We start from the raw sequence: 144,179 nt of genomic DNA, 5'->3' as shown, positions 1-144,179 counted from the left end.
CCTAGTCACCAGGTTTCCCCCAGCAGGAGGGCCTTGTCTGCAAGCAAAATACATAGCTCCAGGTAATGCCTAATTCCATCCCTGTCATTTCCTGCCTGCATCTGATTCAATGGCAGGAGACTCAAGGATAACCTTGTGTTTTACTTATCATGGCCCAAATACAAAGGGGGACATCAGTCAGCATCTTCGTGTTATAGTCTAATGAGTTTGTATCTCAGAGGAAAAAAATCAGGAAAAATCGAGTGAGGGAGAGAATTAAAGAGTGATTTTAAAAGATTGCTGGTTTACTGTAGTAGTCATTAGCCTGTTTTCTAACCTCGTTTGACTGCTGCTGCTGCTGTGGTCTTACAGCCAGTTCATTTCTGCTTGTGCCCACTAGCACGCTTCCACTGCTTGGGATGAGGTATGTGCGTGATCAAGTGTATATGCATGTTTGTGTGCATGTGTGTGCATGCACATAGCTTCATCCTTTGCACCATCATGGCAGGAGTCTGTTTCGCATTTTCAAGTGGTGTGGGGCTGGGATGCTTAGCGAAAAAAAAGAAAACAAAGCCCAAAAAGCTACCAGCTAAGGAGGAGCATCAGAAAGAACAGCTTTGGAAGGGAACAGGCTGTGCACTTTTTTGAGTCTGAAACTGCCTGAAGTTAACAGCTCACATAAGAAGAATAAACTGGTAGTGCTGTAATTGAAATTTTATGGAAATAAACAGGTGGCAGATTTACTATGGCTGCGGGAATAGCAGGGGGTGAAATGCTGCAGCCACATTAACCTGTTTAATTTAATAGCCTCTCTACTCCAAGAGAGAGAGACGAAAAAAGATACTGAGCAGTTAGTTCAGTCAGCTGGATGCCAAATGTAAATAACTACAATTACTCTACTATGCCCATGTGCTGGATGGGAAAGGGGCTTCATGCCAGCTCTCACTTAGTTGTCATGTTTATTAATTAAGCTCCAGGAAGTTTAAAACCTCAAAAGTTTTCATGAAAAACCAAGACGCACAGGAGAAGCATGCATATGGCAGCAAGTGCAGGATTTACCTGGAGCGGCTGACACTTAAATCCAGCCCTGCTGCCTCACTGTCCAAAAGATGTGACTGAGCCAGTAGCTTTGTGCCAGCCTACCACCTACTGGGCTACTGAAAGCTGGTCAGCATTTAATAGCAACCTTTAATGCTCACAGGGAACCTGCATCAAATTAGCACAGGGAATCTAAACCTATTATGTATTTATAATCAAGGTAACTGTATAGGGAGGGCTAAAAATATTAGATTTAGTTTCTTTCCCCTTAACTGCTGATGCAAAACAAAAATAGGCTGAGGCATTAGTAGTGCTGTATTTGCATCCTGGCATGTTTAGAGGTTCATGAAAGAAATGCTGCAGTAATATTCAAAGAGGGCTCCAGGGCAGCCCTATAAAATTACACATTAAGGGAATGGGGAAACTGCACAGTTAGGAAGCCACCAGCCAAAAATGGGTTCCAGGGCTCTGCCCCTTGTGCATGTGGATGATGATACAGTCTTTTAAGTACATGATCAGTGTTTAATGGTGAAATATAATAACACCACATTTCCTGGTGCACTCTCTCAGTTAATTTGTGTAACCCCATACACCGGTGGGTAAGTAGCCATTAAAATACATTATACATAGTACTTCTTTTCATTCAAGCAAATGAATGTACTTCCCCAGGAAATTGATCTGTTCGAGAAAGGGAGTCACATTCTCTGCTAGTGTATCCTGGCATTGCCTTTAATAAAATTACAGCAATTTATACGCATTGAAGATCTGGTCCAAGTGATCATGTAATTAAAGACTGCAGTGCGATTGCATCTCATTAGTATGGCTGAGGTAACGCTTTAATTTTGTCACTACCTGTTTTCTGAGCAAAATATCTGGGGTTTTAACATACTCTCACTGTTAGTCTTTATGTAATTTCCATGCTAACTTAAGAAGAGTATGACGGAAAACAAGAAGATCCCATAATTTGAAACACTTCAGCAAGACATGACTGGAAAAATGCACATTGACTCATGTCTCATTCACTATGTTCTGTGAAATACACAGACTGCACATACAAGAATCCTTCCTTATTCCTCACTAATCTTCAGTAAATTATTGCCTTTTCTCATTTATTGATGGAAAAAAAAGATCTGCTTTCCCCTCTGAACATTTAGCAGTTGCCGCTCAACTTACTAAACATCTTTAACCCCCTTCTCATCATATTGATTTGCTATACCTGCCACTCTAAATGACCTAAAAGGATTAAGAGGACAGCAAAAACAGAAAAGAGTTTTTAAGGAAAGATGTCTTTTAAAACACAGCAGATAACATTTGGCTTGGGAAATGAAATCCCGTTTTTCTGTTGTTCTAGGTATTCTCTGAATCCAGCCCCAAAAATACAAAAGAGGAGCTTGCACTCCTGGCTCCATTTTAAAACTGTACCTTCTGCAAGAATACTGATTTTGAGTAGTTATAGTGATAAAAATATAAAACAAATGCAGAACAAGGGCCAGGTTTTCTGTCCCAAATAATGAATCTAAGCAAGCAGTAAATTTGAACACAAGTAAGGAAAGCATGTTGCAAACTGTAACTGCTAAAATATAGCTCCCTTATCTGTAATCTATTTTAAAGATTGCAGTGCACAATCAGGGCATGCAAAGGATACAAGGCAGTGAATCTGTAAGCTGAGGGTAAAAACCAAAATAATCTGTTAGATCATTTTTATCTCCTTCTCTCAACAGTCTTCGTTCAGGCTGATCTTCATGAAGTCACTGTGGGCGCATCCCTACTCCTGGCAGTCAGTTCACCTCTTAATAAACGCTAATAGCGCTTTTCATGGGGAGAACCCCCCTACCCAGAAGCAGCACGAAGTACAACAGAAAGGCAAATCACCATCGCGGCGACATGTTGAAGGCACACCCCGCAGTGCCTGTATTAGCTGGAGTTTTCTGCTGGGTTGATGCTACCACCTAGTGGGTGTTGCTGGGAAAAGGCAACCACAGCAGCTCTGGAGTCCAGCTCATCAGCAAGCCATCAAAATAAGCTTTCAATTTGACTGAAAATACAGTGAGAAATATAAAAAAATAAACGGGCTACAGATTAGCAGTCTCCTGGTGTTTGCTTGTTCTCAAGGAGGTCTCCAAGCCAGCAGTGAGGCTTGCTGGAAAAGGTTTGCTTTGAGCAAACAGCAAGTCAAGACTCTTAAAGGCAGTCAGTTATTTGTCATCTGCTGATAGCAAAGGATGAGTTCTGTGTCTTTGGACTAAGAGAAACAGCCCAGAGTGTGCAAATTGAAAACTCAGCATTTGTTGGTATTGAAGCTCCTACTGAAATTCTGAAAAACTATCACTACTATTTCAAATGAAAACAATATAAACTCACTTTAATGACATAAAATATGATATTTTTTAAATAAATAAATAATAAATAAATAAAAAGAATGTTTCTCTTCTCCCTCCTCCCCTTAAGTTCTGATAAATTTAGGAGGGTTCCTGTTCTGCAAGAAATATCTTCAAGCTCCCATATCCCTCACTACACTAGAATTTAGCACACAAGAAGACATTTTGGCTCAGTGTTCAAATGGAGATGGGTAATGAGTGGTGCCCCTCAGGGATCGGTGTTGGGACCAGTCTTGTTCAACATCTTCGTTCGTGACATGGACAGTGGGATTGAGTGCGCCCTCAGCAAGTTTGCCAATGACACCAAGCTGTGTGGTTCGGTTGATACGCCAGAGGGAAGGGATGCCATCCAGAAGGACCTCGACATGCTTGTGAGGCGGGCTGGTGCCAACCTTATGAAGTTTAACCATGCCAAGTGCAAGGTCCTACACCTGGGTCGGAGCAGTCCCAGGCACAGCCACAGGTTGGGCAGAGAAGAGATTGAGAGCAGCCCTGCAGAGAAGGACTTGGGGGTGTTGATCAATGAGAAAATGAACATGAGCCAGCTTCAGTGTGCGCTCGCAGCCCAGAAAGCCAACCGTATCCTGGGCTGCATCAAAAGGAGCGTGACCAGCAGGTTGAAGGAGGTGATCCTGCCTCTCTACTCTGCTCTCGTGAGACCTCACTTGGAGTATTGTGCGCAGTTCTGGTGTCCTCAACATAAAAAGGACATGGAGCTGTTGGAACAAGTCCAGAGGAGGGCCACGAGGATGATCAGGGAACTGGAGCACCTCCTGTATGAAGATAGGCTGAGAAAGTTGAGGCTGTTCAGCCTGGAGAAGAGAAGGCTGCGTGGAAACCTCGGAGCAGCCTTCCAGTGTCTGAAGGTGGCCTACAAGGGTGCTGGGGATGGACACTTCATTAGGGACTGTAGTGACAGGACAAGGGGTAATGGGCTTAAACTTAAACAGGGGAAGTTCAGATTAGATATAAGGAAGAAGTTCTTTATTGTGAGGGTGGTGAGGTGCTGGAAGCACCTGCCCAAAGAAGTGGTGCATGCTCCATCCCTGGTGATGTTCAAGGCTATGTTCAGCAGACCCTTGGGTGACATGATTTAGTGTGAGGCATCCTTGCCCATGGCAAGGGAGTTGGAACTACATGATCTTAAGGTCCTTTCCAACCCAAATCATTCAATGATTCTATCATTTTTATGGGCAAAATATTGCACTGATGGGGATGTTCTTCTTGAGAAACCTGTGTCTAAACTGACCACTAGAAGCCATAATTGCAGAAAAATCATATTGCTCCTCACAGTGGTATAGGGTAATGAAAGTGTTGAAACTAGAAAAATATCATACAGGTATATAAGTGTCCTGGGAGTCTGAAGATATCATAAAACACTCATGCTTTTCTCTTCTTACTATAAGAACTCTATAATGTCTACATAGTGTGTTATCACTAGTTTTTCCTCAGTTAGTTCTTTATATGTAATGGATACAAATAACTCTTATAGGTAGTGGTGTAGTATTCAGTTATGTGGTACTGGCAACTAAACACTTCGATTTTATCTCTTCTTCATGTAAACTGTTTTTTCAATCCAGCTTACTCTTTGGCACACATGCACAAGAAGTTAATATGCCTTCGAATGAACAAAAAAATATAAAATCAAATAGCTACTAAATGACAATATAAATATAAATATTCCAAGAAACCTAGTTCTACATATATGCAGGAATTTTACAGCTGTTCTGGTATGCATTTAACAATGTAACTGCAAAAACCACTGCAAATACAAAAGCCATACTTGTGCCTATCTGCTTATGAAATTCCCAAAATCTTTTTGCATCTTTTGTGCTGTTGTCCCATCTTTTTCTTGCTTTATTTGTTTGTTTGTTTGGGGGGGGATTTTTTGTTTGTTTGTTTGCTTGCTTGTTTTGGGTTTGGTTTTTTTGTTGTTGTTGTTTTTGTATTCAGATATTGTCACTGAAGCATCCCATGTTTATTTCCCAGAGCAGTATTTTCCGTCTAGAATAATATATGCAACTTATATTTAGATCTTATGGTACTGATACTTACTTTGGGGTTTCGAGTTTTATTTTGTTACTTCCACAATGGCTTCTTTACAGCATTATGCTTTAAAACCTGACGCCATCTCAATTTTAGAAATACATCATCTTGTTTGCATTTTATGAGTGCATGAGCTCATCAAGTATTATTCATTTTTTTTTTCCATTACACGAATGCTAAAAAGCCTGTGCTTTTGGTTTCACAGAGTTTTGGTTTGATTTCATAGAGTTTTATGTAAAATATTCCTTCAGCTGTAATGTGAATGAGTGTGACATCTTTTAATTTTATTGTTCCTTAGCACATAAGGGATCTGACCCAAGTGAAATTCTATCTGAACTTGAGTTTAATTTGAATTCACATCACCTCATCCAAACTCCTTTTTTTTTTTTTTTTTCCAGATATAGTACTCCAAGTTTAAATGAAGTTCAACTCAGCTCACATCCAAACTACCATCAGTGCGCAGTCGTGAAATATTTGGGAAGCTCTGATAATGGTGAAACTAGCACAACTTCACGCATAAACTGTATAATAAGGTGAATAGCAGGCCAGACTAAGTCGCACAGCTCTAAAACTTATTTAACAGTCCAGGTCTAAACTATCACAACTGAAGCACCACTACAATTTGCATGTTTCCATTTGTTTGCAAATATATCACATTACTTTTCTATTAAACCAAACCAGGTGTGTGAACAGAGACATGTTAACTCAAAGGACCCAGAATCCCTGCTTATGAAAATCAGTTGATGTTAGTAGAATTGGTTGATTTCCACCGTTTAACCATCTGGCCCTCCGACATTTTCTATAAAATACAGCGAGAATAACAGCTGAGTAGCTAAGCATAAACCAACAGATAGTGAACGTATGCAAAACAGTGGTACATTTTGTAAGTGGAAAGTAAGAAATAGATGTTCCAGATGAGACTTAGCTCTCCATCTGGTACTGAAAGTGCCTTCACCTGGAATTTAAATGCTGCAAATACTGAGCTATAATCTGCTTTAGCACACAGAACTATGGCAGGCTGGGCACACACACACCTACTCAGCATCTGTGCCATAGCAAATGCCCTGGGGCATTCACCAGCAGGCACTTCCCTCACCACCTAGGGACATGCTGAATTTCTCCTGTTGAAGTGTCTCCTCTTGTGAAAACTGATTCAAAATTAAATCAATGAGGAACCCAGCCCTATGCTGAGAGAGAGTTAGCATCTCTCTTACTCAAGGTAGTGGTAGAAACCAAAATCCCCTCAAGCCCTCAGAGAACTTGGAGTGACTGGGCTCGAAGCCCACCATTCTTTGGACTTTTCTGTTCACTTGCTTGTTTGGAGGGGGAGACATTGGTCAGCCTTCACTCACCTCCTAGCCAGCCTTCATAGCTGTGCACCCTGAATACAGAGACCTTTCCCTCCCTCATTGCTGAGAAAGGCATCTAAACCCTTTTCTTCCTTTCTGCTGGTCAGGCTAAGCAGCTCCCCACTCAATGTGCAGGCTTTTACAAACCCAGGTCTTAGCCTTTAAGATATATCTACAAAGTTGGGCAGTTGTATTTAAGTGAGCAGGAATATCAGAAAGGCCCTGGCTATGTTAGCACAGCATCTATCGATAACCAGGCTGGGCTGTGTGCCCAGGAGGGTTGTTGATCTAATATGGCCATGCTCCCTCCAGTACTCCATCTAGCTATCTGAGCAATGCAAACTGCCTCTCCTTCTGCCCCTGCCCTGGGCCTGCAATTTTCATATTGCAGCACTAAACCTGCTTGGGAATCTAATCTGGGGTTTTTCCATGACTAGAACAGGGTTATTTGCCTATTGACATGGCAGTATATAAAAAAAGGAATTTTTGTTCTTTTTTGGGGGATTTGAATCCAGACCTAAAACCTTTCCTCATACTCCTATCACCCCCTAAAATCCATTCCACATGTCTGTCGAAGCTGTTTGTCTCTGCTTCAACAATCACAGCAAAATAATAGTCATTGCCCAAATGCCAGGTGCTGCCATTTCTCAGTACAAAAAAAAAAGGATCTTTAATCTGAGCTCGTTTTTCATCCTGCCCCACACCTACTACTACTGTTAAAAAGCATAACACACTGAAGGGAGATTGTGCTATGTTTCATGAACATTCATTGCTGGCTCTAAGGGACTTACCCATCTGTTATTTGCTCTCAGCTTTGCTTACTGACAAAACAGGAAAGACAGCTTGCTGATGGGCTCTTTGAAGCAAAAGGCTTCTCTCCTTTTTACAATTAAGGTCTATAAATTATTTTTTCAGTAGCCAGTTGCAGCCTACCTCAAATCAAAACTGTTTCTACTAAATTAGAATTAAATATTCTGTACATTTTTTTGTATCACGTGACTTTGAGTAATGGAACCTTACAGCAGCGTGACTCATTTGAAAATATATTGAATGGGACTTTTTCCCAGCATGATCTGGCTTTCTGTTATCTGGGTTTCGAACATATGCTCTAGTGTGTTTTCCAGCTATGCTGTCATATAAAAATACACGAAGGAACTAGTGCATTCTGGCTCAGGGACCTAAGGGGGAATTAAGGGCAGAGGGCAGCCAGGAGGATGTAGCTGCCGATAAGGTGGAGGCTATGATGAATACTAGGCTGTGGCCTTTTCCGGTTTCTGCTCATTCTTATGGCCATCACAGGTCCCAGGAACATCCCAGTACTGAAGACAGACAGCCTGCTACCACACTGGGAGTGATCTTAGCCATCCAACACACTACACAAATCCTTCCCAGTGGTGACTCCATCCACCAGAACCTTTGGAAGTTGTCGTCCACTTTGGGTTCTCACAATGCAACCAGGGGCACTGCAATAGAGAGAGTCCTGTCAGAGCAGGCCCATGCAGGGATCTGGGTATTGCCATGATGAGCAGCCACTCTTATCTTCATTTCTAGGCATCTTGCTGACCTTTCCCACGCCAAGTTTCTGCTTGAGATAGTGGACATCGCTATTGTGCAAAAAACAATCATAAAGGCATAAGATTGGTGCCACGAATACAACTCCCCCCAAAAAAAACATAAAAACAGCCTTGTTTTTGTTGTGCTTATACTCTGCGCTTGCTCAGACACTTCAGTTATCTCACACTTTTTCAACAAGGCAATATCTGAAGATTTCAGCATCTAAACAGGGATATTTTTCAGCTCCAGGGACATGTAATTGGAGATAAAACACAGCTATGCATGTGCGAATTGTGTTTTCAGAGTATGAATGAGTCCCTCCTTTTTGTTACTCAGAGTAATCATTGCATTTCCAACCACCATCAATCACTGCATCAGCTCAGATTTAATACCTAAAGAGTATTAAAAGTCACCTAGAAAGTTTCTATTCCTTCCAAGTGTGTAACCTGGCAGCTACCCATCTAACATGTGATTCCTGTGCCACCCTTCAAGCATCATCAGCGGACTGCTGGCGAAGCACTGAGTTCCTCTTCATTCAGTGCAGGAAGATTCAGCAGCGACAGTTCTGAGTCAATGGGAGTCTACTACATGGAAAAGGAACACCAGTGACAGATGATATACGGTTTCTTTTGATATATAGTTCAAAGTGACGTTTAAAGCTTTGTGACAGAAAGTTAATTTCCTGCTTGCTGGTATTATACAACCTGGAAGCACAGGAAGAGTGATCCTCTATGATTCACAATCACCAGGTTCTGAGGTTCTGAGCTTTCCAGATTTAACAGTTAACAGCATACTGTGTGCATTTCTCAAGATATTCGGGAACAAATAGTTGTTCTGACAAGGTCATTTCTATCGCTTGGACCAGTTAAACCTCTTAAAGAGAAAAAAAATACATTGCCCATTAGCCCAGAAAATTCAGCTGTAGATTCAAGTTATTTCAAGGTGTTTTCATAGTTCAGAAAATATAACCTTATAACCTTGGGACAAATTTGCTAACACAGACACCTCTGCACAAACAGCTTGATTTTGCTAAATGTGATCAATATGCAGAATTCTCATAACAGGTGTGCGACCACAACATATGAGATATCCAAATAACCAGATGAGCAATCTTTCCCTATTCTTCTTCCCACATACCTCCTTATTGTCCACATTTACATGTCCTTATTTGCAGCACAGCAGAAAAATCTGAGGAGTGTGGACTGGTGGATTCCTATCACTTTGGGAGGCTAGAGGGCTGTGTAAGCTGAGTCACTGTGCCACAGATGTCATCTTAAAATAACTTAGGAAAACATTCAGGGAAGAATAGAGGTGTTCTCTGGTTGTACTGTTATTCTACCTTTCCTATAGAGACAAGCCCTCAGAGAAGGCTGGTGAGAACTACCTTACTCACACCAGCTGAGTATGCTGAGATTCTTGATGAAAAGCATTGCTGAAGTGGAAGTCTCACAAGCAGTGAGAAGTCTGAGACCCTGGTGGCTGGCCACCAGAGCAGCCGAGCAAGCCCAGCCCCATAGCAGAGCCAGCGTGTCTAGAGTCTGCTGACGAGCTTTGCTGTGCTTTGTGAAGGGGCAGACGTCACAGCTGTAGTGAGCAGGTTCGCGTGGTTTATGTTTACAAGGTGATTTAAGATGGAAAGCAAATGCAGGCAAAAACCACAGAAAATGCAGTCACCCCTTATGTGCCTCTGGCTACAGAAATTGGTTTGCCTGAAGCACACTGTACTGGTGGGTCACAAGGTCTCAGCTGGACACTGGGGGATACATCTGTATGTATGAAGTCAGGGTAATCTCGCAGTGGAAAAATCTCCACTGTATTACTGCTTTGCCTGCAGCAACTACTGTTATCTCTTCTGGAAGCATAGCTGTCATTGTTGCAGCTGAACGTAATTACATTAGTAATTTGTCTACGCTTTGAAAAAAAATGTGTAGTTTGCAACGGTGTGACCTACTGTCATGAACTGTGTTGACTCTGTTGTTCTCCTCCACATAGCATGTTTGCAAAATTTGCTGTGTTGTTTGGGGGGGGGTTCACCTCTTGGTCACAATAAACAAAAAAAGCAGATAACAAAAACCTCCACCAGTCCTGAGGCCCTTAATCTTCACTCTAAGGCAAATGTGCTATTAAAGCCAAGATGATATCTGACTCCATTCAGAGGGACTGGCTCCAAAAGGGCAGGTCTGGTTTCTCCTTGTAAACTTCCCCATCCAGGCAAGCCCTGGACACTGGTCTTCACCTGGTGGTGCTGGAAGAACAGTACAGGTATGGTCTTGTGTTATAAAGACTTTCACCACTGACCAGAAGGTCTCCCTTCCTGGTCAAGGCAATGGGGAACCCTCCGCTGAAGACTTTTTGGGGCCAAAGTACATAGTTCCTTTCCCCAGAAGCAGAAAGGGCCACCTCTCTCTTGCAGTCCAGCAGCATTTCCAAGGCACCAAAACAGAAAAGGGGCTTACGTAGCATCAGCTCATGAAACCTTATGTCATGTGAAAGGGTCATCTCCTGTGAATTTCCTTGCTTAAGAAAAGTAAAGAAGGGAAAGAAGGAAAGACACTCTGATGCACAATAGAAGTGAAAAAATGTAGTCAAAAAGTAGGCAGAAATACCTATGCTTGTTTGTTATTTATGAGTGATTAACAAATGCTTTTCATCTCTGGTCATATAATACATCCGATCCTTGAAATATACCTGCATGTGTGGATATATGTGTCTTTTTTTTTTCCCTCTGGTATAATTAGTTCATTTGTTAGCCTAGTGTTATGCTGTCAAGAGCCTTGTGGGAAAAATAATCGGGATTTCATGGTTATTCTGAACTTTTCATTCCTTCCTTTCAAACAAGGTCTATGGATTGCTTATCTGTTCCCTTCAAGTGTGAACACATTCTGTCATACATTATTACATGAACCTCCTTAGGGACTATATAATGCAATTAGATCCCCTTCTGTCACCTTCTTTCTAGGCCTAGAGATACTGTACTTTTCAAGCATCTTCTCATACATAACATACTCATTTAATTCCCCATAGTACACTTTCTGCCCTTCTCTGCACTTCCTACAGTATTTAAGTACCATTTTCAGACTCTCGTTATGAGACCATTCAATGAAACAGCACACAGAAATTAGTCCAATTTCTGGAGACACTGTAGCGATGTTTTTTTTGACTCATAACAAGGCTTTTGCTGGTCTTCTGGCAGCTCAGTCCTTTGAGAAAAGGAGCCTCAGAAGCAAGCCATTTTGAAAAGAGGGCTACAGCTTTTGCTTTCTCTGGTACACTTCAGTCATTTTCAGGGCTTTACTGAGTGTCCTGCGTTATACAATTTCCTTTTGCTCAAGCGTGTCATCAGCACCTCTATTCTGTTTTGGTAGTGTTACAGTGAGCATACAAACAGTGCAAGGGATGAATTTAAAAATAGATATGCTGGGAGCTAAAGGGCATTTCCTTAGTTTTCAAAGTGTTGTCACAAAGCTCTAAAACCTTGAATAGCTATCAGAAAAAATGAAACGCTTGCTTAGGAAAGGAAGGTTATAATTTGTAATGGGAAGAGTTTCTATTCTAAAAAACTAAAATAAAGCTGAGGGAACAAAATATCAATCCCTCATCAAGCAGCCCTCTACAGAAATCAGCTATCTCCTTAACAGCAATGCCACTTATGAGTGAAGTATTCTCCACTTTTCTTCCCAAATGAATTTTGTACTCAATAAAAGCATGAATGTGTGATTACATAATGCTTCTTACAGTTGCCAGTGCCTAAATATATTTAATCCACTTCTAAACCCTGTCAGGTTTACATTTTCCCTAGTGTTAAATAGACTATTTTGTGGAGTTTGCTTCTTCTGCACAATAATGAGCAGACTGGTACGTGTCACTCTTGCACTGTCATTAGCAGCATTCTGGAACGAGGCCATGCCTTGCTGGAGCAAAGCCAGACCAGAGAATTGTCTTAATAAAAGCCAAAGCTTGTCCAAGAGAATACCTCATATAAAGCAAGCCAGAAAATTTCCATCAAAATAAGTTTTTATTGAAATGCATCAGGTTTCTCAAACACAAAGTACTAAATACAAACATGCTGATTTTGGTGATAGGGGCCATGAGAAGTACGACTAGTTTCCCGCCAGGTGAAACAATCCTCAGAAACTGTCCAGGTCTGTAATGGAAGCATCTTTTCTGTCGAGAGCCCAGCAATTATTCCATGACTGCCCAGGAGCAGATCCCACTTGCAGGCTGGCACAGGTAAGGGGCTCTACGAACTACTCAACAAGGGATATTTCCCCAAAGTTTTCCCTAGTTTTTCATTGGAAGTTTCATATACATACTTTTTCAAACCCACCCACCCACCCTTTCTTTTTTTTTTTAAGTAAAAATATCCAAAGACCCAGAGCTTCTGAGTATCTCAAAACTGTGAAAAGAAATCTCTGCTTTCCACTACCTCTGTTTTCAAATATTGACTTCTTCAGAGAGCTCATAGTAAATTTGAAATGCAGGTCTACACAATACAACACTTGGGGTAAGTATATGCTTTAACATGTAATTGCTTTGGTTTCCCTGCAGGTAGAGGAAAAACACAGTAATAATGGTGCAGTGTTGCCTGCTCTTAAGTGTTTCTTGTATTTCTTTCTTTTTTGGTGAAATACACTATATTTCAAATTTTTCACTGTAGTGATCAGCACTATGCAGCCTTATAGTACATGAAGTATACTCCTTGAAGAGTTAGCTTGGATTTAACAGTAGGTTTAATGGTCCAGCTAGTGTGCTCCTCTGCCTCATCTGAGTATCATTACAACTAGCCTGTGTAAAATGACATGAAGATCCAAACCAGATGAATCGGTACTACATCTGCAAAATGAGAATAGCATTGAACTCTGGTCTTGCCACTAGTGTAGTGCAGCACAACTGTAGAGATGACTTATGAGGCAATTCCTCTACATTAATTTAGATGACATGCTCTCCCCCTCAAAAATAACTTAGGCATTCTTCCGCCAGCAAGTATATTCTGCTGAGTCAGCCTCTAGCTAGCTCTTTATTTCAATGCCATAAATTTCAACAACTGGTGATAAAATATATACTTTTTCTTCCTTAGGAGCACCAGAAGTTTGAGGTCTACATTTCTTTAACCATGCAGCTGGGTTTGGTCATTGCAGTGGTGCCTGTGGGTAAAAGTAATTAATTGTTCCTGAGCAATACTCCTCCGCAAAAACAAGTCACCATTTGTATGAACACACATATGTGTCTGTGTCAGGAAAAAAGCTCTTAAAAAAAGCTAAAAATTCAAGAGATGTGAAAATTTGCCTTACAGTTGAGGCAGGGGTGGTGATGCTGTGAGCTATACTTACAAATGAAAATATGCTCTGCTTTTTTTTTTTTCATTTTAAGATCCAAATTTGCCTTACCTATTCCATCAGCAGTAGCACCTGGGGTTTTTTTTGGAGGATACTTATACATGCCAAATCCCAAAAGAAAGATTTTATTTCACTATTATCTTGAGTCTGATAGGGGCCTGGATTGCTATTTCTACCTGGCATGTGTGGTTCCGTGCCATGCAGCGGAAGAGGTTTGCTTTCCCCTGGAGTGTTGCAAACACTGTCTAAAGGTTTACAGACTCTTAGTGGTAATAATGTCTAATGTCCCCAATTCCCTGTTCTACTCACACACTCAGTATCAGCCTGTGAGCCAGATTTCATGTCTAGACAGATTTTATATCCTATTGCCTTGGCAAGGGCAAAAAGGTGGGGGTTTTAGCTCACCATTGTGTGGAGTGCAAAGGGATCCCTAGGCTTAGATGGGCATCCTACCCTGCAAAATGCTGTGCCATAGGGACACAGGAAACTGGTCTTTACGTGCATATGCATACAAAAGACCTAATCTCAGTTTTTCTCTGTTTTTTTCTGTGGCTTCTCTCCAGTGCTGCTTCCTAGGGTTCATTATTATTTTTGCCTTTCAATCACTTACTACAAGTCTTATGTTGATTATTGGGTGTCAGAGTGATTTGCAACTGCTGCAGGCTGGTGACAAGTAGAGTAGATGTTTTGTAGACCCTTATAACCCAGACATCAATAGTACAGTTGTCTGCGATAGTGGTCAGATGATCCCACATTTCTAACATATTTGAGCAAATGTTAAATGCATCCTGTCCCTTCCTTCTCTCTGTTTTTCCTCTTAAAATGTCATTTGTAAAGTTAGACTAGTAAGACAGAAAAATATCTGAAGATACCTGATTTAAGGTTAAATTTATCTTGGCTCATGAATATCTACCCTGAAGAAGAAAGGACTATAGCACCTTGAAGGAAATACTGCAGTGCCTTGGAGGAAAGACTGAGAATCAAAATTTTGAAGAAAACAGATACCCAGTTTCACATATAATATCTGAAGGTGTGGATGGGTATGCTGAATCTTCCATTTAAATTCACAGTGAGAGGTTATCTTTGTTTTGTCTGTAAATATAATGAAGGACTGACCCAAAGGCACTGATTCATCTCCAAGGTTGCAAATGCCCCTTCTGCATCATACCTCAGACCCTGTAGGTGGGATTGCTTGCTTGTTCTGAACCTCACTTCTACACATTAAGTGTAGAAGTCTATAATTAGTGTCTAAAGTGAATCTTTATGACTGTTCCAACATTTCTGCCTAAAGCAGAAGCTTCGAACAATTGCAGACAACTGAAACCAGGATATTGTACCGGAAACCATTCGTTTGTTTAGCATCATGTTTATGCCTCACTAGTAGTTCCAATTTATCTCTTAAATATTCACTTCACTATGATCTTATAGTGTTGAAGGCTGACCAAGAGCTGGGTTGTACTGGTAAGACTGGAGGCAGCAACTCAAGAAAATTATTATGCTCCTCTTTTTAACACTTCTGAGACCATGTTTGCAGTAGCGTTCCCAGGTTTGGGCTCTCTGATACCATCAGGACATGGACATACTGCAGCAAGTCTAGCAAAGGGCCATGAAGCTGGCTGGGGATATGAGAGAAGATGCCAAGGGAGACACTCAGTGTAAAGAAGTAAGTTCTCAGCTGTCCAGTAACAGGTTTTACGGAAGAGCCAGATGCTTCCTGGAGGAATAACAGAGAAAGGACAAGAGACAAAAGACACCAGTTGAGCCAAGGAGCAGATTTTCCCATGAGGGTGGTCCAACACTGGAGCAGACTTCCCAGAAAGGCTGTGCCATCTGCATCCCCAGAGGCATTCAAAACTCCGCTGGTTGTGGCCCTGAACAGCCTTGTCCAGTGTAGAAGTTGTCCAGCTTAGATAAGGAGGCTGTAGAGGTCCCTTCCAACCCATTTTTTTCCTGTCTGCAAATTTAAGACCCCTATGATGAAATTGAGCAATGTGTAAATAAACAGGCAGAGGTGCAGAGAAATGTAGGAAACCAGAGTAATTTTAATCCTGACCTGAATTTCTCTGCCCTTTGAGAATGTAAATTATTTCATAAACATAACTAGGGAAATGTCCAGTTCCTGAGGTCCATTTATAAAGTGCTCTGACATTGAAACAAGTCTTCCAGAGCAACGTCTTTCCTCCTCTCACAAAATGTGCTTTTTGGTGACATTTCACAGAGGGACAGCCAGCCGTGAGAGAGCTGATCAATTCCACTCTCTGTTCACTGGGGGTAGGTTAAAAGCTGAAATGCAGGCATCTAGCCTAGCAATGCTAATTATAATAGTAAGGTGACTAATGAGATGAGTAATGGAGGATATCATGGCTTAAAATTTCACCTTTCCCAGGGATGAAATGTTGAGGGACATAGTTGCATTTACACACTAATTCCTCCCATATAGGGACCAGATGGCTTTTAGAATTGATTCCATTGATTTTCTTTTTTTTTTTCTTTTTTATTTGACATTCCAGCAAGAGAGCTCTTCTTTCATAGAAGCTGTGGGACTTATCTTTACATAGTCCTACAACAGTTCTTTCTTCCCTTTCCTTTTCCTAATCTGTGCAGGTTTTGATAACCAAAAGCCAATTTTGCAAGGTTTCAATGGAGCAGGGGTGCAAGATGGAAACATTATTCTTTTGCTTAGCATGGTTTGTCTCTTATGCTAAACAAAAATTCAGCCCTCAGAAAAAAAGTTAGATGCAGCAGAGATAAATGGTGGCTTACTGTAAAGCATGTTAAAATGTTTTGCCTTCTACTAGGCCCACACTGTCCAATACTGTGTTAAAGTCACACCTGGAGAAGCACTTAAGCACATAGCTATTTATAGGTGGCAGAAGTAGTTTGCAAACCAGGAATGGACTACTCAGCTGGGGACCGCATTTGCAAATTGCACACTTATCAGCAATCTAAGTATTGTAAAAGGAACTGCCTGAATAGCACACACATGGTGCAGAAATTACCATACTCCCAGAAAGAAAATATAGAAAGTGGTAATGATAATTACTATTGCTAGTATTGTAATCTATAGAAATGGTGAGTAACCGGTAATCATGTATCCCAGTGTTTAGATTTGACAGTTTTTTCCTGAGATTAGGAGTTTCACAAAAGTTTGCACTATAAAAGGCAATATTTCATAAAGGAAGACAAGCTTAATGCCATGTTTTAAAGAGCTCTAAACATCAGGACATTTCAACAACAGAGGCTCATTCAAGCATCGTTTTGCAGGGCCTTACAAGCAGGCATTGCTGGGTCCCACACAAGAGGGTCTTCTGCTCCCTGTGAATCAGTAAATGTTCCTTGCAGCAGTACTGACTGTGCTCAGGTCTGCTACTAAGGATCTCTTCGAGCGGACTGAGGGTGTTGGCAAAGCAAAATATTGCATGCGCTGACTTAGCATCTTCATCTATTGACAGCTACTGAGGTGAGTAAGTAGCTTCAGCATCAGGTTCTGAAAAAGGAGGTTTCCGTATGCTGTTTTACAAGTTTTGCAGCAGAGACCGTGGGCATAAACAAGTTTGTTTCACAAGGAAACTCTAGCCTTTATATCCCCAACTTCCCTCTGATGAGAAGACAGGTTGCAAGACTGTAACATCTGCTGCCTCTTAGGAACAGGACGACGATATTAACTCAGTCTAATTGCACACGCTGGACACTTGCATCCATGTAAATGTTGAGGTCTGCCCAGAGGGAGCATACTGACTTCCCAAGTCACTTAGAAATTTTTGAGAGTCTTGCACATCAGGTCAGATTCACCACCAGTCTTCTTTTGCCTCAGAGGAAACCATGACAAATATGTTCACAGTTTTTACTTCACAAAGCGAGACAATGCATACATAATGCCGGTTGTCTTTGCTAGATGACTCAGAGTTTTCAATTCGCTGTTCAAGAGGTCTATCTCTCAATTTGGAAAGGTTTTTTATGTTTTCAATTTATTGCCCTGAGTTTGTTTCAGTTGGATGGGAGATACTCAGTTTAATAATTTGAATTTATAGGCCTTCAGCTAATAACTTCATCTGACTGTGAAGTGTGAACAATGGTAAAGACACAGAGTAGTCTTATAGCAAAATAGCTTTTGAAAAATTGAAGTTGAATTTATGCTAATACAGCTATAAATAAACAGGACTAGTCTATGACATCTCTACAGAGAAAAATAACGCAGCAAGGGTTTTTCTTATGGCCTTTCTCACATCTCTTTTTGTGATTTTCCATTTCAACTTCATGCACTTCAGTGACAAAGTGCAGCAATGCCTAGTTACCATGGCAGTACTAAAAAACTGTTTCAAAACCGCCATGAGTGTAGCCTTTTGCTTGTACAATTTTCCTGGTATTGGCAGCCACAACAGGCACAGTCCTGGATCCCTGCATTGTTGATGGGAAATGGGGAGGGGAGTACTTACCCCATATGAGTGCAAGACATGAATCCTCATGCAGGCCAAGGTCTTGGGTCTTGTCTTTATTGTTCACCTCAAGGAGCCTTTTCTATTTTCCCTGGTGTACAGTAGAGCAAAAACCACTAGAAGATACTTTAGAGAAAGGGGCTTTTCTCACAGCCCTTCCCTCTCTGTTCCAATCCACTTATGGGCATTGCCTAACTTACCTGATAAAAATCATAGAATCATAGAAGGTTTGAGTTGGAAGGGACCTTTAAAGATCATCTAGTTCCAGTCCCCCCTGCAACGACCAGGGACATCTTCAACTAGAACAGGTTGCTCAGAACTCCATCCAGCCTGACCCTGACTGTTTCTAGGGATGGGGCATTCATCACCTCTCTGGGCAACCTGTTCCAGTTTTACTAAAAGGTCTCCCCGGAGCTTTTTCTTAGCCAGGCTGAGCAACTCCAGCTCTCTCAGCCTTTCCTTATAGAAGCATTCCATTATTCTGATCATTTTTTTTTTATAGAAATAGGAAAGCATCCTCCTTCCTCAAAGCAATGACTTTATTTGCAGTTGACATTTATCCAGGGTTTAGACATCACACCTATCTGTTGCCTTCTTCAGCCACACTCCACCCTCTCTCTGAAACATGAAACCTTTCGCTTGTACTGCCCTTTCTGACTTGCAGATGGGGCTTTGATTGCAGGTGAACTTAGAAAAGTCTCTGTTACCCATTAACTTTTTCTTTCTATAGCTATATTGCAGCTCAGCCACTGAAGGCTGATCCAACTACACTAACAGGAACTGAAGAAGCAAGAGGACAAACTCAAAGAATCATACAGACAGCTCTGTTACATAAATATGTACCTTTGTGTGTGCACGAGATAGATAGTGCATGCTCATCCACACAAAAATTGCTAAATTACATTTTTTTCAATAACTTTAGTCTGAGACAAATTAAATCGCCCCTCCAAAAATAATGAAAGCCAAATTGATCTCCTAAGTGGATCAATAGAAGCTTAACTGAAATAGATAGGGGAGTTTATCAGACCTGATGTAGTAAAACACTAATAAGATCACTTCCAATTCACACATATAGGACTAAATTTTCAGCACAAATTGATCTCATTGCCAAGGATGAATGGGAACCTTTAGTAATGGATTAGGGCTGTAAAGCATTCTTCTTCTATACAAACAGTAGATTTTCCTCTTATCCTTACTGATTGCATATTTTTAATGCCGCCTTCTGCACAAACCAGTAGATTTCTCTCTGCACTGCTTATTTGTTTCAGAAAACAAGCTATCAGTTCATCACCTGCACCATTTTGCACTGAATTGTACCTGAGACAAAGAATCTGGGAGTAAAATCATTTATTGTCATGAGTGTAAGAGCACTCCTGTCAGAGCCCTCCTTGCTACCCCTGCTTCAGTGTCCAAATAGTGAGGTTGGGTAAAGTGGAATAACCTCAGGAAAAGGGATGAAGAGTCTCCAGCAGCACTGAAGAAGAGGGGAGATCTGAACTGGAGGCTCCCATGGCTGGTTCTGACCACTGGGTATTTGGCACCTTTTTCTTAAAATTTTCAACAGGAAAGAAAAAACTACTTTTACCCTAATAACTCCTTGGTTATGAAATCTGCAAAAGGCACGTCACTCGGTCTGCTGCAGCAACAGGCGTAAAGGCATCTTTTCCAGTGAAGCACTTCCTTCTCTTCATTCTCCCTGGCTAATGAGTTGCTCTCCTCCCTCAGGACATTATCCTGGCTGTTCAAGCAAGCATCTGTACTGCTAGTTGGATGGATAATCTCGTTGGGCTTATCATTACTACTTCAAAGAGTGGGATTTACCTCATCTATTTTCAGCTAGCCGAAAATCCAATGTGTTTGTTCTTATATAGCTCCATGGTCAGTGGGGAAAACCAGACTCCTCCAGAGAGAGTGATGAGAAAACCCACCATACTCAAATGGCTGCGAGCTGAGATGTGTCAAAGAGTATCGGTGTAAAAGGCAGCAAAGTCCAGCAGTGCTGGAGAGAAAAGAAAGTACAACTTCACTAAAAACAGAAGGCAGGCAGATAGAAATCATCCTGAGTACAGCAGAATGGCTCATATCGCTTCCTGGAAGGACCAGTTTTTCTCCAATGACTAGACATCTTCAACACTTGCACTGACTAAATGCTTAGTTTTCAGATGGTTAGAGGCAAGTGAATCTAACACAGCTTTGAAGATCCAGCAATCACAACTGTGAAGTTAGCTCTTAATCTGATTCAATTTTTTTTTCTGAAAGGCTGTTCATGCAGCTGGAATATAACTTTTTTACTGCAGGTCGATCCATTTAAAGGAGGAAAAAAAAAGAGGGACAAGAGAAAACTCTTGCCTTCCCATTTTTAGCTACATACATGTAAATAAATGTATTCAAAAAGGAGACAGCCTTTGCACAGCTTTACCTTTCTCTGTCTGACTCCTAAAGTATAAAGAGTGAAAATGAAAGGAATTGCCAAGAGGAATCTTCTTGTACTATAGGACATGAAAAAGAAAAAAAAAAAAAAAATGGGCACAGTAAAGTATATAGATAAAAAAAAAAAAAAGAATTTTGACTATGTAAAGTTTTGGTAATATTAAGAGGTACTCTCTATAGCAGCAATTTCAGACCCATTGGGTATGGGATACAGAGTTTTGTTGTAATTCTTTCTGAGGCTAATATATGTCTTTGAAGTGATACAAATTGTTTTGATACAGAGATATTCAGTAAGGAGTTTAGCATGCCCTGGGATTAAAGAATCCAGAACACTTTCAGTGCCAGAGATGAAAGATGGTTAAATATTTTTATCTCAAGGTTTAAATTTCCTGTAAATTGTTATAAATTTATAACAATTACAATTTATAGCAATAAATTTATAAATTTATAACGATTTATAAATTGTTATAAATCTACAGGAAAAATAGGGATGAAATTATAGCACAGCATAATAACATGCATTTCCTAATGGTTTGAAGGTTTTGTTTGGTTGTTTTTGGGGGGGGTTGGGTTTGGGTTTTTTTTGGTTTTTTGGGTTTATTTGATTTTTTTTTTAATATAAAAAGATATTTAACAGGATCATTCTTCCTTTTTAATTGTAAGACCAGCTATATATCATTAAGAAAATGGACTTCATCGATAAATACATTTATGAAAGGTAATAACTGCTTTGTAAGGAAAACCTGTAGCAATATACAAAAGCAATACAGATACACTGTTTATCAAGGAAAGTGGAATGATACTGAAGATTTCTGACAGTAAAACAACAGGATACCAAACGCAGGTATGCATTTGATACCAAATGAGAGGACTGTCAGCATTACCAATTACTACAGGTAAACTTACTGAAAACCAGACAGAACTGGAGAAAGATAATATTTCCTGGACCAGAACTTCTGAACATGAATTATTGTCTGAAAGAAGCATGTTGAATATGGCATATTATAATAGATGACAAAACCAACTAAAGTGGAGTTACAATCAATTTTTGAAACAACAGAAACATAAATAAGAGAGCAACAGTATAACGATACGCAGCGGATCTGTATTTTGTTAATGAGAAATAAAGGATTTCTGCAAAATAGGCTATTAATGTAAAATCCATAACTCTGCCTAGGCTTCAGATAGCTGTCTCTGGAATGATAGCTCCTGATCTGCTCCTAGCATTACCAAGAGTACAAGTATGTAAACTGCATCCAGAATGCAAACAATAAAGCTAAAGTCTTTCTTCTTTTTTTTTTTTTAAGTGAACAAAATCCTCTAGTAATGGACTCGAATCACAGGCTTTGCAGGCAAAAATTCTGAAGCACTTTTGGAATATAATAAGCAATATGCACACTGTTCAGAGAATAAAAGAATTCAGAGAATTAAAAGAATAAATGTACTGCTCCAAATAGAGTCCCCAGCTTCTAGTTTAAGGCTCTGAAAGTTCCTATTAGGTCTGAAAATTAAACTCAAAATATACCAAACTTGATGCTCCGAAACACAGAAAACCAAAATCTGTTGTTGTATTTCAATGTATTTTTTTCTTACTTAAAAGACATAATTGCAAATGAAGCCCTTTGTGCATGTCCTTTCCATTATCATTTGAACTGAAAGGTTTGGAATAGGTGCCCTAGCTGAACAGAAACAATATTATGTGTCTGTCTGAACCAATCACAATTGGTTTATGGATATAATTCCTCAATTGTAGACTAAAGAATTCAGAACTATTTCCCAAATACGTTTGAATGTTGAGTGACCGTCAAGGAACCACAATTTGTTAATTGATATAATAGAATCAGAAAAAGGAGATGCAACTGGCAAAAACCTATTAAAAGTGCATTGTCCATGTATTAGTAAGAAACTAAATCCAGAAATAAATTTCTCTTAGACGCACAGACATTTTTGGGGAGCCACAAACCTTACCAGAATAAATTTTCATGGTGAAGAAAAGCAGGACAGGAGAAATTTCAAATAAACAGTGCTGCAGGGACATTTACCTCCCAGGGTAGGCAGTGCACTTTCACAAGTGAAGAGAGAGATTATCGTGCACAACTTCAGAAGTACCTGCATAGGAACATGACGGGTGCCTGACCGACAAGCAGCCTGTTCTGGGCCATGTGTCATCTGATTTGTGTGAGTACCTGCTGAAGGTTCAAGTCCACCTATTGGGCGTTTCTTCTTTCTTCGTCTCTTGCCTGAACCTTTCGCAAGATGAAGAGACTGACTGATCATGGCTGCAGGTGGGGGGACCTGATGTGGACAAGAATTTCGTGAAGTTTGGCACAGCATTTTGGAGTCTGAAGAGGAATATTTTGGTGCTAATGTTTCAGTGGGATCTCATCAATGCTCAGTTATTTCTTTACAGAGCTTTGTATATGGCACAGCTCTCTGTTAGGTGTCTTTCCCTTAACCAGGGCCAAAATAGCATGTGTTAAACAACTCGTTAAAAAGCATTGTTGCCTTTCATGAAACTTGGAAATATGTGATTTGTTCTAATGATTAGTTCTGACCTGGAAGAAAACTAAAGAAAACAAAATGGAAAAAAACTCCAACCCAAACCCCCAAACTACTATTGTTTAAACTCCACAGTAACAGCACAAACAAAAATAACTATCATCTTCCTTCCTAGACAGACTCAAAAGGAGAGAGAGCACATTTTTTGAGGATGTGTTCCTCACAGCTGTTAAACAGCCTAGTCCAGATGCAGTCGCTGGCTCAGAATGTCCTTTCTCCCCCAGGTTGATGGGAGGCAAGCCAAGGAAGATATGTCTCTCCCTCTTTCTGATAGTTTTTGTTCTCAGAAGAAAAGCCACTGGCAGGGACAGGACGCTAGATTACATGGACCTCTGCTTTCAGCCAGTTCAGCAACTTTTATATGCATAGACCTGTTTCAACTATTTACATTAAAAAAAAAAAAAAAAAAAAAAAGTTAGATTGTACAGAATACAAAAAAAAAAAAAAAACAAACTCCTGGGTCTCAATTTCCTGCTTGTTTCAGTCCTATCTGGTGGATAGAAGGTCTTGGGACACACACATAGAGCTGAATCAGGGCTTACTGTGGAAGTTGCCCAAACTCATGCATTTGTTGCCTGAACATAAATATGAAGAAAAATAGGGAAAGTAATTCAGGGAACTTGAAAGGTTTATATGAATGTTGCCTCTGTATTCGTACAAATGAAGGCCACAACAGCTTGGATCTTTTTCAGCTCAGTCCTAGTCAATATAACTTGTCCAAGGAATCTCTTATCTGCCCTCAGGTTTCATATATCAGCCATCAGTTTTCTCTGTCTGGAAGAGATAGGTCTGTCTCTCTGGCACTCTTCTTTAAGAGGCTTTTAAGCCTGTAGTTGCCTCTTTGAGTCACCTTGACTTGAAATGCATGGTGACAAAACTCTGCCCATTCATTCTTGCAGATGATGACTCTGTGAGTGTATTGCCCTGATCCTCAATTTGGTCTGTCTCCCTACTGTTAACTTCCCTCTTTTCTCCAGCTACCTAAAATAAGAAATAATCCAGTTTTTGCAACTGCCCTCCGGAAACGAGACTTTTTTTTTTTTTCTGTAAGATGTGCTTGTCCCTCCAGCATGTTCAATTAATTATCCCCTATGGACACAGAAACACAGGAATGCAACAACACTGGCAGCACTGATATGTTTGGTTTTGGGGTCTATTTCTTTTATACAGTCTATTGTAGCCTGGTATAAAAGACTTTATTGCAAACTTCACATAGCTTGTATTTGTCACAAATACTAGGTTTCGGATGGGCTCTCAAAAGCCAGCTGTTTTCCCCAGACTCTCGTTAAATACAACATTCCCCCTGGGTATGGTGAGAGCAGGAACCAAGCGGCATAGGTCATGAGCTGCCTCTCCATGAAGGCTAATGGCTTTTCCCAAGCGCTTGCTTCTGCTAATGCTCTGTAGCTTATGCCTCCCATTTCCAGGAAAAAAAACACTCCAGCCAAATTTCTCCATGGTGTCAGCACCTGAAAAGCTGGCATTGAAAGTGCTTGGGAGGAGAGATGGGAATATCAGAGGGGCATCCCAGAACTGCAGCAGCACAACTCTCCCACTGCAGGACTTGCTCCTTCCCTGCAGCTGGTGGCTGACAGCTCAGTGTTGGTACACAGAGCATTGCTCTTATGTGCTGCTCCAACCAGTAATGTTTTATTCCTTCTCTCACACACACAGCTATCCAACTTTTATTAGAGCAAAAATGTTTTATATAAGTCTAGAGGACTGGGGTTTATTTTTAAAATGCTTGCAGTAGTACTTCTGAATCATCCCTATCATCTGGCAAAAAAGGGAATTTAATGCAAACCCATATTTCAGTCACTCTCCTAACACTGCTTCTTCCGCTACAGAAATTGTTTCATTGAATCTGGTTTTTTTTAAATGAATTTGGTATTCATGAAAGAGCTCAGATTGATAGCTGGGAAAGCTATGGCCAGATTTCCATGCAGAGCCCAGGTAGCAAAACTTATTTCAGACCTGCTGCAATAACTGCTTGAAGAAGTTTAGTTTTTAAAGAGGTTCACCTGGGGTTTTAGTTCTAATCTGAAGGGAAACATTTCCCCCATGTGTACAACATCATGCAAAGCAATGTTGCCACTGACACCCAGACTTCTTCCCAGGCTGATTGTAAAGATTTGTTGCCTGGATGGAGCTCTATTGGAGATCCAGCTCTGCATTTGGTGCCTTTGGGAGGAAGCATAAAGACAGACAGTGGTCAATAATATGGTCAAAAAGTGATTCAAACAACTGATCCAACAACAAAAAGCTGATTTATTACCTGACAGATTCAATATTCTCTTTCATCAGTTTAGTTAGAAAGAAAGGAACTGGTTGCATTTTAAAAGCAATGTTGAAAAATATGGTACAGATGAAATACGAAATAAAAAACCTTTTCTTTCTTTGAACATCAGAAGAGACTACCCAAAACCTTACAATAGTGGCTACATACTCCAAAAAACTTCAAAGGTTACATCAGCATTTGTATCTACCCAAGAGGTATCTTCACATGAACTGATAAACACAGCCACTTTGATATGAGTAAACACAGTTGCAGATTTGCATCAATCAAAAGAAAAAAAAAAAAGCACAGAAACAAAAACTGTGTTAAGTTTATCCAGCAACTCCCTTTTATTCTATTATCTTTTCCATTTCTATCCAGCTTTGTTCCAAGTTCAAAATAACAAGCCTTTGCTTCATGCACAGTTGTAGCATTTGGCAAACTGGGGGCTGGTATGATACCTTACCAATAAAGATATTACATGCATAAGGAAAAGAGGGTCCATCTTATGTTATCACATATGCATGGGGGAAAAATAGATTCTGAAGTACTGCAGAATTATTACAGAGAGCTTGAAAGAACCTCCTAATTATTATTCACTGCTGTATAGATCATTGTTAAAAGTGTCAATTTCAATATCTAAATGTTTTTCTGGCTTGTATGTCATTTGCAATAAAATTACTAGGGCCAGATTTACTGGTGTACACCATTTGCTGCATGCAATTCCAACCTTGGGTTTACGACTGCTTTGTGTTGCTGGAGTGGTGTACTGAGCTTTCTAATGAATCTGGCTTATTGTCTTTCCCCACATATTCTGTATCAATTTATTATTCCATGGTGGATGGTTATATGCTTTCTGCAATTTACTTTAGAAATAATATTAAAAATGAAGTTGACATGCATTAAATAATACTTTATTGATTTTCTTAAACTTGAAACACAGGAATGCACCTCTGTAACACTAGTTCTAAATCATATATATACACATATGCATATAAATAAAACCATATGTATAATAGAGAAAGCCAGATGAAAGCCATATAAGTTGAACATAAGTATATCTCAAATGACATATTGAAAAATTGTGAGGAAAAAATCCCCAACATTGTACTGCATGAGCCTGTGCTTTGTATGAAAGCACATTCATAACATGAAGGAAATACCATTTCTCCATAAGCATAGCTTCTAAACGAGCCACACTGTTACAATGCCTACACAAGCTGCTCATCAGCAAGCCCAGGAAGGGGAGACAGCCACATGCTGCTCCCCTCATGCCTCTGCCCAGGGAAGCTGTTGGGTTTCAGACCATATTTCAAGCACAGAGCTTTGGTGCAGGCATCCATCATCAAGAGCCAAACAGCAACAAATCAAACCCAGATCTGTAGCACTAGATTGTTTCTGATACCCGATTAGCCAGTTTTTTTCTAAAGCAGAATTAAGAGCAATATTTGGGTGACCACCTCACCTTTGACTAACATACAATGATTATTTTCTAAAAGAGGCAACTCTAAGTGAGCTTGGAGACTAGGTATTTTATTACCCACATGTGTCTGCTTTAGATAATGGCTTTACATTTCCATTTTGGAAAGGATTTTGAAAACAATTTTTGTTTCAAATATGGGTAAAGGAATACAAATGGGTCAAGGTGGATTCAACATAAGAGATAATTATTAGCATGAGCTACAGCCTGAAGCATTTTAGTGTACACATGCCGCTAGATAAATATGACACTGGCACAGCACTGTATGCTATCTTCTAAGCTAGTGTGCTTTTCATCATCCAGATGCCTTTGTATGATCTAAAGTAAGGCTGCATGAAACTTGTAGTCAGATGCAGTGTTGTCAGAAAGGTATGATCAATCATCTCTGCCAAGCTGACAGTACAGAATCTGATTTATCCTGCCTCTGACTCACATATTTATTATAAAATCAAAGGTAGCCAAGGTTTAGCACCAGTACATAGTGCTGGAGTTTTGTTCAATAGTGAGCTGTTGCATGTGGAACAAGCATCAAATCTCCTGGCATTTAATGATTCATTTTAAATATATCTGGCACATGAATTAGCAGAGCTGTGGAATACTAACAACAGCTAGAAGTATTTTATGAATATTGAATTGCACTGTGCAGTATGTCATGTAAAAATACAGAAAGAATTCCTTCAGAAGATTCTTTGCATGTATCACAGTATCACAGTATGCTAGAGATTGGAAGGGACCTCAAAAGATCATCTAGTCCAATCCTCCTGCCGGAGCAGGAACACCTAGATAAGGTTACATAGGAATGTGTCCAGGCGGGTTTTGAATGTCTCCAGAGAAGGAGACTCCACAACTTCCCTGGGCAGCCTGTTCCAGTGTTCCGTCACCCTCACTGAGGAGAAGTTTCTTCTCAAGTTTAAGTGGAACCTCTTGTGTTCCAGTTTGTACCCATTACCCCTTGTCCTATCATTGTTTGCCACTGAGAAGAGCCTGGCTCCATCCTCGTGACACTCCCCCTTTATATATTTATATACACTAATAAGGTCCCCCCGCAGTCTCCTCTTCTCCAAACTATAGAGACCCAGCTCCCTCAGCCTTTCCTCATAAGGGAGATGCTCCACTCCCTTCACCATCTTAGTCGCCCTGCGCTGGACTCTCTCCAGCAGGTCCCTGTCCTTCTTGAACTGAGGGGCCCAGAACTGGACACAATATTCCAGATGCGGTCTCACCATGTCCCAGCTTTCAGGTAATCAGAACACCTGAGCGAGCTGCACTGAATGTAATGTTCTAAATCTCCAAATTTAAGAAAAAATAAAAAAGAAATGGATAACAGATATTTTTTTAATGAAGATGTTAGTAACTGAAAATATACAAGTAATTAAGTATATATAGATAGCTAATCACAAGATTCACTGCTGTGCACATAGGCTTTCAGCTTGTGCAAATCTATCAACATCCCCACAGAATTTTCATAACCTCTAGCAGGATTTGTCACGTATCCAAATTTTCTAATACAAGTTGGCTGTGTCAGGACCTTTAATAAGGTGTTGGAACACAAGGATTCTATTAAACCACTACAGCACATCTGAGATACCCTAGAGGAGCTGAGTATTTGACATGATAAAGCCTTAAGATCCTCCAGTTGCAATCTGCAAACAAAACTATATGAGTCTGTGAGGAAGGAGCTGCTTGGAAAGGCTTTAGAGCCTTATGTGACCATAACTCGTGATCGTGTTACTTCTTAAAAGTACTGTTACAGCCTGGAAAACAAGTTTTCTATAGCATGACAGTTTTCAGATGAAGAAAAATATGAAGCTTAAAAAAAATCAAAACTGTATGGGCAAGAATAGCACCCAGCTTAAAATTAAATACAGATATTTCAAAAAAGCTGGCTTGCAGAGGAGGCACTGAAAGGAAATGCTTTCAGTGAAAAGTTATGTGTAACATTCAATCAGGGTGCATGTAGGAGAAAGTACTAGGGGAATCGTAAGAACCATTAGCTGCCTAGAAGTTCATATTTATACCTCTAAGATTTTCCTCATTGCCTCCCAGAAATTTTACAAAGTGCAGCAGAATGCACATGTATATACAATCTAAAACACCTCAGGCTCTGTGCACAGTGTCCTAGGCTGTGCCACAAGCCCTTTGAAAGGCCCCCATCCACTTCAAACAAGAGATCCTGACTCAATGCTTTTAAACAGCTTGATATATAAGTACTGTGAAAACTCAAGTTCTTGTGAAGACTTATTCATCTGTGTCTGTCTACTATGCTATGCATATTCATTGATTAGTATCCTTTAGAAATCAGCTGGATGTCATAATTAAGACAAGCCAGCATTGCTAGCAGTAAATTATACACATACTTTAGATCCAATTACACTGTAATGACTGAGTGGCAAAGAGATATTGGCAGCTAAAGCTGAATCAAATGGCTTTCTTGAGACAGAGCCAACAGTATGGGGTAAAATTAGAAAACTGTCCCATAACATTCAGACTTCTCATAACAAACAGGGAGGAGAACCAAAAACCTCACCAAAATAACAATTTTGTAAAACATTGTAAGTACATGTATAAGTGCCGATGGAAAAGCCAGCTACTTTATAAAACCCAGGATTCCAGTTTCTCTTGAAGAGAACAAGCTTTGGGCTCAGCAAGGCGCCTGTCTGCAGCTATGCTCACTTAGCAGCCAAAGCCGTGAGCCAGGTGGTGAGGTGCACCCCAAAGGAAAGGATGGTATTTCTCTTTCAAAGGGGATCTCGCCAAATTCCTGGGAGCAGAAAGAGGCCTGCAGAAAAGCTTAGCAGTGGGAAAGTTTTGTAGCTTGCCTTGTGAGAAGAGAATGAGCTACAGAAGCATGAAACTGACTGCAACCACAGTGCTTTTATAACCATGTTGGATCATCATTAATATGATATTCAGAAAATATCAAAGCTGTGGTTTAGATCACAACACTGTAGACATTCCTGTAACAGGGAATGCAAAGAGCATCCAAACTCTCTCTTGATAAAGTCAAGCCTTTGTTGAAAAAAGTGCTTTACCCATTTGGGTCTTTGAATTTCAAGGAAAAAAAAAATTATTTGAAAAGTTTCTTTGAATAAAAAGGAAACAAGAAAGCAAATGTAAACAGAATTGGTGAGTCAATTGCAGACATGCTCCCCAGTAGTTCCTTGGCAAAAAAAAAAATAACAGAAATCAAATTAAACATGGACTAACATGCAAGAAAAATAGAGACTTCTGAAGGCAAGCAGAAACATCAGTTTGCCAAGTCTCAGCAAGTCACCAGTAGGTGTTTAACACAAGAAGACTTTCCTGAGTCACTCCAGACTCCCCACCACAGAGAAGTAGATAAAAGAGTGCAGGGGGTGGGGTGGGAAATGTACAAGGGGAAAGAAACCACAATTGCCATCTTCTGCAAACAAAAGCTCCTTTCTCAGGATGCTTGTCCTCACCACTGTTACAAGGCTTACACAAAAAACACCTTTATAGATTATATATAGAGTGTGAGTAGGCTTAAGAGTGCAAGTTCAAATGCCTGAAGGTCCAGTGATGTTCCTGAATTGGCCTTTGGCACTGGCCTTTTCTGTGCCAGCAGTCACACAGACATTGCAGCCACTACAAAAAAGACTCTGGTCTTTGGAAGCAGCCCTATAACCAAACAGGGGTTCAAAATGCCAGGTTTTGTCCTTTGCATCCTTCCCAGACATGAATACCCTTTCAGTACTGGATTTCAGCATGTTTCCTGCTACAGGGTCTGCTGTATGAGCCATCTGTGCACTGAAGGTCATTAAACACAATGTTTGATAGGTATGTTGCAAAAATCAAATGTCTACTTTCTCTTGAAGAAAAATCAACACCCATTTTTCTAAGACCTGTACGGATTAAAATCTGCCTGGATTCTGATATATGTCTAACGCTTGAATCAAAAGTTCTGGAGGTACTGAAAGTTATGAAAAGTCCTTTTCATCTTTTTCCATCAACACAATTAGCTACTTACCTTGTGGATATAGGTAACATCTATTTTTTTCTGTAGAAGAATGTTTGAAAAATATTCTTAAATTGAAAGCTGACTTTCCTCTGAAAATCAAAAAGCAGGAGCATACACATTCAGCCAAAAATTATATCTACATAGTCAAAGGCAGATGAACTTCTTGCAAGCCAAGTTTTTTGGTTTGGTTTTCATTCAAATTGGAAAATATGGAAAACGGAGTGTGTTCTACTCAAAGAAACCTCTATGGCAATTTGAATTGAAAATAAATAATTCTTAGGGAGTAACTGCAATCCTCAGTATCAGCTTAGAAAATAAGGGCTTTTAGTAATTACATTATACCAGCTGCAGTAATTAAGGGTTCATTTCACTCCTGCTCAGCTATCTGACATATTAAGCGTGCCTAAACTAGTCTTCCCACCTCCTCCTTTAAGAAAAACAGAGCTATGAGCAATTCCAGAGATCAGTTCATGTAATTTACCTTAAATACCTGTCTTAGCATGGGATGCTTCACATTCTCAGGCAGCTTAGTTTTCTCAGGCTTGTCTTTCACTAAGCCAGCATGGCCGTCAGTTTATGATATCAATCTGATACATATTAATATCAAATCAGATTAAATGTCTTTGTTACTGTACACTAGTATTAAAAGACTATTTTTGAAATGCACAAGTGAGAATAACTATAAGCAACAATTTCTGTATAAAATTAAAAATGTACCAAAAAAAAAAAAAAAGCATGAAAGTTATGACACTGTTTCATTTTTAATGGCTTTTCCAAAAGTACTTGGAAGTTTTCTCATGAAAACATAGTTTGAAGACACGTTATGCCAATATATACAAATATATATATATATATATATATATATATATATATACACACGCAAGCTCCTAAACACCATGATCAATGGTGCAGTATTTTAAGGCAGACCAAAATCAGTGCAGGCTGACTGAAAACACTACACAGCAAACTGTGGCAGCCTGGGAGCTGATTGACAGCTTGAGGAGCTGGAAACAAACATTGTGCTAAAGCATCTTTGCTCCTTGGCCACATCTGGAGGCCATGGTGTCCCTGAAAAGGTGTTGCCTGTCATCAGCATGTTGGTACTACTGCTTCACAAACCCCATGCTATCAGAACAAAAAGCACCCCTAAAACATTGCAGCTGTCAGTCACATTAAAGACCTCAATGTATTTTGTCCTGTACCAAAAATGTTTATGTACAACAACGTAAAAAGGGCACTATGAAAAGCTCTATAGAGTGGATCTAGAAGCATCTCACACAACAAGTACAATTCAGATTTTATCAGATGACAGCCACCTCGTTTAAAAAATGAGATTCTCTCTTACCTGCTTTGATTCTTGTATATAAAGAGATTATCTGGAGAAGCAAAAACAAAGCACGAAAACTCTAGGTCCAGAAAAGAATGTATTGCTGATGTACAGAAGGAAGAGAGGACCCTTCAGCTCCCATTCAATAGCCCCTCAAAAACCATAGGACTCATGGGCTGGGAGGGGATGGCAAGGACAGAGCTGCAGCATGAGGCACCATAGAAAAGGTCAGCCACACTGTGCCCATGTAGAGTTGGGAGCAGCCTTCAGAAATCACAACACGCCCCTCCGATTAAATTATGCCTTAGGCCACATCACAGTTGAGATCAGGACGTGCAAAGATAGATTAGCATTTTTGGAGGCTTCAGATGCTGAACTGCTTCTCTAAGAGGTGCTGTACCAAACCTTGTCAGTATTTGCTGCTCACAAAAAAAAACCCTGACCATTGCTGGTGCCTTCAGTGACACTTCTGCGCTTACCCCAAAAGAGCAACAAATTCAAAGAAGAAAAACAGCAGCACAAATCTAAACAAAAAGAAAGACGTATTTTGACAGAGTCCAGTTGATGAAAACATGCAAAGCGCAACGATAAATAATGAAAAAATTAGGGATCACTCAATCCCCACAGAAGTAGTCTCATTGGCCTGACCACCTCAGACCCAAATAAAAAATTACATATAAAGTTTATCTTTTATTCTAGAAGAATTTCCTTCATGACTCTGAAGACAACACTTTTTTAAAAGTCCTGAAAAAATAAATTGATGCTTTAAAAAAGTCTGTCTTCCTCCATTTGTGATGATATGCTTCATTTCCAGATGTCATAAAAGTCCTTAATACTGGCTTTTATAACACAGGGAAAACCCAGCTACAGTGTTTTGTATTGTGATTCTGTGTGCTAAAGAAACTATACCTGAAGTTAGAATTCCTGTGCATATCACAATCAATGAGTCTTAGTATTTCACTTACATGAAATAAACCTTGTAAAATTGTGGTCATTGAATCAGGTTTCAGAAGCATTTCTAAACTTTAATGTCCACAACAGGAAAATAAAGCAACACTCGACTATATCTACAGAGCCCATTTATTTCCATAAATTAACATTTCCATTTAAACTTTCAAGTAGTGTTGCACAATAGAAATGAATACTTGGAATTAAACAGTTGGTGCTGAAAACCTGACACCCACACTACCAGTGTTCAGGTGTCTTCACTTTGGACTAGCCGTGGTGGGATCATGTGCACTCAGCATCCATCAGCAGAGGAGTGTGTTACTTAAAGTCCTGGAGGGCATCATGTAGTTTATTTTTATCAGAGAGAAGTGCAGTTTGTATACTCTGAAGATGTTCCACGATGACACAGGCTAAACTCTGGAGAACTGGGATGGCAGTAGATGGCATCAAAAGCAGAATTTTAACCCAAATGTAAATACTAATGAAACACATGCACTGTCAATATAAAAATCTCTCTCAAAATGTTTGCCTAAAAAAGTTTCAAATAACATTTTAAGTTACTGTAAACAGAAAACATTTTAAGAAAAGTGTTTGCAAGATGTTTTCTGTCTTAAATTACCACTCTTCTACAGAATTAATTACTTACATTTCTCTACTTCTATGAAATTCCACCATAGAAATACAAGAAAGAAAAACATGTATAAATTTAAGGCATTTTCCTGTACACCCTTAAAACAGTTGATATTCTGGATATATACAACATATATACAATACACAGTCTCCCTCTACTGTAGTGGTCTCACTACTAGTAGTACTTTACTCCCAATTTAGGAAGTTTAATGTTGCTTAGTTCCATAAAAGTTTCCTTGAAACATATGACTTGCTGACAGCATGCAGCTCAAAAAGTAGTGCATTAAATATTTAAGTATTATATTCTTGATAGAGTGATAACAAACCTTAATCTTAAGGTTGAGTAGTCTGACTAACAATATAAAACTGAATTTCTAAGCATTAAAAATCTTTTCATCTACAACTGTTTTTAAAAAAGGGTAAAATGGGCTCACATTTGAGCCAAATTTCAGCTTGAACATCATTCCAAAGATGAATTTCATTTGAGTTTATCAGTTTTCATGGCCTTTCTCTGTTTCTGCTGAGATAAAACTGGGAAGAAGACATTGGCAGAGCACCTTTTCCTTGGTGTTTCAGAGCCCAGTTAATTGGAGTGTGCTCGAATCTCAAGCCCACAGATTAGGCAAATATCCTACTCAAATCAACAGATCTGCTGTAGCTTGCCTTATACCTTATTCATAAAAAGGTATTTCTTTTATTGCCTGGTCTATACAGTATTCTTAGTAGCAACTATTATTTATTTCTGCCCACTGACAATGATATAAAACTTTAAAATCAGTTTTGCCTGACTGATAACTGCAGGTCTACAAGCTTCCAGATAGAAAGTACTCATACAGCAACGGAGGCTGCGTCCAAACATTTTCACTCATATGGAGGTGATTACTCAGTTGCTGTATTTCCTATACATATGTACACAGAGAAACATTGGCTTAAACAATAACCAATTCCAGACTGGTAGAAACTTTAACATGTATAAAATTAGTCCCCAAGCTAAAATCTTCCTGCCTCACTGTCAGGAATACCAATTCTCGGGAGATGTTCCTATCAGCTATAATATAACAACTCTGGAATGAAGAAACCTTGCCACCACAAAGGTGTGGAAACAGTTGTTCTTCTGCATCAGCATGCTGGTGCTCTCAGTGAGCCAGAAGTCGCCAAATCAGGCTACCAAGTGGAGTGACGGGAAGAACACTAGTAAGTGAAACTCAGCAGCTTTATCTCACCCCTTCTCTGATGAGAGTCAGGTTCTTCAGGAACAGCAAGCAGGATACATTCTTCACAGTACACATGACTACTACTTACACATTACTTAAACCTATTTTCAGTGACAATGCATCCAAAATCCTAGTCTGAAGAACCTAACGTTTGTTAAAATATGACACTGTAACAAAAGAAATAGTGAAGAGATTAGCTCCCTCGTAGCACAAGTTCTTGCTTTCTACACATAAACCAATCATATTAAAAAAAAATTTGCAACATCATAAAATATAGTTCTGGTAATTGACTCGCTCGGTATCCATCTCAGCTGTGACTTGTTCCTCCAGTTTGCAGAAGAAGGGTAAGGTAAGGGGATAAAACCCCCCGACCCTTTTCCTCAGGTAGAAATGAAACACCAAGCCAAAAGCTAAACATGAAGATCATGATTTCTGGTCTTCCTCTGATGGCACAACTTCCAAGAGGATTTGCAATGTCACAGTTAGTTTGTCTGCAAAGATAAAAGCATACACATGGGAAATTGTGGTGGAGATGGAGAAGGCAAAAGCAGCCAGGAAAATTGTCTTAGCTGCTCTATGGCCTACTTGCACATGTGGTTCACAGTAGTTATATATACCAGGTGCATATATCATTTCAAAGTCTGGTTTGATTTTTTCTTCTCTTTAACTATGGGAGTTTTTTTGCCTCTGGTCCAAGCCTACACGTATACTATAATAACGGAAGAGTATAGATGTATAAACTTGTTCAAAAAAGGTCTTCATGTATTCAAATGCTTTCTTAAAGCCTAACTAGTCTGCACAACTGCTTAGCTTTAACAAAGTTGCAGTGTTGAAATAAAAGCGTGGAAGAGTTCAAACAAGTTAATTCAGGGGTGCTAAAATCTGCCTAAGAAAAAAAAAAAAAAGAAAAGAAAAAAATAATACAGAAAACTCTGATTACAAAGCTTCCCAGGCCTAACAATGTCACTTGTCCAAGGCCACTTCATATCGTTTTGTCACTCTGGACATTTATTGCCTTCTGGTGGTTTTGGTGGAGGTTTTTTAGGCCACTGATTCATAAATGGCACAGTTAATTTATCTACAGAATAGTAAACCAGCATTGTCTTACCACTCCTTTCACTTACCACTTTTATTTTAGCAACTCATTTTAAACAAGCAGGAGTTGTTGTAAGACAAAGTTCTGATATTCCTTGTCCAGCTCACCATCAGCGTAAAGCAAGGAGGATAAAACAGTACAACTCACAGAAGATATGAGCTGAAACTACTTTCCTGCTCTCCTTTCTAAGGCATACTCTACCACCTTTTGCTCTTCTCTCTGAAGGTCATCAGTTCAGTGCAAAGCCAGGTTGCCCTTAAACTATAAACTGATGGGTTCAGGGAGGCTGAGAGTCAACAGGGACTGAATTTTCCACCCATCTCCCTCCCCTACCTACAGCAGGGACTTTGGAGCTGGGCTGAGCATGGCCGGGGTGAAGAGCAGGAGGAAAGTCAGCTGCAGAAATCCAGCAAGGCTTCGCCCCAGCCATCCCACCCCTGCCAGGTTTGAGCCTGAGCAAGGGAAGAATCAAAACAGACTTTCTGTCAAGCTGAGCTGTGCTGTAACAGCTCTTGGAAAAGGGCATGGCAGCAGAGGGGAAGCCTGGGCATCTCAAGAGCTGTCTGGGATTTTAATATCCTGTTTGACAAAATGGACCGAGCCACCTGCAGCAAGACCTTGCCCTTGCTGTAGCAGGAGGTGGCTGCCACTCTTCCACCAACACACAGAAGCTTTGCTCTGGGCTGGGATGAAACCATGGAGGAGCAATCAGACAAGCTGGGGGGGGGGGGGTCTGCAGTGCTTGCTTAGTGTTTCAATTGGTTGCAACATACTCAGGATAACACAGTATAAGGAGTATTTCACCCCCAAAAATGTTCCGATCTGTATTCAGTCAGTATGTCTATATTGTGTGCTTTGAGCAGTACATAGGTTTACAGGACTAGTTTCACAGTTGTAACAAGACAACTTAACATACCATGACAGTAAAGACAACTCCCCATCTCCCCCACCTGTAAACCTTAATTTTCACTTTCAAGAGGAGAATTCACAGTAAATGGGTCCCAGGGCACAGCCTCTAGAAAAAAAACTAGACCTGGTATCTACATAAGCACCCCATAAAACTGGGGTGGGGAAAGAAAGCAGTAATTTACTGCATCTGTATAAGGCTAGACATGAAATCTGCAACAGCAAAACCCTGAGATGATTTCCTGCAGAACCCAACATAATAAACTTGACAAAGATAAGCAAACCAAGCTTATAACACTACGCCCTGAGTGAGTAAGTGTCACCTTTTGGTGTTAGTAAATAACCCTGAAAGAGACATTTTGTTGCATAAACAGATCTCTTTTCCAGCGTGCGCTCAAGCTACGAAGAAAGAAGGATTCAACTTTTAAGCTCCTTGCAATTCAATCCACTGTGAAAAAATAGGTGTTTTAACTATGAGTCTAAGGTTGGGTTTTCAAAGGTGAAAGTCCAAATAGAAGCATTCTCATGCTGATGCTGCATCCTTTTACACACTGATCTGCTTTGTAGGATTTGCTAGGCTTGACTTTCTTTTCATTTTTGCATTAGTTCTATACAAAGTGAGAACGTGGAGGTCAAATGAAGCCTGTACTAGCTGGAAATTATTTGTACCAGCACATCTGATGCTACAGCAAAGGTTTTTTTTTTGGAAGAGGAGAGAACAAAATGTTATTCTCACTGCAAAATACCACCCAAACCCTATTAAGCCCACAAACTGTAATGTTACCTTTTGTTCAATACAGTAATTTGGTAAAGGGAATGGACAACATGAATGCCATTAAGGGCAGTCAAAATGAAAGATGTTCAGCCTGGGAAAGGATTTTTTGGGTAATCCATTTGAGGGCTACTGTAAGCAGCCTGAAACCCCTTTCACAAATATATTCATCTTCAGGCTGGGTCTTTTATTGCACTACTCATTCTGGCTGTTCAACACCCCTTTCCTCTGATCCTAGCAAAACCTCTTCTGAATATCCAGTCTAATCTTATGTGGGGCTGGTCTGTACCCATGCGTCCTTGCACCAGTGTTAGTTAAATAGCACATGTTCTACATGAGGTTTATGAGCAGCAGTCATTTCTTGTACCCATGTCTGGGTAGCTGAACAAATCAAGTTCCCCACAAGGCGACTTTGCAAATGGGTAGAGAGCCCCACAGTGCTCTGTTCATGCACTGAGCTGCACAGATGAAGCAGCTTGGGAAAAGTCTTGTTAGCACGGTGCCATGTTCAGACTAACAGGCTTTGACTCTCTCCGTGCTACTATACAAAATGCTTTGTTGAAGTCTAGGTAGATTGGATCTATGACATTCTCCTTTGTCTAGAAAAATCAGTTATCTTCTTAAAAAAAGTTATCCAGTTCATCTGGCAATAATCTACCTCTTAAATTACAATCCCACTCTTTTCTGCTGTCCTTTACCTCATGTCTGGCCTTACTCTTTCATGCTTATACACACCTAATGCATATTGTTTCAAGGTTAGAATATTAAGCTTGCAGCTGCCCAATGACTTTTCTATATCTCACAGAGGTACCTTAAGTGAATTTATCCTCACTCAATGCCTTTGAAAAATGCTCTCAGGCTATACAATGGAGCTCCCTTAACACCCACAAAATAATGCCAGTTTAATGACTCCACACAGAAGGTTTATTGCTTCTTCTGAGGAAATAAAAAAAATCTTTAGATTTAACAAATAAATATCCACTCTGCTCCACCTCAAAACTGTCAGCATCAGTTTTCAGTCATTACTGTTGTTATTTTGGGAATAATAATTGCAAAGCAAACAAGCTGTTTCACCCACTGACTGGCATCCACTGCTTTCCCCTCTGAGCCAGTAAAATGTGTCCCTCCACAGATATTACACAGGCAACAGGCCTTCTTTCTAGGAGGGGAATTTTGTGTTATCTGAAAAGCTAGAAGATTCACCTTCATCATCACAGCTGGCAGAAAAAGCTTCACGTCTACCCAGTCTACCTTAAAGAGAATATTTTTTCCCTCACTCATGTAATGCAGTTCAACACTGGCATCCTGTGGCCAGAGATTCAAGCAACGATTCAAAACCTCTCAGACTTCACAGAAAATGCCAAAAATCTCCTGGGTTTGACAAAGGAAAATTTCCTAAATGTCAGGGCTGAGAAATTATAAACAGACAAAATCTCAACTATTTAATACAATGTCCTTTTACATATAATGGTTTTCCTTTGCACTGGAGCTTTCTACCCATTCCCAGGACATTGGAAGAATTTTATAACCCTATGGATAAAAAATTAAGGTGACCAGATTGTGCTGGCCTTAAGATAACATATTTTTCTGTAAATACTTTCTGCCCTGCTGTCTGGACTTCCTAGCATGACTTCAGAGGGAAATTCATAGATCCTGTGATAGATAGGACATAACTATGCAGCCTATATTTATAGAGAAAATACATACAAAGGGTTATAGTATAATAACACACACATGAAAACCCCATTCTTTTATTCTGAGCAGCTCATTTTAAATCATCCTTTAAGACTGAAGCACAGAAGACAATATGCATTTCTGATTCAGCACCTATACAAATAAACTATTTTTAGTTGAAAACTTTCATGGCTTGAGTTTTTCTTTTGCATCAAAACAGATTTTCTTTCAGATTGGTTTATTAAATTATCCAACATTTCTGAAATATTTTGTCTATATTCTTGTTTCATGTTTTGAAAATTACCTCCACTTTGAAAACCTATCCTACTGAGCAACAAAAAACAGAATAATGGGGAGCTGTAATAAATGATACTGACTTCTCTCTAATGTAAATGTGCCAAATAACCTTTCTCCAATACAGCAGAACTTCCACAAATGCTTTCAAAAACTTTCAGAAATGGTATAAAGATTATTCTTAGTGTATTTCAGATGTGAAATAGTACAGCCAAGTTACACAAAATCTGTTTTTCATGAAGCACAGAAACAATTTCCACAGAGGTGTATCAGACCCAGTATCTTTTGTTATTATTTTGTCAGAAGCCACTGCTAAAGACAGTGTCCTCATAGCAAGCCTACCTGCACCTGTCCCATTCCAAATACTCCACAGATGCATGGTCTCAGTAGAGCGCACCAAGCCTATCCTGTCATTCCTAGCCGTGATTTTTAAGTTTCCAAACTGATTCTCCTGAGACTGTAATACTTCTCTATTAGCATAGGCCAACAACCAGGGGAGGGAGATGAGTGATTTAAAAAGAATCGAATGTTTGTAAGAGAGGGAGAGAAGAAGAGGACAGAGGGAGAGGCATCTAGCCATTTAAAGTCAATCACCAGGTGAAGAATAGTCTTCTTGTAGATGTATCTTGTTAGTTAGTGGACACTGATTGTAACCAGCAGTGCAATGCTATAGCATGTGCTAAAAAGAAACTTGCCTTGTCATCACCAGCTAAGAGCACCTGAGAGGATCAATCGGGAAGGATTTCACAACACAGAAGCCCTGAGAAATTCCTGGAGGCAGCATGAAGGAGAGGAGTCCACTGGGACTTACCTAGGAGGTTTCTGAACCACGTTGGCTTTTTGTCCCATACAATAAAGAGGTAGTAGGCAGGAACTCCAGTCAGCGTTATTGCAAATCCAATCCCTGTATTCACTGGATCAGAGTAAAGTGACAGTGCAACCATGAAGAGGCAGGTGAAGGAAAACAACGCTGGGATAAATAGAGGTACCTGAAACATAACCATACAAAGAACCATTACTTTACATTGATCTTGCTACTGAATGACTGTGGCATGTAATGTTCCATGAAATGTAAATTGGATAAAACCCAGCAGTACTGGATAGTTCTGGAGAAATACAGGTGTCTAGAACATGGACACAAAGCGTCAGTGACTGCAGAAACCAAGCTATGCAGAGTGTTATGCAGTAAGTACCACAGAAGTCTTTTAACTACACACTAAAACACTGCAGTGTTTTACATCCTCTAAAATGTAAGGGCTGTAAATAAGTTACTTTGCAAAAGTCTTTTCTCTAATCCCCCAGTAGATAAGTAAGCAAGTCTAACCTCAGTAAAGATATCCTCTTTGATAATTACCTATTAAGAAACACTTTCAAACACAACCAGGAGCTCAAGTCACCTTTTAAAACTATTAAGAGCATATTGATTTTCTTCCTAAGGTAAAAATTAAAATCTAGAAGGAAGAGAGCAAATTAAACACTAATTTGACTGGTGATAGAGATATTTGATAACATTATGCAAGTGGTAGCTACTGAAAAAGCACTTTCTGACTGTATAACTGGTAGTATTGCCAGTGTCACTGTTGAAAGTAGAAAAAATAACAGTATCAAATTCTTTCCATTTTCAAGAACATCACTATAAACACTATGGTAGCACCTCTCTGAAGGAAACACCTGGAGGCATGGCTGAGATGTTTGGTGTAACGGGGAATTGGAGAATTCCTTGGAGATTATTCTCCTCCTTTCATGCCTTGAAGCATTACAGTTCCTCTTTCGTGGACTGTCAAAGCCTTTTTTTTTTTTTTTTTAGTCAAAGTAAAACAGCTTGTGCTTTTGACCATATTTACAGGTATACATACAGGAATACAACAGTGCACATTCTTAGTTCTTCACAAAATAAGCTTCTTGGCAACATATAAACAGGGATAGATTCCTCCATTGTTTTCATGATGGACATTATCTTTCCAGATACACAACAGGACAACTTACTTTGTAAGATGTTATTTCAAATAAGCAAGAAAAATGGCAGAACCAAAGCTAAAACAGCTACTGTTCAATGGGCCAGAATACTAGCACTTTCAGGGTTCACAATAACTGTTTGCAAATCCATTGCAAGTCCCAGACATCGTACTAATAGCATTAACAACTCATTTGTGCATCAAATTGGCATATTGGATAGGCAATGAAATAAATGTTCAATATTAATGCTTATGCTTAACATGAATTCTGGTGGCAAAATTATTCAGGCCTTTATCAAAGAAGAGATTAAATAGAGGACTGGCTGAAAATCAAGTTGGCACATGTAACCCCAAGATTTGCAGTTTGAATGCTATGGACTACACATGACTAGAGGCATTTTCACACAGCCTGAATCACACTGCCTCAATGCAGCAGATAGGCAAAACTGAGCAAATACCTTCACTTTGGCACAGTAGCTTCAGTTGCTGCCACCCAAGCACCATGAAATAGACAGGAATTATGTTTCAGAGGTGAACTTAACTGAAGAAGCACTGGGGAGCTTGCAGGAAAACGCTCAGAGACCTTTCAGTGCAAAAGACTATTTTCTATTGACTCTACTTTTCTCAAAAAAGAGCTTAGCTTTCTACATCAGAAAATTCTCCTTTACTGTCTGACCACACAATGGATAGGAGGGAGAAGGATTCATGTAAAACAGTAGAGAGCAGAGGTTACCTTGAAAGGACGAGGCATATCAGGACGTTTATATCTGAGATAAATCAACCCAGCAACTACCAGTCCAATAAAAAGCCACCTGGCAAAACTGAGGAAATTCAGGAGGCTGTAGAGATCCCCGGTGAATAACATTATCATTGTGAGAGGATGCTGCAAAAGAAATTCAGAGCATAAGAGGGGTTTAGTAGATTGTTCTCTATTATTTTACAACCACGATGTCAATTTTTTCCACAGGGACAAGTAGCACAGACTTCCACAGAGACACCAGAGGGCCACAGATGTGAGGCCTTCTTTTGTCATACAATCAGGTGTGTAATTGGTCCAGCTGTCCCCTGAGATCACATCTGATCAATATATATCTGTCTCATGTGGCCACATATCTGTGACCAATACATATCTGTCCATTGTGTCCCAGAAAAACACACATACGCACACAGCCCACTGCGTCACCAAAATGCGTGAGCATCCTGGGCACTGTTCTCATGGGACCTGACAAATATATTAGCCCACTGTTTTACTCGCCCATCACAGATGCAGATGACAAGAGGAGCTGAGTCTTGGTCACATCTGATCATATGAAAGCAGAGGTTTCCAGGTGTCTTGTGGAAGGAAAAAGTCTTACAGTCCTGCAAGCTGTAACAGGGGAAGTCTGTGAAGAAGGCACGGTAAGTGGTAGCTATGCACTACAGGATGACAGCTGGGCACACTGGCTTGACACCAGCTTGTACTTTCACTATGCCTTTCAAGCTTGCAGGGTGGACTGACTACACATCAGAAATGCAAGCATTGCTAAACAGGGGAAAGCACTGAGCTGTCACTGAGGCAACTACTGAAGAACAAGAAAGAGAGGGGACACTAGAATAAATGCATTTCCTCATTATAAAGCTGTTCTGAAAGACAAGGTTTCTGTAAGGCAGGCAAAAGCTCACATATAAACTAATGCTGTGCCCTGGATCAGATTATTAGCGTAGGCTACAGGGACCTATTTTAGGGTAATGTCTGGACAAAAGCAGAATTTTTTGTAGCTTGAGTTACCTCTGCAGGGTAATCTGCACTTCCCATGAGACAGCCTATGCCCACAACAACACGGTCCTTGGATTTGGGGATGAAGGAATTAATCAAATCAAACACAGCCCTTATTATTTAGCAAGAGGGATGATCCTGGCAACCACAGCCTCTCCAGGTATATAATGAGGCAACAGGTGAAATCAGCTGCAGATGCAGTAAAACACTGGGCTAAATCTTAATGTAAGGAAAACTAACTTTTATTAGTTATCTAGATTCACAGTCTCTTTGTCACTCTCTCTCTCTCTCTCTGTCTTTTAAGCAGTGAAGACAGCAAGATTTTGGACCAAAAGGATCAATATTTCAAATGTGGGTCTCTGGATTTCAGCCTCTAATGACTTACAAAGTGCTTGGTCCTTTATACTGATATTAAGCAAACTCTTCTGTAAAGGTCAAAAGAAATTTTACCACTGCATTAAATTGGGCAAGATTTCTTCTATATAGACTCAGCCCCTAAAAGTTTAAAACCTCAGTTATAAGCATGATAAAGCAAGAAAAGGCCACAGACAATGAAGAAGAGGTATCAAGAAATAAAAAAAAATGTGATTGCATGATTTCTTGGAGCTGTTTCCCACACATCTATCAAATACCAGAACATACATACATGAATGGATCTCTTAATTACTAAGAATGGGGTTTTTTTATTTAGCAAGCCTCAAACACTGAACATGCTCGTTTTCTGTTTATCCTCAAGAGCTCTTTCTTTTCTTACAGTGCAGAGACCTTGGCAGGAGAAATAAACCAGGAAAATGCTAAAATGCAGACCATTGATGCAGAGTATGTTCTGCAGCTATCTTATTTGCAATAAGGCAAGAAAAAAATTACTGTCTCTGAAGGAAAGACATCTTCATGTGAGAATATGACTTTTTCAAAGGAAATCAATGCATTTGTGTAACAGAACCAGATGCAATAGCAGAAAAAGTATTTCAGAAAAAAAAAAATTAAATATTTCATTCTACAGAACACAATGCATTTACATGAAAGATATTACTACTCACCCAAAGCAATAAGATGCAAAGTAAATGCTTACGTAAAATGAATTCCATAAAACTTTTCACCATAATCACATTGCCTAATATTCAAAATGTGGAAGCCTGCAGTTGTATGTGCACATATAAAATTCAACACTTTAGCTGGCACTTCAGAAGTGAGCTTATAAGCATGTAGCGCAAAACTGACTTAAATTCCAGCATAAGCATCTGATCTTACTACCACAGACTCATAAGGGCACACGTGTCTTCTGCCATGGCTAGATCTCCCCACAGATGCAGACGTTCTGTCCAGATACATTACAGTCATTAGTCCCAAAAGAAGGGCTAAACACCCATGGCTACAAAGAATGTAATTTAAGTGAAAATCTTCAAAGCACTTTGCAAACTGAGGTTTGAGGTCAGTATTTTGACATTTTGTCCTAACATTTTACCATACAAATTAGTCTGCAATGGAAACACATGGCCAACATTTAGCTCTGCTGCTATTTTAGAAGTCAGTAATAGGATTTCCACTATAATGCTGGTGTTTTTCCTTAGACAATTCACAGACTATTGCCCAGGCACACGTTCTCTCATTTTTTAATCACCGCTACACTGCACTGCTGAGGGTTCCCCTTCCATTATCTTAATGCATAATTGTTTGCATTTTTCAATATAAGGTAGTATAATGAGCCTTTAGGGTGCTCCCAGATGCTGGTGTTTAGCTGCATTTTCAGTTAAATTAATCCCTTTTTTGTTTGTTTGTTTAAGTGGAATTTGTTCCTCTGAATGGGAACTAGCTCATCACTAGCAGGTCCTTAGAAACAAAGGGCAATAAGACATGAAAGAGGTTATGGAGATAAGCAGACAAGTGCTACCAACAAGATGGCAAGGAGGAGATGATAGAACAAGAACAACTCCCAAATCTCATTCCTCTCTTTACTGTCCTCTGCCCTGCTCAAAGCCCACGTACACACTAATAAATGAGACTCAAGCAGTGCCCAAATTCTTTTTGAATCCTCCAGAGCAAGGCTGTAATATGAATTCTTGTGCAGGAACATTTGTTTGTATGATTTACCAAAACAATGACAGCTGGCAGAGGAGTGTGCTTGCGGACATGAATCATGGAGAGAATTTCCGGAAGGTGACCCTCGCGGGATGCAACGAAGAACATCCTGGTGGGAAATAAATGTGGACAGACTTTAAATGTGCTCATTACTGCAACTAGGCAAAGCAGATCATGAAAGTCACAGAACACAGCAACACTTCTTAGGGTTGTTTGAGGCATTCTGAATGAAAAGACTAGCAGGAGAAACCTATAAGCAGAAATCAAAGTCATCTCTGAAGGTGTCCCCTCCTTACTTTATGCTATGATCAGTGTTTGGAATTAGTTAACATTTTTCCTCCAATTTCCCTCCTTCACATGAAACAAAGCAGCCATTAAGTGCTATGCTCAGAGGGATCTACTTCCAAACATTTCAAAGGGTTTTAACATTAAGAATCTAAACTCAACAGGAACAAAGGTGAGAAATAGACCCACACCTGGCAAGCATTTAGTCATTTTTCACTTCCTGCCAAAGGAATGAATCCTACTCTTCTATCCTTTTGTTTCCTTGCATCAACTGTATGTCCTACGCCCTTCACCCCCAGTAATATTAGCAATGCTCACCTGGAGACCGCGAAAATGCCGCCATTCATAGATCCAAAGCAGGAGAGAGCAACAAATACTGGCACAGCTAAAGAAAAGTTTCCCATCAGTCGTTCAGCAAAGGTCTGTTAGAGGAGAGAAAGAAGTGCAGTGATTTTTCCTAAAACATGAGAGTAATTTTTATCTATTAACTAATCACTAATAAGTATGATAAGTTCTAGTTATACACCTTTTCTATATCCCTCACTGGAAGTTGTGCTGTGCATTTGTTACCTCTTATTTTATGACGCCAACACTACTGTGGATGAGGTCTCCCACCCTTACTCCTGACTGTGTGTGGAAAATGGTCAGTTGAAGCAATGCCGTGGTAGTCCTTTTTTTGTCAGTTTAGACCATTATGACTCAAAAAAAAAAACAAAACAAAGAAGACCTAATCTGAATAGATCATGGCCTATGGCCTGATCTGCTTACCTAATAATTTTTCCTACAGTCTTCACTTTACTTAGGTGATACTACCAAGTGGTATAGTCCATTCATTCATGGTTTTTCGTTCTAGATTACCAGAAGAGCCTTAATTGGAGTTTCAGGCACCACAGGAGACATGCACAAATTTCTTCAGGTTTGCAAAATGTTCTCTTTCTAAATCTCCCATGAGCTACAGATTTTGGTCATTTTTAAATGCCACGTCAATTGAAATAACCACTGACAGTATCACTACTGGAAAGTAAATGGAAATTTTTATTTCCTCATTGTGAGTCAGATACCGTAAATATAAAAATCAGTGTCGTCACCACAATTCAGCAAGAACAATCAAAGCAGCATTGCCAAGCCAGGTTGCTTTGCAACTCCTTCCCAAATGAACTTCAGTGTTCACAGCAACCCCCTTCCTAAGTACTCCAGATGCATGTTGCGCAGAAACTTGCAAGAAGCAAGACAGCTTCTTGCTACAAAAAAGTAGTTCAGAACTCCCACTTCCACAAGTATCTGTGTTTCCCACTTCCCAGTAGATTGGCCTACAGTTTACCACAGAATTATTCTAGCATACACTTGACTATAAAATTTAAGTCCTATTGACTTTATCAGGTAAATAAATACAGTCTAACATTATACTATGAATGCTATCCCACTCAGCCAAAAATCAAACCAATTTCACCAGGATGCTACTATATGGTGTAAAAGAGGAGCCACAGAAAGGCCTGATTGTATGCATCCCCCCGATTTTTTTCCCCAAGAAATAAGAATGCATCAACAAACACAACTGCAGCAGGGATATAGCTTTGTATTTTTCTTCTGTAACTTACCACTGCTACAGCTTTTGAAAGGAGCAATTCCCCAGCACTGATTGTAGTGAAATAAGCCACGTTTGTTAACACATAGCCAACTGTGACGATAATCATTGAAATGCATATTGCGAGGGGTATGTTTCTGAAATACACAAGGTAGCTCATTATTTTGCAATCTGGTTGCTATTCCCTGAACATGAAACAAATAACATGAGAAGAAGCCACTAATGATGGTGAATGCACATTTGGTGATCCTGAAATACCATAATTGAAAAGTACCAATAAAAAAATAACACATGTAAACAAAACCATCTATATAGAGCATATAGGTTTATAATGAAGAGGTGAGAAACTATTTGAGGAAGGAGTCCTTTGGGAACACCGAGAGGTTGTGGTCCCCATGCTTTCCATGCAAGAAGTGTTGTCCATTTGAACTGCCTACCCATATAGACTTTCAAGCTGAGCCCAATGGGAAGGCAGCAGGCATCAGTGCTTGAACGAGCAATAAAGCAGATGACAGACACAGGTGATCCAGCTCTCTATCAGGACAGCAATCACAATAGCATCTACAGAAACCTACTACCACTGAGCGAGTGTCCACCTGGAGGTGGTTCAACACTTTCCCCTGGATGCCAAAATGTCTAACATTTGGAATTCTGCTCTCTCCTCTTCTGTGCAATTCCACCCTTGCACACCTTATCATATCGCAAATATCTCTGTTACTATTTAGGGATACATGAGGGCAGGATATGACACAGAATTAGGAAAAGCGCAAATTTGTACTGTTAGTACACCACAAACATTACTGAACAGCACAAACCTAACATTTTAGCTAAAAAACAATAATAAACAAATAAATAATAATGTTGAACTTGTATAGCGCACATCCTCCCAGTCAGCAAAGCAGAAAAGCAGATTTCTGTTTTCAAAAAGAGGAACAGAGACACAGTGAACTCGTCCGAAGCCGCACTGCCAGCAAATGTTTGAGTTAGGGGAAAAAAAAACAAATGCTTCAAGGGTTACGCTAGTCTCTTTTCCCTTGATATCATTGCTTGATATCATTGATACCTGCATTGTACCAAGAAGAGACTCAGATCTAAAACCAATGTTCAGTCCTTTAATTTCAAGGCTGAGAGATGTGGTTGGAAAGACGCAGCATGTGCACTCCCTCTGAGGAGAGCTGATCACTCCTGCTTCACAGCTGGTTCCCTCTGGCTATCTACATTAAGACAGCTTTTGAAGAGATGGAGAGGTTGCCATATGTAAAGCACTTTATTGTGAAGGTCACCTCATCAGGTGGGAGGAGAGATAGAATGAGGAATTCTGGTGTTCCAGAAGAGACTGCAAGCACAGTCCTAGAGGACTATTGCAATTATCTCAAAGGAAAAGGTGTTTTGAAATTCAACCAAATGTGTTATTTTCTGGTATTTTTCTCAAAGAAACACAGCTGGGTCTGAATTTAAGGATTCTCTTGATTATCAGTCCTTATTTCTCTACAAAATTCTTATTATGCCTGTACAGAGATGAAAAGCAGTGCTAAATGGAAACTAAAATAAATAAAGTGGGACAGTAATGCTGTTGCACACCTTGCCTATGAAACCATGATGTCAAATACTGTCATTAACCCAGACCCACAGGTAGGTAAGAGGATCATACCATATTGTAGCATTAAATCTGGGTAGACAGGACGATTCTGCATTAACCCATTGCTACCTCACACAGTCTTAGATGAAGAAGCTGGAAGGAGGGAAGCCAGTCAGCTTGTAGGATGTGCTTGTTGATGGAAAAAGCAACAGCAAGGACCACAACAAACAGCCCAGAACACAAGTGTTGTATTTCTAGGAAAACCACAGAGTTGCTGACTCAAGCAACATTGCAGAACTGCATGTTGATATACCTGCAGAAAAAGTTTTTGTAGGTCAGTTGCCAGATATTTTGCAACTAGTTTGGTTAAGCTCACTACTTGACCTGGGTGTAAATTAAATTCAATCCACTTGGCATCTTATTCAAGGTATGGATACATGGTTTTAAAGCCTCTCAGAACAGAGATTTTAATTATATCTTCTGCACTATAGCTTCAACCATGAAGCTATTGGATAAATCAGCACTTACTGAAACCTTAAAAGAATATTTCCAGTCAAAGATATCAAACTTGTACTATTTTCCCAAATACTGTTTGAATGACTGAAACCACAGTGTTGAATTTCACAAAATTTTTCTATTCTGACCCTTACCTAACAGCTGCTTGCACTGGAATAAAATGTGTAATGCTATTACCAATAAAGATTACCTCCTTTCCTTGGAGGACCACTGTACCAATTTTTTTTGTATTCTAGATATTCTCCTAAACTTCCAAATCAGGAAAAATCATACCTAAGTTCTATTTTCCATTAAACTGTCTCTATTGATGCAGATTTAACCTTTTCACTTCTGTATCCTATGAATCAAACACAACATGGGATGTTAGCACACATAAGCCATGTTTCTGATATAATGCAAATTCACAACTGCCACATAGCTAGCCAGGAGATGTTATAGAGAACAGCATTACTCTGTGCAACTGATACTTTTCTAGGTCTTAAGTTTTAGCATAGAGTCTATTTATGTTAATTTGGTTTTTAGGAAAGTCTGCTGGAAAGGGTATTGAAAGCATTTCAGAAGCGTGGTTTAATCCTGGCCAGCAACTAAGCACCATGCAGCTACTTGCTCATGCTAGCTCCTTCCTGGTGAGACGGGTAGGAGAACTGGAAAAAAGAAAGGTAAAATTTGTGGACTGAAATCGTTTAACAATCAAAATAAATCAAAGTGAAATATAATAATAATACAAATACTACTACTGCTACTACTAATAATGAGTAAGAAGAAAAGAGGAATAAAACCCAAGCACAATGCAGTTGCTCAATACCCATTGACAGATATCCAGCCCAACCTGAGAATGATCAGTCCCTTCTGGGTGACTCTGCCTAGTTTATATCCTGGGCATGATGTGCTGTGGTGTGGAATACCCCTTTGGCTAGTTCAAGTCAAGTGTCCTGTCTCTGCTTCCTCCTGGCTTCTTGTGCCCCTCCTCACTGGCAGATCATGAGAGACTGAAAAGTCCTTGGTCAGGGTTAAGTGCTACAGAGCAACAACTAAACCATTGGTGTGTTACCAGCATTGTTCCCAGACTAAAGTCAAAACACAGCACTGCACCAGCTGCTAGGAAGAAAATTAACTCTATCCCAACTGAAACCAGGACAAGAAGTTAATAAAAGCTACTGCCCTTCCTAAAACGCTTTTTAACACAGTTTGACCCTTTAAAGTCAGCTGGTCATAGAAGACCCGTTTTATGAACTGTAAGCAATTATATTCCAAACCAGTGAAGTCAAACACCAGGAAGAAACCAAGTAATTAGGCACTGTGGAATCTTTTTTTCTCTTGCTAGGTGACAGAAAGCAAGAAGGTTTCTAAATACAGACTGTGGCGTGATTCTTCACTCTATTATCCCAGTGCCGTGCTGCTGGGTGTCTGCAGATGTCAGAGGTACAGAACCAATGCACTGAAACAGAGAAGGGAGCCTTTTTAATGCTCACTGCAGCAGTAACATTCATGGAGTGTGTGGTGGTATAAATGACAGTGCAGCTTAATAGCTAGTCTTCCTTTTTTTTTTCTTCATTTCTCCCTGGAAAATCACAATCAGAAGATGAAGCAAAGTCATGTAATTTAATAGTGTCTGAGCTGCAAGCCCACAAATAGCAGCTCAGTCCAGAATACGAGGCTGGAACATATTGGGAGGCAGAGGAAGGGGGAAGCAGTGATCTACTGAGGAGAACCTTCTCTGCAATAAACAAAATAATAATTGCTCATTGCTGCAGTCAGCCATTGCCAAGACCCATATTAGCATTTACAAATACATGGAACCAAGAGGTGCTGTGATGAATCCTACCCCTTTTGCCTCTATTCCTGGCTTTGATTCTGTCCTGGCAGGTGGCGTCCTTTCAAGTTTTGAATCCTCCTTTTCTCTTGACAGGCTAGATTGTAATTTTTTCACGTTGACATGGTGAGAAACATTTGATCCCTTCAATATAGTGGGTTGCCCTGTATGCTGCTTTTTGCATGGAAAACATGCATTCCATATAAGTAAATTTATATCAAAACATACTGCTTTGCTCTCCAGGTTTCAGGATTGCTACAACCCACAGTGTGACTAGCTAGGAAGGGTGAGAGATGCACATCAGGCTCTGAAATGTGGCATTTACTAAGCCAAGCCTATACATCTTCTGTTCTTGCAATGGGGTCCTGGGAATACTAAATTACCAGGTCTCTCTTGCTGCTTTCTGTATTGTATTTGGTTTTGGGTTTTTTTTTCTAGTGTCAGGTTATTTGATAAATTTTCACTTGTGAATTCTTCTGCCCAGCATTGGCCCAATGGGCAGTGCAGTGGATGAATGCATTTTTTTAGGAGTGCCAAAATCTGGAAGGAGTTCACTTTGAAAACTGTTTAACAGATTGCAAATGGTGAATAAATTGTCACAGAAGTGAACTTCTGAAAATAATCTTAAAGCTCCTTTGGTGGTAAATTTTCAACTAAAGAAAATAGCATATACAGATCCATGTTCACAAAAAACAAGCAAATCCTTGCCTGGAAAGCATGTGAAGTAATTAGGACATTTTCCCTCTCTTTTTTTTTTCCTTTAATTTTAATTATGACAAAGTATCTTTTACAATTTCCATAGCACAGTAAAGATGTGGCTTATCTCAATGTTACCAGTAATTAATTGATTTCTTTAGACCTTCTTTCTTATGTTTCCCATCTGGGTCCCACCAGCACAGTTTTTTCTGGGACAGTCAACTCAGACTAAACATTTGTAAAACCTGGCTTTGAAGTGGATGCAAGGAAATTATTTTGGCACAGACTCTAAACAACAAAGGATGCAGTGACAATATGTTTCATCCTTGTGAACTCAGTGGGGCATATTTGACTGTGTGCTTGTCATTTCACAGAAAGAACAGCCCACAGTGGTCACAGCTCTTAGAGCTCACTGTTGTTATAAAAGTTGTCATTAAGTTGGGATATGAGCTATAGACATCTGGGAATGTTCCTCAGCTGATTTATTGGCATTGTTCTTATCCCCAGGTTCTCACTCTGGCTTGCTTGCTTTCTTCCTTCCCACCCTCCCCCATCCCTTGATCTGCTTTGTTTTTTCTCTCAAAAATATCTGTAGGAGCTAGAGCAGTCTCAGAGCAGATTATCAGAAGACCTATGATTCTGAAACACCAAAGGTCAAATCCAAAACCCAGTGGGTTATACTGATTATCTGAACCCTGTGCCCTAGCTCTGGGGCGGGCTCTAGAAGAAGGAAATTTGCTTCAAAGCAGAGCTTGGCAGTGCATTTCATCCCTGTATAGCCATGGTATGGACTAGCTGTTTTCCTAATGGTGAATTTCTTTGTGATGGTAGACACCTCAGTGATTCTTTCAGGGAAGCACAAGGTAGGTGTGCTCTTTCTTTAGGCTGTTGCACTTCTTCATTACAATTGCTTTGTATATAGGGCAGAAGGGGAATATTTGGTTTCACATTGTAGATAAATCTTAAAAAGCATGGAGATTCAATTTTAATCAACATTCAGAGGTTTATAAGGTACCCTAGCTTTCTCTCATCTGATTTTATTAAGACTTTTTAACCGCATTGCTATTTTCCTGATTCAGGCTACCTCAATTACTTTTTTTCCATTTTGATACTGATTTTCTTCGAAGTTCTGGGAGAAAGATGAATATTGCAAAAGGCTTTCATGGCAGTGGCTTCCCTTTCTACCCAAGGAGCAGCCTGCTTGAATATCATCTTGACAGTAACGCACAAGACAATTACAAATCATTGTACAAGTTGGGGTCTAATATCAGCACCTCAAAATTTACTCAAAACCAACTGATTTGAAAAGACTTTTCTCAATTTTGAAATCTGTTGAGATTACATTCCAAGAGGAAATGCAAAAGGAAAGAACTGCCCTGCAGTAATCAGTAGCCACTTTAATGCAAGTTCAATTCCTGGGCCTGCTTTAAGTAAATAAAATATTGCAATCTCTGATACCAAAAAAAAAAAAAAAAAAAAATGATGTATTGGAACGCAGATAATGCTATGGATTTTAAGCAATTGGCCATTCTGAAGTTTTTACCAGTTGGACAAGATTTACATCTTGATTCTAAAATTTTTCTCCTAAGAAATGTCATACTGAAATTGGTCAAGTTTTTCATCAGAAGTTTTAGCTTCAATGAATCAAAATCTTAAAGTGATTTTCTTGCATTTTCTGACTCCCTCTAATCTAAAACTTTCTCCTTCTAGGCAAATCCTCCCAGCTGAATTCTCAAGCAGAAGAAGATCTGTCAACAGCTCTTGAGAGACTGAGGATAACTGTTACGCTCACAAGGTGTAATTTGCCGTAATTTAATAGAGATTTAAACCTGGTTGTGTTCACGTCATGTACCAAGTCAAGTTGGCAAGACAGATCTCCCCAGAGTGCCATATTCATTTATGTCATAGCCCAAGCCGTAACTTGTGAAGCCAATGCTTTTTCTGAAACACCTTTCTTCAAAGAGCAGGATGGATTCCTCTGAAACTTGGACTACCAGCTAGAGAGACCTCTCATGTTCAAGCAGGATCCTGAATCTTTTCACATGGAGTGTACAGCATTCCTGGCTTTCCCAATGAAAACTGAGCCAACAGAACAGACACTAAAGATGGCAGCTAAATCCACAAAGGAGTTTCAAGGTCACAACACTGTGTTACTCACGCTGTCCCTGCTTGGCCATGCATATTTCTTGTACAGCAAGCATGTGAGCACTGTTAGGAGCCAGAAAGTGAGCACAAGAGGCAAAAATATGGAAAAATATGAAGTGCAAATTAAATGGGGGCCTAATTTTTAAAAATAGCTCTTTAAAAAAGAAATAGAACACAGACTTGAATCATAAGACATAAATTATCCTCTGTGACTTGTCAGTCAAGTCTTTGATAAACCACTTCCATATGTCCATCAAGTGCCAGCACTCAACATCTTCACATTACCTTGTTTGCAAAATAATTGTACAAAGTTTATGACCATTACCCAAAGACATATAATCAAACCTGGGTTTTATTTTGCACTGTAGCTTGTCCCCAAGCCACATTCCTCCCCAGGACCTAAAGGTCCCAAGGACCTAAGCTGACTTTTCTTTCCCATGGTAATAGTCAGGCCTAGCCACCCCTGCCTGCAGCTGGGCTTGCCCCGGGGAACTTCAGCATGCTTATTATCAGAGAATTTAAGAGGTTTAACTGGGGAACAGCCAGGTGCCTGGAAATATAGGCAGCAGCTGAGCAGGATCTGTAGCAAAAGATCTGCATTTAGCACTTCAGAACCTGAGTTGACAGTGAAGATGTTCAGATAAAGATGCTCATTTGTGTAGGGCATTGCAATAAAGGTGAGGTTTAGGCTGGAACTGTAACTTAAACAGTGTCTGCCACACTCTCTAACAAAAGCTTGCTTTTAAAATGCAGCATAATCTAAATTCAGAGGATTCAAATGCAAATCTATTGTCACTCCTGGGTCTGAAGAATGACTTGCATGCTTTTACCTAACATCAGCCTTTTGACATCCCCCCTTTATTTATTTGCCATTTTTGCCTACATGGCTAAGTGACACTTTGAGTAATGCAAGGGAGCAGGCGAGTTGCAGCCTGGGAACAAGCAGCACAAATACAAAACACCTCACTCAGCTCTGGTGGAGGGTACAGGAGGGTACAGCCCCACAGCTGAACTTCTTAGGAAGCACTGCTGGTAGCATATTAATGGTTCTTCAAGGGATCAAGAGAAGACATATTCTTAGGTGCATAAAGGGATGAAGGCAGGAGCCTGTGTCTCTGTGTGTGTGCATGAAAGGAGTCGGATTTTTTATACTTGTTAAATTCCTTGACATTTAATTTTGAACAAGAGAGTTTCCACAATGCAAAGGATCATAAAGGAACAATTTGTTGCTGTATGTTATCATTGATATTTCAGCATGAATGAAAATTGCACCATTCGGTGATGAAAAGAGCAGCTACTTGTAATAAGGAGCACCATGGAAACTGAAATATCATTTACTAAGAAAGACTCTTCTTCTGAAGGAATTCAGAATGAGAAAAATTATAATGGCGATTGCCTTGAAGCATTAGCATTTCAAGATATATAAAAGGCTTTAAATGAAATTAAAAGGAGATGTCTTAACAATACTGCACTGCCACGAAGAGGGCTGTCTGGCAGAAAAATAGTTTTCTCAGCAGAAAAAGTGGAAATAAGGCTTTTGCTAAGGACAGCCTAGCAGACTGGCTACAGCTGTGGGGACAGCCCATATAGCACACCAAAATAACTCTGTAAGAAATTACTAGGTTCTGACACAGAAATCTAGAAAACTCCAAGTTTGAGCTGAAATATGCCTTTGTAACATGTCATAACCAGAGGCATTTGAATGCAGCTCAACTGAAGCTGAACTTTTCCCCTTTTATTACCTTCAGTGCTTTAAGAAAGGAAATATCGGTGAGCTGAAATCTTGATAAAACTACATAATGCTTGAACTACCATTGCATGCATAGAGGACCATATCCAATTAGGGGGGGGGTGTGTGCTTTTGATTTCTGGGGTTTTTTTAGGAGTGTTGAAGTAGTGTCATGAAAAGAAATATACAAAGTTTTCAAAATTTCAATTTTTTAATTTTTCCTTTTTTTAAAAAAGCTGGTGGTTTTGTGTCCAACCTGAAAAATCCTAAATATAACCCTTAGAGAACTAGTACTGAAATCAAGTTCCTGCTATTTTGGATAGTGACATGAAATAGTCAGAATTCTTAATCTTTTTCAAGAATCTTGGACAATATGGTCAATGAGACTTGGGATTTTAAGGATGACTTATCTTTGCAATTGCACACCCCTCAGTGTACCCTCTGTCCACATTGCACTACTCTTTCATGCTACAATCATAAAATGAAAGCGATAACCATGGTTTACACAGAATTTACTGCATCATCTCTTATTCTGACTCAAAATCAACGCATTAAAACCCATATTCTGGTGCTATTGAAAAGCCCTACATTCTGGCACTCTATAGCACACTGTCCAGTACCAGCCTCCCTGACATCTGCACTTGAAAGCAAGCCTAGAGAAAACACTAGCTCTGTAGAACAGGACAAGTCTATGTGTTAGTTTAGCAAAAGCAAGCTTGCAAGGGCTTGTTTCAGTAACCAGAATAAGCACAAAGCAGATGGCAGGATTTGGGCCACTGTGGGAGAAATTACTTTCTTAAGAGCAGTAAAACATTGAACTCCAGGGTAGATCCTCTAGGACAGCATCCCGACTATGACAACTGTCAACATCATGCCCAGGTGGCCTACAGTTGGGACCCATTTATGTCTGGGATAACCCGCAACTAAGAAAAAGACTCTCCTCATGACCTTCACTAGCACCAAGCAAGAATCCTAAAGGGATTTTTCTTATTTTTCACATTTATAGAAATATTTTTTCCTTTGAACCACAAGAAGCTCATCATCTAATGGAGTTTTGCCCAATGAAAAGGAATTGCATGGTCTTCTATGCTCTTTGTGGATGAATATTTATTTTCTTCTTGTTTTTCTTAGCAGCAGCTTTTTTTGCTGTAATAAACAGATATGAAAATCAGAAGCACCTGTCATTCCTTCACTGTAGGATGAACCTAATTCTTCTTTTCTCTAAAATAACCCACACAGAAGTTAAACTTCTTGTCATACTAAGGTGCTCTTATTCTCTATTCATTCTCATGATCTATGGAGGAGGTCTCTCCATTACTGTTAGACCTTTTCAAATGATGATATCAAAACTAGACTTCAAAGGGACATTTCATTCCACCATACTTCAAAAAAAATTAAAGTGTTATTATATAGTCAATTTTTTTACAATGAACTAAACATAGACGCAAATAACAGTACTTGCTCACAAACAACTGTTACATGTGAATGAGGACTGACATAATAGACCTCAGCAGTGCAACTTGTAAAATGCAGATTATTCACTTCACAACTCCTCTGGAGCCATTATAATCTTATATAAATCCTCTTAGTTTACACTTCATGAATGTAGGCTGTACGGTAATTTAAAAGATTGAAAACCCTTATGGGTTGTTAGTTAACAATATTCTTTTCTTAAATAAAGTATTATTGCCACTGTGCATTTAAAATTCCAACATACTCACAGCCAAATATCAAAGTATAAGGTGCACTGTAAAAGACCTGCTTGCAGAACACCAGTACACCCATAAGCACACACATAAAACAGCTACACGTAGGGAATGGGTGTGCAGGGGAATAGGAATCTGAGCACTCACTGACTACAAACAACCTAGAGCCTCATCTGATGGCAATTCTGTGATCACACAGAAAGGGGTATGTCATCCACAGGAAAGACGCACAAAGCTGAATTGTCTTATTTTGATACAACTATTACATATCTTAAATACAAGCCAGCATTTTCACTACTTATTGAAGCGGAACAATCAAAGATGACAACCTCATTGAATGTCCCATCCAATAAGACTATGCCAAAGTTAAGTAAATTATTCTGCTACCTGAACCAGGTGAATTATATTCCTTTTATTGCGTATGATAATACCATCGCTACTGATATTTTGATGATGCTGTTCTAAAGGATAAGTACTCTTGATGACATGGCACATATTAATAACTGTGCAGTTGTAAACTCCAGTCCAATGCACGTAAGTACAACAGAGAACATACTGCCCTTGCAGTTTTAGTAGTTCATTCCTTTGGTTTATTCTCACTTTTGTTTTTTATACCAGTAAAATAAGCTATCTCACTTTCTCTGTCAGTTATTTGCCAGCATCAGCCTATAGCAGATTTAGCTGATGCTCTAATAAAAGAGTTACTGCTAATGACATGCAAGATATTGCTATAGTTTCCAGTATAACACCACTCTCACCTAATACCAGCTTAGCACTCTAACAGTTTTGAGACTCATCATTAAAGGGAAAATGAAAGAAAATGGGCAGAAACAGGCTCATCCTCTTCTGCAGCCAGGAAAGGATGCACCACTGTACAGATCAGAACATTGCGCTGTGAATTAAACTAGCGGTCCCTGCCATAGGTAACTACCCATAGGTAGTGTGTTGGCTTGCTTTTACAATTAACATTGCTGAATAACAGCTGAAAGACTCCCTTTTTTTCTATGCAGAGGATGTAACTGACACTGAAAGTACCCATGAGAAGAATACTGAACACTTATGCAATTTCATGAGGAATTTCTTCGCAACTGGAGGGGTTTACAGTGAGATTTCAGTGCTATCGGATCAGAGATTTTTCAGTTCTTTGAAACACAGATTTAAACCTGAGACAAAAACATTAAGGCGAGTACTCAGATTGTCTCCCCAGTGGCCAACACAATTGGTAAATAAGGAAATAAGACCAACAGCATCAGAGGAAACCAGACTCCTATTTTATAGTGGGAAGGGGAAAACCCAGGAGAGGTTTGCCTCTACAGCAGACCAAGATCAACACCAAAAATTGTATAAATCACACTTGCTTTCTTTCACACAGAGCCCAAGGTGATAAATGTGAAGGCCATGGAGGAACCACAGGAACTGTGCTCTATGTCGAAAGCCAAGCTCTGACCAACCTCACTTCAACACACACTTTGCCACATTACCCAGCTGTTAACTCAAAGCAGTCTGATAGTGGTTATCAGCCAGCACAAACAGGGTTTTTAGGCATCTCGTTAGCATACAAAAGGGCAATATGTCATGGTTAAATGAAAAAACACTTCTTGATCCAGTAATTCTTACATAGACAAAATGTTTGCTGACTTGGCCAGGTATGTTTGGCACAAAGGACTCAGTGCTGTGGCAGATGTAAGTGTATAGATACAGCTTTATCTGATCCCTAATTGGACAATTCTATTTTTTTTTTTTTTTTTGTCTCATCTGGTTCTAATTGATTTAATAAGTTTAGTCACTTTTCTATCTACCATCAATGCTCTGCTGCCTCACCTCTTTTCCAGTAAATTCAGTCAAGTGACCTGCTTATAGACCACTAAAAAGAATGAAAACATCTGATGACAGCCTGAGACCTTCACTGCAACCAAGAGAAGAGCTAGCTTAGCCCCTGGGAAACCCACGATCTCTCCAGTAAAATGCAGCATGATTTACAGCTCTGGAGCATTAGCTGTAATCAGTCTTGCAAGAGATTTTTATTCCTGCAGTGGCTATTCTGCTGAGCAGCTCAGGTTTCCCTTAAAGGCTAAGAAAATTTGGGATGTTCAGCCTTGAGAAGGCTGCATGCAGACCTCAAAGCAGCCTTCCAATATCTGAAGGGGGCCTACAAGGATGCTGGAGATGGACTCTTCGTCAGGGACTGCAGTGATAGGACAAGGGGCAATGGGATCAAACTTAAACAGGGGAGATTTAGGTTAGATATAAGGAAGAAATTCTTTACTGTGAGAGTGATGAGGCACTGGCACAGGTTGCCCAGAGAAGCTGTGGCTGCCCCATCCCTGACAGTGCTCAAGTCCAAGTTGGACAGAGCTTTGAGCAACTTGGTTTAGTGTGAGGCATCCCTGCCCACGGCAGCAGGGTTGGAACTAAATTATCTTAGGGTCCTTCCAACTCTAACCATTCTGTGGTTCTGTGATTCTATAAAGAGGATACTGTCATCCTTCTGCACAGGTGCCGCTATATTCCTTTATGTGAGAGAAACAGATGTTAAAATACTCTGGCATGTATTTATGGAGGTGAAGATGAAGAGAAACACAGGGCAGTGGAAACTTCGAAGGTTACATAGTTTTGTCCTTACATTACATTAGCCTGCTGGTAAAACAGATTAGGATTTTGTCAGCTACCCGGGAGACACTCTGAATAAACGTTTGTTCTACTTCTTTAGCAGGGCTGATGTAGAGTAACAGTGATTCATATAAACAAACAAAAAAGAGGAGGAAAAAAAGCAAACAAAGCAAACACACCTTGCACTCAGCAGGTTATCACATCAGCAAGCACACAAGGGTCACAAAGGCTGGAGGGGAGAGACCTGCTCTCTAGCGACAGTGACACAACACAAATTAAACATCCACCACAGAGACGGCCAGAGCCAGCATGTAGCTTATCACATCCTCACACCTCAGAGCCACCAAAGCTCCATGAAACTCTGAGCCAGAGGTACTGCAAGGCAACCAGCCAGCTGCTGCAAACCTGGGGGACTTGAGGCACTCTGGGGAGACACCTCTGCCAGTGTGGAGGAGGAGGAAGGGCAGGGAGCTCCAGCTGAGTTCCCTGAACTTTGCTTCCTCGAAAGAGTTGCCACAGGGTTGGCAGAGGATGAAAAGCCTGATTGAGGGTTTGCCTCTTAGATGTCCACTTCCGTGTAGATGTTTGCCTCTTCTGTGTACGCTCCACACAACAGCTTTACCCTCACCCAGTAACGACACCCTACGTCATCAGTGTCAAATTGACAAAGGCAGTCATCTGCAAAAATGAAAGTATTGAAATATCCTCATCCCCTGAAGAAGCTATTAGCCTGGACTTGTTTCTCCACTACTCTTGGATCAGAAAAAATAAGCTTATGCATCACAGCAGCCCAGGCACCTGCTTGTCCACTCATCCCACCAGCCAGCACACAGAAACCTCTCCCATCCAGCAGACACCTCTCCTTTGGTGGGAGCCCACCCAAATTATGCCTTTCCAGAACTATAAATGATCCTAAAAAAGTTTGAATTGTGTCCAGAATTCTGAAGTATTTAGTGCACTCATTTTCATTTCAAGTTGGACCTTTTATCTTAAACCACAGGGTCTACATAAACAGAAACAAACATATCAAAGCAATGGCTTCTGATGTATTGCTTTAATGGAGGTGCTGCTTTAGCAGGGAGACCATCCCGCAGTCAGCCTGCTCTCACATTCTGCCTCACCCTCCTCCCTCTTAACAGCATGCACACGAACACTTACACAGGAACAGAACCACTATTAACCCTGTGTCCTGTTATATATCAGTGTGGTATTATGGCATTTGCTTTTACTATTTATCTTTTCCCTTTCTTTTTCCTTCCATTCTCCAGCTATGCTAAATACCTTTGATTTTTCAGGTGGGCAAGTGCTTTCCTGATTTCCGTACTAATATCTTTGCAATACCTTTATTACATTTTTGAGAAATAAAAGGAATTGAAATCAGATAAAGGAATTGAAATCAGATCCTATATTAAACAATTAGGGAAAAAAGAATAGATATAGCACTATTTATTTTAATATACATATCCATAGCTAAAACCCAACACAGTGATACTGATTTAAACCTGCATCTACAGCATTCATTTCTATTCTTCCATTTTTCTGATAATTCTTCCTGAACACCCATGCCAGATGTTCTATAAGTTAACTTTGACTGTATGAAATAATAAATCATACTGCAAAATCAAAATCAAACAGAGATTAAATAGAAAAATACAACAACATTTTTGGTGGGTTTTTTTTTTCCGTATGCTCTTAAGGCTTAGGTATGAAATCTGCATTTCCTAGTCCTGAATGTTTCCATGGCCATCAGCTCATCAGCTCAAATTTCGTGCCAGGAGAAGCATTTTATAAAGGAATATAAATGTTCTAAAAGGTAATTAAACAAGTGACCTTGCCTTTCTTCATTATCAGTCTCTTCAACTGTAATTTTATGAGGCATCCTTATTGTCTTAATTAATGATCAAGGTACATCTTTGAAACCTTTACAGACCCTATAGATTACATTGGTGTCTTTTCTAATTTACACATATTGACTGGCATATCAGTTTAAACAGGTAGCTCTTCACTTCAATCAATTGCTAAACAGAGCAATCACATTTCTTTTTCTTTTTTTTTTTTTCACATTAAAATAGAAGGATTATAAAATGGGAGTAGAAGACAGGAAGATTGGAGGTCAGCTGAACCAATTCAAATGCTAACTTGGTGTTTAGAAAGCAGCTGCCAATGACAAGGTTCTGCTGCCTGAAAGCTGCACCCGAGGGTCATCTCTCTCTCCTGGTGTGGAATTGCTCCACAGGACTCTGCACTGTTATAAGCACCAAAATACATAGGGTGTGGAAAAAAAACCAAAAAACCAAAAACAAAACAAAACAAAACAAAACAAAAAAAAAAAAAAAAAAAACAAAAAAAAAAAAAAAAAAAAAAAAACACGAAACTGCACAAGAGAAAAGGAAAAAGTAATAATAACATATGTTGAATGCATTCCATGTACACATTCCTGAACATATAGACTGTAAAGGTATCCATTAGGTCAGTCCCTAACTACATGCTTTAGGAAAGCATGCAAGCTCTGGAAAGCAGTATGCACACACAACAGTACAGCCACTATCTCTGACTGACTGCAGAGGTAAGGAAGACAATGAATGCCCAACGAAATCTGCAGCCTTTTAGCTATCCCTGCAGTGAAGCCTTTCCTCTCTGAGATCCCCATTCCAGATGACAGGTGAATTCATGCAGCAAGTCATCTCCCCACCCCCTCTGCTGTCTGCATATGTTGCTCTGGTGAATTCAAAACACTGCTTAGACATGAAGTGCACACGTCAAAGGCAAGGCAGGGGATTTAGGTTTGCAGAGCGTCTTTCTGCATACATCTGGATCATTCCAGACTCAAACTACATGGTACACCATGTTTTCCAGCTGTGCTCTCTGTTTCCTCTCTCTCTCAACACAGCACTGCTTTTGAGGAGGACACACTGCACCCACAGGGCAAGGGACTTCCAGGTTTGGTAGGATGAATGTGTGTTCAACAGCCTATAACAGGGAAAACAAGAACTCAAGGACTGAATCTGCATCCTCAGGTAGTTATGAGATATTATGTATGGTAGCTAGTGTGCTAGGTCCAAAGAAAAGTCTTTGCTACAAGAGAACAGGATAATCCACATTACCAAACCTAAAAAAAAAGAACCCAGCTACCTGGATTTTAATTTATGTTACCAATTCAAATTCAACCCTAATATTTTCCCTGTTTTAACTTAAGCTGCTAACCCAATTAAAATCATAGTTTCTCTTCTTCACTCTAGCTGGTTGCAAATCTTTTGTGGATTCAGTGACCCTCCCCAAATCCTATCACAGACAGGCCTCAAGTATGGCTCACAAGTAAGTTGCAGCCCCTGAAACATTTGCATATCTCACGTCTTACTTAATTGCATCCATCCTCAACAAAACCAACAGATTGTCAGTGTTAGAGATTTTATAGCATTTACAGCATGCCTCATGAGGGGTGGAATGAAAAGGGGAGAAAGAAAGAGAACTGGACTTGCCACAGTGCCTGCTGCTCCAGCACACTTTTCCTTCAAGGCCATTTTACCTGTGTTTCTAAAAGTTCCACTCACTGACATGCAGGACAGTACAGCAGCAAAAGCAATATGCCCTGAAGGAAGTCTGTTGGCTTTATATACAAACATATTATTCCTTATTGATTGACCAGCATCTCCAGTAGGCATTAAGAGGCATTGCAAGAAAATCTGACTGCAGTACCATTGTGTCTAAGAAGAGATCATACCTGTATTTTCAATACTTCTCCCTGGCTTTGTAATTGACTTTGAATCCAAGTTGACTCAAACTATCACCAAAAATTAGCTGAGATTAGGCGCAAGATAAAGTAATAATTATTATTTTCTACCAGCAAGTTGTATCTATGAAGCGTATCATGTCACAGCTAATGCTTGTATTGTCTCCCACATAATATTCCATCAAGCAATTCTGAGCCTGATTTTGTACTCATGGTCTTCAATTGACACAATCTGGGAGACACCTGTATACCAAACTATAGGATGATTAAAGTCTCCTAAACTAGGAGTTTTAATGAAAAAAAATTATAAATAACAGCAAAGCAACTCAGAATATTTGTATCCCACTCATAAGAGAATTTTTAGCTAGCAGCAAGAGAAGAAGCAACATCCTTTAATTAAAATAAATAAATAATTCATGAAGAGCAAAAAATTAGTTTCTACACTGAGATTTCAGAAATCTGAACCCACCAAAAGCATGCATTCAAGACTGATATGCTTAGTTTCAGAAATCATCAGTCATTTAGAGAAAACTATAATGAATGTGTTGACCTTGTGGGACACTTAAGCAGTAAGTAGTTAATAAGGTTAGTGAGAAAGCAAAAGTAAAGGCAAGTTCATTTTATCAAGAACAGTTTCATTCTGGTGAGCCATCTCCCCTATGAGCTACTCAGAGAGTTTCTCCCTCTCAAACACACACAAATACTACTGAATTGCATTCTTAATTAAATGTTTTTTCATGCACTTTACAAACAGCAAAACCCATGTTTTGTTAAGTATATTTAGCCTAGTAAATTAATTTGTTTTCTTTATTTAGCAGATTCATCTCCACATTAAAGAATTTTATAGTTCTGAAGACATGATTGTGAATCTATCACTTTATCCCTCACACAGGGTGCAATTAAATTGTGGGAAGTGATGTTGGATTCATCAGTGTCTGGACACCTTATCTTCTGAGATGCTTAGCAGATAATTGAGGGGAATTTAGGTAGCCTGTTATCCTGTTAGATAGAATAAAATTTAGAGAGAAGAAGGTTTCTATTGAAGTGACACATAAAAATAGTGGAGGGAGGGTAATTAGAACATCCTTATTCTATCATGGAGAATAAGTATTCAAATAGAAGAATAACCCAAGACACAAATAATATACTGAAGAAAAAAAAATGCAAATGCTCACCTAACTGACCTGGCTTTCACTTTAAGGTAATCTGATGAATTTGCCTGAGCAAATGAGCTTTACAAAATATTTGACAGATTAGCATTTGTCTTTTTATATTATCTTCAGATAAAATATCATAATATAATCCTGTAGCTTCTGCACCTAACATTTGGTACTGTAGCCTGACATGAAGAAAATGAATTGGAGTCAAATGTATCTTTTACAGGTACGTGAAACAGAATAAAGTCAGAAAGATTTCAAACTCCGGGTACCAAAGATATTCTGCTTATATCTGGGCGGGATACCTGCATCCAGTGTTACACTTGAAAAGAAGAAACTGTACTTATGCCCACCTTTTTTGTGAGAAAGGCTTGTCCAAAGTTTATTTAAAAACTAGACTGCAATCCCATGGGCAACACCCCCAGGTGCTAGTTACTTGTGTAGCCACCTACGCATGCTTCCTTGTTCCACTGATACTATATGAGACTTTACAGGACCTACAGAACCTACACCTAGGGTTTGATAAACCTGCTAAAGGCTACAGTTTAAGAAACAGTTGTGTAGATTTTTAAATCCAAATAAACTTCTTTTTGGTTCCCCATAGCACATGGCTTACCCCTGACCTCAGAAGGACATAAATACCCCAAAAATGAAGCCAGGAGGTGATACCTCCCACTTCATAAAGTGAACAGAGAAAAGAAGGGGAGCAGAGAAAGGAGAGAAACACAAGAAGAGAAGATGAAGTAACCTGCCCGCCATTTTCACAACAAGTTTGTGCCTGAGCCAGTTCTCCTGAGTCCCTGTTCATTGCTTCAACTACATTATCTGTCTTTCCTGAATAAAAAGCAGTGATGAGGTGTGTTTGAAATGATTGACAGCATCACTGCAGGGAGATAAACTTCTGCCTTTATTCCTTTTCTGATGCCTAAGATAATCAATATCAATATTAATGTTCCTCTTTAGAATAGAGTTTGTCATTAAATTCTAAAATAACAAAAAAATAACAAAGAGGCAGAGAGGTAGAAAAGGAAAAGGTTTCCATTCTCCCAATTAACATAAAAAATCTTTTTGATTGTTATGATTAGTGGCAATGAGTAGCCAGGGTCTAGACTGGTAAGTGAGAAACAGTGCAATACAAGTTCCAATATCTGATTGATATTGGAAGGGAGTGGAGGGGTGCATCCTAATGTGAAGTGCCAAAATCATATAATCTTAAACAGCTAGGGAGCTGGAAAAGTTTTAGTGTCCTAGCCACCATTCCTCTCCCATCTATCTGCACGACTGTAATGCATAAATACCTTAAAAAAAAAAAAAAAAAAAAAAAAAATCACTAATACCATATTTCTCTCAGTCCTCATAGATGCCAAGTGTGACTTTAAACTTTAATTAATACAAATGGGTGGTGCACATTAGATTAATTAGACATGACACTCACATTATTTAAACCCAATATAAAACCAGTTTCTATCAAACATTTTGATATCCTGAATTTACAAAATGTCCGATGGCATCAAGCTTTAGTGACATGTTATACATCTACTGCTTCTCAGTTCCTTAGAAAAGAAGGAATAAATGAAGTGAGAAGAACACTGGAAAAATCTAATAGACAAACTGACTAATCTCAGACCTCAAGGTCATAGCAAAGCAATTCATTTCTTGGTTTTTCAACAGCACAAGACATGATTTATCAATCTGAGACCAAGCTTATAAACATTATACATCTCAATAATATGTTCTTTGCACTGTGTAACTTTTTAAACAATGATAGATTGCCTGGGCTGAACCAAAGTTATTTTACAAACAGAAACAGAATATATACAAATGAAATGAACCAATAAGGGAAGGGAAAGAAAAAGAAGGAAAAATAAAAAAAGGAGGAAAGTATTATGCCAAATAGTAGTTATACTGCTATGCAACTGTAAAGGAAGCTAACTTTTTGCTGTAAAATATATTCAGAAAACATGCCATTTAAATATCTCCTATCTACCATTTTGTACAACTGAAATAGAAGACCACTAAAGGAAAAATGTTTCCTAAGTTCAGCAACACTAACAAAAACTTGCATTGCCAAAGAAATAATATGACTGAGTTAAAGGAGGACTGTGAATCAATACCCCTAGCTGCTCACTTGATCACAGACAGCCTTGATGTCATTATCAAGTTCAAGTCTTAGTTTCCTTTCCCTTAAAGTGAAATAGTATTTTCTTTCTCTTCCAAGAAGAGCCTAATCTTTAGGTGAAATGTTTGGGTTCATCATCTGCTCATCCTGAGGATGAGGAACATAGTTTTTTTAAAGTAGGATTCCTTTTGGCCAGCATCTGATACAGTCTGGCCCTGATTTTGACAAGGCTCTGAAGTCTTTGCTGTAATGTAAAAACATTCCTGTGTTATTTTCTCATATGGAGTCCGCAGAAATTCCTGACAAACTTGATCACTGATCCTAGGCTCTGCTCTGCTTTTCCTGGGAAAGGAGGAAGGAAGTACTGTTTGGGCATGAGCTGCTTTTAGGGTCTTTATTGAAAAAACTTCGTCTTGAGAGTACAGAGTGGATGGATGCTTGAGAATACAGATGAGCTCAAACACTATGTATAAGAAATGAGTTTGAAAGTTCAACATGCTTGATTTCCAGTCCTCTAAATTTACTGCTCCAGGCAACACAGCTCCTGTCAATTTTCAGGTGACAAATTCTCTCTCAGAGACCCGTCAGTTCTTTCATTCACTTATTATTTAGACAATACAATATGACCTCAGTTTGAGTAGGGCTGATCCATATAATGTAAGAAAATCAAAAAGATCAAAGCTTCATGTGATGTGGCTGCATGAGGTTATTTTGGTGAAATTTTGCTTCAAGGACTATTCATGGAATCATAGAATGGTTAGGTCTGGAAAGGACCTTAAATATTTCAAACAGCAATCACTACTGACCCAGCACACATGCACAAAGCATAATTTTTAAAAGTAAAAGAAATTTATTACACTTCAACTTTGTTCCACATATTCTTAATAATAAAATTATTTCAGGCTCTTTTCAAAAAAAGATTGTACTTTAAAGCAACTGAACACTGCAACCACAGCTTCTTGTAAAACAAACATCAACACTGTGTTGCTTCAGGTCCTAATAATACTGTATGAAGGAAGCACTTTCACAAAGAGGAATAAAGAAATGAGTCCAGGTTTAAAAATGAGACATCAAAAGGGAGTTTAGCAGGAGACCGAAGCAGCTACTTTTACTTCTTATGATAATTGGGGTTATAATAATGTCCTTTTTTTTATACAAAAGAAGGGACTGTGATGTTTCCGAAGTGAGAATTCAGCACTAGTTCCAAAAATCTGTTAGAAAAATAATGGCATTCACTTTCAGATTTTTTTCCCCCTTTTTCCATTCTCCCTTCTATAATTTAAAGGGCTCTTCGTCTCCACTTGGCTCATTTTCACTCTCAGCTCTCTCTCTCTCCAGGATTTCATATCACCTAGCTATCTCAATGCCTCAGGCCCACAGTATTCATCTTATTTATAGACCTAAATCTGCAATTTGTTGCACCTGGACAGACTGCTGCACCTAACACAGACTCCCACAGCTTTCAGGAGTCCTTTCTGCCAGTACAAACAGCGGCTCTGCTGGAACACAAAGGCGGCTTTCAGCTGGGCAAGGTCGTGAGCATCTCCCCACTCCCCTGCCTCTCTCCTACATTTCCAATGGCATTCACTGTACTCTTTTGATGCTACACACACGACAGCAAATAAAGCAATTCCTATCTAAAAAACTTTAATATCTAAAAGCGTATGTTTCCACCTTCCTGCGCATTTCAGGATATATCCTAGGGCCCTGACCCATCTCTCTCTCACCCTCCACAATACCACAAAAGTGGAGAGGGAGTTGAGGACTCACCACATAAAGAGGGGCTTAAAGCCAGGTCTACACAAATGCAGGTCCTTGGCAGCTCTGCTGTAACTTCTCTCTCTGCTAGAGCATTTCTCCATTCCCCCCCTACTGCAACTGTGTTATTCAAGGCCAGGCTGGATGGGGCTTTGAGCAACCCGGTCTAGTGGAAGGGGTTGGAACTAGATTAGATGATCTTTCATGTCCCTTCCAACCCAACCATCTTACGGTTCTAAGAATCTATCCTCCCCAGAACTCTTGGGATACACTCCATTATGTGTTTGTGTCATGGTTTAAGCCCAGCCGGTAACTCAGAACCACGCAGCCACTCGCTCACTCCCCCTGCTTCTTCCTCCCCCAGCTCCTGGAGGGATGAGGAGGAGAACTGAAAGAATGTAGCTCCCATGGGCTGAGATAAGAACAGTCCAGTAACTAAGGTATAACACAAATCACTACTGCTACCATCAATAATAATAACGATAAGAGAAATAACAAGGGAAGAGAATACAACCGCTCACCACCCACTGACCAATACCCAGCCTGACCTGAGCAGTGGTCTAGCTCTTCTGGGTAACTGCCCCCAGTTTATACAGTGGGCATGACGTGCTGTGGTATGGAATACCTCTTTGGTTAGTTTGGGTCAGGTGCCCTGTATCTGCTTCCTTCTGGCTTCCCCTCCTCCTTGGCAGAGCATGAGACTCAGAAAGTCCTTGACCAGAGTAAACATCACTGAGCAACAACTAAAAACATCGGTGTTATCAGCGCTGTTCCCAGACCGAAAGTCAAGAACACAGTGCTGCACCAGCTACTAAGAAGAAGAAAAATGACTGCTACTGCTGAACCCAGGACAGTTTGCTGCAGGGTGGTTAATGTGGGGACGACGCTGATCATTCATCTCAGCAGCAGCTGTCAGTTACTCCAAAAGCTGCCACACACCTGGAAATACACAACTGTGACTGATTCTCAGAAAAAACATTTACCTTGGCACATTCAGTACAGAAGGCATTACTGTGCTCACCTCGGTCACTGTAAGTAATTTGTGTCCCTAACCACTGACAAACATAACAAATTGCACACCTGGGGCTGTTACAGACTCTATGTAGTTCAAGCCTATACTTCCCTCTTCCCTTTTAAAAACAGCTACATAATAGCTCTGCAGCACTATATGCAACCTTTAATATAAGGCGTACAACATGAATGAAAGACAGGAAATGGCCTCAAGTTGTGCCAGGGGATGTTGAGATTGGCCGTTAGGAAAGATTTCTTCACCAAAAGGGTTATGAAGTATTGCAACAGGCTGCCCGGTGAAGTGGTTGAGTCACCATCCCTGGAGGTATTTAAAAGACATGTAGATCTGACACTCAGGAACACGGTTTAGCAGTGGACTTGGCAGTGCCCGGTTAAAATTTAGAGTCAATAATATTAAAGGTCTTTTTCAACATAAAAGACCTAAAATTCTATGATATTTGGTAAAAATATAGATAAAAAATAAATTAAAAAAATAAAAAAGCAGTTGATTTCTAATGAATGCGTACAACAGCAGAACAATAGTGGCTCATCTAGCACCCGCACTGTTTGGTGGGAGCTGAAGCAGTTGTCCCTGGGATTAGTCTACACTATTCCCTTGCCCTGGATCTTTAGGAATGGTGGTGGAACAGGCTTCTATTCAGCAAGAAGTCTTTCCAAGAGAGCCATTCACAGTTGGCAACTGGATAAAAACAATATTCTAACTGTTTAGTTTAATTGCTTGGTTTGGGTTAATAGAGTCCAGAATTCCTATTCACAGATGGAGCAGAAGTCTCCACCAGCCCAGCTGGTAGCAATCCAGTTTCCCTGCCATCACCTGCTACTTATTTAGCAATGCTTAAAATCCCAACTTCTTCTACTATATATTTATGCCTTTACATGAATTGTCATCCCAGGCACGCTGCTGTAAAACCTGGGCATCTTCCCTTATCATCTTCTCAAACTGCAACCCCGGGAGGAAGAGTGATTAAGGGAAGCTTTAACAGCTTTGCCACAACACTGCACATGTAACATTGAGCTGTTTTTTCCAGAGCCATCCTGGAATACCCTGAACCAGACAGGCTATGTGGCCTGCAGTCCTACATCCTCACTAGCAACACAATTAACTTCAGCAGCAATCTAAGGTAACCTGGAGAGCAGAGAGGCTCTCCTGAGATGGTGGGCAGAAAAGACAGTGTCTTCCTACTTCACATCCCAGCTGCAATGAAGAAAACCCCAAAATCTAATCCATACCACTTTTCTTAGCTATGATACAACACACATCAATGGGTGCTTAGTTAAAAACATACAAAAAAAGGAACTATGCCCTTTTGTCCTACACAGCAGAGGGCACAAAACATTCAAAAATATGACTTAAACCACAAGACAAAAAGTCAGTATAAACCACAATAGCTGTAATAAATATTACCAATAATTTCAGTTAATTGTCATACAGTTAAAGGGACTGCAGAGACACATCAGTGTATGAAAAGTCCCAAGGGGTGATAGACATGTGCACATTTAAAACTGTTACATAGTATTGATGGTAACCACATGATAATTTACAAATGATATTGCTTCTAGCAAATACTTTTGATCATATCAGCAAGTCTTTGGCTCTTAACCCATCTCTGCAGAATTTCCTGAAGCAGTAGAAAACTTGGACCAGAATCACTTCACTCCTTTACTTAGTTTCATATTTCCCTCCAAGTCCATTTACCATACACCAATTTCTCAAAAGTAAATAAATAAATAAATAAAAATAAAAGAAAAAAAAAAGATGTTTGGGTTTGTTTAAATGTCTGCCTTCCCCTGGCTTTATAAAGCACACAGATCCCTGGTAGTTAAACCCAGATTTGCTACTAGATTATCTAGCCTGAGTTCCTGTGTGTCCCAGGCCTAGGAAGCATTAGCCAGCTGCTGTCCACTGAAGCAAATCACTTGTGTTTTACTAAAGCACAGCTTCTAAAAAGGTGTTCTGTTTGAAGACTACCAATGAAAATCTCAACAGTACACAGGTATCTGTGTTAATGATTACCAAACACAGTGTTAAATATTAATGTTTTATCTACCTGCATTTGTCTGGTTTCAGCTTCCAGTCATAAATTCCTTTGTATACATATCCTGATCACACTAAAGAGCCTGTTAACACCCAAGCCCTCTCAAAGGCAATGAAACAATAGAAATCTGCCAGTCTTTCTGCCGTCCTTGTGTTTAATCATCAATGTCTTTATAATTATACTCAGGTCTCTGAAGAAAACACCAAACAGCATTGGGCTTGGTTCAGACTTTGAAGAAAGCAGCTAAAAATCTTCTGCATGCTCCCTATTCTTTCTTCACATGTCTCAGATAGGTAGCTTTATATTCTCTGCATGTACAGTGCTTGGGGTGTTTTTAAACAGTAAGTTCTTTGGTATCCAGTCAGGCATCTTATTTTAAACACCTAAGAAAATATCATCTACCCAGTAATTTTTAATCAAGTACATTGTTAATTTCCTCAAAGAATACAATTTGACTCGACAAAGCATATTTTATATAATTTCTAGAGAAAGTTAATATTATTACTGTCTGTCTGTACAAAAACATATCTACCAAAATAGATCTGCCAAATCAAACTCTCCCTAACAGGACAGCTTTTCTTGCCATATTTTACAGACTTACGCTGTAAGTGTATTTGTCTCTGCTTTGAAACAAAATCCCACCAATATCCCCTCTTTGCTTAATTGGATTGGATTCTGTGCTACATGTGTTCAAGATCCTGCAACTCTGAGATGCTTAAAACAAGTAGAACTAAGTATTTGATTAATATTTAAACATAGCAAAACTGCCAAATATTGCAGGAGATAAGTTTCTTGAGCAAGACTTTCCTGACAGGATACCAGTAACTTCCGCTGAAAGGAGCCGCTGATAGTTACTTGTATCCTGAGGGGGTGAATCAGAGCCCTGGAGATCTATTTAGTTTTCTGCTTTCTGTGCACATAAAAGCAGAGTACATAACAAGGTCATGACAGGCCGAAAATAGCAAATCTTCAAGCAGTTGCAATTCAAATAGATAGCAGATCTGCTGGAAAGCAAGCAACTTGACCAGAATGCAGAATTTCTGAAGATCGGTCCTTTTATAAGCATTTATAATTTACAACCATTTCTCAAAAGTCAAGAAAAACATTAGGTACATACTTCTCAGGGTTTTCCACTTCTTCGGTAACAAAATTGAGGTAAAACCTAGAAAAGAATTATAAAAGCTATTAGAAGGGCTTGGTAGATTTTTGATTCTGTGTTTCTTTCCCAAAGAATCAAGAAGATGCTTCTAGTTAAGCACCGTTGTTAATTATAGCCGACTTTGCAGACCCATGATTGGATTAAGGAGAGTGTGAGATTTCACGTTCCCTCAGCCCCATGCCCAGGAACGGAATTCCTAGAAAAGATAACAAAGCAGAAAAAAGACAAAAGCTCTTCAATGTCACTGCGGAATTATTTTTTTTTCCCCTGGCATATTAGGCATATTATGGTTTACCCTAATCTTATACACAAACGCACACACATACCCTAAATCATCATATTCTATTTGTGGTTGTAGCCTTGTACAATTTCAGGCTGTATTGGCAAAAATTCTCAGCAAGGTACTCAGCAAGGACTTCTTTACAATAAAAATAAATGAAGCCTCAAAAAAAAAACCCTCTTAAAACCAGTATTTTGACACTAGTGTGTCATATGCGATCACAAACCCAGGCTGCTAATCCTGTGTGCTCTTGCACAGCCTCCTGTACAAGTTGCTCTCTGGTCATATTCCAGCAGCATACAAGAGATAGCTATGTATGGGAATTCATAGGAACTATTCACTGGGCACAGCCCTGCATACAAAGCAACTGTAAGCCTCAAGGTCACCGAACCCTCTGTTCTGCATTTATTAGCATTAGGTCTGCTCATCACTGGATCATACAGATGTGCCTGGCTCAGATGTGGACACAAAGTCACATGCTGGCTACTTAAACAGAGCAGTCAATACAGTGTTTATGCTGGCTTTCTGCAGGAAGACAAATGATATCTGATCCAAGAGTGCTACAGTGAATAAACAGATGGTACCTGAGCTGGCAGAAAGTCTGGATCTTTTCTCCATCACAGGTCTTGAAGCAGATCTGGGTTAGCAAAACGACTTAGCACTGGCTTGTGGTTTTGAAAAAATATGATTTTGTGACCGAGCAACAAATGCTGTAAAAACTAGATTTGCCATTTATAGAACCACCTCAGTACTTGTTTCTAAACTTGATATTGCACAGAGCACAAAAGAAAAGGTTAGGGTAGTTCAAAGGAGAAATGGCTTTCAAAAAGTAAGACATTCAGCTACATTTTTCTGGTCTTAGTCCTATTCTAGACAGAAGAAACCTGACAGCCTGGCTTCAGTGATGCAGAGACATGTTTCCTTGCTTCTTTTCTCTACTGTGTCTTTTTTCACCTAGCATTTTATATATCAGATAGTCTACACTTGCTCTTCACATGGATGAGCCCACACATATATAAGAGATAACACCTTTGGTTTGTTCTTTAAAGCTGTGTCATTAAAAGTTAATAGCCTCATAGGCTATGCATAAAACTTTGCACGCATCCTCTGACATAACCCCAACACTTGTAACACTCCTTCACATTCAGCTTATTGGATTGATTCAGCCCCATGAAACTGTTAGTGCAAGGGTATTGACACTCCACTTAATGGTCTGCTCTCCTATGCTCTGAGGCAATCAATTTGAGCTGGTGACAAAGACAAATAGGCAGCTGGGAAGAGCCACTAGCCAAATTAGGTCTTTTCCTGCTAATTTCTTTTATAAGTAGCAAATAAGAACCTTGAAATAAAAGTCAGAAGGTGTAAAAGAAAAACAGAGATTATTTTTATTGTAGGGATTTGGAACGTTTGGTGGAAAATGAAAAGAAGTGGGAAAGGAGCAACAGAATAACAGTATTTTTAATGTAGCATTTTACAGCAAACAAACAGTACCTCAGTGATGAACAATATTAAAGTGCTTTTAGAATTGCCTTCATACAGAAATGTACAGTAAAGTTAAAATTTTAAAAGTGAGAAACCATCACATGTATGGATGTGAGAAACAAAGGCAGTTGTATGAGAGAGAGAAGAAGATAGAGACTGTCTGCATAATGAGTTCAATTTCCTTGAGGCTTCAAAATACCAGGCTGTCATATATATAGAGAGAGATAATATATATATATATATATATATATCACAGATAAAGGGTACAGACTCTCTTGGATTCCCCCACCATCACCATTTAACATAAAAGCTCTGTTCAGTATTTCAGCGTGCATGTTTATAATACTCCTGCCATCTGGGAGTTACAGACAGACAGAGAACTCAACTGCTCAGTCCATTGTCCCTTCAAATTAAATATATAAATCCCTTATCTCTCTGCCCTTGCCTTTTTATGCAAGATGAAGGGACTTGGCTGCCTGTGAAGCTATGGAAAGGAAAGGGAAGACCTGCGGACAAAGATGCCTCAGAATAAGCCCACTCTGTGCATTGTAGTCATCTTTTGCCAAAGTATGTTGGCGCTGTGTAGTGTGGAGCCCTCACTAAGCATGAATAAATAGCAAGGCAGATTCGAAGCAGCAGTATCTTTCAAACCAGCTGCTGTGTACTTTGGTGGGGAGAGGGAAAGAACTTGAAATAAAGTTCTGAGTAGAGTACTTGAAGACAGATTCTCATATCTTTGCTTACAGTCAATAGCACTTGACTTCCACAGAAGCCAGCTGCTTTTCTTGTAAAGTGAGCTCCAATTCTCCCAGAGCAAAAGGCATAACAATCTGTCATTTTATCTTGTTTTGTGGTCTATACTGATGTTATCATGGTTCTCTTCGTTCTTCAAATACTGCTTTTATAAAGCAAAGGCTGAGGTCCACACAACTTTGTAACAGTCCCTAAAATTATTTTTTATGTAATTACTTACTTGCTCAACAAAAATTAAAGCTTCATTATCTCTTTTATCCTTTTATCCAATTACTTGATGAAAATTTAGAAACATCCTTTTTTGTTGTTGCCTTTATTCCTGGTCTTAAGAACAGAAACAAAAGTCTGAGGGTTTTTTTTTGTTTGGGTTTTTTGGGTTTTTTTAGTGTTCAGTGCATGTTTACTTACTGCACACTGGAGAAGAAAAATCTTTCCTTTGCAGAGCTGCTTGCAGAATAACTACTGAGCATATGGAACAGTGGTGAGATCTGCCCTTACTATATGATGCATTCTGAATATGATGCTCATTTCTTCATATAAATAAATCTCTTCATTAGAGCATATATAGTGTTTATTTTCAGGATAAATACTCACAAGTTTCAACAACTTACCAGCCTGAATAGGCATACATTCCTGAATAGAAAGCAAGTGGTAATCCCATAACACTGGCATCATTCCCTGCAAAGGCATTTTTAAAGTGCTGTGTTTCTCCTGCAACATCAACAAGAACCATATTGAAAAATAAGCTCTTTTGTCACCTCCCACTTTATAACAAATAAATATATCACACCATGCAACATTCAATTACCCAGCAGTTCACTAACTTCCTGCTCTGCCCGTGACCCTAATTTCTGACCCAACCCTTGCAGCTGTAATCTGCCACTGACTGTAAAGGTTTTGTGGTGTCACTAAGTCATGCAATAGCAGAATTTGACCTATTAGGTTTTTTTCAAAGCATTCTGAGCTTGATGACACTCACTTCACTATCATCTCCAACAGTGACTTATAACAACACGGAAGAGCAGAATGAGCTCTGTTGTTTTATGCTGTGGAAAATTTCACTTGTTTAACATTTTCATCAGAAGGAACATTGCTAATATTTCTCTCACAAGGAGCATTTTTAAGGTAAATAAACACAATATCTCTAACACTGAAAGATTAGTAATCCCCTTTATAATTAGTATTGTGTTAATATTACACTAAGTAAGAGTTACAGACCTATAAATACAAACATTTAAGAGTTATGTTGTGCTTTTACTCATTTGCAAGGTCTGATATGGTTTCTAAGAGCTCCCTACAATATCCCAGATTTCCTGAGAAGCAATGATCCTCCAGTGAAAAGGAGCAAGAAGAAACAGAATTCATTCAGACTTAAATTAGCAATAGGTCAAATCCTCTACCCTTTACTCAGTTTTTACTGAACCCTCAGCCTAAATTCCCACCAAAGAAGAGGCTTTTTGGGTAAGGAAAGAGCTACGGCCAGAGGTAGGACCCCAGTGGGGAGTCAGGAACACTATTCAAGCTACTTAAGGGCAGCAAACGCCATCCAAGCCTGGGTCTGGCCTGCTTCAAAGGTCTAGGAAAAATGGGGCAGATGGGAACAGAGGGGCATTTTGCACATGAAAGGAGGTAAGGCAAGAGGCATTGCAGCTGCCAAAAAGGAAGTGAAAAACACGAAAACAGAAACAGTGACTCAGTGGAGTGCTACACAGGAAAACTTTTTTTTCAGAGTCTATTGCTAACCGCAGAGAGCCGCCTGTCCGTGAGCAGCTGAGCTCACCGCAGAACCTAGCGCTGTGCTGTTGACTCAGACAGGAGAGGTTGCGCAGCATCACAGAACAGCATCCCAGGGACAGAGCCAACAGCCGTGATAATTTTTTGTTAGATGAAATCTGCCACCAATTAATAAAAAAGTGCTCTCCGTTCTGGCCCTCTGCGCTGAATGGCTTCTAGTGCTCCCTGCAGTTACCTTCTAGCATTATTGTAACAAGTGCGAGCTAGGACGTCTCTCCGTCTCACACCCGCTGCTGACAGGGATCTAATGGAAAAGCCTCTTCAGGTAGCTGAGCATAAAACAGTGCGAAGAGTTTCTCTGCAGGCATGGCTTTACCCAGACAACTTCTAGAGAGCCAAGGAAAGACCTCCACAGCTGTGCTCGTGCTGGGTGCCGCTGGGGAGAACAAAGGTGTGTTTTCACACTCCTTGCTTACACAGCAGCATTGATGAAGTCTGTAGAGTCATTCTGCCCTTCCAAACACTTCCTGTCTCCTTTCCTATGCTTGGGTTAGCCCCAGAATATTGCGTTTAGCTGTATGCTTAAGTTTTTCACTTGGAAGAAGTAAAGCGTGCCTGCAGCATGAGCATCAAGTACTTATAAGCAGAAAGCCCATGAAAGCACTCTGACTACAGTTTCTCTTGCCAGTACAGCACCTTTAACTTCACAATTTACATCACCAAAGTGGTAGAACTGCATCCATGATACTGTTCTTTCATATATTCCCCAATACTGAGCCTCCTGCACCACCACATAGTCAGTACCAGACAGACTAGGCACTAGCCCAGTTAAAGGAGACATACTCTGTCCCAAATAGGCACGTGCTCCGGAGAGGGATATGCGCATCTGTCATTAAAACTCATTCCGGCCCTGCCACAAAGTTCATACCAAAGGCAAATTACAGAGAAGAGCAATCCTGTTGCTTATTTATTAAAATGAGTTTGATCTGAATAGACTCATTGGCATGCTGAAGGAAATACCAGTTCATCCCAGTGTAGTTCCACTTCTAATCAATTACATGACAGTACAGAGCTTCAGTTAAGCAAGCATAGACTAATTAAGAGATTCTGCTGCTATAAGCATTATTTGGTGGAGGCAGGTGGGGAAAGACTGGGGAGGGTAAAGATAAAAGCACTTTAAAAGCATTTACTTTTCATTTCATACCTCTAATTAGCTGGATAACTCCAGGGACTATAATTATCAGAATTGCTACAAGCTTGCAAAAGGTAAGGAATATCTGTATGCGGGCACTCCAGCTGACACTTGTGCTATTCAGGACCATCACCAGTGCTGCAAGGGGAAAAAGAAAAATCAGTAAGAAATAGTCATGCTGCTGAAATCGTCACAAAATTCTTCACCAGCAGAGAGGCCATACACCGCGTAGATCCTGATGCATTAAAGGAAACACACCATGATAACCTTCTCCAGCTTCTGCTGTTCTCTGCCTGGCTCCCTCCACACCAAATTACAGCTTCGTTTACCCAAAATTGTTACTTGCTGGCAAACAGCTGGCTGGCAGGGGCCTGCCTTGAATAAAAGAAACTAGTTGCCCAACCCTTGTCACTCCAGATTTCTGTATCAGTGCCACTTTGAGTAGAGACTTGCATTTTCAGAAAACAATTAATGATCATATTAAACTCTCACACCCACATTCAGCCCCCACATAAATTGGTCACCGACTCACTACCTCTTCTTGTCTTTTCCACTCTTTCTCCTCTCTTACTGCTGTACCACCAAATATAGAGAAAGGCAAGCATGCAAGTAGCATGCCCATCCTTGCTGGGAATTGGTGAAGAAATAGAGAGTTTTAACTTTTGAAAATAAAGCCCAGGTCTGCAACATGTAGAGAGATAAGTGCAAAGGACTTTTACATCCTGACTGCTTGGCTCACATCTCCTACTGGGTCAGGGAGGGCATTTTCTGGCCTTTACTACAGCACTGACTGACAGGAAGGACTGTAACTCATACCATTTGAGTTCCAGTTATTCTAGCTTATTTAAACTACTACCCTGGAAAAACATAATCAGCAAAGGAGTTTACATTATGAGTTTTTTTAAAGTACTTAAAGAATGGAAAATGTGAGTCATTTCACTAGATAAAAGTCCCATTCCCCCTCTGCTGCTGGGGAAGGAGAACGTAGTCAAACAAGTTTCCTTACTTATCTCCTCCTTCTTGCCATCATATGGAGCTAGTGAATTAGCTCCTCACCAGAGTCCTCTCATACTTCAAACTCTTTCAAGAGCACTGATTCATCTATATCAACAGCCATATCAACGCATCCTGAGGCACATAAAAACACAAGTTGCTATCTTCTGCCAGAGTCTGGGAGCTAGTTTGTACGAGCTGGCGTTGTAAATCTGGCATGGTACAAACTTTCTGGCAGCAAACCATACTGATTTATCCCAAGTCTTTTATACAGATTCTCTTCACCAGCAAGGCCAAAATATACATATCATAAAAAATTCTCAGTTTAAAGAGAAGTTTAATGGAAAAGGAAGAAAATTCCAAGTAATCTGTATTGCAATGTATTTTTTAGATATTTTTAATCAAACAAAAATTCCAGGAAAAAAAATATGAAAATGTTTCCTGGAATTTTTATCTGGGAGGAGATGTAAATTGTAAATGTACAATTTACAAAAGTCAACATATATTCACAATATCACTCAATGTGAATTTTTCACCAAAAAAAAGATCTTAAAGGTCAAAATGTTTTTACAGTTCTGTATTTCACCATATTTTGGAACTGAGGAATTCTTATCTAAGTCACAAAGTAGTCACTTAAACATCTGCAAAGTTCCACTTGAGATCCAAAAACTTATTTTTTGCTTTATTACTTCCATGTATACCTATACTTGCAAAGAAACAGAAAATCCCGGGGGCCTGATTCATTACTCTGTTGTCCCTGACATACCTTCACTTTTAAATGCTGAAAGATCTCTTTTGGCTGCTGCTGAATATTAGCAGTGATTGAGGCTCCTCCTTTTTTCTCAGGGCTTGATTACCAGGAAGGTTAACAATTGTCACTTAAGCAAAACGTATTCAAAATATTCATTAGACCAACAGTGTTTATTTATAAAGGACTTATAAAGACAATCCAATGCCATAAACAAGCACTGGCTTATTTCAGATTTCCTAGAATGTTCAGGATATCATACCTTTCTTTCCCAGAAGATGAAGCCCAGTCAGAGACCAGGCCACAAGAAAATATCAAGGAAGAGTTTAATGTATAAGAAAGTATCAGGTATTGACATCCAGCTTATTCAGAGTTCAAGCTGACTGCAGCTGTCTGTTACTTTACACAGGTCAGAATAGGTAGCATGAGCACCCTCCCTGCACAGAGCCCCCCTCAAGGTTTTCTAACGCATCTGTTTCACCTTTCTGATATACAAACAAGAATATCACTGCATAGCAAACTAGCACAAACACTAAGGTCAACTCACACAGAAACTCAGAACCTTCCTTGCTGGCCAGCCACCCACAAATCACAGCCCCAGATCTGTTGGAGAGCTACACTAGCTTGAAAATAAAAAATGCAGGCTGATATTTTCATGAAAGCAGTCTGATCACAAGCAGTGTTAATACTTCCCCATTCCCAGCTGTGAGCTCAAGCCAGCCAAATGTTTCATCTGAGGCTTTCTAATGAAATAGTGAAAGCAAAATGGACACTGTGAGGACCTTCATTTAATTGGGAAGCTGAAGGGACCCTACACCTGCACAGTCCAGCGCACATGCCATTAGTTTTGATGGTCCTCTGTAAGAGTAAGTCCTTTCAGTGTTGGACAACTACACAAATATAGCAGTTCAGGTTGCAGGGCCGGGACTTAAGCTCTTATAAGAGTTAAGACTGATTTGGTATTTTGGGGAATTTCATTTTATTGGACTTAATAGGCTACAGCAATTTACAGCCTACTTATTTAGTCTTAGCAGTTGTATGTGCATGACAGACATACAGAGATGTAGGGCTTATACTGTTATCATGTATCAGCACCATACTGGTTGTATTAGCAACTGGATAGCAAAAGGAAACAGAGGAGTCATGAAGAAATCTGCTAAAGACCAGGAAAAGAATATGACAGCTGTGCCAGTATTCAAGAAGGAAACTGTATCTTGGGACTGTAGTCATTACTGAGCACATCATTTCTATGAATAGGGCCTTATGGAGATACTTCAAGAAACTGATTGCAGACACTTTGATACAGAATCATACCAAAGATCAAAAGGAAGCAGCAACTCACCAGACAAAAGGACAGTGAAAGGAAGACTCATGTCTAACTTTGCTAACTAGAAGTCAGGCATCTAGCATGACTGCATCTTCAATGAGGATACAGTTAACCCCAGAGGATAACACCTGTTTCAGATGCCCGTCTCAGATGGGACGAGTTGTCTCCAGGAAGCGTCTCTTCCCCTCTTTCTCCACTACGGGGAGCATAGACAATTACCTTAAACTAGACACCTAACTAAAAGCAAAATGAATCCTGACCGATCAGAATAGGCAGGGAAAATAAAATGGGGCTCATGAACAACCAAACACAATGGTAACAAGAAACATATTGCTTTTCACAATCTCTTGCCTTCACACAGCCACAGCTATAGCTGGATAATGAAATCTAATGGGAGAAGTAACAGTAAGCGTTACATTCTGGCCTACTTTTCAAGACTATATGTGCCATTGCCTCACCGGGAAACCAAGGTAACTGCCCTCCCCTCACTTGTCAGGCTTTTAGGGTCAGGACATTCACACATGGCAAAAAAAGAAAATACCCTCAATTTGCAGATCCTAATGTGTCAATTAAAACAGTCACAGGAGGCACAAAAGCACCCATCAGAGCAGCTTTTGCTATACCTGCAAGCCAAGAGATGTCTTAATTTAAACTGCTTGTCTGAAAACTGTCAGCAGTAGAGAGTAACATTGGCTATGACAGGGAGGAAAAAAAAGCGACTAACTATAGACTCACATACACTTCACATACTCACATAGACTTTACAGCTACAGGTTGGGCAGAGAAGAGATTCAGAGCACCCCTGCAGAGAAGGACTTGGGGGTGTTGGTCAATGAGAAAATGAACATGAGCCGGCTTCAGTGTGCGCTCACAGCCCAGAAAGCCAACCGTATCCTGGGCTGCATCAAGGGGAGAGTGACCAGCAGGTCGAAGGAGGTGATCCTGCCCCTCTACACTGCTCTCGTGAGACCTCACTTGGAGTATTGTGTGCAGTTCTGGTGTCCTCAACATCAAAAGGACATGGAACTGTTGGAACAAGTCCAGAGGAGGGCCATGAGGATGATCAGGGGACTGGAGCACCTCCCCTATGAAGACAGGCTGAGAAAGTTGGGGCTGTTCAGCCTGGAGAAGAGAAGGCTGCGTGGAGACCTCAGAGCAGCCTTCCAGTATCTGAAGGGGGCCTACAAGGATGCTGGGGATGGACTCTTCATTAGGGACTGTAGTGATAGGACAAGGGGTAACGGGTTAAAATTTAAACAGGGGAAGTTTAGATTGGATATAAGGAAGAAATTCTTTACTGAAAGGGTGGTGAGGCACTGGAATGGGTTGCCCAGGGAAGTTGTGAATGCTCCATCCTTGGCAGTGTTCAAGGCCAGGTTGGATGAGGCCTTGGGTGGCATGGTTTAGTGTGAGGTGTCCCTGCCCATGGCAGGGGGGTTGGAACTAGATGATCTTCAGGTCCTTTCCAACCCTAACTATTCTATGATTCTATGATACACATCAAATTTATGTCGATAAAGCTTTGGGCTGGAGTATTTGCCAGCAAGCACTGATAGATGCGTACAGCTGACCTTAGTTTTTAAGCATAACACTGCCTCTAACAGCCATAGTTTTTAACAGCCTTATATTTGAGGGGTTGTGGCAGACCTCCAAAAAAAAGGGGGGTATTTTATATTATTGTAGTGTAAAATGCCCAAAATACACATGAATGAGCGTTAAAAATTTAAAAACATGTGCAAGTTGTCTCCATTTTTAACGGCTGAAATCTGTTTATCTGCTTTCTGATATAGAGAAAAGATTAGAATGGTTAAGATTGCTTATCTATTCAGGTTACATGTTGATAGTACAGTTCAATACCTTTGCACAGTATAATTTATCCCTTCCTGTTACCAATATATTTAAGTCTACCATTAGCAGAAGAATTGAAAGATACAGAAAAAGCAATATATGAATAGGGAGGTTTTTCACTGTCTATCACCATGCTTTGCAATCATGATAGGATGTTTCTTCATTGTAAGAAACAAATACGCAGTCTACCAGCTTTCACATGAATAGAAAAATGAATTTTTAACTCTTTCTTCTAAACAGACCATCTTCAGCATCAGAACAAATGTGAATGTTATCCCTTCTGCTTTGTGTTCTGGGGCTGTTGTGTTCAACTCAAGCAAAGCTGGCATTTAAAAGGCCTCTCCTCCTGCTTGTATTTTCTTCAGCTGTCCTTCCTTATGCTGGGGTGCATCCAAGTTCTCTCTCTTCTACCTGGCCACTTATTTTCATAAAAATTGTAGTAATTAGATATCTTTGAGCTGTCTGCTCTTCTCTCTGGTACTGACCAAGATATTCATATCCAGTGTTTGCCTAAGTTTTTTTCCTTGCAGAGATACACTTGAGAAATACCAAGTGAATAAAAGCAATTTCTAAGTTTGAAAAGAACAGGTAGCCTTTGCTTCAGAGATTCAGAAAGCTGGGGTATCTGCAGAGAACCTCCACACAAGCATCTTTGTCTCTACCAAGCCCCTGAAATGCCTGGACTTTTTGGTTGGTCAGTTTAATAATTATATAAAAAAAAAAAAAAAAAAAAAAAGCAAGCATCATACCATGGAACAGAATAAAAATTGTTCAAAACTGCTCAGAACAGAGATGATTTTGAGGAGAATTTTGTGCTCAGCACATACTTTTTTCTTCTAAATACAAAACCAAGAATTAGGGGTTTTTTAAAGGTTACCCTCTCTAGAAGTTCCATTTTACATCTCAACTGATCTACACCTTCTCTGCAGCACCATTGTTCCTTTTGCACCACAGAGACACTGAGGTGGAGTGGTGGGGGATCAGAACAGGCTGTAGCCCCTCTGTGAGAAGTACTTGTTTGCAGCTTGCAGAGGAGAGACAGTATTTGCTATTCTCCATCACAATTCTAGTTGCATCCATCTTGGGTAATCTTTTAGTAATAGGATTAAATTGCAGAAAAGGAAGGGCAGGGGGAAAGATGTCTTGTGACAAGGATAGAAAAAAATCAAGCCACAATATTAGATGAGGCTTTAGGAACTCCTTCACTGGAGGTTTTAAGACCAGGTTACACAAAGATCTCTCAGAAATTTTTTAGATACACTGATTGTGTTGGGGGGGCAGGAGATTACCTGGAGATTTTTCAGAATCTCTTCCTGCCCTTTCTAGTATGATCAGAAATGACAAGGTAAAAACTACAGAGCAAAACCTCACCCAAGGACAGAGTTTAATGTTGCTTCCGAGTACCTTTCCCTCATGCATGTCTTTATTAGACAGATATGCAATGAGCACTCTGTCATGAGGCACAAGAGGGAAAAGGGACCAGAAGAGGATAAGAAGACAAAAGGCAGTTCACTTCCTGATTAACTTAAAATTTTCAATGGAAGCAAAGACTACCTTTGGCACCACTAAATTGGATTATTCAGGGCTCCAATGTGTCTGCTCAGCTCAACACCACCTTAATTAAAGGAAGTTCTTTACTGTAAGGGTGGCGAGGCACTGGAATGGGTTGCCCAGGGAAGTTGTGAATGCTCCATCCCTGGCAGTGTTCAAGGCCAGGTTGGACAGAGCCTTGGGTAACATGGTTTAGTATGAGGTGTCCCTGCCCACGGCAGGGGGGTTGGAACTAGATGATCTTAAGGTCCTTTCCAACCCTAACTATTCTATGATTCTATGATTACCACCACAACAGCTAATTCTTACCCTATGAGAGCAACAGTCATGTGTTCTGAGATCCCTGAGCTTGAGTGTAGCATATAATAAAAAACTACTACAAATGAAGTCCACTGTAGAGCATACTGCAAATAATAAAGATCAAGCCTCTGACATGCCACTGTCTTCCTCAACGCTGTCCCATTCATCACTACAAACTTTATACAAAAATCCCTTCTTTCAGTGACATGATAGCTCATCCTACCTGTGCTCTACAGACCTGCACTCACCATAGAAGGACTCTGCTGTGAACTCGTCTCTCCTTTTATGCTCTAATTATTTCAGTATAACTCCCTCCTCTCTGCCCTCTCCCCGCTAATTCTTTGTTTAATTACTTTGCAATGCCCTGACTTATCACACAGATTTTCAATTAAATTAAAAGCAATAAAAGCCTATTTTGAATTGTTCACTTATTCTGCTTGAATCACATGCATTTAACAAAATGCTTTGATGGAGTCCTCACTTAACATTCCTTCTGTCTCAGTGACCTTGAAGTTACTGAACATCTGTTTCACCCTTATCTTGCACTGAAATATTTTAGACAGATGTAGCTATAAAAAGTCATTGACCTCAAAATTTAAGCCCTTAATTCAATTATGCCTATGAAACCTATAGTTTGTGCATAATTAAGTTGGAAAGAAATGTGGTTACATACTGATTTTTTTAACACTTTGGGCAGAAGGGAACTCTTGTCAAGAGAGTGCCTACAAAAAAACCACAGTAACCTGGAGACTGGAAATTTCAATGTCAATTGAACTCCCTATCCCAAAGAAAGAAAAAGGCATCTGAACCTATTATTGTGGAAAACTGAAGGGGTCTCCTGTATGCCTTTGATCATTTTGCATGTCTTAATTCCTTTTTCCGGTCCTTTTGTTTCTGAGATGTGCACTGACCAAATTGAAAGGAGCAATCCCTTACTAATTATTCAGGTCTACTCAGCACTCTTCTCCCAGCACAGCTGAATGTGTGCACACTTGTGCAAGAGCATCATAACCAGGGACCAGACAGAACACGAAAAAAGCCTCTAGTGTTAAAGGCAAAGAGTCCCATTTTCATCGTGATTTGTGCTTTCTTGTTTCATACCCACACCAGCCCAGGTACACTGTAATGTTCCTTGTCTCAGGGTAGCCTGCATCCTTCCACTGGCAATTATTGATTATCTGTAGCCCTACAGGGTCCTTTTCACACTGATTTCAAAGTCAGCAAGAGTAAGATGAGCTGCTGGTAACAGGTATGCATTTTCACCAAGCTTCATACCCTTCTCCCAAAGTCATCAGTTGGGTTCCTGCTTCCCAAACTGCAAGTGCCCCAATAAGTTTTATTGCTATGAAGGACAGAGTGGCATTAGGAATGATGATCCCCTGTTGCCTGTGCTCCACTCAAGAGAACTACATTTCTTCATGGCATCATACTTGGCACTCAATTGCCTCCTAAAACAGAGGTAGAGCAAAGCACTTAAAATCAGGCAGTCATTCTTCCATATCTCTGGCACTGGCTCACCATCTCTTAGGGACTGAAATTGCTTACACAAAAGTAATGAGAGTTCTGCCATTAATTCAAGTGGCAACAGGATCAGCCTTGGCAATAGATTTGGCCTGCCATTAATAAAGGCTGCTATTCTCTTTACTACTGAGTATGTTCACAAACACACGTACCCAGGCAAAAACTCACACCAATGCCCTTGACACTGGATGCACAGTCCTTCTGCAATGATTCAAATGAAACAAATAACTGTTCAGTGTGCAATTACTCCCACCCCCTGCACCCCCCCCATTTATATCATCTTTACCCTTCCCTTAAACCTAAAATTAGATACTTACTGATGCCAACAGCTGTAATAAGTTTAATTGCAAGTTCTGGGATTTCACACTGCATAAAGAAAGGTTCCAAAATGTAACGTCCAAAGGCCAATGATATCACTGCTGTGGCAGCAGGGCTAGAGTAAAAGCAACAAGAAAAATCACAAAGTTAATCCACAATAGATAATATCCCTATGGGATCATGCTTTATTATCACAGGACTGTGAATCATACTTAATATTGGTGGGTGCTTGTAACCTGCCGTCATGTACTGTGATCTCTGAATGTATATCAGGGAACCATAAGCAGTTTAGTTTTGCTCAGCTGTTCTGATCTTGACAGCAGCACTTCTTACCAGGATTATTCTTGCAAATTCCATGCTGTAAAGCAGCCGTAAACAGAAAAGAAAGGTATCAATAGAAATCTTCATTCACTTGCTCAAAGTGAACGTGGCCAGAATTAGATTACATGGGCAAAACTCCAAGTAAAAGTCATTGAGGAGTGAATTTTAGTGGCCAGTTATATCTCACCACCCCTCAGACACAAGCAAATTAATTTCAATCAAGCTGAGAATTCTGCTATATTGAAATAAGTATCTCAAACCTACTCAAAGCTGTTATCAAAATCTGAGACCATGCAAAAAATGAATGAAAATGGTATTTCCTAAAATGCAAACAGAATTTGTTTCTTTTATTGACTGACAGCTTCCTAGCACTGCAAGTGAAATCAAAATTCCTTGAAGCACAGAAAGCACCTACCATGAAAGAGAGAAATGTGAAGGCATGTAGTTGTTGCCTTTACAAATTTGAAATACGCAATGCTCATACAGCCTTTCTCTTTGAGATGAGCTAAATGTCTGTCAGAATCCTTAGCACTGACACATATTAACAACGAATTACCCTGTGTCTCAGATCAGACATCATCTGCATATAACAGCTCCAGTGACCTGTTCATGTTTGGTTTGGGAGGACACTTTCACCCTTCTCACAACAGCTGGTGGCTTCTGTGCTTCATCACACACACACAATAAGGACAAAAGGGAATACAATTCTGTCTTAAAGGACTTTTGTGTTAAACAAGAGTCCATGCAAATTTCTTGTAGAAAAAAAAAAAAAGATCCAGAGCATTTAATAAAGTAATGCCTCACCTTACAGAATATGAAAAGAAATATAGTTGCTAAATATGCTATGGAACAGTGTAAAAGTTCTGCAGAGAAGTTATTATTCTCCATCAGACAATAAAGGAATTTTCCACAGAAGAGTTTTGCTCTTGAAACAGAACTGACTTTCTTAGTGTTATGACTCAACCAAAATGTCACACATTGCATTGGACCAAGCTGCAGAGCAGCAAAAACCAGAAGTTTCTTCCTCTGAAAGTTTCTGTGTGGACAAATCAGGGCTGTGGTTTGTACATCCCACACGCATGAGGACTGTTCCTCTCACTGGCTAGCAGTTGGCTTTGCAATTTTTGCCTTTGTTCAGGGACCAAATGTCCTCTGTGTTGAATTTACACAGACATTTTATGACTTTACCTGGGTGCAATATTTCTAATTTACATAAGATCACCAGGCTTCCTTCCAGCTTTTCAATACTTCAGGCTGCCAAAAGTAGTTTGAAGTGTCCTAGATCAGATGAAAGATCAGATCTTTGGAGCTTTCCCAGGTTTTTTTCCCCTCAGTCTCAGCTCCTTTTTCCAGAAATTGGATTTTTCCCTCTCATTTTAACACATGCCTTTTTAAAGAGACAGTCACTGTTATCCACACCACTATGTTTTTAAAAACATAGCTCCTAAATTATACTTCTCATAGCTGTGTCTCTCACATCCACATGTTTGGGGGGAGATGTTGCTGGCAGCTTAGTTAGCCAGTGGAGGTGGAAGTTGAAGGAATGGGACATTTTCCTTTTGTTCACAATGCTAAGGACAGGCTAGCAGCCTCCTAACTACTGTGTGTTCAGGAGTGGACAGGAAGGGCAACAGCAGCTTTCTTTGAAGGGCAAGGAGCACAAAAAAACACGATCTAAGGAGCAGGTATAGTGCCCCAGCACATACCACAGGTGAGTCAGTCGCTTGGCAGCTTGCTCTACCCAACTTAAATGTAGCAACAACAACTATAGTTAATCACTACAGCCAATGCATTCACATAGCCTTATTCGCTTGTTTGAAAACTAGCCTCTTTTTGTTTTTTAGGCACGTAATATACCTGCAACCTGGCTTTTGGGGAGAAAAAAAGTTCCTACTTGTACTGGATGCGGAGCAGCACAGTGTAAGGTACATCTAAACTGAAGGTAATTCTGGCACAGTTTAATCAGTATGTGGGTAGAGTTTAAGTGTGTCCTAGACTGTAAAATAGTGGCTGAAAAGATATATGAGAGCAGTATATGCTTAGTTTGGTTGTGGCTTTTTTGGCAGCCTGTGGGTGTGATAATCCTGTGATCTTTCAGAGGAAAAAATTGCTCAGCTGAGAAGTGTCTGTGCAACTTCATCTATTGAAAAAACCCTAGATACATATTAGTCTTTAACTTTTTGATAGCAGCAGCCAATTAGTTTACCAATGCAGGAGTCAGATATAAAACCCTACGGAGAACACCAGCAGTGCTGCTCTGATCATCACAAGTTTTAACAAGTACACCTCGCTTGCTACCTCTCACATTTGATGATTAAAGAATTCACTGACGTTCCTTCCCATGCAAGATGATTATTTACTGGGTGTGGGGCAGATCATGGTGACTAAGAGTGTTTTCGTGACATTCCTGGGACACTGTCATATGTAAAAAAGCAATAATTTTGCAAGGAGAGGAATTTATGAAGCCTGGTTTCTTGTTGGTGTTTGTGCTAAAGTTCATAAGGTCTCTCTGCCTAGAAAGGTGCAGGTTAAGAGGGGGATATTTCAGACTCTTTTGTTGATCCTGGGATGTGTAATGATATAACTATGATCACAGCACTGTGATTCTCACAGTTTAAAAATAGGTCTGCTTCCGGTCTGGTTTTCCTTTTGTCAAAAAGTTAATAGGGTTAAGACATCTGCTCTTTCATCACATTTGATGGAAGTTACAGAGTTAATGCAAAGTTTACTTACGGGGGTGAGGATGTAAGGGGCCATCTGACATACAAGATTACTTCCTCCGGAAACAAGATAAAGATCCTTGGATTCATAGTGACTCAGCACTGTCAGTGCTTTTAAACTCAAATCTATGCTAGAACTTGTTGATATTATGTAAACATAGTTGTGATTTGAAATGAGGCGTGCACATTGGTGACTAATTTGCTGATTGCGGAAGAGAGGGAAAAGGAGTGCTAACTAGCCTGAAGCAGGAGTGGAGCATTCCCAAAGTTATTTTATAAGTGAGTTGCCCCTGTTCTACCTGTAACAAGCCCTCCAGCCTCAGTGATACCATAAAAAAAGAAAATAATTCAAAGGGTCACGTTAGAGTTTGCTGCAAAGATCCATTTAAATTACAAAAATATATTTGACATGATTTGGCATCTTCATATAGTAATTCACCTATACACTCTCAAGGGCTGCAGGAGTCACAGGCTTTCATACCAAAACAATACTTTGAACATTTTAGATATGTAAAGAACTAACACTGCCTTATTTGGCCAGTTAGTGCTTTTCATAGTCATCAGGATTTAAGCTTTCCAACATCCCACAAAACCAAAAAAATGGGGACCTGAACTGACACATGAAGAACACATGGCACCCCAAATCTGAAAACTACAGGGCAATAGCTTCACCAGGATTTATTCCTGTATCCACAGACAAAAGTAACTGCTCCAAAAGCCAGTGACAAGGCTGAGAAAATATAAAGGTGACTTCCCTCTTCCACTATATGATATATAGACATGGATATTGGCATTGTTTTTGACATTAATGGATACAGTAAGCTTAGAAAAATTAATGCAAGTAGCTGAATTTGTGTGGCAGGCAGTTTTGTTTCAATCATTTTTTTCTCCCCCATACATGCACATATGTCTCCTTGACTGTTTCAATGCTGACAAGCAAAATAGTGTTGTTGTGTTATCTGAAGTAACCATACTAAAAGAACAGAGCTCATTGATCAAGGTATATTTGACTTGTTTTGCCCACCACATAGTGGAGGTTTTTCTTTATGACTGAAAAGTGTGTTGCTGTCAGAAAAAAAAAAAAATAAAAACAACAAACAAAAACCAGAAAAACCACAATATTCTTACCGAATGATGAGTAACTCAACCCAGACTCTCACAAAAGCAGGTAAGGGGCCAAAGGCCTCCAGGATGTAGGTGTAGTGACCACCAGATTTCTTAATGCATGTTCCTAGTTCAGCATAGCAGAGGGCACCTGTGAGAATTAAACTTTGGCATCACAAGAGATATGCAGAAATACCTTTCAAAACTTTTATAAGCAAAACAACAGAGCTGCTGTGGTATCACAACTACTTTAGATATATTTTAATAACTTTTTCAAGCAATTAGGTAAGTTTTAATTCATTCAGCTAGGCTTGCAGTTAACCAAACGGCACATGTATCTAGTTACACTTAGGTGAAAAGCCACTGGAGGAATTGTTTGTTATCAACATGTTTCATTACTCATTCATATCTCATGAAGAGGGGCAACAAAATGCTGTGTCATGCCAGCTACCCCAGCTCCCCACCCAGCCACAGCTAAGTGAAAGCCTTCTGACACATTTGCTTGTTATCAAATGATGATGAACAGGTTACACTGCACATTGTACCAATATATTTAACATGTGACCAGAACAGGTCTTAAACTCAGTCCGTCTGATTCAGGTGGGCTTAGCTCACAAACAGCCCATGTTTCTTTTAAGCTCAGAGCCAATTTACACAGGGTGGCATTTGCGTGTTCTAGCTATTGAGCAGACACATGTTAGCCAGTTTTTGCCCTCTTTATCCACTGCCAGAAAACAAGTAATTTCTGTTTTAAATAAAGCAAATATTCCTGCTAGTTCTTCAGCCTCCTTGAGATTAGCTCATTAAGTAGGTCAGCGGACCCCTCTGCCCCACTGAGGCCAAGGTGCGGTTTGCCACTCTGAATGGAGGCTTTGTGTACAGAACAAATAAACTGGCATTCTTCAGAATTTAACACTCATCAAAAGTACACAAAATTAGTAAAATACAATAATTGCTGGCCTGTCACAATACGCAGGCCAGCAAAAAAACTTGCATTACAAATTTGTTTCCATCATACGGTTTTTTGCAGCTCAATCTTTCAAAGCAACATCATGAGGAAGGAATGAAATAAAGACTGTCAAGAGGGGTTATTAGTGTTATTACTATTTTATTCTTTTTTATGCCTATACAGCTTAGGTCCAGAGGGAATTATTCCTCTCAGAACTTGCTCTAGCCTCCAGGGAACTAAATTTAGATGACTAAACATTCATCTGGTGTTTGAGTGGTGTGACCCCCATCCGCAGCTGCTGGGGGCCTTGCAAGCGAACTGTAAACTACTTCTTACATCCAGAAAAAAACCACTATACATACAGCATGATGCATGGCGTAAACTGGACATTTACTTTTCCTGTTCCTTTAGGGACCCTTAAGAAGCAAGAATTTATACTTCCAACTTGACTGACCAGGCATCGGTGGGACAGCGGCTGCGTACCTCTGAGCCCTCCACACAATCTGTCACACAGCAAAAAACTTTCTGTAGCCCTATTGGTCCTTAAGCTCCACTCCATGCCTTGACATCCAATGACAAAATGAGACAAATAATAGCAATAATCCACCAGCCCCCCTCTGGGCTAATTAGCAACTTTTAAGGGACTTACCGAAGAGCGAGAGGATACCACACACTGTCCAGACAGTCAAGGACATGCCCACGCTGCCCGTGTTCTTCAGGATGCCTTTGGGAGAGATGAAGATGCCAGCTCCAATGATAGTGCCAATTATGATGGATATCCCTCTCAAAAGTGTCACTTTCTTCTTCAGCACAACTTTTCCCTCCTGGGCTGGCTGTTCACTGTCCATAGAGGGCAACCTGCCATTAGCTTGCCCCTGAAAGTAGCTTCCATTAGAGACCGTGGTTACGGCAGCTTTCCTATACATGCTACAGTGCCACCAGCACACTGACAGCAAGCACAGGGAAAAAAGTTTTCAGCAGAAACTCAAGGCTTTTTTTTCTTTTTTCCCCCCCCCCCCCCCCCCTCTGTGTAACCAACCACTTGGTCTCTTCCTCTGCCCTCTCTTATCTTTCCAGCTGCTCCTACACACAGGTAGAGAGCTCCTGAAGTGTATTTGAGCCTTTACTGCAATCAGAGCACTGCTCAGGAACACCTGCACTTTCACACTGCGAGCTGGTACTGCCCTATCATTGGGAACCAGCTCAGCTTCCGCATGGACTTGTATTTAAGCTCTTGTCATACCAAGTTACTCCAGCTGAATGATGATGCAAATTCTCCAGGTTTGCATCAGCCATTTGAGAAACCTCTGGCATTACTCAGCATTTCTTTTTTTTTTTTTTTTTCTTTCTCTTTTTTTTTTTTTCTTTTTGAGCAGTAGGGGCATGTTGCACAAGTGACCTGAGGGTGGTGGGAAGAACAAAGCACTCCCAAGCAAGCCGAGCCAATCAAGCTAAGCACATCACCCTTAACACCCCGAGACACACTCCTGAATGTTTTTAAAGCAACTCGGAGCCAGAAACAAAAGCCTGCCTAAATACAAAGCTGGTCAGAGTGCAAGGAGAAAAGAAATCAAACAGGGTACGTCATCTCTGGGTCTAATCCAATTTCTTCCTGGAAAAACTCCTCTTAACGAAAGTTAAGTTTACAGGGCTTAACTTCTCGTGTGGCAGCTGATCAGCTTCTCCCACGGCTCTGTTACTTACCTGGAAATATCTACAGGGACCTGTACCTACCAAAAGAATACATAAAATCCCCCTTCTTGCCCTGAGTTGCCTAGCAACACACCCAAATCAGCCTAATGAACACTCGGGGTTATTTCATGATACAGTGATTTTCACACATACTGTGTGTCTCTAGGATGCCGGTAAGCAATGCCACTACGACACTTCCCCTTAAGAAATATCATTCATGTTTACAGCCACCTCGTGAGTGTGATCTGGCAGGAGGAGGAAGAGAATACCCTAGAGCCCAGGGTCTCCAGCAGCTCAGGAATCAGAAAGTGGGTTTTGTGTTATACCCAGTTCTTCTCTGACCTGATAAACAGGTAATCAGATGCATAAATACTTTTATCGCATGACTTGATCAATTAAATTCAAACCTGAGAAATTAAAAAGGAGTGTTCTCATAAAACAGGGTAAAAATCAATAGCCTTCAAGCACTTGTAACTGAATCAAGGGACAGCCTGTGCAATATATGCCAAAGGGGAAAAAGCCTTCATAGCATAAATACTGCAGCTGCTCGTGACTTCAGATTAGATCAGTGCAAAGAGAAATTATTACTGCAGTTACTGCTCTTACTGCTTAATTAGGATTTAGGATTCAGGTGGGGGGAATCACAGTTAAAACATTTTATCATTTCAAAAGCAGGCACCAAGCTCAGAGCGCTACAGTGCTTTCAAACTTATGTGAGAAAGAGATCCTGGAATATCAACACTCCGCAGCTGTAAACCTTCAGTGTTTTTAAAGCCTCCTATTTGCAGTCATAACTCACCCTTAGTAATTTGCACTGAGATAAAAGAAGGCATAAAAAAAAAGCTTATCTGATTTAAATGCACACAAGTAGAAACCAAAGTGATTACAGGTTTTGACTACACACAGGTAATGCTTGCCTATCTTCTGAGCACATCCTACTTCTCGCTTTATCTGCTGCTACCTCATTTTCCTGCAAAGCTCACATTCTCATTGCCAATGCCCCATGTGCCCAACCTTTTGGGGAAGCAATTGCCCCTCCAGCAGGTGCTGCAGGTGACTGACCATGGGCTTGACCTCCTCTGGTCACCCCAGAGTCTAAACCAAGCCAGTTTTCACAGCAGCAGTTACATGCAAACACACAAGTAGGTGGTGTGGTATGCAGAATTGTTTTCCCCTGGTAGTACATTTCATAGGCTGTCCCCCAATAAGATTATAAATGCCTGAAGGGAATAACTAGATGAAATCAAAACAGGAAAAAAGCATCAACCACAGAACTCTGTTTGGGCTGATGACTTCTGTTTTAATTTCCAAAGGCTGTTTAATGAAGAGACACGATATCTTAAAATATCTAATACTTTAATCATTCTTAACTAATGCTTACGCAATTTACATAGGAAGATGGGTCCAAGATCAAACCAAAAGCTCAGTAACCTCCCAGACAGTCCTGAGGCAGCTCCGAGTAATCCAGCTATTCAGTAAAAACACTGGACAGTATAATGGTTTTCAAATTTCATTTGACGGCTCACCAGAAGAATGCATGTTTGCCTATTGGACATAGCTATTAATGCTCTCCCATGCAAGGAAATGGGTGCTTGCTTCTTCTATGATATAGGGATAACACACATGCAAAGCTTAGGACCATGTGAAAATCCCCGTGAAATTTCTAAGTTGGGAACTAAGGAAAGCTGGATGCAGAAAGCTCTTTTTCCTAAATACTGGCAGCTTGCTAGTGATCACGCTATTTGTAGCCTTCCTGGTAAGTACTGTTGTTATACGCTTCCTCAACACTATCCTCTAAGAATAAAAAAAGAAAGAAGAGCACTTTTTCTCCTTTGAGTTCAAGCCTTACTTCCACCCAGGATAGGGAATACTTATTTGGTGTTGGGGGATTATTGGTTGTATTCTGGAAATTTATAGAATTCTCTATCAGTTGAATCTATTCCTGAGGAGGGCACAAAACTGGAAAAGGGCCATCACTGTTTGCTGTCCCCCATTATACAGCATACTCACAAAATCTGTTCTGTTTTTTTGCAGCCCAACAGCCTCTTTCATTTGAATTATTCATTACAAAGCAAGGACTGGGTATCACTATGCAACCGCAACATAAAATGCTCTGTGTCTTTTCAGAGAGCTCCTTGAAAGCAAAGGGCTTAACCTGTCCAAGACTCAGCACAGCCTTGTTCTTCCATAAAAATCCACTCTGAAAACAGAACAACAAGATATAAGGAGCAATTTTCTCTAGATTGATGATATTATTTGAAGCAATGTGTCTAAAAGCAATGCTCTGAAAAGAAACATTCAGCCTTTAATGGCAGCTAGCATTGTGCACAACTTTTTATTGTTTCTCTCTAGCTGGTGGGGGTTTTTTTTCCCAAATCCATAGACATTTTCTCCCATTTTAAAACATAACTGAGATCATAACTGTGAAATGGTTCCACTTTGAATCTCATCATCAGCCCTGAACCATTCACTGTCTGTTTCAAACTGAAATTCTCACTAGCTTCTAAGTCCTCCTACTCTTACACTCTTAGCAAACAGCTAAACCACTAGCTGAAGGGAGTCAGCTCCCCCAGTGCTGGTTGCCAGAGGGCTCTGACGACCAGGACTGGTTGCATTGCTGAGACCTTTCACAGTGTGTATAACATAATTTTTGGGAACCTGCACTGCACTGCTCCAGCAAATTAAATACTCAAGCATCACAGGGAAACAAGGATACTACAGTGTTTCACAGGATGAGCATGCCTGACACGTGGGCACCCCTGTTTTTCATACTAGTAGAGATTGTGCCACATACCTGGGACATAGCTGAATCTCTGATTCCAAAGAAGCTACGGTTTTGATATTTCCCCTGGGGAGTGCTACAAAACATACACACACAGCATTCCCCTTTATGGGAACACTACAACACACACAGAGCAAAGTGAAGCACCTGAAATTCAAGCCTGGACTTGAGTTTCCACTTCTCAAGCCCACAAAAACTCCATAATTTCTAGGTGTAGCAAGCATACCTTAACAATCCTTCCAGGCATTTGTGTATCAGCTTATTGAATCGAGCAAATCCAAAGAGCCACAATCCAAGCCTCCAGGCCACACATTGCCACGCTGACTGGATGCTCGGTAATAAAAAAGGAAGTGTATCAACACTGAAGAGGCGAGGAAAGCCCCAAACTCTTTTGTGTGGGTAGCATGGCATGAAAATGTTGTTTGGGAAACTGAGCTGAGTCTTCTCTGTATAATGCCGAGCTGTTTGTGAGACTCAGAAAGCAACCCTGTAAGAAGGCAGTAGTCTGGTTTCAAATGTCAAAGAAGGGCAAAAATACCTAAAAGTATTTGACTCATGTAGACAATCTAACACTGAAAAGTTCTGACTGGGAATTTTCTGCTCCTTTTGTAGTGTTAAGAAAGAGTTTAACTAGCATTGAAGGAAAAAAAAAAAATAGATCTGTAAGCAATTTAAGAATCAAGGTGTCAAGAATTAAGTGTGAATAGTAATATCATGAAGTTTACAAAAACCTCCAGATCGAGGCTAGGTTTTGAAGTTATAATGCAGACCTAGAACTTTAAGAAGATTAAAACAAGTTATTATTGTCTCCACTACAGCCAAAACTTTAGTTAAAAATGGAATTACTGAGAATGTTGGAGGGGGAGTGTTATTTTGTAGTCACAGATTCACAAATTACTTGCTCAATTATTTTGCATTCCACTTCGTGCAGGATGCAAAGAAGATATTTAGAAGAAAAATAAACAAAAAAAAAAAAAAAAAAGAAAAAGAAAAAAGAAAGAAAAAGGAATGAAATACACATCCAGCTCAGGGGCTTTCAAAATAAGACAAAATCCTATAAGAAATCTGAAGGCAATTCAAATGTTAGTTTTTTGTATTTTCAGTAAAAAGCTTCCAACAAAATGCCTATGCAGTCAGCAAATAGAAATCTGGTTCCAAGAAGACTGCAGGCAATGATAGCAGTTTAGAAGGCAAATACTTCTGAAAGTTTCCCTGTCTCCAATTTGCTGATAGCTGCCAGTCAGTTTTCAGCTGGAAAAAAAAAAAAAAAAAAAAAAAAAAAAGAATATTCAGAAATAGCTCCTCTTTTTCTCATTATTAGAGCTTTATTCCAAAAGGCACCAGGATTTCTATTGAATGCTGTGACATTTTAATCATTTTTTTTTAAGTGGACAACAATCATTAGCGCCTGGTACCATGCAAGAAAGCTCCACGTGTAAGAAGCCAATCCTTACTGAAGCCCTGTGCATGTGAAAACATTATTGTGCTTTATACCACCTCATTTTTCTTACTGAGAATATATGTAATTATAACCTAGAGCAACACTGCACATAAATATTATTCTTGAGTTTTCTGTGTTTGCATTTATCATCAGCAGAATGAGACAACAAATTCCAGAGTCACTATGTTATTGTTCCTCAGCTTTTGGATGCAAACACTGAGGTACCCCACAGCTTTCAAGAAATCAAGTCCTCAGGGTAAATTTCCATCAAAACTGCATGTGCCAGATACCTGGCACAATGGCAAGATTGCTGTCGGCTTCAGGGAATCAGGATTTTACTCGAGCTGTCTCAGGCTAGGCTAGGCATGTGAACAGGATTAATCAGCACAACAGAAAAAAAAAAAAATAGATTTTTAATTTAAAAAAAGAAAAGATTGAGACAGAATTAGCACCAAGAATGCTTTCTTTCATAGCTCCCTTCTTAATTTTCCTGAGGAGAATTCTTCACACTCAATAAAAAGTTGGTAATGTGAAGAATTCATTCAACAGCAGCCTAGATTATCAAATTTAGGTCCCGTTATTTAGTTAGTCCTTACTCACTTTTATTGTATTTTTCATAAAATTTACACAATATCATGTGTACAAGAAACAGGATCCTGGAGCATTTGCCTTACTCCCTATTTGTCAGGTACTGTACTTTATGCGAATCATGTTTTGTCACTATAAATAAAATATTTCTTTTTTAAAGAGAGTTAATGATACTTATGCCAAATCACAGGTGCGACAGACAGATTCAGCCACTGACTCCATTTACTGAAATAATCTATTCAAAATCTTAGAAAAGAGAATTTCAAGAACTGAAAGGACTAATTTACTGGCCACTTCATGGGGAAACCTTTCAGATCACTTGTCTTAGTCTGAACTCCAGTTCCTTATTGTTACCCTTAACAGAGGTCACCCTTCTTTCCTGTCAGGTTTAGCAAGCTCATTCCCCTCCTCTTGCATATAACAGACTAGATGGAGCACTCACTCAAAGTTATTTGATTTTTCTGAAACAGAAAACTACCCAAGAATAATTGTAATGGGATTTTTAGTTCCCATTTAGTTCTCATTCCTCTCTCAATTGCCAGATGCAGCAAAAGTTTCATCTGTGGATTTCTCTTTTGGTTCATTTAATGTAGTTTTTTGTCTGGAGACCAAATATTTCTTGGCTGTGGTCTCTTGCAGGTCACGAATGCAACTAGGTCAGGCTCTAGTCAATAAACTGCCAGGTGGTTAGGGCTGCTTTAGCGTCAGAGGCAATGGCACAACACGTGCATTGAGAGAGATGGAAAGGAACATCTCAATAAGGGGTTGAAGTGGTGACAGAGTTTACCACAAGAAGGGATTAAATTGCAGAAAAGCAAAAGCACGTGTGTGCGGAAATGCTTCACTAGTGATTGGTGGTCAATCATTCACGCTGTCATTGTAATTTAGCATTGAAATGCAGCCTATAGGTCCTGCAGGGAATTATTTTATTGGCATCTAAATGCACATACTATGACTTCTTGAAGTATTAAAAACTCCATCAGAAAGGGCATTCATTTGGAGCACCGCCAAGGTGCTTCAGCAGTTTGTACTAGTGCAGCTCCATATATTATTCCCACATTTCAGCAGAGAGGAGCATCTTAGTGCTGAGGTCAGCCTCTCTTTCTTCTTTGAAAGCGAAGTCCCTCTTTTCCACTTTTACAATAGATTCTTCAGAGAGGCTGTTTATTCAAGCATAGTAATTTTATCATGGTTTTGTGACTTTTGGTAAGGAGATTATGAAGCCAGTGTACAGCAGACGTGTGCAGTGCGTGGGCATGATGCGAGTATTTCCGCCTTGTCTACTCTAGAATTTGTACTTTTGTACAAAACAGCCATCATGTCAGAAATCTGCCCTCTTCCCCCTTACTACCTTTGCAGGTGGGTAGAGGTTATCCAGATCATCAAATGTCAAGTCTCTGAGACAACAAAAAGTAGTGGCATGGATTTCTAAGTACATTTTAAATTCGTGTTTCACATATAAGCTTACAAACAGCCAACAAATCAACCCCTTCTGTGTATAATGCACCAGTTCTAGCCTTTTTCTATCCCTTGCACATTTCATCTAGTCCAAAGGTTAAGAGAGAAAGCTTTTTTACCAAATACCTCCACTTTTGTCATAGGTTCTTTTACAACAAAATGGACACTATCTAGAGTGTTTTATTCTTCTTTGTTAGTATCTTGCTTGCACTTCAAGGAGGAGAGTTGAGACGAGCCTATAAGAGCACACTTTCAGGATTCCAGCCTTAAAATAAATTGATATAGCCAGTATTGCTCACACTTTTCCAGGGGTTCCAGGCCGCTGTAGGGAGGGTGGCAGAGAGGGTTTCAGTGAGACAAAGGACTCCCACACTCCTCTTTCACTTGCACACTGCTGAAGTTTGGAGCCAATACATACAGTAGAAAATGCATATAGTCAGCCACCTTTACAGCAAAAGCAAATCCGACCCACTGCATAACCTGTCTCACACAGGAGGGATCTTCCCCTGAGTATATTAATATCTCCATTACTTGATGAGTACCCCATCAGCTTTATTGAAAGCACAAACTGTACTTGAGTGAAAACAGTACATAAAGTAACTATGGTTATTTTCGAGTAGCACAACACCTCCCTGTAAAAGGTACTCATTTTTCACACAGCAGGCTCAAAGAGGGAGTACAGAAAGATGCTGCACTGTAAAACTTGTGAACACTTACAGAAGAATAGGTCAAAAGTAACACAGAAATTTAAATCAGGGAAAACTTAGCCTGTATCAATTTCTATTCAGGTTACACAATGCATGTTTTTATTTATTCTTAATTTAAACAAAAAATTGGAATCTGGACAGGAGTATACTTCAAGAAGAGACATCATACTAATCATTTCAGTATGCTTTTTATTAACAATTAATTAATTAACTTCTATTTATTAAACACTTTCAGAGAAACTAGAGAACATATCCCAAACTGGCTTTTTCTGAAAACAATGACGATTTAAAGGTACCTCCTCAAACATAACAGTAATGAGTATGGTACATGAGAGACATGTTGCTATTAGTTATTGCTTTATTTTAATTTTCCATCTTTATTTCTCACTTTTTCTCCAACTTAAAGCACACTCTGTATATTCTACACTAAAATAGGGGATATTCAGAATTTTCTCGTATTTTCCATGCCCCTTTCCAGAAGGAAATGAATGACCAGTCTCAGTGAATCTCCAGCAATAATATAGAATTTACTCTTTGATCCAGGTACATATCATTATCCCAGATGTCTCAGGTAAGCCTCCAACAAGCCAAGCAGTTTAATCCAGAGCTTTTTGTCGTCCTGCCTGCCCCTCAGGCTATGCAAACCTTACAAACTAGAGGAGGATTTAACCAGTCGGCTGAGCCAGCCTTGTGCACACTAGGGCACAACCCAGCAGAAACCTTAGTGAGGAAACAGCAGTTACCAGATTATCTTTTGGCATTGATGCAGTTTCTTTAGCTAGTCTGGGGTCTGCCACATCCGCTTCCATTCAGTGCAGAGTCAACTTTACTCAGGGTACAAAGACAGGAATTTCTGGTTTTCTCTAGACAACACACAAAGAACAAGCAGTATCATTAAAATAGGATCTACTGTATTATAGGTCATTTGGGAATAATTCCACTAGTTCTCACCTTCTAAATGAGAAAGACTTCATTGCTCCTTTATCATCAAGGAAGAATAGAATAGGTGCTAACAGTCAAAATACTAAAGAATACCAACAGATCCTGTAGGCAGAGCAGAGATTTTTTTTTTATAGGCCCTCCTCTTCATATGGACAGCCTTGCTAATCTTCAGAATGGAGGATATCATCATGAAGTACAGTGCAAAGTCTTGAAAGGTCAAAGTACTAAAGAATTTTATGTTACAGAATGTATTTCACATTATATTTCTAATATTGCTTCTCCTGACGAAAGCTATTCTGAACACACTGGGCGACAAAACAGAAATTCAACCTCCTGACAATTATTCTGTCAGAGAACTGGAAATGAGGAAAAAATGCTCTGAGCCACGGTTCATCTTCCTAACTCTACCTTCATCATCCCATAGAGGGTACGAAGTCCAGTTTTCCTGGAAGAGTTCCCTTTCCTCTTGTCTTCTGCATGGCAAGCACACACAAACATGTATTTGGGAACCTTTGCACCAGCAAAGCCAAGCCACAGTGATAGGTAATTTTCTCCAAGGTTCGGGAGACCTTTTTACATTTCCTGTTTTAATTTTATCTTGCGAGCTTATTCTATCCCAGCCTTATCTATCCAGATATACAAAAATCACCTCTGTAAGCTTCAGGATATCCCAGTAAGTGAATTCATCTTGTTCAATTTGAAAATGAAGTAATCTTCCCACTCCAAACAGTCCAATGTATAATCTGCTTCATACATTCTCTTTGGATTTAAACAAACAATACAGAAGCAATTTTCAATCTCTTAAGCCAAAAAACTGAAGCGAAAACTCCTCACCTCATATACACCAGGGGCAGAACTTTTTCCATCACCTCTCATGCTATGCTGAGCATAATAAACTCAAATGACATGAAATCACAATATGTCTTGTTGGAAAGCAAGCTGCAACTCCTTGGGGTAAAATATCCGTGCATTTTTATTTCCTCTTGCATGGCCTTGCATTTACTTCTTCTCCACTTCTGATAATTAGTGACTTGGGAAGGCAGAGAACAGAGAGACAGGTGGGGAGAAAAGCCAAGGATTGTGTCTACCTCTGTTTCGAAAAGTTGCTTTCTTTACTTTGGCAGTAAAATTTTGCATTAGTTTTCTTGCATTCCATAGCTGTAGCTATCACTGACTTAGTTTACAAGGGGAAATTGTCAGAGCATGCAAAAATCATTCCAAAGCTAAAAAGCAGGAATGTTTCAGCCTCTGCATTCTGGATTTTCATATATTGGTTGGCAGTTTCTGTAATTGAAGCAGCAGATTAAAAACTCAGCACCACTAAATATGTAATGGGGTGCAACAGTACAAAAGTTTACTGGGTTAAAAGGAAACCTGCAACTATATTGTACAGCAAATAAAGCCTGAAAGTAAAAAAAAAAAAAAAAAAAAAAAAAAAAATCTGGGAACAAACCCAAATATGCATCAGTTTGGTTTTTTCCTTGAAAAAATAATTGCCCAGGTGCTAAACTATCACCCAGAAAGTGAACATTTTGGCACACCAGGGAGTATGCAAGCATGAACAAAGGGACTTCTGGCTCCTTTCTCTGCAACCAGTTGACAGGCTACTCTCTGTATGTATTTTAACAGAGCCTAGGGATTACATGACCTTGTCCCTGTTAGGTGTGAAAAGAGCCGAACATGTCTGAGGCATTACTGTAAAGACTGCAAGACAACAAACAGCAGCCAAAATGGCAGGTGGGCACCAGGACCACTCCAGCACAATCAGTGCAGAAATATAGTCACCTTGTAATGTAGTTTGTCAACTTCAGGCTCAGAATCTGCCCCTGTAAACATTGACCTTTTGGCAAAATCTATCACATCGAGAAAGGGATGCTTCCTTCCTTCAGCCAAGACAGATGTGCAGTTTAAACCTTTGTTTTTTACCAAAATCTCCTTCCTACCTAGCAGTTAGCTAAACTAGTCAGCTTTGCACTATAATGTGGTAGCATGAAGTGCAGTATAACATCTCTGGTATTTAAAATTAAGATTCTGCTTACAGGTTTGCTCAGTACTTAACTTCATCTGCATGGCTGTTCTGCTTCCATACTCCTCTTCTGACTTAAAATTACAGAAATTTGTTTGCATTCAGGGCTCCTCAATATATTCTTTTTGGTTCTTTTTGTGTTCATCAGAAGGATGTTTTTATCTTCTAGAATCTGACACCCATCCTGAAGAGCAAAACATAACAAATAGATTATAAGCAGTGTGCATTCAAATAAATTACATGTTTAAATGTGTCAGTTAAATTATAATGCTCAATTAGACAGCTAATTATGTTGAAAATGCAGTTCTGTGCATAAATTGATGGCCACTCCCCCAGCCTGCCTGCCTGTTTCCGTTCATATATTGTTCCTTTTTAGTTTTATTTTTCAAATATCACCCAGCAGAAATTTTATCTAGGTGCAGGCACACATTGTTTTACTATTATTTCATTTTAAAAAAATAATTTGAAATGCAATTCAATATTTACAATGAATTTTACTACCTGCCATTGGAATTTTCATGGCAGTAGGATTTGTGGGTCAGGTTCCCAGACTTCTCAGGATCACATTCCCAAAAGGCTTTCCCTCTGTTTATGACGTCTTACTTTCCAGGATGCTTTTTAATCACTCTCACTGCATCATTTTATGAAGAAAAAATTAATTTCTTTTAAATTTACATGCACATGTGGCTTTTACTAATGGCCTTTTGAGGTAATGAAGAAGCTGTGAGGGAAATCATAACTGACACACTTACATTTATATAACATAGTACTAAAATTGCCATTGCACTCATTAATACCAGCTAGGACCTGGAAATCAAGTAGGAGAAGAGTCTGTCAGCACCAATTAATCAAAATTTGATTTAAGGATAATGCCTTGGTATGATAAATTACATCCTTGCACATATTCATGACGTCTCATCCTACAATCATAATGCAAAATAGAACTTTTCAGAAATATTTTCCATGTTTCACCGTTCATTCAGTTTCTATAAGTTTACAATGTTTATGGGCAATCGATCTAACTGAAGCACTTACAGCAAAATCCAAGCTCTTGTAAATGATTAAATCTGCGAAGAGTGAAATAATGACTTGTTTAGTGTTTCCGGACAGTTACACGTCTCATTTCTTACTATATGGAAAGAATCAGCAGTAAAGTTCAGCAGTATCACTGTGTCAAAAATTTAGGCAAAATAAGGACAGTATGATGCCACCAAAGAGAGAAACTCCACTTGAGCTCAGCATACAGTAGCATTTCAGGCAGTCAGCTCTTCTTTTCAGTTCTTACGCTTCGATAATACAGAAAAAATTATGGTGTGGAAAAAAAAAATAAACAACAAACAATCAAGCCTGATAACTTACTTTCACTTCTAGCTTTTTGGCCTTTCTTCCAAATTGTCAAAGGTAAGAGTTTTATTTTTAACTCTAAAACCACTGTCATATAGTTTCTCCATACTGTCAGGTCATACATTGTTTGTGGAAGCCATAATTATCTGTGGAAGTGTTCTCAGTTAGCCCATATTTCCTGATAATCCATTTAAGATATCTCCCAATAAAGAAAAAAAACCTGAAATAATCACATGTCTGCAGCTCTAGGCATATATGGCAGTAAAATCCGGCTCCTCGAGACATCCAAAATTAATCTGGATAAGTACTGCAAATGAAAACATATAAACCTACTTCAACTTTGACAACACAAGAGAGAAAATGATCTATTGCACTACATCTTTTCTTATTATTGCCTCTATGGTCATTCAAGAGGGAAATCTTCATACTTGTGCTATGCTTTGTCCTTTTGGGACTTGTGCTCTGAACGATCTCAACTACAGAAATCAGGGAATTCCAGAGTATTTTTTTTATGACACACTACAAATTATTAAATTCCACTTTGAAACTAAAAGTTCTGTTTAAGTCTCTTTTTTCAAAAATAGCATTAAAGTCCACACATCAATTTCTGACATGTCATTTTGAACGACTACTCATGGTACAAACTGTTATAAAGATATAAAAACAGCATTAGTGTTTATTATTTGGTCTTACATCTCTGAGCACTGCCAGTCTGCCAGCCTACAGAGTGACACTGAGAGGGGCTGCAAACTGCTTAGAGATTTCTAAAGGTTCTTATGACTGTCACTAAGCTCGCTGCACCACAGCAGATTGAAAAATGAGAGAGGTTTTCCAGCTGAAGTCACGTGTGTGTTAAAGAGGATTAACATGAACAGCCAACTAGCAAATGCCAGCTTCTTTCTTTCCAATTTTTAATCCTCCTTTCTTTCTATCCTACAATAAACTACCCTCTCTTCCCCCTTCCCCTCCTCCAATTCTATATATTTTACCCTTTTTGAAATAACCCATAAAAGAAGCAGGAAGTCATTTAACACATGCATCTAGCAGAATGAAATTCTGTGCTACAGCCTGATGATACAGACTGTGTAGGAAATTTCACTCAAAGCAGAGAGTATTAAATCAGAGAACCACTGGAACAACTCAGGGTCACAACTATTTCAGTTGCTGCATGCTTCTCTCCGCCTTCTTCTCTCCTGTCCCCCATGTATATATCAACAAAACCTGTTCAATCAGAAAAACACCTTTGGGTTAGCATCCAAAGCCATTGCAGACAGAAATAAAATAAAAATGTTTTGGGTGAATCACACTAGGGACACATCCAATAAGGCTTTTGGATGCTGCACAGTCTCACTCTATCATCTGGCCAGCTTTCACCTTCATCTACATCTCTGAAACATTAATGATATCACAGTTTGGCCCAGTTCTAGAATTACTATTCACACACAGTAGGTTGATTGAGTATGGAAAGAAAACTGCAGAAACAAACATTGTAACTAACAGATCTCATCATTTTCCCAGGTTTGAATAGTTTAATCAATTAGCTGTATACTTCTTCATGTTGAAGTGTTGCCATGATGAACGGATGTGTTCCCTTGGTGCTCTCAATTAAAACCTAAGGGAAAGAAAAGATACTAAGGTTAGTTATGGTGTTGGTTTTTTTTTTCTAGTGGAAAAAAAGTGAGTCCAGAGGTCTGTGTCTGATACTGAGCCAATGTTATTCACTTTTCTCTTTTACGAACATTTCTTTTCACAACAAAGAAGTAATTTCTGGTTACCTCAGTAACTGCTGTACACTGGCTCAATGCCATCACCACAGCAGTTCTTCAAGGGCTGGTAAACCAGGTTGCCCAACAAACACCATCCATCTGCAGGCCACAAAGAGTTGGCTACAGCTGCAGTTCCAATACCTCTTGACACAAAAGTTGCATCTGAATTACAACTATTTTAGTTGCCAGAATACATCTCCAGCATGAATTTGCACAAGTTTTAAAAAAAACCCAATGAACAGACTGTTCTCTTTAAATTTCTTGCTTTTTAGAGAGCAGTTTTCTAAGATGTATTTTTCAACAACTTTCAGGAAACAAGTAAAAAAAAACCCAAACAACAAATCCTAATCATCACTAATTTCTCTCATAGGATTTTTTTTTTTCCATTAACATTGTTGAACATCATTCACAAAGCAATTTGACATCTGTAGGAACTTCAACTATAAACATCTCAACATTTTCCTTTTAAATTCATTAGGAACTAGTGGTCAGATTTAAATGCCAAAGATAAGGAAGACAGATCACAGTATCACAGTATCACAGTATGTTAGAGATTGGAAGGGACCTCAAAAGATCATCTAGTCCAATCCCCCTGCCGGAGCAGGAACACCTAAATAAGGTTCCACAGGAATGTGTCCAGGCGGGTTTTGAATGTCTCCAGAGAAGGAGACTCCACAACTCCCCTGGGCAGCCTGTTCCAGATTTCTGCATGGGATCTCCGAGAGATAGACTATAGCACATTGTATCTATTACATTAAGCTATCTCCTGGTGGGGAAAAAAAAAAAATAAGCCAAAGGTAAAGGAGACCCCTGGGTCTCTTACACTATTCTTTTAGGTCAGAAACCTTTGTAGTGCCTCAATATTTCAAACTAATTCCCCATGAAAACCTCAAACAAGTAGTATTTCACTTTTTTTAGTAAAACTCAAAGTACAAAGTTGGCTGAGCTTCACATAAGAAGTGGTACATTACTACAGTGAGAGACTGATTTCACTGTACTTACAAACCAACAGAGTATTGCTTTAGTGTAATATCTTCTTCTCATGCCCTTTTGCAAATGAACTTGATTTGAGCCAACACTGCAGTCAGATATGGGTGCAAAAAATGGGGTAATTTAGATGTCAGAATAAAATCAGTGGGATTTCTTCCCATCATAGTTGTTTCATTTCTTATAATTCATGTATTCTTGGTTCAGTTACCTGCCACCAGTCTATCTATGTTTCAGACCTTAATGAGCACATAATATCCTTCAAGATATACCTGTTTGTTGTGTTTAAGGTATTAACTATTTAAATGGTATTCAGTTCTCACAGAGATCTTAAACTCCTGCTTATTGAGGTAGTTTTCTAAACATAAAAATCACCACTCCAGCAAATCATCACCATGAACTTTTTCAATGTATATCCAACAGCAAATCTTAAAAAAAAAAAAAAAAAAAAGGCATTTGGACAAAAATAAATTAAAAAAAAAAAAAAAGGCACTTGGACAGATTTCATGGTTTAAAGTTTGCAGATCCTCATTTTGAAGCAAATAACATTAGTACATTGCCCTGGCTTTGACTGGGAGCAGTGCTGTGTTTTGGCTTTAGTCTGGGAACAGAGCTGATAACGCACAGATGTTTTAGTTGTTGCTCAGTAGTGCTTACCCTGATCAAGGACTTTTCAGTCTCTCGTGCTCTGCTAGTGAGGAGGGGCACAGGAAACTAGGAGGAAGCCAAGACAGGACACCTGACCCAAAGTAGCCAAAGGGGTATTCCATATCACAGCATATCATGATAAGTATAGAAACTGGGGAGAATTGTAGGAGTAGTTGGCCAGGAACCACTGGTCACTCCTCAGGGACAGGCTGGGCATTGGTCAGTGGGGAGTGAAAAACTGTGCTGTGCATCCTTTGTCTTTGAGGGGTTATTCCCCTCTATTTTATAATCTTTATTATTATTATTATCATTATTATAATAATTATTATTATTTTACTTTATGTCAATTATTAAATTGTTCTTATCTCAACCCACAGGTTTTATCTTTTTTCCATTCTCTTCAACATCCCACCAGCGGCATGGGGTTGGGAGTGAGTAAGTGGTTGCACCGTCCTTAGTCACCAGCTGGGGTTAGACCAGGACAACACTGAAACTGGTAACTTTATTACTCTTGGTACCAAGGTTACCCTTGAAAACCAGAGAAACCAAATTAAAAGGAAGAAAAAAAATAGCTTCGTGTTCTCTTGGAAGGAGACAGAGGTGACAATCCACACACAACTTCTTGTATCCAGTTGTTCAAAGAATTGTGCATTGGCTGCACAAAAAACCTCTGTCATGAACCATCAAGAAAATGCTGAACCTTAAAATAAACCCCCTCCACTGCAAAAGTAACTTTTCCAGCTGGCAGTAGTAGTCAAGAACACAGTAAATTTATTTATGATACTACACAAGCTGCATGAAAGAAAAGGGAAGCACAGCAGTGCAGAAAGAAATGCATGGCTGAATCTATGTGATTTGACTACACTTATTCCAGAATCATGACCAATGAAATAATCATCAACTAATCTCAGCACATAACTAAAGAGACGCTGATGGTAATGATCATTTTATTTTTACATGGTTATCAGGCAACTTGTTTTGTTTTAAATAAAAAGCAGTCCACTCTCCTTTTTCTGTTGGTTTCAGTATTCATTATTAATATGTAATTCGCTTCTATTGTTTTTTTCATAACTTTCATCAAAATCTTATGCTTGTGGTATCACTGTTTGCCGTGAAAATCTTTACAGAGTAGTGAATTATAAACAACAAAGTCAGTTTATTTTAGAGTACATCAGTTTTTCTAACATAAAATTTTGGTAATTTTCTCAAAATTCCCCCATGCGAGTAACAAAAGGGAATTTTTTACTCTGCTTTTAAAATGAGGAAAACATATAGCCTCCAAGTGACTGTGGGCCATGGGAGAATCCTGTGACTTCTGCTTTTACCACCGGCCACCTCTATTTTCTTGTGTTCACAGCTAACATCACAAGTCCCACTGCCTATCAGTGACTCCCATGCAATTCAGTAGGATTTAGTCTGCAAATCCTTTAAGGTTACTTACAAATTAGGTTACTAACTTACAAATGTGAACCAATTGTCCTGGGTTCAGCAGTAGCAGTCATTTTTCTCCTTCTTAGTAGCTGGCGCAGTGCTGTGTTTTTGACTTTCCGCCTGGGAACAGCGCTGATAACACCAATGTTTTTAGTTGCTGCTCAGTAATGTTTACCCTGATCAAGGACCTTGTGAGTCTCATGCTCTGCCAGGGAGGAGGGGAAGCCGGGAGGAAGCAAAGACAGGACACCTGACCCAAACTAGCCAAAGAGGCATTCCATACCACAGCACGTCATGCCCGGGATGCAAAACTGGGAGCAGTTACCCAAAAGAAACACAGAACAGAATGACTACACAACAAAAGTTCCTCAGATCACCCTGTACATGGGCACGTGCAGGTGTCATCTCATCCCAGGTATTTGTGCTGCCGTGGTTTACTCCAGTGCCACTGTCTGTCCACACCAGTCCACTGACATTGGAGGCATCTCTCCCAGCTGTAATATAAACACACCAAGAAGTATCAGTTCTTGAAACCCAGCTGGACCCAATGCTATGGAAAATAAAGCCACCTGGTGCAACATGTTTCCTTATCCAGCTCTACTGATGGACCTGAATCAAAGACTTCCTCATAACACAAGAAACCTCTCTGTTCCCTAATATTTAGATGTACAAAACCAGACTTTTAGACTGCTGTAATTCCTATACTTTTGAGAGTAATTCATATTCTTCTAAGAGGACACTGTCTATACAAGTTTTGCCATTACAACTATACCCATTGGCAGGGGAAAGGAGAATAAATCACTTTGTCAACCCAAATAAAAATAGCAAAATCCCTGGTGTAGAAACAGATTCACTAACAGCTGAGTACTATTGCAGGCTTAGGTTATGTCATTTGTCATTTTTTGTACTATGCAAATACCTGCAATTCTCCTAGACAGTGTCTCCACCTTCACCATGTTAACATTGTGAAATATGTTACTAAAGCCATTCCAGTGCTGGCAAGGTCAGCACAAATGCTCAGCAACTCCAACATTTTTTTCTATCTTTTATATGAGGAATAGAAACCCTGCCTGGAGAAGGTGGATTCATTGCAAGACTTCTTGTCTTCTTTCAGGTATGGGTCATCAGGGGCAGACAGGGGTTAGACTGGGCTCATAAAAAGACACAGAAAATGCAGACTGCTGCAAGAATCTCAGAACCATCTCATTTTCCTCCCTTCCCTGTTCTAAGTTCATATGAAAACTATGTGTGATTAATTTTTTAAAATTGGGAAAGATGATGCCTAAGGCATCTCTAGTCAACTCGCTGGCAAGGTGCATATGACTGTTGCAATCATGCACGGCAAATAAGCTACATAGAATTTTAATACAGAAATTACCGCTTGCCACTTCAAGATAATGACTATCTATGAACCCATTTAAAACGTATGTGTATATGCATCAACAAGACGGATAAATTGCAAGCTCCTTCAGAAGAGGAGGTGGCAAAATGAGGTTTTTACCAGATGAACTATCCTGTAACACTCAAAAACAGTAAAAGGAGTCATCTAGGCGAGGTAAGCTCACAGTACATCTGCTTTACAATTCTCCAGGGTCAGATAATGGCAGCATAACAAAAACGAGAAGCAAGGCCACCCATCAGCATAACAACACCCAGCATTAAAGTAAAGCCAGTAGTCTACCAAATATACTGGCATGGACATACCTCTAGACAGAGAAAATGTTGATAACTGAGGAAACAACACGAGGAAAAAAAGAGGGTTTGGAAGGCATACCTATCTACCATAAAGAAAAGAACCACCTGAAAAAATTGCATCATTTCCTATGCCTGTGCTTGTCCTTCTGACCTGTCCCTGAGAATCTCTGCTTTTCAGACACGTCCATATAATCCTTCTGGGCTACAAAAGGCCCTTACAACAAAAGGTGGTATACTTCTTCTGCTTATCTAGCTTTACCCAGCCCAGCTATAAACCAGGTGCAGACAGACAAGAGATTCAGAAGTCACTGGTTATTTTTAAGCTCCATCTCTCTAGGAAAAGCTTTTCCCATGGATGTTACCTACTAGTTGAAGTAATTGTGTGTACTCTAGAATACATCAAGACATTATTATGCTAAACCCGAATCTACAGCAAACTTCTCTCCAGCTACACAGAACTAACACTATATATTATTATGACACAGTGATGAACAAAATTGGCAGAAAATGTTAAGACATAAAAATGCAAGAAGCTGCCCACAAAGGAAAAAAAAACTAAAATAAAAAGATCAGGACCCAAAGAAGCATGGCTAGGAACAATTTTCTCATACTTGGGACTAGCAGACCCTGTGAACACAAAAAAAATCAGAAGAAGAAACAGCCTATTGCCACATGCCTCTGCCATAGTCAAGCGAGGGAACATCTAGCTTTGAAAAAGAGCCCAGCTTTCTAATTAGTTTCACAATAGTGCATGGATGTATTCAGAATACAAGAGGTGACAATGAGAAACACTGTAATGTATCAGAAAACTGCAGGGTCTTTACTACTGTGGGTAGATCCTGAGAAAATAGATTCATTGCAGTTAGTCTTCTCTGTGTGTTTAGAGTATAAACCCAACATGTACACAAAATTCCTAAATGTTTGATTCTTGGTACTTTATATAGGATATGCGCGTATAAACACACAACTCCACACTACTTCATATTAGTAGGATGACAACCATTTGAGCTGTAGACAGCATGAAAACGTCTACACAAGGATATTCACTAGAAATTTTTGAGCAGGAGATGTCCTCCTGCAGACAACTGCAAGGAATTCCTAAAACAGAAACAGAAGCTGGAAGGTAGATTTAGCATTTTAAAAAGACTTTTACAGATTTTTTGCATTCAGTGCAATAAAGTAAGTTAAGTAATTTAGAAAAATAAAAAGAAAGTTCAGCTACAGATTAAAAATCTTCAGAGGACTGGGGTTTAAGGCAAAAGATCATTGAGTTACAGTATACTTAAGGGAATTGTAATAACATTAATGCTCTTTGCTGTGTTTATTGATGAAATGAGAGATGATGTAAAAGGGGGAAAAATTAATGATGGCACAGAAGTAGTAAGAATTTTGAGAAATAAATTCTGTAGTCATAGTAATATTTTAGTATGGAGCAACACGGTGCCAGACAGAACAGAGTCTAGGCAAAGACCATCTATTAACAGAGATGTCTTGTGAATTACTGCAGTTACTGAGGAAGAGCAACAGTCAAGAACTGTCAATGCATGAAAGAAGTCAGAGGAAGAATACTCAATTACAAATTTTAGAATACCCTTTCTGAACATGTCCAGAAATACACTCTTTATTACCATTTGCAGCTTTATGAAGAGCTGGCGATTCATTTCTACTCTACATCTAATATTTTGATCTTGTTTATGCAATACAACAATGCCAGCTCCCAGTTTTGCAAAGAGTTCTTGGCTTTGTTTCTTTTAGCAGTTCTGTTCTCCCCAACCATTGCCCTCAAAGAATGCCACTAATTACATCAGAAGTCAATGACGAGCCCTAAAGTCATCACTGATTTTGGAGGAGTTAAGAGAATGCACATAGCATCTGAGACAACAGTGGTATGTGGACAGCAAGTAGCGCTTAGTTAAAGAAACTTGTTGAGTACTTGACCATACAACACAGCACATCTTCCAGCATCCTGTCATTTGTTCAGGGCTAGCAGGATTTTACGTTAAAAATGCTGATTGATTTTTTTCCTCTAAGGATATATGACTCCAAATACTTAACAGAAGCTGAGACAACTCTAGCATCTTATTGCTCAGGTTTTTACAGAATTTCTTTGCAGGATAGATCTGCTGAAAGCTTGGCTCTTTCTGTTTTTACGATCTACTTTAACAACACCACATAAAACAGGCCAGAAGATGCTTTCCATTGAAAGCCCACATTTCAATGCATAGCTTCTGTACTCCTCTGCTGAAAACTCTATGTGAGTAAGTGTGGGAGATGGACATTTTATAAGATTAGAGCATAACATGATACATGCCTACATTCCTCACTTTCTCATGACAGCTGCCTCATACTCTGGTCTTTCTGGAAATTGCATATCATTGCATGTCAGGTCAAAAATATTTGAGGTCCATGAGGAAGCATTTCTACCTATTCCAGCTTCTCTGTTAGCACTTCTTTGTCCATCAAACACTCAGCATACTCCAAATTCAGATGAAGATGTTACAGAATTATTCATCATCTTTATAGGTAGTTAAACAATACTGTACTTTTTTGTTTGTTTGTTTTACCTCCACTTTATGTTAACGTTAATAGTTTCTTTTTCATATACATGTCCTTACTAATTTATAGCATAGCAGGAGGAAATGTTAAGAGTAATTAATTGTCATAGTCATGTTCCCAGCTCCTTATCTTTTGGTACTTAAAATCAGACTACAATGCAAAGAAAGAGCATTAGCTTAGGCTGTAACTGAGGTAAAAACATTTAGCAACTCTAAAATCGTAATAACTACAGTAAGAAAAGAGATGGAAAAATCCATCAGGCAAGTGAATGTTTAGTCACATATGAACAACCAGAGCAAAAAGCTAAGCTGTGCAATTGCCTTGCTTCTGTGGCAGGGGATGCCAATGCTAGGTTTTTTGCTGAAGAGGAAACTGCTAAAGCTCAACCTTTGTGATGAGGACATGGCAGTAAGTACTTCTGATCTTATGTCCTGTGGACAGCTTTTGACAATGAAGTCTCTAATACACCTGGCTGCACTTTTTTTATTCGTTTTTTAATTATTGCTATTTTTATTATGACAGACAGTGATTTCTTGTGTATTAACAGTGATATCAGGCTAAAAGGGCATCAGCACTTCTAGCTGCTGGGCTACAGAAGACTGTAAAGCCGTCTACATTCTGCTTCAATGTAGCGCGGAGATCAGTGTTAGTTGACATCAGTAGGAGCTTCATGAAAGCCAAGTAATTATACAGTTAGCTTTCCTTTAAAATACATTCCATAGCTGCTATAACCTGTTAATAACTTTCTGCAATGTATGAAGTATCTCTGAAAGTCACACACTAGACAAAATATGCCTGATCTCTCTTTAATCCCACTGATAAGTTTCCAAAATGATGTTATAGTTCAATTACATTATTCTTCTGGTAATACAACAGGAGATGAGCGTGGGTACTGAGTCATTACTCAAGTCTGCAGTTGTAACATGCTTTTTCAGTCCTGATGCAAGGGAAAGATGCTGTCACATTGAAATTCCAACAGAGAAAGATGGAAAAATTCCAATTAATCTCAAATACACAAAAATAGAGAAGGCTATACAGATCTGAAGTTTCCATTAGAAGGCTTATAAGATGACAAAAATATAAAAAAACCTTAAAATTAAATTTATCTTTATGTGAGTAAAAATCCCTGCATAAATATAACAAAATCCCTGTGGAGAATAAGAATTTTCCTAAAACAAAGATATTTCACTGGCCCTACATGGATATGCTAGTCTCTTACCCACAGAAAAAAAAAGGAGTGATCTCCATGTATTGAAGGCTTGATTTAACAAGTGAATCCCTTAGAGTTTTCTGGTGCACATAGATGGTAATTCGGATCCAGCAAGGCTGTTGTTCTTACCACAAAGATGAAAGCCTGTTGAAGATGAACAAGTGTGTATGCCTTCTTTCATTTTGTAAGGTTGCAAACATGCTGATTGCAACACAGGAGCAATTTTTGAAAAACTACTACCTGCATACCTGAAGGATGTGATGAGCCAAAAGATAACCTTCTGGTGTTCCACTAACCTGTTGTAGAGTTACCAGCAACATCTCTGCACTATCACAGAGGCAGTTTTCTAGCATGAAAATAAAAGAAAGGATGATGTCTTATTAAGAGAGGAAACTGAAGCCATCTGTTGTCTGTACAAACGACCCAGGATGATCATCTGCTTTAGGAGCATTTCCCCATCTCAAAGCCACCACCTAGGATTATTCCAAAACACACATCACAATCATTACACAAAATAGCTGATCTTTCAAAGTATATGATAAATTCAGAGTCCAGTTAGGATCAATAAAATTCAGGTAGGAACTTTATAAAATCAAATGTGTCAGTGAGAGCATCCTAATTAAATTCCTGCTCAGGTCAACGACTGGCAGCTCCTGTGGTGCCCCTGCTCCCCTCCCTTCCCACCTTCTCTATTTCCCCTGTGAAACTTGTCAATATAGTAGCACGCTCTTAAGAGACTATCTGCATTTCAGGGGTAGTCAAAGTTAAATTTGTACAGCTCAGTCTTTCCATGTGATGTGGAAACTCAGTAAGATAAAATAAGCACACCAATATGAAGTTTTTCTCTCAGAAGACACCATAAATACTTGGAGGAATGACTTTGTTATCTTTACACCACCCTGGGGACAACTTTTCTCTTTCTTAACTCAAAACTTTTCAATAAAAATAGAAAAATCCCCAGCAGGATAACTTGCAGCAAATTTTACTGTACATTTTTCTTAATATTGCCTATCTTATTTTACAAATAGCCTTTTTTGGGCTCCAGGCAGAAGAGCTTATGAGCTCCTAGCGTATCCCAGTTCCAGTGGGCTTCACAAATTATTCATGTCTATACACCCGCCTCCTATCTGGCAACTAAACATCACCATAGACACACTAAAGAGAGGTACATAAAATGAAAAACTTTAATTGTAGCACCTAAAATCCAGGCTCACTGATATTTTGCTGTTCTGCAGAGACTTTCTTTCAACTACTGCTTTATTTGTATTATATTTGTTTTGGTTTACACAAGAAGCAAAAGTCCTTCCCTACATCAAAGTTATTCTGAAATAAATCCATGGAAACCTGTGTGGACATAGCACCTCCTGATCTGCAATCAGAATTCGGCCTAAAGTCAGGATTTATAAACCTGGCAGTAAAATTTATGGCAGCACTTAAAAATGACACAGTTTAATTAAAATGAGAGATGTTAGGGTAGATTTTTTTTTTCTCCTTTTTATAGTTTCATGGCCAGACTGCTGTGGTAATTGAAGACTCATCTTATTATTACGATCTTCATCATAATTATTTTTCTTTGTTTAACGTTCAAACAAAGTTTCGTTTCTATCTTCCATTTCATTTTACAGATTTTGATCTTACTAGCAGCCTGGAGAACCTTGTTTAATTCTCCTACATGTTAGGACCAAAGAAGAGAACTAATTAAAAAGAAAAACTGGGAAGGACAAAGAAGGTTCAGGGCAAGGTGGGGGGGAGCATCATAACAATAATTGCTAATAAATGCACACTTAATCAGCAAACAGAATTATCATGGTATTATTCTAAGTAGTAGTCTCCTACCGGAGTAGTTCTGCCTTTCCTTACTAGGTCTGGAAGCGAGTTTCTGCTTGTGTTTTCATGAGGCCCTCAAACATCAAAATTTCATCACACATCTAAATGTTTTCTTATTTATTCATTTCCATTCATCTTACGAAAAAACACAGAACAATTTTAAAGAGCGTATAGCCCCTCTTTGTGAACTGAAAACCAATGCAACATGAAAATCTATTTGTTACAGAAATCATGAGTTCCAAGTATTAATCGTGCTAGAGTTAAAATGTGCCAACCCAACTATCGTTCCCTTATAATGATTATAGCCAAAATGTTATCCTCAAATTTAGCCTAGCTGACTTTCTAAAACAAGTGCTAGCAGACATAAAATATTACTCTGCCAGTAAGGGAAGAGTAGATCAGAACCTGTCATACTAAGGAGCTTAATAAAGCAGAAGGGCCAGGAGGTCATTGTTAAATTCTCACAGCTTTAAGAGGAATTCACATGCATAGACACTGTCTTATTCATTTGCAGTGCCTTCAGGTATCTTTCTGCCTCAGCTGACATTCCACCTGGGCATGGGTATCCCACAGATCCTGTATCACAACAGCCAACCATACAGAGGTTGTATCAGCAGGTATAGGTGTCTATCACAGTTGAGCACCTGAATCACTTTTATCCGTCTTTCACTGTCTGCAAACTGTAAGCTTGTAAAAACATTCTTTGTAGCAGTACTACTCCTGATACTGCATTGTCCATCACAATCCATTGACACTGGGATATTCAACATTCCATTTTGTAAAAAGGTCATATTTCTTCTTCTTGCATTGGTATAATACAAGATACCAAAAAGGCATGCAGGATTTAAACAGGTGGAAGTCAGACTGCCCTTGAGGTCAAGTATATTTAATTATCAAATTTATGAATCAAACTGGGACGGATAGCACCGTAAGGTGCTCCAGAACAAGGCATAATTTTAAAAATCAAATTGTAGCTTCCATGCTCATGGTCCAACTGCATTCCAACTCCACCAAAAGGAAATCTAAGCACCCAGACTAGACAGAAGCTTTGGCAAGTTCCCCCAGGCATCTTGAAAGGGGATCCATGCCTCCAGGGAATGCTGTAGAGCTCCTTTGCAGTTATCTAGATGCCACTGTTTGTAACATTCAATGTGCATTTCTTTTCTAAAATTAACCCTGAATCCCATATTCAGGAGCAATAAGAAAGATTAGCATTTAGAAAACAAACAGAATTATTCTCCTTAACTATTGGGGTTTCAGGAGACTCTGGCAGAAATTACCAGCAAAGACACTTGCTTTGAATTACAAAGAGCAACAGGGAGACAGACTTGTTAAGCTTTCAAAATTGCTTTCATTCCATTTACACCAAAGAAATCACATAGTGCTCAACACTTCTAATTTTCAATCACAGCTAGCCAACCTTGATCCCATGGTCTCTTATTAATTTTTCCTTCTCGCACTCCCAAGCAGCTATATTAGTTCTCCATTTTAATGTGCTTTCATCCTGCGTGATTTAGATTCCAATGGTCAAACTGAGAACTTCTATTACAGGTATCACTTAAATTGGATGAAGGGCTTCAGACTGCTTCTGTTAACAGAGAAGAGTTGATTGTTTATTAGTGATATGCTTTTAGCTTGTTTTTGAGACAGTGCTGCTGTTTTGCGTCGAAGAGGCAATTCTGCACTTTTAACATTGCCCAGACCTAAAAGGTCAATTCAAGAGAGCTGCATTATAATGTAAATATCACACAGATGCAAATCTTATTCCACAGACACATCCTGAAACAGAGTACCCCTCAGGCTTTTTCTTTTGGTGGAGCTATTTAAGACCAATTCCATACATACATTTTCAAAGAAAAGGAAGAGAAAGAGGTACTAAATATTATTTTTACTTACAGTGCATTCAGAAATAGCTATTGAAGTAATTAGTATCCTATTTTCTTGGATGTATAGACAGTAACACACATCAAAACAGGATTAACACATCAGGTATGGTACCAAGTTATCTTTAAAGGCCAGTGCAAAGACACGAAGACTTGTCATACTGTGATGGCATACTTCTTATACGACTGTGGCTTTAGGCCTGGTTTACTTTATGGAAAGCACAAAATCATTTGTAATTAAAAATCAGTATTATTATACTTTATAAGGTGGCAACTGAGAAAGGCCAACATTTTTAAGCAAGCATTGACCTCCAGTAGGTGAAAATCTACAGATTTATGCTCCTCAGGCTACTACTGCTCCTGGGTTTCTGATTAGTCTGAATTTCCCCAAAACATATATTTAACTGCCAATTTAGGTTCAGATGACTAAGCTTTAATGGGTCACGTAAGGTATGCTTCATAACATTCAACTATAGATTGCACCATAGGCTCTGTTAATAACAAAGAAAGAGGCATTTTTAGGGCCCCAGGATTATTCATCCTTGTTCCATTCCCTGCAAATGGAGTTTAGCAGTTTCCTCAGATGGAGACACACCATAAAGGTCTACATTTGAGCAAATTAATCCCCCTCAAAGAGGCAAAGGGCAAGTTCCCACTTTGCAGTGGAGGGCTGGGTGAAGATCCCTGAGCTAGTGGTGACGGAGCTGGCATACGGACAGACAGCAGCAGAGAGCCACACAGCAAAATTAGTCTGGGACTCAGGAGCAGCAGACTGCTGTGCTCAGAGCACTAAGTTCTGCTTTCCAGACAGCTCTGCTTGCAAAGCCACATTCACAAAGAATGCTCCTCTATATCAGGAAATAGTATCTTAATTTTATTTGTTGAATATAAACAGTTGGATACTATTCAGCTTCAAGTGAGGCCCACTAATGCGCTATTTACAATGACCGCTTGCTGTCAGAATGCTTTCAGACATATATTCAAGGTTGATTTATATTTTACGTGTCTAGAAAAAAGGTATTATTCATAATACTAAAAATATATGACAAGGAAATGTAACTAAACACCACTTGTACTGCAGAACTGGACTTTTAAACTGGTGCAAAACCTGAATTTCAGTACCTCTGGATATTTAAAGGAAAACACCAACTTATTTTTTTTAAATGCCTAATGCTTGACAGCGTGTTAGCTTCACAGCTGTAGATCATTATACCTCACTTCTACAATACAGGTTTGTTTACGTATCTGTCTACATATCCTTCATAAAAATACAGGTTAGTTTACAAGACCTCACATTTAAAGTTTTCTGGAAGTGAATTAAAAAAAAAAAATCCTGCCAAAAAAACTCAACAAGTAAAAACTTTCCTGCAGTGGATAACAGTAAATCACCCTCTAACAGAACACAATTAAATAAAGTCTTTCAAATAAAAAAGATTACTTAATCTACTGAGAAAGAAACTGCTGTTATGCTTGGATGTGCTTTAAGAAGGAAATGTTTTGTAACTGGTGACTTCAACAGAAAAGGTTTTCCTAATCTTCTCTCTCTGGCACTTAGAAGATTCATTTCTATCTGCTTTAAGTGCTAATGGGGGTATGAACAATAGTTATTAAGAAGGACTTACTTGAGGATCTTTATTAGAGCAGCATGTGGTTTTCTCTTTCAAATGTACTTGAGTTTTGAAGTTAATATTATTAATAAATAGTAAAAAAAGTCTGCTCTCTGTATTTGTTTCCTCTAAGTTAGAGTGTGTCCATTTTCGGGGAATATGTTTTGGATGTGACATTATGTAAAATCTAGAGGGCATTTCCCTTAGGAATGTCTCCAACCTGTGACAAATCCAAGTTAGCAAGTTAAAATCTCCAGCAGTTATCTTGAGACTTTACTGAAAAAATTAACTTCAGAAACTGTTGAACTAGAGATCCATGCCAGCAGTTTCCAGAACAAATCTGATCACTCTACAAACAGCACTACATCTATAGCAACTGTCAGTCCTACCTACAAATTTAGCCTTTGGCATTAGAACAGAAACATAAAAGTCATGTACTTTGTTCCCAGCACAACACTAAAAAAGAACTGCCTGTGCCCATTGTCTCCTGAGGAAGAACAAAATGATACTCCCACTTTATACCCTCCAGGTCTGACACCACATTTTAGTAAATAATGCTTCACCCTTCAGATGTCCATTAGGATTAACTACCTGTATGTGTAAGGATTAAATTTCAAGAGGTAACGTGAAACAAGGCTGAGAATAATGGGATAAAACAGAGAACAGGAAAATACACTATATTTCTTGCCCACAGCTCATGTGCTCAAGGGGTGCTGCCTGACTTCTTTGTTTTGCCAAGTTTCTTCTGCTGTCACAGTTACAGACTCGAATGCTCCTCTAAGCTTGAACCCTTAAGATATTAAATACCGTAACAAAGTGTAACATCTGCTCTGGAAAGCAATCCTTACCTGGCAGGAGGAGTTAATTTTAATGCTTTATATACCTCTTAAACTTATAATTACCAGAGCTATAGAAAGTAATGCATGACCTACAACACTAGTCACCCAACATGTCAGTGCTCAGTGAAACACTTTGGCCAGGAACATTATAAACAAATAAATACATAGTTCTATAGCAGCTTTATCTCTGTTACTTTAGAATTAATCAGAAATTAGCAGTTTGCTTTGTTGACTACCCAGTGCTGGCTTTCTCACAACAGAGTAATACAATTTTGCCTCCATTTCTATGAGCAACACCAGGACATGAATTTGAATAATACCTTTTATGCAAAAATTAAGCTGATTTAAACCTTTTTTTTTTTTTTGGTAGGAAATTTCACTGTATTGCAACTGGTTCACACTTGGGGTTTTCTTTCTCATATGAACAATGTATGATAAAATATTTCCCCTAAAAATTTAATAAATCAATCTCTCTTGCCCATATTTCTACACACTTCTTCATTTCTTTGAAATATGTATGATCAGCCTAGGATGTATTTCAAAATGTACAACATACGGACATACCTTATAACAGGATCTCTTCAATTCAAGTAACACTTCTTTTTAAAAAAACAGATAGCACATATTGTGCTCTTTCTGTTTCTTCTGTCTTAATTTCCTGAACTTGCCCTTGAAGACTTCTGTATATTAAAGGTGAACAGACAGAGAATACAGCAGGTGACAACTGGAATTTTTCATTATTATAATAGGATATATACCACAGCACATCAGGCATTAAGCACTCCCTAGATTTTCTTTTTCCCTGGGGAATACCTTGCCCTGGAATACACAAAGGATTTTGGTTTGCTTTTATTTAAAATGAACAATGAATTCTGCTGTTTGGATCACTGGTGACATATTACTGAATTTGATGATCTTGTTATTATTTAGGTATCTCTTATTTGTCCACCAGTATCTTCAAGCAAAGAAAGTTTAAAGAAGTTCACATTTTATCTTAACAGACAGGGGGGAAAAGGTGATTGCCCAATCACGACTAAGCAGATAAAAGCTTCTCAGTGAAAAAATATCCCAGCTTCCGAAAAAAAGGTCAACGTAGTTTGAAGGGTGATCAGAGTTTTGACGTACTTCTTTTACTGATCTGACCATAATAACACACGTATCAAGACTGCCATGTGAGCAACACTTTTTTGAGCTGGGCATGATATCTGCATGCACAGAAAGCTCTCAGTCACTGAGTGACAGCAGCTATTGCAGGTACTCATCCTTAAAGAAGACATATTTTCTGTTAATACCCGCAAGTGCTCTGCTAACAGGAATTTCCAAAATCTGGATTATCATGGCTTCAATATGCTTTATTGATCTATTTTATTTCTTTACTGGAGTGTGGCTAGAAGCAAGATGATGCGTTTTATATAATATCCTGACCTTCCCCTAAGCTTGGCAAAAAACCTCAGGCATAGCTGAAAGTATGGATGTCATGTAAAAAAATAGATTTTGAAAAGGCTTTTGAAAAATCATTCTCCAGCTAAAGGTCACTGAACACTAGTTAAATTTATAAGAAGACTGGGAATTAAGATGATGCACTTTTGGCTGTTTTCCTGCTTTATAGAATGTGAGAACAATTAATAATGGAAAGAGCTTACAGTATGTAATGATTCAGTGTGCTTAGCAGAATTACGCACGCTATTTCCAAGACACCACAACAAAGACTGAATCGTCTGAAAGAGGTATGCTTTTCTGCCTGCACAGGCTATCACCTTGTTCCTTCATGATTTTTGAAAGCTCTAACCCATTCACAACTTCTTTCCTGGAGAAGACAAGACAAACACAATCCAGATTCCTTTTTCTTAACTGATTTAGAATCATGGAATAGCTTAGAGTTGGAAGGGACCTTTAAAGATCATCTAGTTCCAACTCCCCTGCAATGACCAGGGACATCTTCAAGTAGATCAGGCTGCTCAGAAATCTGTCCTGCCTGACCTTGAATGTTCCCAGGGATGGGGCTTCCACCACCTCTGGGCAACCTGTTCCAGTGTTTCACCATCCTCATAGTGAAAAATTTCTTCCTAATATCTAGTCTAAATCTCCCCTCTTTTGGTTTAAAACCCTTGCTCCTTGTCCTGTTATTACTGGCCCTACTAAAAAGTCTGTCCTCATCTTTCCTATAAGCCTTGAAAGGTCACAATAAGGTCTCCCCAGAGCCTTGTCTTTTCCAAGGTGAGCAATCCGAGCTCTCTCAGCCCTCAGTCCTCTTTAAGTTCCTCCTCTGGACACAAAGGTTTACCTTTAATTACACTTGAACTTCCAGTTAACTTCAAACAAAACAAAAAAATGCAAAAATACCAGAAGAGAGCGAAGATCCCTTCCTAGATTCATAACCAGTTAAAGGAAAGGGCCAGTTTTTGCAGCAGAGGGAGACTACCAGCAGGGTCTGTGTTACACTCTATTCTGCATCCCCAGCATGTGCATAAATCAGAAATCTGAGAACAGAGAAGATAGCAAAGTGAAACATTTTCTGTTTCAAACAGGAAATGTTTGAAATCAGGAATTATTAGGAAGGAAACTGAGAGCATGATGGAAACAGACTACCAAGACCAGAGGTAAGGCAGAGGTGTGTCGGTAGCCATCAGGCTCTGTCTGCACTCTGGGCGTTTCTGAGAGTTCAAGAGTCAGAGCAAGGCAGAGTCTGAGAGCAGGCTCTAGCAGACAAAGGTCTAGGAGTTGAACCCAGCTCAACAGCCATCGCTGTGATGGCTCCATGCACCCTGTGTTGGTCTCAAACCTGCATAAATGTTTGCTAGAGAAAGAAGAGAAGCAGGAGCTGCAGAAGTCAATATGTTATTTTAATGCTTTCCTGAGGCATGTGCTTAGAGTAAGAGATTTGAAAGAGAAAAATCATAGAGGGTAAGAAATAGCATAACTTCAAAGATGGTAATGAAAACAGTTGGTTGACAACTTCACTTGCATACCCTCCGTATCAGTTTTCACAGTGGAAGCTGAAAATACATAGAGCTGAATGTAAGAAAACAGGAGTTGGGGAACTCTGCCTAGGAGGATATGATTCAGGGTGCTTTGGGACTGGCAACACTTTCCCTCTTCCCTAGTCTGTTTCTGAGGCAGGTCATAGCTGTGGTTTTTAATCCCATGTTATACTGCAAGTAGACACTTTGGGACGTACTGTGTGGCAAGGAAAAGAGGTTCAAGGGAGTCCGCTAAAGATCTAATGCAAGTCTTTCTGTGGCTGTAATCCCCTTTCCGCCCTAAACTGTATGCAAACCCACGGGAGACAGCATCTGCTTTAGTTTCCCTCATCCACTAATCTGAGGCAGAACAAGAGAGACATCCTGATTGGAAGGAAAGGAGTAAGGAAAGCAATGGAAGGGGCAAGAACACACCCAACCCTGTACCTGACCAATGCAACACTAGCACTCACTTCAGAGAAATAGAAACAGATTAAATAACTGACTATCTTTATTCACCATCTTTTATATTAAAAAAAAATAAATCTAAAATAATATTTGGCACAAACCCATGCCAACTCCCACATTAAACACATACTTTCCTCCGCTATATATATTTACCTGATCAAACCTTTCTTACTCACTCCCGACCAGTGATTCAATAAATTTGGGATAATGAAATAATTTAGTTAATAGTTTTAATTAACCGAAAACAAACAATCCCACATTCATTGAGGGGGTTTGCAAAAAAAAAAAAAAAAAAAAAAAAGGAACAAATGAAAATATAGATGAGGAAAATTTTATTTCAGAGAGCTAGCAACTTCTTTCAGGAGTTTTCACAGACTTTTTCCTATGGTGAAAGTGTATTCAGCGTATGAATAATCTGAATCCATACCTGTACTTCTACAGAGCCAAGTCAATTTTGGCTCATTATCAGCAGACTAAAAACGAGTGAAGAGATACATCATTCTTAATATTTTCCTATTCTAAGGTATATATCTGATTTGGTACCTTAGAAGAATAATAATCTCATAACTTTAAAATAATGGGATATGAACTGGCCATAGGAAAAGCATGGGGATTTTTATAGAACAAAGTTTTTGCGAGTATAAGGGTGAGTTTCACTGGGACTACAGAACTACAGTTTTTTGGGGGTTTTTTTTAATTATTTTTCCTACCTGTTCTGGGCATCTGTATTTTTATTTTTCCAGCTCTCAGAGTGAATGGGAGCTGAAAGCAGCTCCACCCCAGCTTTTACACTTTTGCAGGGGATTGAGTGCCAGCAGTGCTACTCCTGTGTTTCTCACTAATACATATAAATAAGAGGCAATTTTTTGTTTATTGGAAAATAATAAACAAAAAATATTAAAAGAACCCAGGAGAATAAATCCAGTTTCTAATGAAAGCTTTCATGACATGGCATGTCTCACCCATACATCCTCTGCTTTCTGATGTTCTACCTCCTTATTCATCTCTTCTGAGTAAGTACTGCCAGAAGATCCTACAGTGAGGTTACTTCTTTCAGCACTGCTTCCAATGCAACTAGTTTCTTCTGCATAAAAGATAAGAACAAGTGTCTTTCATTTCTTTTAAACGGATTTCGTGCCAGAAAGAAAGGCAGGACTATTTAGCAATACTATTTTTGTCATCATAAGCAGAAACAGAAGAGGTTTGAGCTACATCTGTACTACCAAGCTTGGCGTACACTCCAAAGCAGGAGTTCTGCATTTCCGTGTGTCCCAAGCCACTCCTGAAATATAGCTTCTTTACTAAGGGCACTTGTATATCCCATAGTTGACCCCAGCATATTGTCTAGGTGCAGTTTATGTAAAGTCCTTTAATACATCACAAGATAAATTTAATCAGGCAAATCAGCTTCTTCCATCTTACTTGAATTTGGGAGGCTGGTCAAAAAAATACAAGATTAATTGACAACTTTTGGCAATTTCTGCTTTACTAATAAAGACTTCGGCTATGACTGAAATTTCTCAGAGGCTGGCGAGACTTTTCAGATGGTCATCAGAGCTCAGCTTGCAAGAGTTCGCTTTTGCAATAGGCCTGTGGCCATATGTCAAGAAAAGCCAGAACTTTTGATTCTGTAAACCTCAATCCCATTGAGAACAAGGAGCAGCATAGCTCAGGCTGGGAAGGGCATTTTAATCAAGGGTAACCTGTGACCGCAGGGCTCTGATGGACATGCAGCAGCAGATGAAAATTGGACAGCTGAAGCCCATACCACTCCCTGCCTTCCTCCCCACCTGCCTAACAGATGTTACTGCCTCCAAGGCAGGGATGTCTGATCCACTCATGAATCAACTCCTAACTCACACCGCTTTTCAGCCCGGCATTCTGAGTTAACCTGACATCAAAGTGGGTTTATCACCAGCGGGGTGGAGCAGACAGCTACAGGCGGTAACAGCTTTAGATGTCTGATGCTAATTCACGGCTGTGTTCCTGACAAAGCCGCTGGCCCTACTGAGCGGCCAGCTGTGCAGGAGGACCAGGATGGCAGTGATCCCCCCTGGAAGCAAGCCCCAGCAGAGGAGGGCTTTTTGGCTTTCTCTGCCTAAGCACCAATTTGTGCCTTATCAGTAAATCTCTCCGGGCTCCAAAAAGGACAGTGATTTGGGAAAGAATTCACAGAGGCAGGGAGATTTAAACTCTACACCGACGCTGAGCCCTTGCTTTAAGCACACACTTGACTCACATGTCCTTTTATGCTATAATTCAGTGTTATGGTGAGTTTCTAAGAAGAACAAGAAGAAATAATAAACTTAATATTTACTGATCTGTACCTATATATCAATTACAGCCCAATAAGCATCTGAGCAGTACAGAAATCACAACCTACCAATTTATTTCAACAGCTGTGTGCTTAGCAGGAAAAGGCCTGACTTCCATATAATAACCCAGGCGCTGTATGCCTGCTTAGCCCTAAAAGGAATATCCTGAAGGCATTGTTTTGTTTTTAGCTATATCTATCTGAACCAGGGCCAAAGTAGTAACCCTGGAAAAACCAGCCATCTCAGAAAAAAGAAAGTAAATTTTTTTAGGGAAAAAAACCAAACATAATAAGAATATGGAAGTTTGTGGAACTTAGAAGTACTGAAAACTTGAGTACATTGAACTCCAATCTCCTCCTTAAAGAGTTCCTGATCGGTTTGCTGGGGGACACAATACTAAGGACAAGATTATTTATAACATGTAATAAAAGTGCAACTTTAGATCCTTTTAAAAAAGTTAGTGCTATTGATCTTAGGTTCTTTATACAAGACAATATCTGTTACTTTCCTAAACATTTACTGAATTGCAGCTAAATTTATTTTTTCATATAAAATGAAAGTGTGTCAGGCACAATTTACTTTTTTTATAATGCTATATTAAATCAGTCCAGAGACATCAACAACAGAGCAGTAAATATTTAAGATTACATCTTCTTTCCTACAACATTATTCTTTTCCTTCTCTATCAGATCTACTGTCAAATAATTCAGTTTTATTCTTACTTTTCAAATACTCTCGGCCTCTCTGTTACTCTAAGGTCACCAGATTTTATTGGAAAGATGAGCAGACATTGAAAGTCTGAGTGAGCACTTAGGTCATGATCCAAAGCTGCTGGAGTCAAGAAGAAACACTGTCTTCTGGACCAGCTCAACATTAAGCTCCAGATATTTATTGCCACTTCCTGTGATCATATGCCTAAGCCTTCAATAATATTACAATGAAGTGTTTACTGGAAAATGGCAAAAGTAAATCATTGAAAATATGTCCAGGTAGAAAATTTGATGTTCATAACCCTTCTCCTATCAAGGGATTCCTGAAAGTGCAAAACAAGTATTTCTTTTGATTTCTAAGGAAAAGATTCACAAAAGACTTCAAACAAATCTCAGGGAAGCGATAGGAAAGTAACATTGTCCAGGAGAGCTGAGATAATCCTGCAGGTATTATTCTGACCTGGAATTCCCAACAGGTGAACAGCTACCTTGCAAGAAACACTGCTGACCATCAGGCAATCACATACTTCCTATGGACAAAAAAAGCAAATCTCAATCAACCAGTTATGCCTATATACGATGACACAAGACAAATGCTAGCTACCATCCACAGACGTTTCTCCAAAGAAAGCTTTTATATTTGCATGTCTCTGAAAATGAGTTGGGTCAAGCGAGGGTTTGTGTTGGTCAGTTGTTTAGTTGGTTATGGGCTCCTGCTGCTGTTTTGTTTCTCCTAGATGACAGACTTGCCTTGTTTTAAATTCTGATGCAAACCACAGCACTCAGGCAAAACTCAGTGTTTCAAGGGTCTGCCTTTAGCTGTAATTATCAGCTCACCTTTGTGCTCTGCACTTTCGAGGATGGCAGTTGGTATATATTACCACAGGTAGGAAAAAAACCTCACAAAACAACAAAAGCATTCTTGAAGGGACACCAAAAAAGCTACGAGTTTGTCCACTGACATTTTCCTCCTGGATAACTCAGGCCAGGAGGTCAAAACTACGGCTGACTAACAAGACAGCCTGTAGGGAAAAGGTTACCATTAATAATGCAACAGAAAAGGACTGTGTGCACAAGTAATGGTGGAAAAACATACCAAGAAGACCAGTAGGATACAGGGGTCATGCAAGAAATGACTACATGCTAGTCAGAGAAGTGATTTTCTGAAAATGATGCAATGTTATTAGCTAAACATCCTTCCAGGTGTTCAGAAACTTATGCTCCCTATGAATTTCCTGTAGAAAATACAGACCTATTAACATTCTCACTTTATTATTAACACAAGTCAGTGCCTTGATGATCTTGCTAGGTGGCTTTCCTGAAGGACCCCTGATTTGTGCAGTCAAAACAGGCAACTCAAGAAAAAGAAAGAGAGAAAAAGAAGGGGAAAATATGAATGATGGTGTTCCACCAGATCTGGAGTAGAAGATTTCTTGCCCATGGCAATGACTGCACAAGCAGTGGCGGGTCAGTCAGATGATGTCACCCACCTCACACAGTCATCCCTAACAGTCTGCACACTAATTCAGTCTTTGGTCCAACAGATATTGATAATACCAAAAAGATTCAGGAGGGATTTCTCAAGAAAGCTAATGTCCACTAAGTAAGTCAGCTTAATGGCAGCTAAGAAAAGACTCCATATCCCACTATTCCCAGACCTGTGAAGAACGGAGTCCTGTGCAAAACACAGGCAATTTCACAGCAGCATTCATAAAAGCAATAAAAAGCACAATAACATCACAAAATAGCATTAAAGCACATAACAAATTTGCATCTAATTTGGATAAAGTCTGCACATCTTTTTCCTTCCTATGGACACCGGGATGCAAACTTTGTTAATGGAAATCCAAAAGCTCCAAAAGTAAGCAGTACAGGCTGAGAAAATAAAGGTACTCTTCTTCAGACATCATTGCACTTCAAATCAAAGGTGGGAGACTTGGAAGATTACTATTTGCATGGTGTGGCTTCCTGATTTCAAAACAAATTCCATTAGCAGCATTCTGACAGAAAAAAAAACACCTTCTTATAACACACATGTAATTTTAAGGTTTTAGGAATGCATAATGCCAGGTATTAGAGAACAGCAAACCTGTTCCATTTTCTTAAAGTTAAGTATTCTCTAGCTCTTATCTTACAGTACTGTAAACCAGGAATAACTTCAGTGAATTCCTGTGAGTTACAGTAGTCAAGGGCTTATATGTAAGTGGGAAGAGAATCATGATGTCTATGCTCCATAATCCATAAGCAGTGAGAAGAGTTTACATAATGGGTTTGTAAATAAAAGCCCTTCATATCTGTACTCCGTGACCAGAAAATGAATCTGTCCTGCATAAAAAAGGAAAGATGGTGCACCTTACAACCCCTCATATGAATAATAAACGTGAGATACAAGTGAGTGATTGATATGAAGGAATTACAGATAAATCACTAACAGTTTTCACAGTATCACAGTATGTTAGAGATTGGAAGGGACCTCAAAAGATCATCTAGTCCAATCCCCCTGCCGGAGCAGTACACAGTATACCCTTGTATATAGTAGCTTTGGAAAGGGTTTTGCAGTTTATTAGTATGAAAACAGGTCTTCTGTACAAGACGGCAAGTACGTAGTTGTAGTGAGAAGATGAAGACAGGGTGTGAGTTGCGCATTTAGTAATCCTTATTGCTAAACAATCCATCTTCTACCAAAGGCAAAATGGAAAGCAGTTTCAGAGTCTTCGCATTGTCTTTTGCTTGCTTAACACATTTACTTGCAAAGAGGCTTTTAGTCACTGTCTGCAGGTACAACACAATAAAAATTATTTCAGAACTGGTTTTGGTGAGGTAGTAGGAAAACAAGCCTCAGCAGGATAGCTTTCCCTTGTGAGCTCTGTACAGGGAAAGTAACAAAAGTTTCAGTTTCCTAATACTCTTTCTAATTCTGATCCCAGCCTCGTGATTTCAGCCAGTCCTTACTGCTGAAGACTTAATGGGACTATGAGTGAGGCTTACTAAAAACAGCTAAGAGTTACCTATTTCATCAAGAACTAATGTATATGTTGTGCATATATATATATACACAGGATAGGTCAGAAGCCTATCCTGTCTATAATTGATCATAGTTGGAAGAACAAACCAAGTTTCTTCATTGCAGTGTGTCTGTGGTATCAGCATAAAAGCTAAAGGGAGGAACTGAACACAGCTTTTAAAAAATAAACAGATTAGAAACAACTATACTTATTTTAAGGATAATACCACCAAAAAATTACAAAAATTCACATGAATATGACAACATGCACAAATCAGTTAATTGTGTTGCTGGCTTGCCCCAGTTGACGTAAAGAACAAACTTTCTTACATTTCTAGTTGCTTCTCTGAAACATCAAACATTTTCCTCAGAAGCACAAGGACTATAGCACAGAGATTGATGAGAAGAAATATTCACGCTCCTATCCCAACTGATTCATTTCCAGAAAAATCAAACCATATCCTGAGACCTTTGGGACCTCCAACCATCTATATGCCTCACTGGTTTTATACATAGCCCTAAAAAACTATGTTAAGCCACAAAATCAGAATTATCTGGACTAAGTGTCCTCAGCCAGTGATGTTTCCCCCTGAACTCCCTCTTGTGACAGTGCAATATCTAAGGAGAAAAGTTGAAGAAAATGAGTGCCAGCCAAGGAACTAGACAACACTAATCCACCACCCTTCAAGGGGAAGGAATAGTTTTGCATAGAGGTGAGCCTTTTTCTAATCATGTGGATATCTAATCTCTATATCAGAGACATACTAATGAGAACAAATGAAGCTACAAAGACAATGAGTTTTGCTCGACTTTGAGTATAAGAGCTCCAACTACTCGGGGTTAGACATCCAAAGCAATGGGGAAGCCAAGGTGTGCTCCAGTAAAAGTGGTTTTCCTGTGACTTAAACACTCCCTGAAAAGCACAAAGACACAGAGGCATCAGAGCATCCAAGTCACTGCAAACATGACAATCTGATTTTGGACTGGCACACACTTTTCATCCTATATTTAATGAACCAGTGAATTCAACCTAGTGTTAAAGCATACTATTCGTGTCTCAAGTGCTCTGTTACACTGTCAGATTTTATTCACCCTGTCTGACAGAAAGTTTATCTGGGCATAAACAAGGAAATGATACAGTGCCAATTTGTGTGGCAATTCTAATGGGACCAGTTGTCTATTTCTTCTTCTTGTATAAGCTGATACCCTTCAAAAAGCAAGAAAAGGAGATGCAGAGAGGACAAGCCAGTGAATGAATACTGAAGCACCTACCTTTAAAGCACCTGATCTAAACAGAGAGTGGATAGGGTATGAAGGAGGCCTGCACTCCATCACAAGCACACATCTCCCACATTACAGTCTCCCACAGCATCCTCATAGCTAAATTGAGGAAGTGTGGCCTGGATGATCAGGTAGTGAGGTGGACTGCGAACTGGCTGAAGGAGAGAAGCCAGAGAGTTGTAGTCTATGGGGCGGAGTCTAGTTGGAGGCCTGTATCTAGTGGAGTGCCTCAAGGGTCAGTATTGGGACCAGTATTATTTAATATATTCATCAATGATTTAGATGAGGGAATTGAGTGTACTGTCAGCAAGTTTGCTGATGACACTAAGCTGGGAGGAGTGGCTGACATGCCAGAAGGCTGTGCTGCCATCCAGCGAGACCTGGACAGGCTGGAGAGTTGGGCAGGGAGAAACTTGATGAAATATAACAAGGGAAAGTGTAGAGTCCTGCATCTGGGGAGGAACAACCCCAGGTTCCAATATAGGTTGGGGAACGACCTGTTAGAGAGTAGTGTAGGGGAGAGGGACCTGGGGGTCCTAGTGGATGGCAGGATGACCATGAGCCAACACTGTGCCCTTGTGGCCAAGAAGGCCAATGGCATCCTGGGGTGTATTAGAAGGGGGGTGGTCAGTAGGTCGAGAGAGGTCCTCCTTCCCCTCTACTCTGCCCTGGTGAGACCGCATCTGGAATATTGTGTGCAGTTCTGGGCCCCTCAGTTCAAGAAGGACAGGGACCTGCTGGAGAGAGTCCAGCGCAGGGCGACAAAGATGATTAAGGGAGTGGAGCATCTCCCTTATGAGGAAAGGCTGAGGGAGCTGGGTCTCTATAGTTTGGAGAAGAGGAGACTGCGGGGGGACCTTATTAGTGTATATAAATATATAAAGGGGGAGTGTCACGAGGATGGAGCCAGGCTCTTCTCAGTGGCAAACAATGATAGGACAAGGGGTAATGGGTACAAACACAAGAGGTTCCACTTAAACTTGAGAAGAAACTTCTTCTCAGTGAGGGTGACAGAACATTGGAACAGGCTGCCCAGGGAGGTTGTGGAGTCTCCTTCTCTGGAGACATTCAAAACCCGCCTGGACACATTCCCGTGTAACCTTATCTAGGTGTTCCTGCTCTGGCAGGGGGATTGGACTAGATGATCTTTTGAGGTCCCTTCCAATCTCTAACATACTGTGACACTGTGATACTGTGATTTGTGCAAGCCAATGTGATAGCTGTTCTGTAATGGGTTATTAGGGAGTTGTGGGGGTAATTGGGGAAGGATTTGGTTCAGAGGGCAGTAGCCACTAGGGCTTTTCAGGAAGGAGGAGGGCAGGCCAGGAACAGCCATCATGACATGCAGGATTAAGTCTCCACCTGGACTAAAGTAAAATGCCACCAGCATCAACTTCTGGCAGTGCCAGCATCAGCTGACGGTGCCTGCACAACTTGCACAGCCAGCGGGGCTGCAATTCTGCCAGCCCAGTCCTCCTTCCCCAATGTGGCAGCTCATTTCCTCTTCTCTGTCCACCAACAACCAAACCGAATCAAAACCGTTGTAAAACTATGGACATGGTGAGAAGTGGGCAACTGAGCTGACAAACAAGATGAGTTCAGAGGAAACAAAGGTTTGTTATAGAAAGAGTTATCTTCTCACCGTTTGTCAAAGAGAAGATACTGCTCATTTTGCAGTCATCCCACTTGGAACAAACAGGGACTGAAGAAAATTCAGCTCCGATCTTTTCCAGTCAACTCCTGCCTGCTCACACATTTCTGTTCAAGTTATAGAAACTGGTATAGGAGGTATGAGGGTCAGAAGAGACTGTAGTCATGGCCAATGCTATTTTACACAATAGCCAACCCTGAATTAGCCAAGACTCCTGCAAACCTCATATCTTGTACTTCATCAAGAACTTTATTTGAAAGGGAATTAAAGTAACTTTGCACAAGCAACTGATAAAAGAGGCACAACAAGTTATTGCTCATATGACACCTCCTTTTGTTAAGGTGACCTCTAAATGAAATATGGGTCTAAAATTGAGTGGTCAGAACACCCAGCACACTGCTGAGCATCAAGTAATTCAAAATCTAAATGCATCTGTATAATATCTGAAAGATTACCTTGCTTTATAGCACACAAGCAATCGGAGGATCAGAGTAATTGTTTTGCAAGCACAGGCACTTTTCACTCCTGTTGTAATCCACTAACCGGGAAGTACATCCAACCTGCACAACAGAGGAGATTAAATTGTTAGCTGTCACACACAAGATAAAAGGGAGAATTCATTTCTGTGTCTCCAGTTGTACAGGCTGAACTCAGTTCCAGAACATAGGCAGTCTTGCCAATTCTAGGCATTATAAGTTCATCAGTCAGCCTTTACTCCTTCTGAAACAACCCCCTTCCTCAAATGCCTTTTAAAAACATCTTTCTCATTATGGATCCTTTGTCTTGTGATGTCTGGACACTGAGGAGGAATTCTGCTCTTATTTTCAGGCTTTTCCCTGCAGAACAGCTGAGCCAAGAGATCTAACACACACTCTCCTCTTTTTCTAATAAAAAATTAGGGTCTCTCCTCCAGAAGTCAGGGCTTCCAGAAAATTGCAAAGGTCCCTGATGAAATATTGGAACTAGTTAACAGCTCATGTACGTCTCTGACATTGTGGAGAGAAACCAGTGGTGAAACTAATTTTGACACAAAAGTGTCATGATGAATGACATTTACAATAGGCATTAAATTAGCTTGCAGTTTTGTAAATTTTTTACATGAATCCATGATACAATTAAAATACAAGACATTTATTTTTGTGCGTGATGGAAGTGGAGAACTGTGTAGAACCGCATCTTTAAGAGACTGCCATAAGCCAGTCAGAACCAGCCACAACAGATTTTTGTAACAAAGCAAGTGTCTGTAATTCAAGCATAAATTATTAGGCTCACTCTAGGCACAAAAGGTAAATCTCTGCAGCCTGAAATATCTGTTTTCTAAATATAAAAGTGGTGATTAATGGTCTCAATTAAGACTAGCTCAGGAGGTTCCAGCACTGAGGCAATATTTCAGCAAAGTTATCCGATTTACGTTTTTTTGAATTTAAGAAAATTCTATAGCTCACAAATTAACAGACAATGAAGTTTTAATTATCCTTAATTGAAACTAAAAGTACAGACCATCCCTGTCCATCTCCACTCACTAGAAGACTTCAGTCATCTGTAATCCCAACTCAGTCTCCTGTTTTGTGGCTATAGTTTATACTTGTAGGGTACCTTGAACTTCAATACTTCTCTGAACCTGTATTTTGCACCTGAGCAAACCCAAAATGATTTAGAAAATCTGGCCCCCACAAACACATAGGAAATAAAGTTGTAGGACAAATTTGTAGGATTTCATTAGGGCTTAAGCCATTTATTATGCATTAAAAACCTTGTACATGTGCACAAAAAAGCATCACAAGCTGAGGTAGGTGTGTGTGAAAACTTTAATTTCAAATTAAATTCTAGGGGAAATTATTTCTTTACCTACCTATTTAGCTGATCTCGTTTCCTATAAAATCGGTGTTAAAAGATCCCTCGCCTTCTCCTCTGCTGTCCTCTGTTAGTGATAGTAGTACACATAGACAACACGGCTTAAAAATGTAAATTACTATACAGAAACATATCATGCCTCTGGCAAGCGAGACATACTTACATGTGGTATCCCATACCCTCCTGGACTTCCATTACAGTCAATAGAAAGAAAACATGCACAGGTCAGAAGGAACTGAAAGTTGTTGGGGAATCACATAACAAAAATACATGTTTCTCTCAGAAGGAACTGAAAAGTGATTGGGGGAATCACATAACAAAAATACATGTTTCTCTCTTTTGAATACACAGGGATTTTAGGGTGACTGCCTCTGATTCAGGCGTTGACACTTGTCAGAGACATCTGAAGTCAGGTATGATGAATCCCAGCATCTGTAAGCACTCCTCAAGCAGGGACCTCTTCTGACTGAGACGAGGCATGAGTAAGCAGCTGAAGGAGAACCTTGCCAGAAGGTGTTGCAGCACAGAAGTCTTGGATTCCATCAATCCTAAATATACACATGAAACAGAAGGAAAAGTCAGAATAAGAGTCTTGCTGAGAGCTCCTAGCCTTGACAGATACCATACGGCTCAGAAGATCTCTCCCATTTTTTTTCCCCAAATGTTGTATTATATTTACACTCTATTCAGATTTTGAATGGACACACTCTATTATTAATCAAATTTGTTTTGCCTGTTCTCCAGCTAAAATATCTTTCTTCCATAAATCTATGTTTATCATTCATCTCCATTTTTCAATGCAAAGTCAGTACAAACACATGATTGAAATTTCATTCCTTACTTTAAATGAGGGATATGTTTCATGTATATATATATATTTATAATTTTTAATGAGATCTATACTAAGCAGTGTCTACAGAAGATACTCACATTACTAAATATCCAACTAGCATATCTTAAATGGCCTGTCTGAAAAAGAACTTGGAACTCAGAAGTGTACATAGTTCATAAACTGTTAGTAGCTACTAAACTGTTATGTAGACATCTGCAGGTTGAGAACTTTTAAACTATAAAGAAAGAGACCAGTGATTCTATTCTCCTAGGAATTTGTTAAAAATAGAAAATTAAAAAAAAAAAAAACAAAAACAAAAACACATATATAATTAGATAGTATTCAAGAATAGCATATTATTCTAAGGTGTTCAGAATCCAAGTTTCTAGGAGAATACAGGAAACTTCACATTTGTTTCAATCACTACTACAAATTGCACTTGTTAATAATTTGCCATGAAGAAAAGGAAAGTAATTAAAGACAACCATTAATACTGGGACAAAAGAGAAGAGGAGAAAATTTAACAAAAGGTAAGTGTTCTGAATGAGCACTAAAAGCAGAAGAACAAACTTTTCTTCTATTTTAATTTAATTAAAAAGTTTTTGCTTTCTTCTTAGAAAAGCGAAAGAAAAGAAAAGAAAAATACTTTGGAAATTTATTATTTTAACTATAGCTAGTTATAATTAAAAGCCATCCAAAATCACAATGTAATATTTAGCAAATTGTATTTCAGGTAGTGACTGTTCAATTAGAGATTTATCATACATAAAATTAACCCCCTCAAAATTGACAATAGATTGCATTTTACTGACTTGCTTAGAGTAAATGATTAGTTATTAGTTCCAGCCCAGACTTTACTGTGACATCATTGTAAATTCCTGCAAGAAAAACACATATCCTTTTTTTCTTGCTGAAAAGGCTATTCCCTGCCTTTGGACATCCATCTCCAGTTGCTGCTACTGCTGTTATACACTGGAATGGTTTCCACACAGTTGGTGCATGTATTGCCATTCACAGGTCTGGCATAATTTTGACATGGGTAGGTATTTCTTATACCTTTCCTTCTTCATTATTAAAGATTTGTAATAAGGTTTGTTCCCATACTATTAATTATGTGATCTAGAAACCCGAGAAGTTTAATTATCGATTTGGGATAGTCCTAAATCACTCTAAAAGAAAATCTCTATTTCACAAGGCTATTCATGGGACAGTGCAGCTTCTTATATGAATCTCATAAAATGCCCAACTCATTCTTACACTCCAGGCTGTACTCCCTCACTGCATCACACATCCATTTTCTTCCTCCTGAAATGGGAGGATGCATGAGTCTAATCTTAGCACATTAAATCTTCCAGCTATTTTGTCTTTACCAGAACTTGAATCTATTTTCGGTCATTCAAAGCACATTTTCCCTAATGAAGGTCCAGCTTTCTGGGAAATGAGGCCCAAATTTGCCCATCACAACTGTCATTCACTCAGGTACTCAGCACATGCCATCTCCTGAGACAAGTCCAGGTCATGAAGGAGAAGTACAGAGAGCAACCCATGAGTGCCAATTAGTGTTCAGGTTCAAGCTGACTCAGCTTCAGTGGCAAGACACAGTCCGAATTTTGTGTGTACCAGCAATTTTCTGCTTTCTTGCGCCTATGCTCTGGCTATTACCAAGCTTCACTATTAAGATATTTTTTCTTCCTTAAGTCCAAATATAATTGCTGCTTCCTTAGGCTGCTGCCTTTTCTTCCTTTTTGTATTACAGGCTTACAGGCTAATGATCTGTCAAGTAATATTAAATTATTTGCTCTCCTAATTGCCTGTTTTCAAATAACAGATTGTGGAATAAGGTGACTACCTTAGTACTTTCCATGTATATTTCAAAAGAAGAATGTATACATTAGAAACAAAAATCTCAAACACCGAGAAAACTCTAGTCCTAGTTATTATTCGCAGAAATATTTCACCCACAATATCAAAATATTTTACAAAAACTCTGTAGTATTTATTTTTTCATCCTCTTCCAGTATCAGTTACTTTGACTCCAAAGTCTAGGAGGTTTTCTCATTTTCAGATCAAACATTCAAAGTCTCCTGAAAATTTAATACTGCCATAATGCTGTATTTTAAAACAAACAGGAAAACCCTACACAATTGAATCTACTGACATATTTCCACCTTTTAAGAATTCTTCCTGCATAACAACTAAAAAAAATCCACAGACAGCTGACCAGGTTACCAGTTTGAGATCAGTTCATAGAATCATAGGATGGTTTGGGTTGGAAGAGAGCCCCCTGCCAAGGGACGCCTCCCACAAGAGGGTTGCTCAAAGTCCCATCCAACCTGGCCTTGAACACTGCCAGGGATCAGCATTCACAACTTCTTTGATCAACCTGTTCCAGTGCCTCATCACCCTCACAGCAAAGAATTTCTTCCTTATATCTAACCTAAATCTCCCCTGTTTCAGTTTGAACCCATTGCTCTTTGTCCTATCACTACAGTCCCTGATAACAAGCCCCTCTTCAGTATCCTTGTAGGCCTCCTTCAGATATTGGAAGGCTGCTATGAGATCTGCATGCAGCATAAAACAGGGGCTACACAAGTAATTCAGAACTCAAACTTTCTAAAAGTTAAAGAACTGATGAGGATCTCCCTTTATACCAGGGAAAACACAGAAAGCAGATGTGCCAATGGGGGACACGCATACAGAAACAGGGTCCCCTACTTATCTCCTCCAAATCTTGTAATTATTTTTCTTGAATGGATTTTTGCTTTATTTTCTTCAACTCCTTCTGGACTTGACAACAAATCAGTTACACCAGCGGAGCACCCTGGTTACCCTGAACTTCTGAACAGACTGAAGGTGGAAAAAGATGAAAAAATACTGACTAAAGACCTGCTGGCAACTCAATAGAGACACATCAGAGGAAGCCAAATAGACCTCTATTTCAGACCTTTCAGATTCACAAAACAAATTTGCTCTAACACTCTACTGAGAGAGCTTCATCCTTGTTTCACAAACATGCTGCAGTCTGACAAAAAAGAACTTATGGGGTTGGAGAACAGAAAAATGAAACCTTGCGTCATCACAGGGCACTTGGAGAGGCAATGAGAAAATGATATAACATCAGTTATAGCAAAGTTGTGGCATTAAAACCATTCACAACAGTATTCCTTCCTTTTTGCTTAGCCTTTATCTCCAAACTCATGTGCTTTATCAAGTAAGCTACCTCAGAGATAGCTTACAGAGAAGAAAAATCAACACTGTGTGACACTGTTGTGTCTTGTTATAACAGTGCACCGATACTATCAAATTATCTTTTGCCACTGTGGTCTCCAGTGGTGGTCATCTGTCACTCTTATGGGTTTAAGGACAAAATGGCTGGTTCATGCAAATGTTTCTCCATCATCTCTTGTTTATGTTACTAAGTTAGACATGAAGTATCTTGTCATTAAGTTTTTGAGAAGTTATATTCAGTTAGTATTATTAACAGATGCAGATAATTTGTTAGTAATTAACTACCCTTTGAAAGGAAATTTAAAGTTATCCTTTTTAATGTGAAGGTTATTTTAGGGTTTTTTTTTTTTTTCATTAAAGGATTTAGGTTACCTGCACTGGCTTAAGGTCTAGCTGGCTATTTTTTGTTTTAATTTTCTGCCTATCTTGAGAAATAAACATTAAGTATAGTTGAAATTTTCTTAGGTTTTCTCTGTTTAATGTCAAACATTGTTAAAAACTTTGAGACACTATCTCCTTGCTGTGACATCTAATGCCAGGTCAGGGTTTGCCATCTGCAAAGAAAGGGAATGCCTCTGTTGGTCTTTCATAAACGTTTCATTTCCATGATTTTTTTTTTTTTCCTTTGTGGGCTTTTTTTTTGTTTTGTTTTGTTTTTTTTGTTTTTTTACATGCTTATAATCAAGAATATTAAGATCTGACTGTAGCTGCTAACAGCACTGTCGGCCTCATTACATATAGTTTGTGAGAGGACAAGTCAACAACAAATATCCATTGCTACATGCTTGCATTCCCCATACAAGATTTTCCCAATCAAGCAAAGTGACCTACAGTCATACCTAATGTCTTCAGTCTGAATCATGGCCTTATGGCTCTTCCATACTGAGTGAAACTGTAAGTGAACAATAAGCACATATTATTAGGCAATGCCTTGCTCACATGCTTAGACTTACATTTTCTAAGTGACTACATTAAAACCAAGATAGACCCTAACATTAAGATTTAAAGTGCTACTTATGAAACTGAGAAAAGCACCTCTCGTTCTGCTGGAAACTCCAAGTCACAGGGAGGTCACAAAATCAGAAGTGCCAATGGGAAAGTAGGATTCCTGCCCATCTCCTCCAGCTCCCTTAGTTTTGGTTGGGTTTTTTCTTCATAGATCTTTTCCCTCCACACAAGCATTCTAGTCTGCATTCTACAGTTTTGGGGGATCACCCTCTTAGAGCACATTTACTTTTAAGAAAGATAGAGTTTGAAAATATAGTTTTTCAAAACAGAGGCAGATACTACACAAAGGCAACAGATAAAAATGATTTAAAACGTGGTTCTAGTCCAGCCTCAGCAAATGGAGTTAGAATTTCAATAGGAATTAAAGTGGCTCCAGTACGAATTTGAGGTTTTGTATTATCTGTAAAATGAGATGCCCATTCTGCTTGGCCATGTCATTAACAAAAATCCAAGCAAAACTTAGTTCTTTTTTCCATCTCTTTGTGGGAACAGAGTAGAAAACTTTCTGCATGGTTCATTATGGCTGACTGCAATTAATAGCAACACGTTCAGGAATTTCAAACAGCTCTGAGAGGTCTGAGTACTTGCACAACTCCCTGTGCCAAAGGAGACAAGCTGTGCTGTGAGGCCACAGGCCACTGGGCAGGGTCAAGATCTGACTGAGCAGATCAGCCACCTTCTTTATCAAAAGTGCTGGGCAGAGTGTCAGGTAATCATGAAAAGCAGTAGGCCATCACTCTCTGTCCCTATATTTTTTGCAACAGTTTTTCAAGTCACTTCATCTTTTCCCTGCAAGCCAAAGCCAGATGTAACACCGCTTTTACTGCCATGGAGAATAATAAAAGAGATGCCATTAGTCTTTAATTTAAGGTTTACGACACAGAAAATTTTAATGGGAGTTAAATTAACTATTGACATTTATCACAATAATTTGTTCTGCAGCCTCTGACCTGCAAGACAGTAGCAGGATAATAAACACAGTATGACCGAACAGGGAGAAGAAATCATCAGTTATCAGATACAAGTGAGCAGCCTGTCAAATGTGAGACCTTCTTGTTTTACAGACAAAGGAAATCCAGTGGTGACTATTTTATCTTTGATATATACTCTCATACAAGCAATCACATCAATTTTCACACCCATTCATTTCACAAGTCTATACAACATGAGATCCTGAAAAGTCTTTTTTAGAGGTAGAAAGCTAAATTGCTACTGACCATCATGGGATACAAAATGGCCAGCATGACATCCTCATGAGAAAAATGCTTTAAAAACTTCAAAGAGGATTTAAAGATGTAACATCAGCTTCAAAAATACTTCCCATATAAACCAACTATGTTTTAAAAAATTTTAGGCAGGGTAATATAAAGGAGACCTGAGATAATAAGGGACAGAATCTTTTTTTATTTAAAGGTTTATTCCAAGAATACTGTGAAAAACTGGAATATTGTGGATTTCCTTTCAAAATACTTCGAATATTTCAAATAATTTTTAACATCAGCTATTACTAACACATTGCAGGTAGGTAATTTCACTGGATTTTGCATCGTGGGTAGGTAAAGGTAGGGGGCTTTTATATGAATAAAAGGATAATACTACAGCATATACCTGCTAAAAGCCTTCATTCTGGAATTTTCTAATTAAAATGTTGGTATCATATCAACATGACAGAGCTTGTGTACCTCAGGAGCAAAAATATGCTAATAAATATTCTCCTCCTACCTTACAACCCCTGTGGCTTTGCATTCTTGCAGGAAGCCTCAACTATTAGCATGACTGTACACAGGACTTTATACACAGATCCTTGCCCAAAACTGTTCTGTAAAAGTATGGCCCAATCAAAGCTATTAGTGCAAGCTGGCTTTAACATCACAGGGCAGGATAACTATTGGTATGTTAAGACAAGCATTAGCTGACTTTTTCACAATAACATTTTCCCAAACAATGGAAGCTAAACAGACAGATGTTAGCATTAAATCCTGTATTTAGGCACCAAGTGGTATTTATTTAAATATACTTTTTCCTAATTATACAATCATGTGGAGAGGGTGGAATGATGAAAACAATCACATAGGCCTTAATTAGACCAAATTCTACTGAATTTAAGAGAATTTCTTCCTTTTTAAGAACTCAAGGCTCAGATATTTCTTCCTGCACCCAGAAGTTGATCATTATTTTTCCCTTGAAGTCTGATTAATTGCTCATATAATGTAACTTTTTTCCTGGCTTGTGTAACTGAACTCCTTTTCTTGTGTGTCTTGTCATTTTTTATTACATAAATAAGCTATTGGCAACAGCATCCTCCTGCCTCAGCAATTTCTATGGATTAAATAAATGTTGCATGAAAATGTGTTTCTTTATCTGTTTTAAATTTGTTGCCTTTTAATTTCAATATCCCTTTTTATTTTTGTTATGTGAAAAAGCTAAGCATTCAATTGAGCTTCTCCATACCAGTTCATATTTCATACACTCCTAACATGTTTTACCATGTCCTCCTTCCTTAACTAAGACAGGCAAGCCTTATAAAATACCTCTTTGCTTAGTAGCCCCTCTGCCTTTAATAATTCCCATTGCCTTCTGAATCACTTCTATTTCTGCCATATCCCTCTGCTGTAATGCAACTAATTCAAGGTTAGGAGAAAGATATGTTTCTGTTTAGATAACACAAATTAAATATTTCCTGTGTTATTTTGTGTTATTGTCTGATATATCCCACTACTTCACTTGCTCTGATTGCTACTGCAAAACCTGTCTACCCCTACCGAGCTGACCCTAGGTGCCTCATAACCCTACGTCATACTTCCAAAAGCCAACGTGTTTTAGTGAATTCAATTGAGAGATGAAAACTTAACAACAAAGCACTCCAGCTTGGACTGTTTTCTACAGCTCATGTTTTCTCACTCACAGAGAGTCCATGGCTCTGGTTGTGGTCCTTATGCATCACCACACAAATACTGTCAAACACTTCACCCTAGAGGCACTGGAAACCCAGACACTGCCTAAGTGCTCCTATACATACATGTTCACAAGAGTTAAGTTAAACAAGTATCCAGAAGCCTGAGGGTAGTAATTATTTCTATTCCACAATTTTGAACTACCCATTCCTATGCTCAGTATTTAGCATCAGACCTATTTGCATCACTTCCTAAGGTA

The 144,179-nt window shown here is 39.4% G+C and overlaps 1 protein-coding gene across 1 annotated transcript; it reads right to left on the bottom strand.

The window, feature by feature from the left end:
* Positions 1–35,381: 35,381 nt before the first annotated feature.
* On the bottom strand, positions 35,382–93,212 carry SLC7A11 (solute carrier family 7 member 11; the record flags this gene model as incomplete). Its single annotated transcript, XM_080634112.1, has 12 exons — positions 35,382–35,449; positions 40,512–40,689; positions 42,389–42,538; positions 45,503–45,599; positions 46,094–46,197; positions 47,374–47,497; positions 73,104–73,148; positions 76,272–76,371; positions 78,599–78,724; positions 87,192–87,307; positions 91,362–91,488; positions 92,936–93,212. 12 exons carry the CDS (start codon positions 93,210–93,212, stop codon positions 35,382–35,384), a joined length of 1,512 nt encoding a protein of 503 aa, XP_080490238.1.
* Positions 93,213–144,179: the final 50,967 nt, after the last annotated feature.

This window comes from Psittacula echo, assembly GCF_963264785.1.
Source record: "Psittacula echo genome assembly, chromosome: 1".
NCBI lineage: Eukaryota > Metazoa > Chordata > Aves > Psittaciformes > Psittacidae > Psittacula > Psittacula echo.
The sequence above is the reverse complement of the archived record's forward strand: the minus strand, read 5'-3'. Positions and strand labels throughout refer to the sequence as shown.